This window comes from Paroedura picta, chromosome 2 (genome assembly GCF_049243985.1).
Source record: "Paroedura picta isolate Pp20150507F chromosome 2, Ppicta_v3.0, whole genome shotgun sequence".
NCBI lineage: Eukaryota > Metazoa > Chordata > Lepidosauria > Squamata > Gekkonidae > Paroedura > Paroedura picta.
The window spans coordinates 61,930,405-62,059,072 of NC_135370.1; the positions used below are offsets into that span (position 1 = coordinate 61,930,405).

A 128,668-nucleotide genomic window follows, 5' to 3' on the forward strand; every position below is an offset into this window, starting at 1 on the left:
GCACTAGAGAAATGGAGACTAGTCCTGAGTGAGGAGGGGTGCAGAAAACCACCACACTCTCCCATCCAGTCCCCCCAGTGCAATGGTTATGGAGAGTCTGCTTTGAAGTAGGCTTCAGGGAACTGCAGAGAGGAACACAGGAGGCCCCAGAAGGTGGACACAGGTCCCCCCAAAATACCTGAAAGAGAGAACAGAATAAGAGGCCTGTGTGGAACCAGCTCCTGGTTGAGACCCTGGCATCTCCACTTTATTTGTACCTCATTTTTTCCTACCTGAAAGAGTCTCAAAGCAGCTTAGAATTGCCTTCCCTTCTTCCCCCCACAACAGATGCCTTGTGAGGTAGGTGGGGCTGAGAGAGCTCTGAGGCAACTGGGACTGACCCAAGGGCACCCAGCTGGCTGCATGTGGAGGAGTGGGGAATCAAACCAGGTTCTCCAGAGGCCAGTGCTCTTAACCACTACACCAGGTGGGCTCTCAGCAAGATCTCAGAGCTGCTGCCAGATGGAATACTTATTTATTTTATTTCATTTGTTTCTCCTCTGTGAGAACACAATGGAAAAATCAGCAAATGAGAACAAGATGCAATTTAATAAAGATAAGTGTAAAGTTCTGCATCTGGGTCAGAAAAATGAAAAGCATGCCTACTGGATGGGGGATACACTTCTAGGTAACACTGTGTGTGAACGAGACCTTGGGGTACTTGAGGATTGTAAGCTAAACATGAGCAGGCAGAGTGATTCAGCGGTAAAAAAGGCAAATGCCATTTTGGGCTGTATCAACAGGGGCATCACATCAAAATCACAAGATGTCATAGTCCCATTGTATACAGCACCGGTCAGACCACACCTGGAGTACTGTGTGCAGTTCTGGAGGCCTCACTTCAAGAAGGACGTGGATAAAATTGAAAGGATATAGAGGAGAGTGACGAGGATGATCTGGGGCCAAGGGACCAAGCCCTATGAAGATAGGTTGAGGGACTTGGGAATGTTCAGCCTGGAGAAAAGGAGGGTGAGAGGGGACATGATAGCCCTCTTTAAGTATTTGAAAGGGTGTCATTTGGAGGAAGGCAGGATGCTGTTTCTGTTGGCTGCAGAGGAGAGGACACGCAGTAATGGGTTTAAACTACAAGTACAATGATATAGGCTAGATATCAGGAAAAAGTTTTTCACAGTCAGAGTAGTTCAGCAGTGGAATAGGCTGCCTAAGGAGGTGGTGAGCTCCCCCTCACTGGCATTCTTCAAGCAAAGGTTGGATACACACTTTTCTTGGATGCTTTAGGATGCTTAGAGCTGATCCTGCATAGAGCAGGGGGTTGGACTAGATGACCTGCATGGCCCCTTCCAACTCTATGATTCTATGATTCTATGACCCAAAGTAGAGCTTGCAGAATTCTACCCCCTCCCGTTCGTTTTATCCTCACAACAACCCTCTGAGGTCAGTTAGGCTGAGAGTCTATGACTGGCCAACAGGCTACCCTGAGCCAGATGGAACACAATATCCAGAGAATGCCTAGCAATTCACTAATTTAACTTTCAGTCCCAATATTGAGACTCCTGGCCAGCAACGGCACAGCAGACCTGCTTGTGGCACTTCATTCACCACTCCTTCCAGTTGCTGCAATGGTGATATACAGACCCTTGATTAATAGGATGCAACAAAGAGGTAATTATTGAAGATTCTGGGGGCACAAGTCAGTTGGCCCCTTTTTGTGCAGAAAAGAAATCAATTCCTTAGTCGCTTTGATTTTTCTGTGCCATTGAAGAATGTCCCCATACATCATAATATGAGATCAAAACCTTGGTGATTGGGACAAGATTAGTGCTTACTGTGCACCTACTGGACGAAAAGGGGCTCTTTTCTTCAAGAAACACGCAAAATGTGACAGAAAATGCATAATGTTGCTGAGGAGGTTACTGTGAATTAAAATAAGAGGGGGTAAGCCCGCACAAACTGGACACCGCACCATTGGCTTCTTATGTGAATTAAAAATAAATGTGACAAAATGAGGAACCAAAAAGGTGAGATCAGAGCCACTATCCCTCGTAGGATGGGAAGATGCTGGGGGAGCTGTTTTGATTCAAAACTTTGCTGAAAGAAATGTACAGGAATCAGAATGCAGCCATTGGTAATTTATACCAGCTATTTCTATCGAGTTGAGTTGGATCTTGAGATCTTGAAAGCTGCTCTTGGAGGCTAGGGAATCCTGGAAACAGCCCAAGAGAATGGGATCAACTGAATTCACACACACACACACACACAGAGAGAGAGAGAGAGAGAGAGAGAGAGAGAGAGAGAGAGAGAGAGAGAGAGAGAGATGGCCCTTCAGTTATACACTGTACTACACTACACTAAACTACACTCAATTCCTAAAATGTTCCTGGCCAGTAATCTCAGAAACAACTTTTATGGACTAGGACCCAAGATGCTTCAGGAAGAAACAGGCTTCTTAGGATTTGGGGAGCTCTAGGCCAGGGCACCACCTAAGTTGACACACTCTGTGAAGAGGTAGAAAATTTCCCCTGCTTGTCCTCCTTGTTCACTGGCTACTGGGTGTGGGGCAGCACTGGGGTGTGGCAGCACCTGCCCTCATCACTCCCTGCCAGGCTGCAAGCCGGTGGGAAGATAGAGCCCACCTCTTCACTTTGGTGGATAAGGCAAGGAATGGAGATGGTAAGGACAGGGCAATGCCAGAGGGAGAGAAGGAGCGAGCACTGGGGATGGAGCATCTCTCAGGGCAAACACCAATTGCTAGGGGGGGAATGGGTAGTTGATTAGCCGCTCTTGCCAGGTAGTCATTAACTATTGACATGTTAATTGGTTTTAATGTATTTTATGGGGTTTTATATTGTTGTAACCCGCCACGAGCCGCAAGGGAGTGGCGGGAAATAAATTCAATAATAATAATCTTTAAACCGCCCGTGGCGCCACGTCAGGCCACGTTAAACCTCTCGCCACGTCAGGCCACAGACCCAGGGAGCCCCCGGCAGTCGCACGAAGCGCGGCTCCCAGGGGTTCCCTGCTTGGCAGCCTGATGCGGCGAGAGGCGCGAAGCGCCTCTCGCCGCGTCAGGCCGCCGCCCGAGGGAGCGGGCGCCACGGACTAAATAATTCGGTAAGGCCTGCCAAGGCGGGATGTGTCCGTGATGAGGAAGGGTCCGGATTGGACCCTTCCTCACGACAGACAATCGGAGGGACCAATCGGCAGGTGCGAAGCACCTGCCGATTGGTCCCTCCGATTCCCAGCTCCAGGAACTGCGAGCCGCGTGCGGCTCGCAGTTCCTCCCGGCCTGACGTGGCGAGAGGCGCAAAGCGGCTCTCACCGCGTCAGGCCGCCGTGTCAGGCCGCCGCCCGAGGGAGCCCCCAGCAGTCGCGCAAAGCGCGGCTGCCGGGGGTTCCCCGCCAACAATTGAAGCTCGCCGCCGCAGACCAGCCCGCCGCCGCCGCGGACCAGCCCGCCGCTGACCAGCCCGCCGCCGCCACCGACCAGACCGCTGATTCCCAGCTCCAGGAACCCAGCTCCAGGAACTCACATTTAGCCTTCCCGCCAACAGCACGGCGCCACCGCCCAACTCCGCGACCCGAACGCTGCCGCCATGCGACCCAGGTCAGCCGCCACCCGCCGCCACCCCCCTTCACTTCTTCACCCCCGACCGCGCTAACACCCCCCCAACACGCTCCCACAACTGTGCCGCGCTTCCCCCAACAACCAATTCCCCCCCAACATTACCCTTTACCACGCCACCCACCCAGCCTCCTTCCGGCGTGCCTCTATTGACCGTCTCGCCCATCGCCGTCGGCCCGTCTTGCTCATCGCCGTCGCCCCCTCTCCGCCATCGCCCTGTTCTCTCCCGGAACGCTTGGCGCTGCGGCTAGGCCGTGCGACCCGCACGGCTGCCGCCACGCTAACAAACTAAACCACGCATGCGCAGGGTTCCGCGCATGCGTGCCTTCCCTCCCCCATGCTACCCCACCTACGTCACGACGACAGCACACGCATGCGCCAACTTCTGCCCAGCCGCCGTTCCCCTCCGCCTCCCCCTCAACCTACCCCCAACCCCTTCCGCCCGTGCCACTCCCGCTCGGCTATACCTGCCCGACCCGTCAGACCGACCTCCGTGACCCCAGCTTCACCGGTGAGACACACGCTGACCCATGCAAGCCCGCCCCACCCCCACATAGCGCCCTCCACCCACCCCTCCCTACCGACTCCGTGCTCCCTCTCGCTGCTTCCCGGTTTTGGCCCATTTTTATAAATGGGCTTTATTACTAGTAATAATAATAATTCCACAGGTGTGTGGGCAGGTGACAGGCCTGGTTGGTGCCCCTCCACCACCGGTGCCCTAAGCAATTCCCTAGAGCAGTAGTCCCCAACCTTTTTGTCACTGGGGACCAGTCAACGCTTGACAATTTTACTGAGGCCTGGGGGGGGGGTAATCTTTTGCCGAGGGACGTTGCCACTATCGCCTGAGCCCCTGTTCCAATTGCTTTCCCACCGGCACCCCTGATTTCCCACTGCCCACTGGAGGGCACTGCCAGCAGCAGCTGCGCAGTGCCATGTCAAGGGGAAGCCCCAGCCATGGCGGCCCCCGGAGAGCACCAATGGTGTGCCGGTGGCAGAGTGGCAGGGCAGCCCCCGAGGCAGCAGCTGGGGAGGAGGACAAGAAGGAAAAGCGGCCCGGTACTGCCTGATGTACGGACCGGCACTGGTCCCCAGACTGGGGGTTGGGGACCAGTGCCCTAGAGGATGGGCTGCCCCTGTGAAGAAAGAAGGAAAAGATATCATTCCATGAAACCTTTGTGTTCAAAGCTCACAGCATCTAACCCATTCATAGTAAAGCACAGCAGAATGCCCTTTTCAGACTCCATGCAGAAAGAGAGAAACAGAAGGGGGGGGGGAATCACATACCCCTGACATAAAGTTGGGTAGTCATTGATGGGTAGTATCATATCAGATGGAAGGTGGGATTACAAGATTTAGGACAACCTCAAAGCATTTGTTTTCAATTCAGAAAGGGTTACTTTGTAATGGGCACAAAATTATGCTGGTACAGACTAATGCAGAGCACCATTCAGAAAGGGGACAGAGTAGCCCCTCCCGGCTTCTGCTCTGAGCTTCCCACCGCCAAAAAAGACAATGCCAGTAGGGAATTTGTTTTCACCCCCCACTTGCGAATAAGCCCATGCAATCCTACTACATTGCTTATTAGCTGTCTCATCCGACGGATGGCATTGACTCCCACCATGTGATCCACTTGGAGTCTCAGTGAGAAAGGTGGCCTAGAAATAAATAAGTAAATATGCTGTGGGTGTTTTCACAATACAGATTTCAAACTATTCCAGGACAGACTAAGCTCTTGCTTAATCAGAAATCTACAGCAGCAGCTAGTTAGTGTTCAGAGACGGTCACTGGCCAGGGATACAGCCTGCTTCAACCGAGGGTACAAGCAGCAGCCATCTGCAGCAGCCATCACAAACTAGGCTGGAAGGGAAGGGAATGCTGTCCACACACACCTGTGCTTGCATGTTCATCTCTCTTGTCTCCATCACATCTGTGCAAAGGCATACACGCAATGGCAGTTGTGGAACCCTTCCCTCCCAGTAGCTTGAAGCCCCCTCCTCACAGCTGCCAAAATGCTCAGTAATGCTACAGCACAGTACAGCTGGGAAAAGAAAAACACCTCTTAAAGGGCGGGAAAGGGAGGGAAGAACCATGGTTGAAGGCAGAATTTAGCTCCACACACACACACTGTATGGACAAGCTACCCTAAAAGGATAGTATTGCCCCCTTTCTTGTGTGTTTCTTTTCACCCAGTGGGTTCCTTTTGGGGTAGTGCCTTCCCTCAGTCAAGAATGGGCTCCCCTTCCCTCCAGGTTTAGGATTAAGTATTAATCCATTGAGCCGTTATAAATCTTCCCTGTCTATCATCCTCAGCCACATGTATCATCTGTCACAAACTACTAGAAATGTTGGAGAGAAAATTCTATAAATCTGTACCATTTATCTATAAATTTGTATCATTTTATCATTATTATTGTTACAAATATTGTTAGTCTTTTAGAGGAACTTTTAACTAAGGATGTTCTTATAGTTGAGACGTTGTTTTTATGATATGTTTGTGAACTGCCACTAGCCGGCAACTGCTAATAGCAGTAGTATAGAATATAATTAATAAAATAAATATATTCCAGACACAGCTCTCAACCACTTCAGATTTATTTACATTAGGGGACTGTTGAAGAGCAAAAAGAAAACAGAGATAGCACTCAGACAGGCAAAACATAGGGGAAAATGGGATACAGACTTCTCTACACTGGCTAGAGGCTCGCTCTCTTTTTTTAAAGAAACTATAGGCTGTCTCATTAAAATCTTGTGAAGACCATCAGTCTAACATCTCTCCCACAAGCAGGAAGACATGCTATAAATCAATAAAGATGAAGGGGTAAAGAGACACCCCTGCCTTGCAAAGGGGATTCTTTTCTATAACTTCCCAGAGAGGCACCAAGTATAAGTGATGAAGCTCTTTCTACCATCTCCCTTTGGGAATCCCTTTCCAGGTGCCAACAATCACTGAAAGCACCTTGGCACAGTGGGATAGGATCCTGACAGGACTTTAAATCTGAGTGCTCATAAAGAAACTCTAAGTGGCTTCACCAAAAGCCAACAGACAGATTGCTTGCCACCTTCCTTACATACACACCCTGCAAGTTTCCTCTCTGAGCCAAATTTAAGCAGTTTCATTTGTCCTCTAGCTCAAAGTGGGGCAATGCAGGAGCCTGGTGCTTTGGGCCTGGACTGGACACAGCACTAGGTGGATGCTGCCATATCCTGAGGGGCTTCCTGCTACCTCTGTGGAGAAACCCCTTGTGGAATCGATGCTCCTGAGGAGCAACCATGTGTGATCTCTCCAACTAGTCTCCCTAAAAAGTATCCCTGGACCATTTCAAAAAATGCTCAACCAAAAGAGGTGACTGCGTTTTGCCATGGATTAATATTGCTTTGGGGTTTGTTTAATCCTTAAAAATATGCAAAAAAGTACCCATAGGATTTCCCCAGTAATTTGTTCTTGCCCCCAAATAAGTAGTCATTGAGAGGTTTTGCATCTGCCAGAGAGTCCCAATTTACCAGCTCACTTGGATTATATATGCCCTGTGGTCATCAGGAGCAGGGCATGCATCACTGAAAATCAACATTTCAGGAGCATGGGCTGCTTTTGCACCTGCATACTGTTCATCATTTGGGCACATACATCCTGCAGTTGTGAATATGTGCTTTCAAAGTTGTGGTGTTCGCCTTTCAGTCTGTTCCATGTTCATGTTTTGGTATGGTGGACAGACCAAGAGAAGGTCATCCACTATATACTAACCGCAGTACGGGTTGCCCCTGAGCCTTTTGAGGATATTATGTGACCATTTAAGAAGAATTTTATACCCACATGATCTCCCACCCCCCACCCCCAATTATTCCCTAGATTTTGTTCTTTTTGTTGATATCCCTGTAGACACATGACTTTCAAACACAACTTTTACATGAATTTTCTCAGCAGCCAAAACATATAAAAGTACCATATGGGTGACATATGGGTCCACATCTGTTTAAAAGAATGTTTTTTTCCCTCCACAAGTGTACACAGACGGATTTGCTAGAATAGCCACAGGAAATCTATGTCTGGATTGCAAATATAGAGAATAGCATAGTATATAATTAGGAAGATGGTCAACCTCTGAAACATCACAAATACATCCATGTACACTGAGTGATTTGAGAATATGATTCTGCTAACACAGACAATTGCACGGTTTGAAAACAAAAAGTTATAAAAGCTGATATTGAGTTGTAACATGTGATGCTGGACAAACAGAGGTCTCTGTTGTGATCCATTTTCAACCAGGCATACCAGGGAGAAAATCTGGAGCCCAATATTGTATGTGTATCAGTCGAGGCATAAGAAATGGAGTTTTGAACTAACTTGGAGGACCCCCCTGAGGGTCAACTGGAAGGGAATGGTAATTGAGAATATATTTGGTGAACCAAGTACTGTCATTCTAAAGGAAGCTGAAGAATTACCTTGAGAGATGAGAGGATGAAGATTTCATCTCATGCCAAGCATTAACTAAAGCTACATGTACTCAGGCCCTTGCTGAAGGAAAGCCAAGTTCGGCCTGCCTAAAAACAGTTAGAATACCCTTAGGAAACACTAGGAATTTCAAGAAAAAACTTTTGAACTATTGCTGGATTGGTAATTAATACCTCGTTCTAGCCCTAAACTTCTTCTCAAGATCCCTAAATTGTTTTGCACTGATACAGTTTCACTGCAGGATCAATCAAAAAGTATGACAGAATTTTAATGTGGTTGTAAACTGTGTTTCACAAAACCTAGCTCCAAGATATTGGAAGTTCTGACATTGATTGATTGGAGTACTATCAATGGACCATCAGAATTTACAGGGATTTTTTCCAACCACCATCATATTTATTTTAGCACTAGTACTAAAGCTTGTTGTGTGCTGTAATTAAAGTAACCAGAAATCCGGGGCCACAAGGCAGGACGCCGCAGCAGCAGTGGTAGGCGGGCCTGCCCCCCTCCCCCCTCCCTCCCCAACTGGCCTCAGAAGGGCAGCAACAGGATGATGGCAACGATGCCGGCGGAGGTGGTGGTGGTGGTGGCGGTGGCAGTGGAAGTGGCGGGTGGGCCCTCCCCCCTCCCCCCGACTGACTGGCCTCAAGAAGGGTGGTGGCGGCCCAGAAAGAGCCCGGTAGATGGTCCAGGAGGAGGCAGGAAGGCACGGAGGAAAAGGCCGCCCGAGCAGGCGGCAGCAGAGCCGGCCAGGAAGCCCCGCCCCGGAGTCCAGGCACCTGTATGGGGGCCTCCTGAGCCCAGGCTCCCTGCTGGGCTGCTGCGCGGCACACGGCTAAAAAAATTAAAATAAATTAAAAAAAAATTAATTGGAGAATGCTGCGGGACATGGGGCAAATGCCCCAAATGCAGGACTATCCTGGCAAAAGCGGGACTTCTGGCCACCTTATCTATAATACAATGGGCACTAGCTCATGGTTTGTGTGGGTTTAGTGCCTCACTTGGAAGCTGTCAACCCTAAGAGGAGACCTTGACCCTAGTCAGGTTTGTGCACACCTAGGTAGTGTGGAATTCCAGAACATGAACATTCACCAATCTGGCAACCTTCTCTGCAATGTTTTCTTGACCTGAAATAGGCCAGGGGTGGTGGTGTGTGGCTGGTTAGGTGGCTGTGGGGGGCATTATACCCTTTTGAGGCCCCACTTCAAAACCTCAAGGATTATTTCCAGACCAGGGACAGCCAACCTCCAGGTGAGGCCTGGAGATCTCCTGGAATTGCTGCTCACTATAAAGATCAGCTCCCCATGCAAAAATGGCTGCTTTGGAGGGTGGACAGGGTTGCTGTGCAGAAAGGAGCATTTACCGGCTCCCACACAGGTTGTTGTGGAGATGAAACACTTGAGGCCTACTGCACAGGGTTGTAGTGCAGATGAAAGAGGAGGCAAAATAACCTCCGCAACAGCATCTGCCTCAGTCAGGGGCTGTTAGAGGCTTCCTGCAAAGCAGGCCTGAAGGGAGGAGGGGTGTGTGGAATTCTGAGCAAGAGCAGCAATTGGCCCTGGGAAAGAGAAGATTCCACCAACAGGAGTCATTGGAACCTTCAGCATGTTGTCAGAGGTATGAATCACTATCTTCATATTTCACCAAGGGGTAAGTGGGCGGAGAGTGGGCAGGGCCAGGCCGGGTGAGGGGCCAATAGGAAGGCGCGAAGTGCCTTCCAATTGGCCCTTCACCAGGACAGACAGCAGTTCTAGCCAATCGGATGAGGGCACAATCTAGGCCCTCACCAGTACAGGCCAGAAAGTGACGGAGAAGCAGCAAGACACCGTGAGTAAAGAAGGAGGTCTTCCCCAGGTGTGCTTCTAGTCCCGAGGGAAAGGCCATGCCGCTGCTGGGGGGAGGAGGGAAGCAGGCCTTCCCACCGGGCCCAGAAACGCTGCACCCAGGGGCAATGGCACCTCTATGTGTCTGCTGGGCGGCCACAGTTCGGGCTTTGAATCTAGTGTATACAGATAATTTATTTGTAAAGATTCTTCTTTACAGAAATTGCTAAGCTTTGGCAGCAGCCTCTTATGACTTACAAAAGGGAGGGAGAATAAAATCATACAATCAGTATACAAAAGGGTGGAAATTTTCTGTGAGCCAAGTGAGGGTAGAGTGAATTCGGGACCTGACACTCTGTCAACGATGTTGTTGGCATGCATATTAAAAAGTAGAGATGCTAGGAAAGAACTCCATTCAATGCTTCCATTGGAATACCATCTGTCAGACAGCCAGTGATTCCTGTTCTTTATTTTGGTAGCTGTGTTACTATGAAGTTCCCATAATAAAATTAAGAGGTCTCTGTCAATAAATATACCCAGAGCAGGAAACCAGCCAGAGAAGCAGTTGGGCCCATGCATGTCAAAGGAATAAAGGGATTGCTCAGGGAAGATGGGAGATGGCAGAGAATCTCACTGACTTTTTTCCTTTTGTGGTCACTGTGGAAAGTGTTGGGCGTGTACCCCTAACACATCCCCTGTTTTCAGGAAGGGAGGCTGAAGAACTTAGTCAAATTGAGGTGAATATAGATGAAATTCTATACCTACTGGGGAAATTTTAAAAATCAAATTTAAAATTAAATAAAATTTTAAAAATTAGTCTCCAGGTCCTGATGGCATACATCCAAGGGTTGTCAGGGAACTCAGATATGAGCTAGTTGATCTACAAACCTGAATATGTAACCAATCACTAAGTTCAGCCTATCACCAGGAGAATGGCAAATGTTACAACAATTTTTAAAAAAGGTGTCCAGGGAGGTATCAGGAAAATACAGACCTCTCCATCTAATTCTGTCCCAGGCAACTGTAATCAAAGATAGAATTATTAAGCAATTAGAAGAACAAAGGGTGCAGAAGGACAATCAGTATGGCTTATGCAAATAGAAGTCCTGCTTTATCAGCCTTAGGGAGTTAAGAGAAAATGAACACAGATACAGACAACAGTGACCTGGTAGATATTATCTACTTGGACCTTCAAAAGGCTTTTGACAAGAAATGCATCTGGAAATGGAAGTTCAGTGTTGGTAAGTATAAGATGATGAACATAGGAACAAAAACCCCAAGTTCAGCTTTAAGCTAATGGGGTCTGAACTTGCTGAGACTGAGAAGGGAAAAGATCTTGGGGTCATAGCGCATAGCTGAATGAAAGTGTGCTGCGGCAATGAAAAAAAAAGGCAAATTCTATGTTAAGGATTATTAGGAAAGGGATTGAGAATAAAACCTATGTTATAATGCCCCTGCATACAACTACGGTGTGGCCTCATCTGGAAAACTGTACAGTTCTGCTCACCATACTTCAAAAAGGACATTGCAGAGCTGGAAAAGGTACAGAGGAGGGCAACCAGGATGATTAGGGGGTTGGAGCATCCTCCCTTGAAGGAAAGGCTGATGAATCTGAGACTTTTCAGTTTAGAAAAGAGACGACAAAGAGGAGACATGATGGAGGTTGCATTCAGGAATACAATGGGTGCTAGATAGGGGAGGGGGTGGAAGAACTCTGCAGATGGCCTCCCCCTCCAGGACCTGGAAAGGTTGCAGGCTGGAGGCCCCTGGGAAGGGAACTCGCCGACAGGGGCATCTCTCACGCAGCTGGGATCTGCAGCCTCTGAGCCTCAGAGGAAAGTGGAAGGAGGAGGGGGTGGTCAGAGGTGGGGGTCAGATTGGCTGGCCGCTGGACAGACAGGCAAACTAGTTGAAGGAGGAGGCACTCAGAAGTGGGACAGCTGCCCTGAGTGGGTGTTAAGTGCTGAGTGGCGCTTCAGCCATGAGACCAGCTAGCTCCTCCTCCTAGCCCTTACCAGAAATATTAAGTGGAACAGATGTGTGAGGTGGAGAAAATGGACAAAGATAATTGTTTCCCCCTCTCCCAAAGTACTAGATTATGACGGCAACCAATTAAGCTGATGGGCAGTAGATTCAAGACATACAAAAGGAAATATTTCTTCACACAGAGAGCGATTAAAATGTGAAATTTGCTGTCAAGGTAAGGTTATTGCCCACAAAACTAAACAGCTTTAAAAGAGGATTAGATACATTGTTGGGGGATATGACTATCAGTGACTATTAACCACAGTGTCTGAGAGGAACTTCCACATTCAGAGGCACAAAACCTCTAGAATACAGTGCCAGGAGGCTACATCAGGGGAAGATCTTGGTCTCTGTGCCCTGTTGTTAGTCCTCGGGAGGAACTGGCTGAGAGAGAGAATGTTGGACTAGATGGAACACTGGTCTGATCCAGCATGGCACTGCTTAAGTTCTTAGATCTGCCAACTTGAGTCAGAGCCTATTTCTATCAGCTGAGTCAAATGCAGCAGGTAGGTCCTTAGGTTACTCTAAAACCAAGTTATGTTATTTGTTTTCAGGGTGTGAGATATTTTAACATTTGTACTGATACTTCTTTGGGTAGAATGATATTAGTTTGATGGTTGATCTCAATTTGTAATGGACTTTGGCCATGTGTAGTTAAAAAAAAAACCCTGCCTATCCCTGCAGCCTCATTGCAACTGTCAGATGGTCCTGTCATTATCACTATCTCTAAACATAATAAAGCTCAAGTTGACAACTTACTCCCTACCTGATTGGCCGTCCTGGGGGTTTATGTCACCAATAGGGGGGAAAGACAGAAAACAATGAATGTCTTAATACAGTCCACTGAGTCAAGGGTTTGTTCAGGCAGTCCAAGAGCATCAGCAGAAGGAACAGGTCACAGGTTGTGTCCACAACCCAGGCCTTTCAGCCTTAAGTTCATATAGGCTGTCAGCAGCTTCTCAGTCCTCACTCTGATGACGCACAGTCTTCTGCAGTCAGCAACTGTTCGCTAACATGGTTTGGTGTGTTTTAGACTGGATCTATCTTCCAGCACATAGCTGGCATTGCTTCATTGGCTCAGGTAAGCCAGGTAGGCTGACAAGGCAGGGAGTTGCAGCTGCAGACCGGACAGAGGAATGAGGAGTTCCTGCAACAACTTTGGAATCTAATCCCTGGTTTGTCTGCAGCTCCATTCCCTCTTACTGGTCAGAGCTCTCTGCTTGTTGAACATCTGGTTGGGCTACACTCTCATCAGCTGAAGCTCAGGTGAAGCTGGAAGCTCCTGGCAAGACTCTTCCTCTGAGGAGTCCTCCCTAGTAGGACCTAGGCTCGCAACACCACCCCATGGCCCTGCAGCTGGCTATTGGCATGCTCTTTGCTTTCCTCCACCCTTCCTCTCCTCAGAGAGGCTTAGGAAATCCAGCAGCCTTCTCCAATCAGCCTAGGCCTTGGTAGATGTGGGGGGATGGGGAGGAGGCAGCCCCTCCCTACAGTCTTACCTGTCTAGTCTGTCCTTCCAGAGATGTGGGGATGAGAAGAAGGCAGTTTCCTCACAAACTCCTCTGCCTGGCCAAGCCTTTTGGAAATGTGGGGGGGGGGGGCAGGAAAGAGACCCCATTGCCTTCCCTGCCTGTCCTGCCCATTGGGAGATGGGGGTGGGTGGGAAGAAGGCAAGCCATCCCCCGTGGACTTCCCCAAGCAGCCTGGTATTTGAGACATGGTGGGGGAGAGGCAGCCCACCTCCCATAGTCTTCCCCACTCAGCTTGGCCTTTTGTAAATTGGAGGGAAGGGGCAGGAAGTAGGCAGCCCCCTGTGGCCTTCCCTGCCTGGCCTGCCCTTTGGGAGGTGGGGATGGGTGGGAAGGAGGCAGCCTATCACCTATAGCCTTCCCAGAGCAGCCTGGCCTTTGGGAGATATGTGGGAGGCGGTCCCCTACAGTCTTCCCCACCCAGCCTAAACTTTGGGAGATGTAGAGAATGGGGCAGGAAGGAGGCCCTGGGGCCTTCTCTGCCTGGCCTAACCTTTGGAAAATGAGGGGAGGGGAGGGCAGCCAACTCCCCCTGCGGCCTTCCCAGCCCAGCCTTTGGAAGATGTGGGGTTGGATGGGAATATGGGGAGAGTAGTGACCTGTGTAGATACTGTTGTATGGGGATGGGGGCAAGAGGGCCAGTGCCTCTCAAAAGCAGCTGTTTTCTCCAGGAGAACTGATGTCTTCCTTCCCTCCTCCCTTCCCTCCCACATCTTTCTTTCTCTGTCTCTGTCTCTCTCTTTCATCCTGTCTTTCTTCCATCTTAGTGAAGTTTTCCAGGCCCCCACCTGGAAGCTGGCAACCCAGTCGGCTGCATATGGAGGAGGAGTCAGGAATCAAACCCAGCTCTTGAGATTAGAGTCTGCTACTCTTTAACCACTCCACCACGCTAGATCTCAAGAAGCGGGGGGGGGGGCAGGGCGGGTAGAACCCAGGAAGGTCAAGTACAGGTGTATGTGCTAGTGCCCATTGTATTCCTGGGTCTGGTTCTCAATAACGTTCAGCAGATTCATTGGAATAGATTCACTAATGTTAGGCTTGGCGTTTAGGCATACCATTGGTACAATGAGGGCTTTTGTAAAACATAATTCTTACAGGTAAACTACTTCCTATAAATTCTCATGTATTAAATAATTCAAAATAATGTAATGATTAATCACAGAGAAGAAGAGCAGGAGGAGCTGTTCTTTGTACCTTGCTTTTTACTACCCAAAGGATTCTCAAGCGGCTGTTTCTCTTCCTCTCCCCACAATGAACAACCTGTGTAATAGGTGAGGCTGAGAGAGCTCTGTGAGAACTGTGACAGGCCCAAGGTCACCCAGCTGGCTGCATGTGGAGGAGTAGGGAATCAAACCCAGTTCTCCAAATTAGAGGTCACTGCTCTTAACCACTACACCAAGCTGGCTCTCAATTTACGATAGTGTCAAGAACAAACACACTTGTGGTTAAGAACAGAATGTGCAAATGGTAATTGGTCAATCAAGGAGTATGCGGAGGCAAAAAAAAATCAGAACTGAAAGACCAATCTAAAAATCAGTCAATAAAATATGAAAATGGCATATTTTAAATTTATTTCTGTGCCTTACAAATTACTTTTCTCTCCTAGTGGCTAGCTATTCTTTTCCCCAAAGTTTCCAGATACATTAAGCAGCGTTGACTATGGATACATTTTATTTAAGCTGTAATTAATTTTCTTTTTGTTCTAGCATTTGTTGCTAGTCTGAATATCCTTGTATCTGATGAGCCCTCCTTATTCCCTTCAGACTTCTGTCTGCCTCACTAAGAGATGCCTTTAATCTCCTATTTTCCAAAGGCAGCAGATGCTTCTCTTAACCTTTTTTCTGAATAATTAAGTTCTTGCATCATTAGGTTTGCCCTGCAACTCTTCTATTTGCGTTGTGTCATTTCTATAATAAGGTGACTGGAGCTGTGAATGATATTCTAAATGTGATCCTGCCAGTCTCATGTACATTTAGCATAATTTTCAGGGACATGGATCAATTATTTCTATGAGCTGCCCAAGATACAGAGGGGGGGAAGCTCAGAGCTATATTTCAGAAAATCTGTGGACACTCTTAGGGATTAGGAAGGAAACAAATAATCCAGTAAGAGAAGTGCCAAAAACAGAAATAGCTGGATTTATACATTGCATTCTGCTAAGGAAGTTTTACATTTTAATGTTGTCGCTGTGTTGAAGGCTGTAGGTAGCTGAGCTGGTCAAGAGCAAAATCTAAAAATGAAGGCCATGTTGGACCAACCCCAATTGGACTTCTGTGGGATCAACCCCAGTAACACAAAACAGCCTTCAAATTCTCCAACACACTTCACCTGGGTGGATTTTTTAAGAGGAGGGGGTTGTTGATATTGCAGGTTCTGATCTTAAGGCCTCTTGCCTGCAGATTTGGTTAGGTGAACTACTGCTATGCTGAGCCAGAATCAGTTTGTACCTTTGACCCTCAAAGGGGGAAGAGAGAGAATGAGAGCCCACATAACTGAATATACAGCCACTACTATTTGGTCAGATGTCTTTCTAATTGTTGTTGTTGTTAGGTGCAAAGTCGTGTCTGAACCATCGCGACTCCATGGACAATGATCCTCCAGGCCTTCCTGTCCTCTACCATTCCCCAGAGTCCATTTAAGTTTGCATCGACTGCTTCAGTGACTCCATCCAGCCACCTCATTCTCTGTCGTCCCCTTCTTCTTTTGCCCTCAACCGCTCCCAGCATTAGGCTCTTCTCCAGGGAGTCCTTCCTTCTCATGAGGTGGCCAAAGTATTTGAGTTTTTCCTAATACCACACCAAAAAGTCTCTCAAAAGTGACCTTGGGCTCGCCACAGCACTGATAAAGCTGCTCTGACCAAACAGTAATATCAGAGTTCTCAGCCTCACTTACCTCACACAGTGTCTGTTATGGGGAGAGGAAAGTGAAGGTAACTGTAAGCCACTTTGAGACTCCTTCGGGTAGAGAAAAGCGTCATATAAGAACCAACTCTTCTTCTTCTATATATTAGGGTTCACAAGACATTCTCTTTTCAGAGGACATATCCTCATTTTTTTGTGTCCATCCTCTTTGAGGCATTTTTAAAAAACCTGATGAAAATGTTCTCTGTGGGTTGAAAGGTTATGAATATTCGTAGTTAGTACAGTAGCAATAATCACAGCTTAAACAACAGTGGTATTTAAAATTAGTTTTGCTATAACGATCTCTCGTTTGAAGCATTCATTCAGGAAATGTGTCCTCTTTTTTGCTTTACAAAATATGGTAACCCTACTATATATACATTCTAATAAATAAAATTTCCCTTATATATAAATATATATTTACACACTATTTCTTTGGTGCCCAATCAGAGGACAGTTGAAGCCTTTAACAGGGAAGTCCCCGACACTTCTAGTCTTCACCCAATTTGGCTTGTCTCAGCTTCAGACTTATGTTCCTGAAAATTTCATCCAATTAGAGGATAATTCAAGTGTTTGAAGCAAGAACAGAGATCCCATTGCCCTCGCTCAAGTTCCCTTTGCACTGCTAGAATTAAATCCTGCCAATTCCACATCCTCAGATGTGATGCATTTGCTAAAATGTCAGGTTTTCTTGCCGAATTCTAATTCTTGCTTGTTAATGTCTGTAGCATGTGTAATAATATGTGCATTGAGCAAAACAGGAAAAGGCAATTTGTTTCACTCAATGGCATAAAAGTTCTATTTCAGTCAACAAGAAAAGTGCTAGAAAACATGAGCAAGTGCCAAATCTCTAAACATTATGCACTTGATGCTTTTTTATTTCAGCTGCATAGGCTGCACACCAGTCTAATGCGATGATTCTGACAGTGCAAGCTCCGGGGGGAAAATCAATATGATTTCATTACATGGGAAGGGAAAAATAAACATATATCAGGCTTGAGTCTAATCTGGGTTTTATCCACATAAATCTAAACTAACAGCCATAAACTGAAGTCACAGCATACATACATGACTAGAATGCACACTCCTTTTCTCCAGCAAAATTTACTTTCGTAAGTATAGTTTCAACAAAGGCTACACGTGACATTCCCATCTGCAGAGTCAGGGCATTGGTCCATCTCTCCCAGTGCCGTCTGCTGTGCCTGGCAACAGATGTCCAAAGCCACAGGTAGAGAACAGTCCTTGGAGAACTGCTGCCAGTCAGACTAGACAATACTGACCTTGATAGACCAGGGGTCTGAAAGTAGCTTCCTGTGTGTGTTCCCAGCCTAGCTGAGAGCCTTTCCTTGAAGGCAAATTATCATGGAAGAGTCTTCCTTAGTGTGTCATCCATTCACCTGGCAAAGAAGCCAATGTTAAATGCAAGAAAATGATAGCATGGTGGCTATCTTTCTAGTGTGAACGTACCATTGAAAGTGTTGACAATTCAGTCTGGGACTCTGCTCCAGACCCCACAGGTCTTGTTTACCTTTCCCACTCAGTTCAGCCCTGGATACCTTTTCCTCAACCACCATGGCTCTTCTGTTCCAATTCCCATTGGCTGACTTTGTTGACTTCATTGCATCGTGAACAAACATGGTTTGGGTCCTGTGATTAAAAATGTGTTACTTTCCTTCCTCTGTATATATTATTTTTCATTCTTTTTTAGCTAATGAAATCATAGAAGTATATACAGTCCCCACCTAAGCGTACTTTTCAAACTCTTTATTTAAATGTTTTGACGAATAATATTTTAGGGATCAATTTTGAATTTTCAATAGTAAAAGCCTACAAGACAATTTTTTAAAAGAAATATTGGAAAGAGAGGAGGAAGGCAGGAGGGATAGAAAAGAAAGGATTGACCCAAAGCTATCCAGTGTGCTTCACACAGGATAAATAGAGGCTTAACCTTAGGTCTCTCTCTGGTCCTACGCCATGCTGGCTTTATCAGCAATGTAAGACATCAGCCAAACAACTGACACTTTGCTACCCTCTAAAAGTGTCCCAGATCTGTCACTTCAGACAGCTTTCTCTGTACTTCATGATGTCCAGTGGTGAGATAGCATTATAAACCCTCCCTCTGATTTACATGAAGTGTCATTTGCCTGAGTTAGGAAAGCTGACTTTCAGTTACCAAGCAGTTCATACTCCTGGGCTGTTTATGTCAGAGGTCATGTTGTCTACTACATTTTTCCTGGCATAGAAGCAACTCCAGAGAGAGTAGAAAGGAACTGTGTGCCAGCTTTCTTTGAGCCTTGATTTCATCTTGCTGTTTCCAAGGAAGAATACCATTTTTAAGTGGGAGGAGAAAATATCTTCCTCCCATGTTACAGCCAAAGTATTTCTTATAAGAACAATTAGGGATGGGCATGCAACAGCTTACAAGCTAAAGATTGCAATGAATTTTGAGTGGTTCGCAGTTCGCAAACAGAAATTCATGATATGTCATGGGTACAAACGTTCCACAAACTTTCCAGACCTACATAGAAGTTTGTGCCAGTTCATAAATTAATACATTTCTAGACAGATAATCTCCACTCAAACAACATGTTTACCAAACTTCAAAGCAACAGGGGGGCAAAATTCTTCAGACTTGGAAACATGGTTGAGAATCTACTAGAGAGATTCTCTGTGACTGTACTGCTGGGCAACTGTTGCCCTTGCTTTGTTCCCCCTCCATTGGAAATAATGGAGGATGGGTAGCTGTACTCCATTGGAAATAAATACTCCAAAGTAGCTGTACTCCATTGGAAATAATGGAGTACAGCTACTTTGGGGGCTGTAGCTCAGACCTGTAAATCCAATCCTCACCCAATGTGGAGGGCAGGTAAAGGAGAGTCAGCCAGAGATCCCCTGTGAGTTTGGTGAATCTAGTATGCTGAGGGGCATTTTACCACATCATGAACCATATCAGATTGCGACAGTTCATGGTTTGTGGACTAGGCACACCACAAACCATGAACCAAACTGCATTTTCCTGGTTCATGCCATCCCTAATAACACTTGTGTGTTCCCAACAACTGCATGCCAAAAGCACATTTTCTTTTTCTGAATACACTGATGATTAGGAATATGATATTTCAAAGAGGAAAATGGTAAAATAAATTTGAAAAAACTAGTTACTTCTATTAGTTATAGTAACAAAACTAAAACAAAATAATGATGAATGAACGAATGCTCAGTTAATTTGCTGAGCATTTACCTCTTTGGTCCTCCTCTCCTTCCTTCTTCATCCGCCGCCCAATGCACCTATAACTGGTGAACTCCTGAAATTAATGTCCGAAACCTACCCCAGAACTAAGCCAGAACTAGGCTAAGGGATTAAAAGTTTCAGAAGTTGCAAATGAGAAAAATAAAAAGAGACCCATGTGTTCAAAAAGTAGTTTAGCTAAACTGTAGAATCAATCAAGCACATGTTTTCAATTGTGATTTTTATACTAAGATCTGATAAACCATTGATCCATTGCTGGAAGGTTTCCCTGGTCAATCAAATAAAATCAGACTTGAATATCTTTTGTCTGATAAAAACTATCAAACTACATGTCAGATGAATAGATTCTGCTCCCAAGTCTGCAGTTTCAAGAAGAATGAGGAAATTTCTAAGTTGGGAAATATTGTATGAGACATCTTACACCGGGATCAGTAGGGATTTTAAAAAATATATTAATTTGTTTTATCTTTGTATTTATTTTTTTAATTATACAATTTAATTACCCAAAGTGGTCTTCGTATATATTTTTGTTAAGACTTTCCTCGAATATACAAGGTTTTCTTTTTCTGTATTGAGACTGGATTTGGTCAAAACCACAATAAATGTTTGATTGTGTCACAAGCTAAGGGTCTGGAATGGAGACTCTGAATCTGGCAAATGTTGAAAGGTGAGAGAAGCTCCAGAAAGTATAGAGGGCATCCATTGCTTTCATGTTAAAGGAGCATGCTACCTTCCAATTCCTTCACTGGCAAAAGGTGGTGATGGCACCTTATTTAGTTGTTTGTTCATTTATACCTCACTTGTCTCTCTAATGGGGACCCAAAGTGTACACTGTTTTCCTCTCCTCCATTTTATACTCACAACAACCCTGAAAAACATGTTCAGCTGTGAGCATATGACTGGCCCAAGGACACATAGCAAGCTTCCATAGTAGAGCAGGAATTCAGACCTAGGTTTCCTAGATTCTGGCTAGCACCACTGTACCACACTGGCACTCACATTAGCAAAAATGCCTCCTCAAACTGATCTGGGTGGGACTTCACTCCAAGGTAGTTTTCTGGTACCTTCCAAACAAGGTAGATGAGATATTTTAGCTCACTGAACTCTATTTTGCTTTTCTGAGGGTTAACCACTGTTAGAGACTGCAATAGGGTCTCTAGATAATACATATGAGAAGGCCAAAGGACTGAACTATGGGGCTCCTACAGGCACTATATAGGATATAGGAAAAGTGTATTTTGGACTTCCTGAGCTACAGCCTCCCACTGTTTCTGTGGCAATGACTTCCACACTGCTCCTGGGAGAATGCATATAGCATGAGGAGAAGAACAGTCATCAGGACTTTATCTCACCTCTTTTACAAAGTTGTTTCAATTCTCAATAAAGCTATTTATTCTTTAAGCAGCCAGTGCTCTATTCCTTTGCATATTTAAACTCTGCCACCAACTTATATTGTAGAAAAGAGCAAGAAACCAGTAACACTTTATAAAGACTAATAAAGTTTGTGGCAAGGGATGAGCTGTGACTTATACTAGTGGTTATTACCTCACAACCAGGGATGAACATGAACTGGCTCACAAACGAAAGTTCATGATGAATTTTGGTCAGTTTGTGGTTCACAAAGTGAAGTTCATGACAAATCAACTGGCTTGAACTTTCAAGCTGTTCATGCTGGTTCATTTCCAGACAGTGTCTCTACTCAATATAAATGTTTACCAAACTTCAAGGTAACAGGGGGGGCAGAACTTGGAGGGCATGTAAAGGAGCAGCTGTGGGAGGTCCCCATGAATCCGATGTTTCTAGCTTGCACTGAATCTATTCTATATGCTCCAGAATCTCCTGAACCTGCACCTGTCAAAATGGCTGCCTTTTCTGGGGACACCTTTTTGGGGGAGACCTAACCCAGACCCCATGGATCCAATCCTCACAAAACCTGGAGGGCAGGTAGAGGCAAGTCAGCCAGAGATTCCCTGTGAGCTTCATGCCTCTGACATGCTGGGGACAGGACATTCTACTGCATCACAGACCTCACAAATTGAACTAATTCATTTGGCTGCTAAAAGGTTATGGTTCACAAAGTGGGAATGCCATAAACTGAACCAGATTTTCCTGGTTTGGGCCTATCCCCACTTTTAAGCAGCCTTTCTTAGTAAGTCATAAAGAAAATAGTATGTGTCAGTGTGTATCCCTGTAAGCCTACACCAGTACACCAATAAACTCTAGTTAAAAGTTTGAATGAGAATATAGTGGATGAAACTCTGCTCCACTTGTTTACCTTTCCCACTCAGTTCAGCCCTGGATACATTGTGTGAAACAGCAGTAATGACTGTCAACATATGTTGGATTAAATGCTATTATCTGCATATCTAGTTTGGCAGAACCAGTGGCAGCGGGAACTCTTTCACCAAAATAACAAAATACTATCAATACCTACACTGATGTGCCAAGAAGTTTCTTGTCTCCACATTATTGTGGTTGCCAGAAAAGCGGTTTCAGGTTCTAGATTGCCTAGATTTTGTTTCCATTTTGTTTTTAATATATCTTATTTGCATTATGTGTATGTTTCTATATACTCATACCTACACATATTTATTTTTCTAGCTATTTCTAGATATTACAACATTAGCAAAAGCAATAAACTAGTAACAATATTTCTATAGTACTTTGGAATTTCCAATTGCTTCACATATGTTATCTCAGTCATATGCCAACAGAATGATTGCATTTCTATAAAGACGTGCTATCAAATTTCTTCCTGTCTGTTCCTCTAAGCCAGCTAACTCATCAGTATCCGACGACGACGACTTGCCATGTGAGTGACACAACTCGGGGTGACATAAACACACCATAGGGATTTCTGGGAATAGCATCAGCACTGAGAAAACAGTCTAAACAGGGCACAAATGGTATGTGAAGGGAACAGAAAGGGGGCACTGGGGACACAGCTGCGAGGCAAAGCAACTGAGAACTTGGAAGCTTGTACTGTTCTTTTGAGTGTTGAATGAAGAATGTCAACGACTTTCAAAAGATGCCCAACTGTGGCAGCATTGCTGATGGCTCCTGACATCTGGCTGTGTGTTTTATACCTTGCTTCGATCAAGACTTTAAACATCCAGTCATTAAATCCCAGGCCAGTCATCATGCCTGGAGTCCTAATCCTATTGCTATGGTGATCAAGTGAGAAGGCCTACAGACTAGCAAGTAGAAGTGTTCATTCCGTGGGTATAGATAGCTGCAGTGCTGAAGTGAATGTTGATGGTTGATGGCTACTAGGGAGGGAAACCAGACTGTCAGCTGTATGGCCTGAAAGCTGAACTTTCCTTTCCTGTCTGCAGTGATACAGCCATAGCCTATTGGAGTGAGCAGAAGGGCAGGAGCCAAACGACCCTAAAGGAACCAGCCTACTGTAATATCGAGAACCTGCCTACAACATGGTGTTGCTTCATCTTTTTTGGTTTATTTATGTCAACTCTATATATTGGCTTAAACTTGTAAGCCACTTCCAAGGCAGGTTAATGAACCCTCTGAAAATTGCCTAAATCGTGCACACCTAGTTGCCCAGGAACACTAAACACCATTGAATGTCCGTGTAAAGCTTCTTGAAAGGCCAGAGCATACATCTTCTAGAGCAGCCTTTCTCAACTTTCTTAGCATTGAGAAATCCCTGAAACAGCCTGTGGGTTTCAAGAAACCTCAGAAGTGGTGCGATCACGGAGAATATAATTAGGAAGCATAGTTGTGTACACGCCCACCCGGGGCCACTCCCCTTCCCGTCATTGGATGTTTTGGAAGGGGGTCGACATGACTATATATGGTCATAGGTAAAGGTAAAGGTTTCCCCTGTGCAAGCACTGGGTCATGTCTGACCCTTGGGGTGATGCCCTCCAGCGTTTTCATGGCAGATTCAGTACAGGGTGGTTTGCCAGTGCCTTCCCCAAACAAATTTTTAAAATATATAAAAAAATTAACTCCCATCCATTCAAGAAACCCTTCCAGGGCCATCAAGAAACCCCCTGAGTTTCATGAAACCCTGGTTGAGAAAGCCTGTTCTAGAGACATAAATCCCCACCTAGATGTTTCCTGCATGCAAAATATATGGCTCTGGGTGCACTTAGTAGTACAGGCAGTTCTCAGGGTTCCCTTTAATTGTTGGAAATATTTTGGTCCCCTTAATTTCCATGATTCAGGTACCCATTGTGGCCATGCAAGTCTTTTTACGTAATCTAAATGGTTCCTCTGGCTATGGTTTCATGCTCTCCTCTTGAGAACTTGGCCCCAAATCCAAATAACACAGAGAAAAGTTAATAAAGAAAAGTGTGCTGAGAGAAGGTGCCCACTTCAACTTGCTTTCTACAGATGTACTTTAAAAATGCCACATACTGTCTCTTCAAGGAAGCTACTGTCTCCCTAACACATAGTACCCCCTGGTGGTGCCTAGTTCACAGAGCAGGAAAAGGTGTACAACAACCACGGTGCCATGTGCTGAACTGGATAATTTGTGCTGCAGACATTACTTGTTGGTGCAGTCGCAGATCCTTGCCACCTGTGCATCCATGACCATACCAAAACCAAATATGAGGACAGAGACAACATGCATACATGTTCTTCCTCTTGATGGATGACTGCGCTGACTCTCCCCCAGATGCATTAGCCAGCTGCCTGGAAGCAGTGATGAGCTGGCTCAAGCAGAGTCATCTGAAGCTCAACCCTGCAAAGACGTAGTTCCTGTGGCTGGGTAGGAAGAGACCATGTGAGGAAGCGCGTCTGCCCAACCTGGATAGTGTGCAGCTCTCAGCGGCTCACTCTGCCAGGAACCTGGGCGTGATCCTGGATGCCTCCCTCACAATGGAAGCCCATGTCACAAAGGTAGCACAGTTGGCATTTTACCACCTCCACCAAGCCAAACTACTAGTGCCCTACTTGGTCCTGGAACCCCTAGCCACAGTTATCCATATGACAGTCACCTCTAGATTGGACTTCTACAACTCACTGTATGCAGGCCAACCCTTATCATTGATCCAGAAACTACAGCTATTCCAAAAAGAAGCAGCCAGGATCCTCATGGTAACACCAGGGAGAGCCCACATTTGGCCCATCCTCCATCAGCTGCAAAGGCTACCAGTCACATTCCGGATTAGGCTAAATGTTCTGGTAATTACTTTTGAGGCCATACATGGTCAGGGCCCAGTGTACCTGAGGGACCGTCTCTCTGCCTTTGCCCCTCAAAGAGCTTTATGCTCTGCCACTGCTAACCAGTTAATGATCCCTGGCCCAAAAGAAGCCCATTTGGCCTCAACCAGGGCCAGAGCCTTCTCTGTCCTGGCCCCCACCTGGTAGAATGAGCTCCCAGTTCTGCAGGGCCTGCAAAAGGAAGCTCTTACACCAGGCATTTGGTTGAGGGAAGAAGGTAATCCAAACAAGGCAGTGGATGGTAAGCATGCTTCTGCAGCCAGTCTCCAAGCAAAGTTTCTGTGTAGATTTCCAAAACAAACACACACATATGTATTTTATTTTAAATGGTGAGTAAATCATTTATGTAATAATATATGAGGTGCTCGAGAACAAAGGAGCATTGTGAGAAGGTAAATATGATAACTGAACCCACATTTGAAATATCAAATTATTCTTTGCTCCCAAAGGTTTTTTTTAAATAATAATAATAATAATAAGTCTACTTATTTTTGTGTTTTGCTATGTTTAGTTTGCCTTAGTCATTTTTGCTGATGCGAGAGCACAATTTGTGTTTGTCCTAATGTTTCAAAATCTGCCTGTTCCAAGAGCCATGGTTGCTCTTTCTGAAACTGCACTGGACTGCTTTACTTTTGAATGGCCTCATTTCTTTCCCCATCTCTCAGAAAGAAAAGGGCCATGGGTGGCACAGAGAACCTTGGTAGATCATCTTTCTTTTAGCCTGGGGTTCGTGTGCTTCATACAAGGCAGACATGTATCTGTCTTTCAGAGTATTATTTTACTGAGTTTGCTTGGAGAAGCCTGATCCAAACAAGACGCTATCCCTCATGGCAAGATCACGCCAAATATATTTGGACAGATGCAGGGGCAGGGGTGGCTTTGAGAGGGGGGGAGAGGGATAAAATACAATTTATAAGAAAACTTGCATTATAGTATTGATTGTTACATTCTCCATTCACATCTATTCCCCTTATCACTTAATAACAATTTTTAACTGCTGATAAAATCTTAAAATATTCTGTCTTTCCTCATAAAGGATATATCCATTTTTAAATGTTAATATGAAGTTGATTTAAGATATCCAGCCTTTTCTCATATATTTCCAAATAAAAAATATTTCACTGCCAATTTTAACACCAAATGTCATGCATCTTTTTTCCTGATAAAAGACGCCTCCCTCCCCCTTAGACTTCTACAAACAGGTGACTCCCTGACCCAAACGTTTGTGGCTTTTTAAAACTTGTGGACAACCTGCGAAGGATTTCTGCTGAAGCTGCTTTGCCTTCTTTGTGGAATAACTGCAGAAAGGGAAGACACACAGATATTGCAATAAACAAAGGTTGCCAACGTTGCAAGAAAGATCTGAGCCAGCCTTGTGGCAAACACAGTGGACTTCTTACACAGATGAGCAGAGTATATAGGTTCAATGTAAATCTGATATTATTTTAGCTGATAACTGAGAATGTATTTACTGGTTTGTATAATTTTATTGTGCAGTTGATCTTGCAACAGCCTATGGCCCAGCCTATGGCCCAGTACAATAAAGCTTGCTTTTATATATCATACACAAGTGAGGCATGAGCTCAAAGCTCTTGAGTTTGTCCATGGATTAACAAAAGTTTGCCATCGGTATCCCATTCTTGCTCCAAGAAGTTCAGAACAGAATGTCTCTTGCCTAATGCTATCATCATCATCATCATTAATTATTATTATTATATTTGAACTTTTATTCTGCCCTATCTCAACAGAGATTGGAATTTTGATTCTACCCTACCTCTTCGTATATTATTTAGATTAGTCCTCTGTTTTGGACATTAGAACAAAACCTACTGGGAGCCACTAGCAAGAGTGTGCGCTGCTCACATTGCTGTCTCTATGTGCTGTCACCATTTTGGGTGAATGAGGCAATGCACAATGACTAGAAAATCCATACATTTTCTTTTCCACACAAAATGGCAGCCACACACATTGAGAGCACTCGAGGCAGCATGCACTCTTATTGGTGATCTCTTGGTCTAAATGACTGTAATGTCTGAAAATACTATTTGTTCTTCTAAATGGGCCTGGGCACAGGTCAGGAGAGAGGAAGATCATAGGATAGGCCTGGTAATGTAGCCATGGTCTGGGGAGCAGGCATGTACCATATAGAAGAGTGGATATTTACAAACATTTGCAGTCCCTATGCAGGGCTTCGGCTTCTACTGGTTCTCAACTATCTACAGAGCAATTCCACTTTTCATTCACCAGTTAGCAGAGAATAGTGATGTCCTGGGTGACAAAAATCTCTGCTTCCTTGCAATATGCAAGATGCTATCTAGTTGTGCAAAGAGAGAAGAAGCAGCAATCCAGGTGAGTCCCAAGAACATGGATCACTAGGATTTTGTTTGTTTTTCTGCTAGTCAAACTGCTCCTCCTATTTTCCAGGCTGTTTTAATCTCTTACACATCACATCCAGCAGATTTCAAACAATCTGTTACTGCAAAGGTCAGTAACAGCCTCACAAATCTGTAACCAAATCCATTTCAAATCCTGCTTCCCATTAAAACAGAAGCACGCATAGTAAAATACACCAGGCTTTCTTTCTGATACAATTTAAAGGCTGACTACACTCAGTAGGCAAACACAGGGAATGCTCCTGCTCTGGATCAATTTTATTTTCTCCACATTTCCACTGGAGTCAGGCTGAGCCTAATTCTGCAGCACCAACATTGCAAACACAAACATGTGCCTGGTACATTATTGCTTATTTATGAAGAACTTTAAAACTTAACAAGGAATGCTTTGTAAAGTAAACAAGGGACCAAGGAGACTGTAGTGTGTCAGTGTTGCATTTGTGTGCATGAATGTACCTTTTTAGTTGGTTGCTAATCACACTGTTGGGATTTGATATAGGAATCCCATGCTCAGCAATACATTTCCAGAAAGGCCAGTTTGTGCCACGATTTCTTTGCCCAAGAGAGGAATTGCAGCTACTCAAAGGCATATGATCATTTGTGCAAATGAAATGTATGAATCAAGGGACTGCAGATTTAGTCAGTGGGAATTCCTGGCATTGCAGAAGCCATCCTGAACACAGGAAATCACTACACGCGCTAGATCAGTTATTTTGAGTATATGCACCTTGCACTCCCTGCAGGTTTATCATAGAATCATAGAGTTGGAAAGGGTCATACTAGTCCAACTCCCTGCTCAATGCAAGATCAGCTGAAAGCATCCAAGAGAAGTTTCTGTCCAGCAGCTGCTTGAAGACTGCCAGGCAGGGGGAATCTCACCACCTCCTGAGATAGTTGACTCCACTGCTGAACTATTCAGTTCAAATTGCACTCTGACAATGAGGACCAATCAGTTCAAACTGTATGCAGATAAATCACTCTGTATCTGATTGGCCTTCCCTGGGGTAGGCCCGGGTAGAGTGAGTTACAGAAGTCTAACCAAGCCTACCATCCCAATTCACTATTCTGTCCTCACTCTGTGATAGATCACAGTCTTCTGCAGTCAGCAACTGTTTGCTAACATGGTGTGGTACTTTTTAGAGTGGAGCTATCTTGCTTAATTGGCTCAGGTAAATCAGGTGCACTAACAAGGCAAGGAGCTGCATCTGAAGGCTGGGCAGAGGAATGAGGAACTCCTGCAACAATCTTGGAATCTAAGCCCTGGTTTGTCTGAAGCTCCATTCCCTCTTACTGGTCAGATCTCTCTGCCTCTTGAACATCTGGCTAGGCTAAGCTCTCATCCAGTTGAAGGGCAGGTGAAGCTGGGAGCTCCTGGCAAGGCTTTTCCTCCCAGGCATCCTCCCTAACAGGACCTAGACTCACAACACCACCCCATTGGCATGCTCTTTGCTTTCCTCCACCCTTCCTCTCCTCAGAGAGGCTTAGGAAATCCAGTAGCCATCTCCAATCAGCCTTGGCCTTGGTAAATGTGTGGGGATGGGGAGGAAGCAGGCCCTGCAGCTAGCCATCAGAGTGCTCTTTAAGGCATCCATGGTCTGGGCCCCACAAACATGCAGGACCACCTATCTTCTTATGTCCCCTGCAGAGATTTATGCTCAGCGGGTAGTAATCTGTTGGAGGTCCCTGGCCTGAGGGAGGTTTGCCTGGCCTTGACAAGGGCCAGGGCCTTTTGAATCCTGGACCCTACCTGGTGAAATGAGTTCCTGGAAGAGCTGTGGGCCCTGCCAGAGCTGTCACAGTTTTGCAGGGCCTGCAGAATGGAGCTCTTCCACCAGGTTTTGAGCTGAGGCCAGGGCTTGGAAGATCTGGGTCCCTCATTTAGATCATCAGGAAGATCTCCCATGAGGTTCATTTTTTAGATGTTGAGCCTTGAGGGGGAGGGTTTTTGTTGCCGTCAGGGGGGTGGGAGCATAGGAGCCAAATAATAAACAAACAAACAAACAAAGGTGATGCAAAGCAGCTGTCAAAGGCATGACACTGTGATTTCAACATGTTCTCTTAGAGACTGACTTGCAGCTGCTGTATCAGACTTGCTTTAGGAAAAATGAACTGGGTTTATATAGACAACCTTTGTACAAATCATGAACTCTGCTTAAGACGGTCACCTCTAGACTAGATTTCTGTAACTCGCTCTACACCGGCCTGCCTCTGGGCTTGATCCGGAAACTGCAACTCGTCCAAAATGCGGCTGCTAGAGTCCTCACAGCTACACCGTGGAGGGCTCACATCCAGCCAGTTCTGAGGCAGCTGCACTGGTTACCAGTCGCCTTCCGGATCAGGTTCAAGGTTTTGGTTTTGACCTTCAAGGCCATCCATGGTTTAGGCCCAGCATATATGAGGGACCGCCTTTCGCCCTATATCCCCCGCAGGGCTTTACGCTCTGTGGGGGCTAACCTATTGGTCGTTCCCGGCCCCAAGGAAGCCCGCCTGGCCTCGACCAGGGCCAGGGCCTTCTCGGTCCTGGACCCAACCTGGTGGAATGAGCTCCCGGAAGATCTGAGGGCCCTGCGGGAATTACCAGCATTCCGCAGGGCCTGTAAGACGGAGCTCTTCCGCCAGGCTTATAACTGAGGCCGGGCAGAAAGAAGATCAGCCCCCCCCTCACAAACTGGCGGTAGAGAGTGTCACCCCCCTCCTGTAGTTGAGGATGCGGAGACCATATGAGCAGATTAAGCCATCGTTGTTGCCATTATTGTAAATTTATCGGATCTTATTGTTATTTTATGGTTTTAGGGGACGGGGTTATGTAAGCCGCCTCGAGCCTTCGGGGGCAGGCGGGGTAGAAATATAATAATAATAATAATAATAATAATAATAATAATAATAATAATAATAATAATAATAATAATAATAATAATAATAATAATAATAATAATAATAATAAAACCAGCTCCATTATCTGACTACACCGGTACCTACCTGAAGCTGAACATTAGCCTCAGAAAGTAGCCTTCTAGATTTGGGCCACAGCTTTGGAATCCATCCCCCAAACACACATATACACACAATTTTACGGATTGAAAATGGATCCCAGGTTGCTTGTAGCCTTGATGCAGAAAAATAATTGCTTATGTAGTGTTTGTCTTTTGTTATCTACTGGTGAGCTGGTTGGCCAGGAGCAGTGGACTATCAATATAATAAAACTAAAAGTGGGTCTATTTGAGAGGGTTCACTGGGGGGAAAGCACAGGGATGATAGTTAGCCCCAAATATATTGGGCTGAAAACCCAATATATTTCATACTTCTCCCCACAAAACTGCATATTAATGATGCAGGCTGGGAGACAGCTGACTTATGACAATCCTGTATGTTTCTAAGGCAAAAGTCTTTGAGAATGGTTTGCCATTGCCTGCCCCTGTGTAGCAACCCTGGACTTCCATGGTGGTGTCCCATCCAACTACTAACCAGGACTCTTCCTAGCAAAGATTAAAGAGGGTAACAGAAGCCATTGGTTTTCTGCTGGAAGTCCTCTACTGAATCAGCACTACCTACCATGGACAGCACCCTGCAGCTTGCTGTAGCATTCCCCCCACCATTCAGAATCCCTCCTTCTAAAGTCTTTGTTATTGTGTTATTGCTCTCTTCCTTCAAGAAGCTTAGTACAGTGTACATGGCTCACCTTCTCCCACTTAATTCTCAGAGCACAGTGATGTAGGTTAGACTGGGAGAGAATGACTGGCCCCAGTTCATGAAGGGAACGTTCCATGGCTCAGTGGCTTCACTTTCAGAAAGTCCCAGGCTTGATCACTGGCATCTCTAGCTTAAAGGATCAGGCAGGAGGTGACATGGAAGCCTGAGATTCTGGTGAGCCAGTCTGAGCAGACAATACTAACCTTGATGGACCAGAATAAGGCAGCTTCATGTGTTTGAGCCAGTAGGAATTTGAACCTTTTTGTCTGGCCCACCACATTGACCACAGTGTCCCAGCTTACCCCCTGAGATGCTTGAGACATGTGAATAATAGTGTAGTTTGTATCAGCATGAACAAAAAAAGCAGTAGGTGCTTAAACATTATTGTTTTCTGATCTTTATTCAGGGCACACATTACCAAAATGATTGCCTTCCCCTCATTCTTCCACCTACTGTTCCTGATATCTATACACTTAGCAAATTGACTTGGGGGTCTTATCACTGACTGAAATTTCTCAGGTTTCATGGGCCAACCCAAATTTAGCATTACATGTAGCAGGAAACAAGGCTTATCTTAGGACAGGATACTTCTGGGTTCCTCAGCTGTCAATGATGAAACAGCATAACAAAAAGATAAGTCCTTTTATGTTTATGAATTATTAGGAATTTATATTCTGGGAGGATCATTTTAAGAAAAATCATTATGTAAACCTGCTATGAATTTGGGGAGTTTAATTCAGTCATTATTGTGATTTTTTTTTCTTGTTTGACACCATTAGTTTACTTTCAGTTATTTTACTTCCATTTTTGGGGAGAAATATTCAGTGACATCACATGTCCCAATCAAATAATAGTATCAGCAAATTAGATTTGTACTTTGGTCACAGTAATAATTCCATTCAATTTGTCCCACTCCACCATCAAGTTAATTCCACTGCTTCTGTTTGGTTAATGCCCATCAAAAGTGATCTTTATAAAGCTCACGCAGAACACATTTTGGATCACATTAATATTTTGCAAACTTTCTGACTTCAAAGAACACATAATCCAGTGTGAGAAGCATCTGCAACAGAAGCCCAGGGCATTGCAGAGGAAGTTCTAGGATGTATATCCTATTTATGTAAAAAAAAAACCTGTCCAGGACTGGTTATTTGCAGCATAGACCCACCAGGAGACAAAAGTATAGTCTAGAATATATCCCGTATTGTACCTTGGAGAGACTGCAAGAGAGGATCAATAGTGGACAGCACTGTTTGATTTTTTACTGAGGAGAGCCCTGATAAGTTTACAGTGAACGGCAGGCTGCTCTAGAAACAAGTTCTGAATCAATACAATTAGAACAGTCACATCCATTACATTCAATTAATTATGCTGATGCAGTTCAGTTCTAGTATTAGCAATTTTTTTTTTTTTTGCAATTTAAGCTTTAGCAAAGAGCCGTATGAAGTTGTTCCCTTAAAAACATCTATTATACAACCAGGCTTCGGCCTGGATTCTACTGAAGATCACTGCTAATGAAAGGATTTCTGTCAGTATTTCTGTCCAATCTCCTGCTATGGCCTAAAATGTTCCCACAAATGATGTTCCTGGGAGACAGGTAACCCCCTGAAACACTATGAAAGACAGTTGGAGGTGTGTCATGAAACTCACCACTCCTAGCCTGTGTGCAAATGATCACCAGATTCTACCCCCTGGTCTCGCCCCATCTATGATTCTAAGAGTCAGGATCCCTTAACTTAAACAACACTATAAAACTTCTGGTCTTGATTTCTTCATTCATGGAAAGATCTACCCGTTCTACATACATATTTGGGGAGTCTATATTGTAACACCAAATTGTCTGCAATTTTACAGACCGATTGGGAATTTATGAAGTCTCAGATACTAGAATGTTTCACACTCATGTAACCTCCAGGGGGAACTGTTTTTATGCAATGGCCTTCCAAAAACACATTTTAAAAATATATCAAAGGTTCTTCTCAAATGTTCAATGTAATCCTTTTTCTGAATTAATTGGCCAAGCAGCACTGTACATGCAGTCACATAAAGCACTGGTTTTACCTCTGGAGCCACACGCAGGCTTTGTTCATGCCCTAATAGTATGCTATTATACCAAATGAAGAGGGTACAAGGCCACTAGCTTATTAGGCAGCTGAGCAATCTGCACTTTTTGAATGAGGCAAATGCCCTTGACACCCAGTAGAGAGAATGTGTAGGCATGATGAAGAAATGTATTTTAAAAGAAATAGGTTGGCTACAGTTCTGTTCCAAATCCATCCTTGAAATGAGCGGTGTTGTGCCTGGCATTGAAAAAGGAAAGATCATGCAAATTTCTGCTCCGGCTAATGTCTTGGAGGCCAGGCTCTATTTTTAAGTCTCCGTGTTTTTGGAAGGAACAAAATAAAAACTTGCACTGTCTTGAATTTTGATGGCATACGTTCTGTATAATGAAACAGTACAACCGTTGTCAGTTACAGTTTCATGTTTAAACTATTGCCTCCAAGAGTAAAAAGGATTTTCCCCCTGCAAAATATTCTTAGGATTTCTTTTTTCCCAGCAACTTGATCTGAGCCATCCAAGCCCTGGCTCAACAGAAGGCAGCTTCCAAAACACCTTTCAGCATCTGCTAGTGTGGCCAGAACAGGCAAGACCTTCTCCATTCACGCAGCAGGGAGTGCAGGGCACTCTGCCTCCTGGAATTCCAGCCCCACCACTGAACGTCAACACAAGAGCATAACATCCAGGTTAGTTCTATGGACAGACAGATCAAAGTAGACCATTCCAAGTATGTATGAGTGTCTCCATTTTGCCCCACCCTGCACAGATGTCCAGAGGTCCCAGGTGAGGCAGTTGGGCAAGTGTCCCTTCTCTTCCCACAATGTGTTAATGACAGAAGGGACCCAGAACAAGAAAGCAGACATTAAGTGCTCTGGGCATCCACATTTACTTTAATTTTTTAAAAAAACTAAATATAGTTTTCTGCTGTATTTCCACACAAATAGACTCCCCAAGGCAACAAGCAAAAACCATCAAGCATCTGAACACAAAATAGTAGTTAAATTATATGAAGTATTAAGAGCTAGTCAGCACAACCTGCTCAGGATCCCCAGCCACAAAAAGAGCAGACAGGCCTCAATCAGAGTCAGGGCCTTTTCAGCCGTGGCCTGGGCCTAGTAGGATGTTCTGCCAACTGAGCTCAGGGTCCTGTGGCACCTCAGAGAGTTCTACAAGGCTTGTAAGTCAGAGTTATTCCACTAGGCCTATGGTCTAGTCCTTTAACAAGGCATGCTCCACTGGCCTCCCTGTCACAATCCACCCATCAACTCAAATGGTCACCTTTATTATTCCCATGATAAAGACTGGGCCCTTCATTTAATTCTTGTTTTACTACTTATGATTTAATGTATTTAAATTTTGTATACAATTTTATATGTTTTTATCACATTGTAATCTGCCCTGAGTCTTACAATATAAGGTGGAAAATAAATGTCACAACAACAATATAATTCAACCAGTAAAAAAGCCCATTGTATAATGAATACAATGGGCGCTAGCATGGTGGGGCCAGAGCAAGGGACGGAAGTCTACCTGAAAGAGGAGGCGGGTGGCGGCTCCTCAGCGGCTCCTTGGCCGGTTGGGCTGCGGGTTGGCCGGGTTGGGCTCCTGGGCGCAGTGGGCTGCGGCGTCTCCTGGGCTCCTCAACTCTTGAGGGCTGCTCCTTGGCGGCTTCTCAGTTTGCTGGGGCTCCTCGGCGGTTCGTCGGCAGGCCGTGGCGCTGGCGGGCGAGTCGCTGCTGCGGCTGGTCGTGGACTCCGGCGATCGCGGGCCGGGCACTGCCGTTCGCTGGGCAGGCGCGGCCGGCGATCGCGGCGCCGCTCCCTCCACTGTTCGCGGCTCTTCCGGCGGCGGCAATGAGGGCAGCGCCGTCGATCGCATCGCCGCTGCCGCTTCCGTGAGCTGTGCTGGGTCGGCCGAGCGTTGTTCGGCTGCTGGGTCGGCCGACTTGGCAGCGGCCTGACGCAGCGAGAGGCGCTTCGCGCCTCTCACCATGTCAGGCCGCTGGCCAGGGAGCAATTGCGAGCCGCGCTCTGCGCGGCTCGCCGTTGCTTCCTTGTCGGCAGGGTGGGAATCGGCCGGACCAATCTGCAGGCGCTTCGCCAATTGGCCCGTCCGATGGTCTGTCCAGAGGAAGGGGCCCATCGGCACCCTTCCTCATCCCAGACAGAGCCCGCCCTAACTCCTCCCACACAGCCCTTACGGCTTTATTTAGTCCGTGGCGCCTGCGGCGCCACAGGCTGTGTTAAGATTAGAAATAAACACATAAGCACATATGGCTTCAATTTTTTACATAGTGGATCTATTCTCCATTTTCCTAGTTGAAGAATTTTTTTCAAAGTGTTTAGAGGAATCTCCACCGCAGGCCTTATCCCTGCCCCTTATTGCAGAGTCTGAAAATTGCATTCTGGTACTGTATATTCAAGAACCTCTCGTGGCACAGAGTGGTAAGCAGCAGAAATGCTGTCTGAAACTGTCTGTCCGTGAGGTTGGGAGTTCGATCCCAGCAGCCGACTCAAGGTTGATTCAGCCTTCCATCTTTCCAAGGTTGGAAAATGAGTACCCAGCTTGCTGCTGGAGGGTAAAACGGTAATAACTGGGGAAGGCACTGGCAAGGCCACCCTGTATTGAGTCTGCCATGAAAATGCTGGAGGGCGTCACCCCAAGAGTCAGACATGACCCGGTGCTTGCACAGGGGACACCTTTACTGTATATTCACTAGCTGAATAAAACAATTCTCAGAAACTTTCAGTGCTGTCTAGAAAGACCCGTAATTGCCGTTTTTGCTGTTTAGGAAACCTCTGTCTGTTACAAAAATAAATGCACTGTGCAATCAACGTTTAGTTGCACTTAAAGGCAATTGAAATTAATGAGATTTAAATAGCTCATTAAGTGCTTTAATCCTCTTAATTTCAATGTGATTTAAGCATGGCATACGTTTTCTGTCTCTCATTCATGGCGGCTGAGAAATGAGCTTTTTTGTCAGTTCTGATGAAGTTGTATGGAATGGTAACTACTGTCCATGATGTCTTGTCATACTACAGTTGCCATTGTGCTACTGTGTCTGATTGTACAGCCTTTTCCAACTGAGGGATTCGCGGCAGCTTTACAGCACTTTTGCATAACCTTGAGACAGCCACCTAAAAACAGGTTTTCAATAGTCCCCAGTTATAGATGCCCTTCAGTCCCCTGCTTGTTGCATTTCTATTATCAAAGCTACATGGGGAGTAAGTGGATGTATACAGAAATGTAAATTTTCCATAAATGTGGATGCCATGGAAAAACTTCTTTTCCTGTTTTTTAAATGGAAATACTTACCTCCCTATCAACCTCTGGGGTAACTGCTTACTTCCCTATCAAAATTAAACTTCTTTTGTTAATTTAACAATATTAAATGAGCCTCCCGTACTGGTTCAGTGTTCTCCTCCTACATCCTCCCTTCCCACGGAGGGTTATCAGACAATGACTCAGCTTATGATATCTCATGGTTAGCTTTCGAGTATTTTTAACTGTGTTATGTATTTTATGGTTTTAGTGATTACAATGGTGTACGCCACCCCGAGATGACTGGTTCAAGAGGGGCGGCCTATAAATATAAACATAAATTGTATAATTTATAACTTAGCATATAAAATTGTACTTTAAAGTGTCAATCTTTTCATTCTGGGTAAGAAAAATTGTAAATATATCTAAAGCTTGAGAAGGTGCTGCAAATGTTGCACCCAGAATCCTGTTCCCAAAAGTTGCCAGACAGAGGTTTCCAGGAAGTTTAGAATCAGGGCACAATGATGAAAATGGTTAACTGCAGATTTACGATACACTCTCCCCCCCCCTCCCAAAAAAATTCTTCTTCGTATATTGAGCAATGAGTATATAGCATTCACGGCCATAAACGGCTATGAGGACCACTGCCTTAGAATATGCTGATCGTTATGATTGCTAAATACAGACCCTGTGTGCAGAAACAGTCTGGATTGTTTGTGGAGGGCAAACAGTACGAGAGACTTTGTTTTTTATGTCCTGCTTATAGACTCCCCTGAAGCGTCTGTCTAGCAACTATCAGAAACAGGATGCTGGACTTAATGAACATTTAACCTGATCTAACAGGACTCTTCTTAAGTCTCTTTCTCTTTCCAGCTTCTTCATGGGGAAGCTGGTTTTGCATGACCACAGATATAAGAAATAAACTAGAACCCCAACAAGCAGTATGAAAAGCGTCTTTATCTGCCTCTCCTCCTACGGCTCCTTCTCAAAACCTTTGCTGTTTATTTTACCCAGCAGAGCGTCTTTCCCCTCCCTTCCTGATACGATGTAGGAAAAGAATGACGTCTCCCTGTGATTCCGTCTGGTGTTCTTTTCCCCTGCTTGCAAGCATAAAGATGCTGTAACATCATCAGCTTCTGTGGTGCACTGCTGACATGTTGTGGCTAGGCCAGCTAATCACAGGTAAGTACAGTTCTCCTGAATATCCCTAGCCTTTGCTTGATTTGTTTTAAATGTGTATTGCAAATTCTTCCTTTTGACTAGAGATCTATTAATGCCAACTACAGAGCACAGTAAACTTGAAATGTTCACAAAACACTAAAGAAGCTTTTGCAATTATTAAAAAAAAGTTACCTAGAATGCTGGAAACATATTAAACTCAGAAGAAAAAAGGAAATCCTGAGGCACAATGATAAAGTAGTCTTCTCTATGTTTATAAGTGAAAAGGTTATAACATAAAGTCTAAATGGTCAAACATATGATCAAATATAAAGAGTCGACCAAAACGGAATCCTAAGTTAAGCTTTCTGTTTTATCTTCGTCAGTGGTTGCTCTTTCAATATATTGTCATAGTAGTAGTTGTAGTATCACATTGGCAAAATGCTCATAATTGTCTGGGGATGTTCATAAAGTGCCCCTTTTCTAATCTAGTGAAACAGGTTTGATTCCCCGATCCCCCACATGCAGCCACCCCACATGGGTGACCTTGGGCTTGTCACAGCCCTGATATAGTTGTTCTCACAGAGCAGTCCTGTCAGCACTCTCTCAGCCCCACCTACCTCACAGAGTGTCTGTTGTGAGGACAGGAAGAGAAGGTGATTATAATCCACTTCCTGCAGTGAAATAATAATCTTCATGCAGTGAAAAGCAGGATATAAAAACCAACTACTACTACTCTTCTTTTTCTTGGTGCTGGCAGATGGGGGGAAGGTTACCATGACTGACCCATTTAAAACGTCAGTGCAACAGTCAGCTCAGGAAGAGATGGACCATAGCTTCAACCCCAGATTGGCTAAATTCAAGTGTAGAAGCTACTCAGAGATTTTCAGGGTATAAGCTTTGGAGAGTTTATCAGATAACTTCATTGGGAGCTTTGACTCTCAAAGTTTATGCCCTGAAAATCTTGTTGACCTCAGAGGTGCTAGCTGTTCTACTGAAGACCAACATGGCTGCCCTTTGAAAATACCCTGATTGGCTGACTTCCTACCTCTTCCTGGAATTACCACAGGGGATAGAGGCATGTGTGATTTGCAGGGCCACCTTTAAACAGGACTGGGAGGGAGGCAATGAGGACAATACCGGTTCCAGGCTGTAAAGGAAGGGAATTGGTGAAAGAAATGATAAACCGATGGTGTCACTGACCCTTTTCTTTCCATCAGAGGCCATGCAGAAATCTGATGTCAAGACCTGAAAAAGGATGGGGACTAGACCCCATGCACAGATGATGTGAGACTATCCATTTTTGAAGGACAGTCTTTCTTCCTTTTATCTCCTTCATGATTATCTGATATGCAGCACTGCTGTGTGCTCTTCCTCTCCATCTCACAGGGCCCTATTCAGGATAGGCATGTATGTTTTCTTTTGCACCATTCTTTTGTTTAGATAAAGTAAACACTTTAGAGTGTTTGTGTTAGTGTTTGGTTTTCCATGTGTCTCTTACTTTCCTGTTCACTATTTTTCCACATAAAAATTTGAATTTTGATCTGCATTCTTATTTCTGGGAATCTCCCCATTTGCATAGTGAATTGCTACCCTAATTCAGGACGCCAGTAAACATCTGGCACAACTCTCTTAATGTAATTTGGCTCAGGAATACACATGTGCATACTTGACTTGAAAAAGGGGTGATCTAAACATCTACAGCCACTGATTCACACATGTAGACCAATTGGGCAACAACTATGAGAATCAGTATGGAATTTATGCTCTACTGTGTGAGGTTTAGATTGTGAAAACCTGTGTTCAAATCATTATTAAGCTCCCTGAATGACCTTGAGTCCAGCATAGCATTTTTGTTCTGGGCTGACTATCTCACAGTAGTTCTGCAAAAAATAATAATAATAATAATTAGAACCTCAACTGATCTTCAGGGTTATAATTCTTTTTTAATGCTCATAATGTCTGTAGCATCAAGCTGGGAAATATCTGAAGTTATTTGCTGGGGGAAATCATCTTATTTCTCTCACGTAAACATATTGATTAGTGGGAGCTTGTTTACATAGTAAGGCTGATTATCCACAAGACTGTTTATTTATATGTTGGGAATATTCCTTGGTCAATTTTATTTCCGTGATAAAGGATGGAAATGAGTCAATACATTTGACATGGCCTGCTGCTTGTGATGTACGTGACATGCTGGTGTGTTCTTTTTTTCTCCTGAAAAGTAACATTATTCAGTCAGAAATTTGCCCCTAGACTTTTCTCCTCGTTAGGTCCATTTCCATGCCACCTATCACTCTACATGCAAAAAGTTAGACTGAAGCATTTCTCTAATCCCCTCCTTTCCAAAGGAGAACCAGCTTGGAGGGAAATGTTCGAGGAAGGGATTTCCAGAGAAATCTGTCAACAAAAGAGAAGTAAACAGTAGCGATGGGGAAACTAGGGGTGTTGGACTTAAGTCCTCACACAACAGCAGGCCAGGAGAGAGAAATCTACATTTTCAAATATGAAAAACATAAGCAATGTCAAAACCATCTTATCAGATCAAACCAATGGTGTTGTGTTTTAATAGCTGTTTTGCAAGTTATTTCACTGTTGAAATTCAGAAGGGTGTCCCATTAGGGAGACAGTAACTGGTTGCAGGGCACACTAGGACCCTTCATACAGAAGGAGAAGGCAGAATGGGAAAGGAGTGGGAGGAGAAAGTTGGGCAGGGGCTATAAGAAGGACAGAAGACTAAAACCTGATGTTAAAGACCCTATGTTGTGTCTCCTTGCCAGCATCGAGCTACAAGAAGTAGCTGATCGGGTTTGGCATCCAGTTTCACACGGTGGCCAAGCAAGTGCTTCCAAGACGATGTACATCAGAGTATGGAGACTGAGGCCTCCTTGTTGCCCTCATATTACCTTTGGACATGGGAGCTCCATTCATATATTATGACCAAAAGCCACTAAAGGGCTTACCCTCGCGAATCAGTCTTAACATCTGTTAACCATACTAAACTAGAGATAATGGCCTCATTGTGTAACAGAGAATTCTTTAAGTTAATAAGAGGTATTTCCTTTTATTTGACTGAAATAATGCTAGAGTAGGCTAGCTACTACCTGTAATTGTGAAGCCTGTTTTATTTGTTTCATTTTTGCAGTTAGTCTGTTTTTCCTCTTCCTCAGGACAAAAACACCTTGCCAAAAGAAAACTAACATATCAGGAGAAAGCCTTTCTCCCTAGCATATCAGTTCTCAATGTGCAAGCAGTTTTTGTCATTCAGGAAAATATTCAGGTAGGCAGCCCCCAACCTACTGGTCTGAACCAGCACAATCCCAGGAAGAGTTGGTCTTGCGTTTTTCCAAATGGAAATGTTGGTTCTTTGACCAAAGAGCTAGTTAACATTGTTAACCCAGGATTGTGCTAGTTCCCTCCAGAACAGCAGAATTCCACAAACAAAAGCATGAAATGCCTTATGTTCAGACCCCATTAAAGAAATGAGGCAATTGTTGTTGTTGTTGTTAGGTGTGAAGTCATGTCTGACCCATCACGACCCCATGGACAATGATCCTCCAGGCGTTCCTGTCCTCTACCATAGAGGGGTACAGGGGGCAATATACCTATCTTTTAACTTGTAAAATGGGGAAAACAAAAGTTTTACAGCTTCTGTTGTTTTCTATCACCAGGGATTTTATTTGTATAGTGAACTGAGCATTGTCCATTCTGTTAAATGTTTTCTATATTTACGTTTGGTATGAAGTTGTATGTAACCATGTCAGGGTTTTCTTAAATGAGTCTGTCCTTGGGTCTAGAGCTTGTTTTTTGTTTTGTTGGGGCTTTTTGTTGTTGTTTATGTAGTCATGATGGATCTCCATGGCTTTAAGTCTCCTGAACTCTTTAAGGCATGGCTTAGAGGGATCTGTTGAACTGATTCTGTCATGAAAGGTTTGTATATTGTTCAGGGCTCATTAGAGGATAGGGGGGGAAATCTAAATGCATTTTGACATTTGTATTTCGAATGTTATCTGTCAAACATGACAGGAAGGGGGCTGCAAGTGTCCTAAGGACTGCCATGCCTATCCAACATACCAGTAGCAATGTGCAAAAAAATACACGATCTCTAGACTGAAAGTCAAATGTATAAAGTTATGCAAGGAGATAGACAGTCAATGAACCTTGGGCTGCATACAGACTTTACAGTAAATCATAGAATCATAGAGTTGGAAGGGACCTCCAGGATCATCTAATCAATGAGCAAATCATTGTTCATAAATCATAAGCCCAGTGGTAGGGTTATATAATTTTAAACTCTGGACCTAATGGTGTAGTTGGGGGGGAGGGAACCCTCCCATGTGAAGCGACCACCTGTTTGGGGGTGGCCATGCAGAGTCTCTGGCCCAGCCCCTGCAGCTCAAGCCCTCACTCATCACTGTGATAGGGGACTACAAACAGACCAGCAAACTGGGATTTCTTGGTTAGCATCAAATCAGGATTTCAAACTAGAACTTTTAGCTGATTTGTTACCCTCACTTGCACTATCTGTGTTTTGTTGTGATGTATGGATTGGTGAACCCTGGTTTGTTGAGTAGCATTGCCCCTTGCAGCTACACATTATAAGAAAGATGTTCTTCCTCCTGGAAGGTGAAGAAGAAACAAAAAGTGGACAGAATGGCGTTTAAGTATTAACTGGGATTTCTTACTTCCATCTGATTTTATTCCACAAGTTCTGATTTATTTTGATGTCTGATTGTAGCCTCAAAGAGAAGTCAGTGGCAGAGCCAGTAGAAAGGCCGGGGGGCGGGGGGGCGGGGGTGTTGTACTGTGCTTTTTTTTCTACCCAAAGGAATCTCAGAGCGGCTTACAATTGCCTTCCCTTCCTCACCCCACCAGAGACACATGGAGCAACTGCACGTGGGTCTTGTAAAGCAACATCAGTTGTGATGTGACAACCTGCATTGCTTGGGGTCTGTTTGTGAAGAAGGCGAGAGCCAGGCATAAGGCAAAGTGTCAGCAGCCACAGAGAGTGAGTCCTACCTGGTGTGAATTAACACAAACAAATTACACATCACAGGTCTGTGAGTATGAATTACTAAACCCCATGACAAGAAGCCCGAATGCTCATTGAGCAAATCTGTTGTATCCAGATAGTAAACAAGTTAATACAGTGGAAACTTGAGATGTTGTTTTCCCTGCACAGAACCAGCTGTAGATTCCATCACTTGTCGTATTACAGCAGCATTACCACTGGGTGATGGTTTATACACCACTCTATTTACTGAATTCCCTGAGCTCACCCTGTTCCTGACGATGTCATTGGCTGCAAGCGGGGCTGCCCATTTACACCAGAGGTGTTTGGCACCATTTGTAATGCTTCAGTTGCTCTAAATTAGACCTGATTCAAGGTTATCTGTTAGATAGGCTTCCAGAGAGCACATAATATTGCTATGTCTGATTCTAATGCTTCATTTTAATAATATACGGCAGCTCCTATTACTACATTAAAATTAAAATGAATTGTATTAGATACATGTTGGAATGTAATGCATTTGCACTGCCAACACTATAGCAAGGTCCTATCCAGTCCAGATTGCTATGTATATCACATTAGCCACATTGATTTGTACACAGAGACTGCAGAAAGTGATGACATATTAGAATACAATATTATAACTGAAATGACAATGGAAGTATAATACAATGCAAATAAATGCAATTTGTTCTCAGCTGCATTCATAACTGGACTCCGGGGTGAATGGGGAAGTGGCTGAATGGAAAGCAAACAAAATCAGCTTATCAAATTTATTTCAAAATCATGCATGGAGTTCTGATAGAGTTTTGTTTCAGATTATTGTAACATTAGTACAATGGACTATTATAGCATTCCAGTAAACAGAAACACGAGAACTCCTTAATTGCCACGCCTAGCCTCTAACCTGCAGAACATGCCAATGAGGGAACAAACATGGCAGGACAGGGATTTAGAGAGGGGTGATGGTCTGGATTTTAGGAAAGGGTTAATCCTGGCTTTGGCAAGAGCCTTGAGACTCTGGTTCCGTAATTCAGTGGTGCCATTTCAGTCTCTTGCATAATCTTATGTGAAATCAGTTGAGAGGGAAGGTTTGGTTGGACTGGTTTTATCATTCATATTGGAAGGCCATCAAAATGTCTAAGGCGTGGAGATTAAGAAGACTACTTCCTTGTTTTCTCCTTATCCTTTTCTCCAAAGTAATGAAGAAGAAGAAGAAGAAGAGTTGGTTCTTATATGCCGCTTTTCCCTACCCGAAGGAGGCTCAAAGTGGCTTACAGTCGCCTTCACATTCCTCTCCCCACAACAGACACCCTGTGGGGTGGGTGAGGCTGAGAGAGCCCTGATATCACTGCTCGGTCAGAACAATTTTATCAGTGCCGTGGCGAGCCCAAGGTCACCCAGCTGGATGCATGTGGGGGAGCGCAGAATCGAACCCGGCATGCCAGATTAGAAGTCCGCACTCCTAACCACTACACCAAACTGACAAACCTTTGATAGCATTCTTAACCAGCACCCCAAATCCTAAAACTCATGGGCAGACCCAAATGGTGTCACTGGACACAACCTAGTGAGTCATGGGGTGGGACCAGATGATCTCCCATTAACTAATGATGCTAATTATAGTACCTCTATACAAATTGTACCACATAGTATCAATATATATATATATATATATATATATATTCACAGTCATGCAGCATTGAAGAGATGGTCTGTTGTGCTAGTTCACCTTACTGGTGAACAGTGCCACTGGGCTCAGAAGGGCATCACTTTGTTTAGGATGACATTTTTGGTCAACTGGTGCAGCTCTGAGTTTGCATGAGCAACCTATGTATTCACCAGCCTATGTATGAGACAGAAAGCAAATGTACTGCATGACACATGGAATAGTCCTCTCTCCGTACAAGTGTGGGCTCCTTCTTGCAGTTTCAAGGGGTGGCCAGTGCTCCAGGAGGGCTTCCCTACCAGTCATCCAGTTCAGCTCTCATAGCACAAAGAGGTGCATCCTCTTTGTTGTGCTTCTGATATCTAATTAATATATTAAAATGAAGTTCCTCTTTTGGAAGACACATATGGCAGAGGAGAGGTAAGATTTAATTAGTTTGCCCACACAGCTCCATATGTCAACTGCTATCTCAATTAGGTTTTGCAAGGAAGTACAGGGTACACTTTCCCACATCTGTAATTTCCTTTCATTTAGGATGCACTGAGGCTAATCAACACTCTAATCAACTGGCTGTAAGACCCTAATCAACTGCACACAGTCTCCTTTTCGTGATGCATATGCACCCTGGCTATGTAATATGCCCACTTACTTCCCTTCACGTATTGTATCCAGTTTGCTGAGCTGAACGGCTATCAGGGCAATCCTAAACAGAGTCATACCTTTCTAAACCCACTGATTAAAACAGACATAAAATGGTGTAACCTCATTTAGGATTACATAGCGTGAGTTACTGAAAGTGGTTTTGTCCTGCTGTTTTGGTATAGGATAACTTTTAACGTGATAATAGTTATTTGTATCCTGTGGATATTTCATTGGTAGAAAGAGGTCTTCCCCCCCCCCCATTCATTTCTCCAGCAACTTCCCGTGATCCGCAAACAGATATTGGCAGGAGTTGTGGGATACTTGCATACACAAAAGGACGGGGGGGGGGCTGCACTGAAAAGGCGAATACATTTATTTTATTAGAAACATAGTAGTAGTATATTTATTAACCACCCTATCTCATGAGACTCAGGGTGGTTTACAATAGGATAAGATAAAATTAATATAAAATATAAATTTAAATAAATATATTAAATTATAACATTAAAACAGATATTAAACAATTGCCTGCTCTCCTATCCTGGGAAAGGAAGAGGGTGTTCATAAGAAGGTCCGTGAAGTTAGTCGATGGATTCGTACAGGGAGGTCATTAAATCATTAAATGGTTTTAGGCCTCAACCATTGGTCTGGTGGAATAGCTTTGTCTTGCAAGCCCTGAAGAACTGTCTGAGATCACTCTGGGCTCTGATCTCAGATGGCAGAGCAATCCACCGGGCTGGAGTCAGGGCCAAAAGGCCCCAGCTTTGGTTGAGGCCCATTTGATCTCTTTGGGGTCAGGGATTCTAAACAGATTCTGCTGGCTAGATCTTAATGCTTTCTGGGGGGCATAGTGAGAAAGGCAGTATCTACCTTTCCTTCTAGTACAAGAAACATACCCTGACTTTCCTTATGGTGCAAGATGGCTTACAATAATAGGTAAAACATTTCTAGTGAAAACCAAAATAAAATAACAACCCCCAATTCTCTCCCTCCCTGCTTAAAATAAGCCTGCCATTCAATCCCCATGGTTTTTTTTAAAAAATTAAATTCTTGGCAGTTCCTTCAGAAGGAGTTTCCCTCATCTCTTCAGGAGCACATTCCACAGAGAGAGCCACATTGGAAGAAGCCCAGATTTTGCCAATGCCTAGCGGGCCACACTAAGTGGTAAATTAGCCAAAAAGTGTCTGCCTAAAGTCCACAGTTGACACACAGGAACACTGCCCAGATACGTCATAGTGAGGGATGGTATATAAACTGATACTACAGAAACCTATCCCGTGTGTTCTCCCATCCACCAGCTGTACATACTATAAGCTCATAAACAATCAGCCAAAGGCTCATTACTCTATAGCATACAATTCCTCCTTTAAAACAAAGTACACTGTCAGTTCTATAGACACAGAGTAAGTGGAACAGATTCCATTTGCCAGCCATTTACAGGGCCATCCTAAAGAGAATTATACCCTTTTAAGTCCATTACATTCAATGGACTTAGGAGGGCTTAACTCGGCTTAGGGTTGCACTATTAGTCTTGAAGATTGTTTACATTCCATTTATCATACTATTTATTTTTTCTATTCATGTTCATTGGTTGAAAAGTGAAATGAGAAAAACAAAGGACACTGTGAATAAATGCAAACTTAGTGCCTACTTCTCAGTTGCTGACAAACCACTGAATGGTTTTCAGGGCATTTTCACAAATGACACTAACAGCCATTTGACTCATTATATCTTGTAGAAGTGCACAGAAAAATAAATGCAAATGTGCCAGTGAAACTGTAACACGTGTAAGCTTCAATCTTATGCTCCTGGCTGCAAGTGTCATGGGGATGCCAGGCAGATTAACCACAGTGTGAGATAATAACTTGACAAGTGTCTCATGCTGCACTCCCTATGGAGTATAGTTGCCAACCTCCCAGTGACGCCTGGAGTTCTCCTGACTACGGAGATCAGTTTCCCCGGAGAAAATGGCTGCTTTAGAGGATGGACCCTATGGCATTACATCCCACTGAAACCTCTCCAAACTTGCCCTCATAGACTCAAAGAATCATAGAGTTGCAGGGATCTGTAGGATCATCTAGTCCAACCCCCTGCAGAAAGCTCTACCCTGAAATGTTTAGGAATTTTCCAACCCAGATGTGAGAACCTTATTTTGGAGTCATGTGAGTCACGGAGTCTCACCAATATAACAAAGGGAGAGAGGAGGGAGAGTTACTGTCTTCCAGGTGGGATCATGAGATCTCTGAGAATTACAGTTGAGATCTCTGAGAATGGAACAGCCCCTTTTCCAGAATGTAGCTAAGATGGGTGCCATGAGTGATACACATATCCCACTTCCAGAATACACACAAACACTGCGGGCGCATGAATGCTATTGAAAATGAAATTATTAAAAATGTTAAATTTGTTGATACTTTGCCTTAGAATAGGTAAGATTTTGATTTTTTTATTTTTAGAAAAGGTTTGTGTGCCCTGATTACACCACCACAGTGTGGTTTGAGGATGGGAGGGGCCTCAGTAGGGTATAATCTAGAGCAGTGTTCCCCAACCCCCGGCCTGCAGACAGGTACCGGCTTGTGGAGCTCTCGATACCGGACCACAGCAGGGGGGAGGGAGGCTCTGGTGCCGGCACACCAGTGGGCATGCCTCCCTCCTCCCCCCCCCCGCAGCACGGTGCTTGCTGCACTAGGAGCGATCAGCCGTGTCAGCATCACATTGCAAGTGGGGAGGCGCAGCCGGTGCCTGTGCCTCCCTCTCCCCCCCCCAGTCCCTGGCCCGAAAAAGGTTGGGGACCACTGATCGAGAGAGAGCCTGTCCTCCAAAGCAGCCATTTTATCCAGGGGAACTAATCTTGATAGTCTGGAGATGAACAGTTGTAACCTGTGGAATTACACTCATCAGCAACAGTTTCTAAGGCTGGTTCCAAAAATGATTTTATTTGTTTGTTTGTTTGTTTGTTTGTTTAGAAAAATGTATATGCTGCTTCTCCAGATGCCTGCCCTAGAGATTGCATTTCTATGTCTAAGGAACAAACTATTCATTACTGTAGAACTCTGTAATTAGATTGTATATTATGCTGTTTACTGTTAGAGAGTAGCTGCCAGAAAAGGAACCAGCCTTAGAAACTGTTGCTGATAAGTGTAATTCCACAGGTTACAACTGTTCACCTCCACTCTCTCACCAGCTTCCACCACCAAATCACCAGGTATTTCCCTGCCCAGAACTGGCAACCCTAGAGTCTGTTCACAGGTGTACTTAGATGTCGACCGCATGGAAGACTCCTGTGCCATGCTGTCCCCTGATTTTTGGCCTTGGGATAAATGCCCCAATTTTTCCTGCTACCACATGGGTGGTCTTTGGACCACTCTCCCCCCCCCTTCCCCCCCCCCCAGGATTTGCATACTCACAGGTTAGCTGACAGACAGGAAGTCAAAACTTCCTGCCATTTGTTTTACTCAGCAATCTCTATCGTGTGGAGAAAACTCCCCAATCACCTTCCAGCACCATTTGAGTGCCTCCTCCTCCAGTCTGAAATACTTTTTAAAAAATTACCATCATTGTGTTGTAATGCAAAATCATTACAACTCAAACAAGGGGGTAAAAAAGCGGGCTGTTTCATCATACCACGTACACACATGCAGACTGTAAATCTCAGTAAAATGAAGAAAAAAATAGAAAGAAGATGCTGACCAAACTTGGCAGTGGGGAACGGTTTGCTAGTTATTTCTTTGGAATTACATTGTAAAATGATTTGACTTGTTTTTATTTTAAAAAAAGGTTGAGCGGGTAGATGATGGAAGTGACATTCAGTGAGGAGGGTGGGAGCAATGCCCAACTGGGGATGGCCAAGTCTTCCCTCTTACACATGGCCCAGCCCTGACTTACACATTAATGGATCCCGGGACAAAACAGAATATGTGACTCAGGCCCTCAGTTGCCCCACAGCAAGGGAACGCAGATTGAAAGTAAAGAAGAGCTGCTTTTTTAATACCCTGCTTTTTACTACCCAAAGAAGTCTCAATGTAGCTTACAATCACCTACCCTTCCTCTCCCCATATCAGGTATGAGGGTCTGAAAGAATTCTGAGAGAACCGTGATTGGACCAAGATCTCCCAGCTGGCTGCATGTGGAGGAGTGCGGAATCAAAATCAGTTTGATTTTGATTAGAGTAGAGGCCACTGCTCTCTAGAATAGAGGCCACTGCTCTCAACCGCTACACCATGCTGGCTCTCAAGAGAGGAAGCTCAGCAGAGATTTGATACCATAGAATCTGCCTTCCAGTGCTGACATTGCCTCCAGGGAACTGACTTCTGTAATGTGGAGATTGGCATTCATTCCAGAACTCCTTGTTTCGGGGTTGGTCACCATAGCACGTAAATTGTTTCCCAGTATAGGAACAGATGCAGTGATGAAGTTAAATCCTTTTTGTTGCTAAGTTGGTTTGCTGGGCCTCTACTGAAGATACAGCAATCTCTCCAGAACAGATGACAAAAGTGGATGAGAAGGGACTATAGCTCAGGGGGGGGGGGGGACAGGCAAGTTCATTGATTGACATGGAAAAGATTAGTCCCTGTTCAATCCTATCTCCAGTTAAAGAGATCAAGTAGAAGGTGATAGGGAAGTAGCAGAGATGTTGGGAAACCCCTGCCAGTCAATGGGAAATACTGATGTTAAGAGGCCAATGATCTGACTCTGTGGAAAGCAGCTGTGTGTGGTTTTGTTTGCTTGTTTAGGGATTTATATCCCATCATCCCCACATTATGGCCCATAGTGGGTCACAGTATAAGCATAAAACACCCATTCAAACCTCCATTAGAACCCAAAAATACAACATCACTTTGGTCTGTCCCAGCAGGGCTCTTCTTCAGGCTTAAGAAAAAGACAATCCATTGGATCATGTGGCTATAGCATCAAACTGAGATAAGCCAACAACGTGACCATATGTTTGAGGTAATAATTTCCTGCCACTAACCTAGATGCATATTTAAAGGAGTGGACGAATTTGTGGAGGATTATATCTATCACTGTCTTTCTGCCAGGTGGCTAAATGAACTCTGCATGCTTGGAGGTGTTGCATCTCTAATTTCCAGCTGGGAACAAAGAAAACAGAATCCGGCTTGCAAGCTTCCTAGAGGGGCATCTGACTGCCCCCAGTTAGAAACATAAAGCTAGTCTCACTGGACCTTTGTCTGTCCCAGCAGGGCTCTTCTTCTGGTCAAAGAGAGAAACAAACCGAGTCCCCTTGAAGTCGGCAGCAAAACTCCTTCTGGTTTTAATGGATTCTGTATCTCTGTGTTTGGACTAGAGAGGTACACAGTCTGATTTGAAATGTAAAATAGAGCTTTCATTTGCTTTATTTTAGAAAAACATCACATGATACAGTCTAAATACCCACATGCAAAAAAACCAAAGGTTTTCACTCCTAATTTCTTCCTTCAGGCATGTAGCTGGGTTTTTCTCCCTGATTTCAATTAGCTCTTCATATTCTAATCTCACTTTATTTAATCTTTCTTTTTCAATTACATTGAATTGTCTGTGATCTTCTTAACTTCCTTTCCTTCTCTGAATTGTAAATTCAGAGCAAAGACTAATTTTGGCTTGACCCTTTATCTTAATATTCTGTTTTGTTTCATTATCCAAAGATACTCTAGTTACAAATCCTATCTTCAAAAAGTTACTTTAAATTAAAATAACAGTTTTAGAGGCAGTCACTGGAGATATTCAGTTGGACGATATTTGCCCAGTTCTCATTTGAATTTTATTCCCATCACTCACCTCTGTGTAATTTCAAGTAATAAAGCCCTTTTGATGAAGTAATCCATTGGATCAGTTGAATTAATATATGGAAGTCATGTCAACATGTGTGCAATGGCTCATACTAATCCTCTATATGCAATTGATTTAGTGCATTCAAGTTATGCCAGTAAAATGGGGGAGGGGCTCTCCCGGCCTGAAAAAACAAAAACCAAGATGCATTTTTTCTAGTCTGCCCATACAGCTGATTGACTGGTTTTTTAGATAATTTTAAATGTATAACTATTTATACATTCATTAGATATGTTTTTGTGATCATGCTGTAAGCCTCCCCAAGTCAGCAATGCCAGAAGGGGCAAGAAATGCATGCATGCCTTCTGACATTGCTGGTTTGGGGAGGCTTACAGCATGATCACAAAAACATATCTAATTAATGTATAAGTAGTTATACATTTAAAATACCCTTGGTTGCATGCATGCATGCATGCCACCAAGGATATTCTCTATTCTAGGATTTTTGTTCAGCACATAAGGTGAAGAACAGCTGGGTTTTTTAAAAACCTTGCTTTTTCACTACCCAAAGGAGTCCCCAAAAGGCTTGAAACAGGGGCCTCTCCTCACAATAGACCTCCTGTGAGGTAGGTAAGGCTGAGTGACCCCTAACAGAACTGTTCTATGACAGCCACAAGAGACCTTCATTTGTACTAATTCTTCTTTCCTCTATGTTTAAATTCAGAAAAGATTACAGTCCAAAAGAAATGCATTATTGTTAGTTAACAGTGATTCCACTGAACAAGAGCAAAAGTACATTCCTTTATCAAACCACAGAAATGTATGTCCATTGGTTAGTTAAGTTCAAACTAAATGCATAGAAAGTGAGTCATGTTTCCAAGGGTTAAATGCCTCAAAAAAATTAAAATTCTGAAAAAGTACCCTAAAGTATCTTAAAATACTGATTATATAAACTATATTTAAAAGAATATCATTACTACAATTTAGTAGTTAAGAGCAGGGGGCTCTTAGTCTGATGCCGCACACTTCTACATGACCTTGGGCCAGTCTCTCAGCCTGATTTACCTCACAAGGTGTCTGCTATGGGGAGGGGAGGGGGAGGGAAGGCAATTGTAAGCCACTTTGAGACTCCTTTGAGTAGAGAAAAGCAAGGTATAAAAACCAGCTCTTCTTCTTAAATGTATACCAAAATACATATACAGATACCATGGACTGTCAAAAATACAAATAAGAGGGCCAAGCCCAAACTCTCCCCAGAAGCAAAAAATAAGGAAAAACTAAGGCAGCAGTAAAAGAGGAAGACCCAACATGAGAGGGATTAACACACTCAAAGAAGCCATGGTCCTCAGTTTACAAGACATGAACAAGGATGTAGAAGAAAGCAAGAGTCCAGTAGCACCTTAAAGGCTAACAAAATTTGTGGCAAGGTATGTGCTTTCATGAGTTCTCTTCTTCAGTATCTAAAAAAGTGAGTAGTGACTCAAAAACGCTCTTACTCTGCCGCACATTTTGTCGGTCTTTAAGTTGCTATTGGACATTTGCTCTTTTGTACTTCTTATTGGGTTGGAAAGAAGGAGTTTAAGAAGGAATTTCTGCCTTTTCTGTAGTCAAAGTCACTGATTTTTTTCATTGACAACCTCCAACTGAAGGTAGGCCTTTAGGGGGCAGCCTTTGGTACAGTGGACCATGACATCTTGTTGAGGCACTTGGAGACAGAAATAGGAATCAGATGATGTGTGTTAAACTGGTTTGAATAATTCCCCACAGAATGGACTCACCAGGTTGCCCATTGGAGACCATTACCAGCAGTGAGGGACCTACCCCATGGATTTCCACAGTGTGCAATACTATCCCACATACATTTCAGTCTCTAACCCTTATGACAAATAATTCATTGTCCGAGATTGGCTGTTGTTGGTACTCAACTTTTGTGCATTGAATTTACTTGTGCCCCAAGTATGCAGTCCATCCAGTGAGCTCACCCTTTCCTCTTTCCATTCTTCCAACAGACCTGAGAAGTAGGTTTCCCACTTTCTGCATTCCTCTCTCTATAACTTGCCTTGGGCAGTTTGCTGTTCACATTGTTGATCACATTGTCACTGAATTTTATATTTCTAGTTCATTGGATGGCCTATGCTGCATGGTTGCATTTGTCCTCTTTCTTGACTTGGCAATCTGCCTTCAGTCTCAGTGAAAAAGGTCTCCGTGAGAAATAATAACTTATTATCCAGTTAGTCATCAGGGGGATTTCATGGCCAAAGGGGATTCAACTGACTCTTGCCAGTTCTATTATGATTCTCAAACACCACACTGGATCCTCAAAGGCTTACACGCTATAGGCCACAGAATGCAAAATGTGCTTTGCTAATAATTATACATAATGATAACCCAGAACACAGAAATATACCTACATTCCTTTGCCTCTGTACGTCTACCTGTCAGCTAGTGTAATCAGAGGTTTGGCTGTATTCAGGCATTACGACCCATTCCTGTACAAGTGATGTGCTCTGTCAGCCACAGCTACCCGGTTGCACCAATGTGCAGGATGTAGCTTTGTGTTGCCTAAAGGAGGGCCCCATAAGACCATTAAGTCTAGAGTTTAAAATTATCTACCTGTCAATTTGTAAATAAATGTAATGCCATGTAGAAACAGAATGTGAATGAGTGTAACATCTTGAATAAAAATGCATAAGAAAGTGAATTTTGAGCAGAGACATCTTTTATCTTCTTATTATGAGACGTATAATAGACTTTCCTTTGTACTTTGACATCTTAGCTATTTGTTAAAGTTATAGCAAGTATGTAGAAATGTCAAAAATGTAATATTGAATATGCGGCAATGATGAAACTAATGATGTAGTTGCCAAAAAGATCAGTTATGAAATTGGAAATTTAAAATATTGAATATAAACGTACCCCAACAGAAGTAAGAACCATTGTATTTTATAGATAATAACTGAAAAATTATAATGAAGAGGATGCTGGGAAGAAATGTTTTCTGTTTTATATGCTCTATAATATAATTACCCTGGCCCCTTTCACTTTTTGTTTCCTCTGTACACTATTATTTTGTTTCAAATCTACACTGCTCCACCTTTGGTGACATCACTAGGTCACAAAACTGGCAAGTCCATACCCCCGTTCTCAAAAGGGACTGCCGTGAGCATGGGGAATAAAGATCAACACCCCCACCCCCCACACAATGCATTTTCCAGTCAAGCTCTGCAGCGGATTTCAAGAGTCCTAGGGAAAGGGCTTTTCCTCTCCCAGGCCATAAGTCTCCAGGCTGGGTTCCCTTGGCATTTGAGTAACCTAACTTCAGCTACTTATACCATATCCAGAACTACTTGGTCTGATCTTAATGTGGGTAAATCCTGACCTTAAGTAACTTTAGCTTCTCTCCTCCCATCCATATCTTTTACACCTTTTCTGAGTTTGTACAAATGTCAGCTGGTCAAGTTAATACTAAAATCTTTTTTTCTGTTTTGAGCATTACATTGTGTCATTTTTTCCCTGGAGATAAATGAGCAATGAATGTACCAGATTTTTGTCAAATGCTCTTGAAATAAATATTTCTGCATCGACCACAAGGTGGCATGCCAAATGGCTGTTCTTAGACACAAATCCTTCAAAGCAGCCTCCTTCCTCATCTTCAATTTTCCTTGTAGTAATTGTGCTAGTTATACGTTTGTCACAGAAATTGCTGTAATCATTATGTCAGCTATGGAAATGTCATCTCTGAGAAAGCTGATTAAGGGGAATTTGAGCTAAAACAAGAATTCAAAGCATGATTGAAACTCAATCAAGTTCACAAAATCATATAGTGCAGGCTCCTACTTTCATTCCACTTAGAAACTCTGAGAGTAGAGTTTGCAAAGAGACTGTCAAATACGTCCATTCACAGCTTCATTGTTTGAAAGCTGCAGTCACAATTCTGGCATCCTTTGAGAGTAAGGGGGAACCATTTGAATGGGAAAGCGGCAAACACTGAAAGATATCTCTTTCTCTGTTCACTTGTTTTAATAAATGTACAACCCACCAGATGATCATGAAAAACACTCAAGGAAAAAAACAAAAAACATAAAAATGAATGTAACCGCAGCCAAAATGAAAATCTAAAAACATAGGTCTAACTAAGCAGTTACCTAAAGCAGCAATGGTTGCCAGCACAGATTTAAAAATGAGCGAAAAACCAAAAGCAAATAAAAGCAATCAGTAAGCACAGCAATTAGCATTGAGATACAAAAACAGCATTACAGGCAAAACATCAGACCTTCAGGGAAAAGAATCATGAAAAGCCTGAAGAGCAAAAGGGTCTTCACAAGTATCCAGAACAAGCTTTCTCAGCCAGGGTATAGTGAAACCCTGGAGTTTCTGGAAGGGTTTCCTGAATGGATAGGAGTTAATTGTTTTAATGATTTATTTATTATACTTATATAATACATTTTAATTTTAATTTTTTTAAAAATTAAACATTTATCAGGTGATAAAACCATATATGGCCATGTCAACCCACCTCTCCCCTCCCAAAATGGCCAGTGATGGGCCTGGAGTGGGTGGGAAAAGGAGGGTCCTGGGTGGGTGCGTACACAGCTATGCTTCTCAACCATATTCTGCATGATCGTGCCACTTCTGGGGTTTCTCAAAGCCTGTAGAATATTTCAGGAGTTTCTCAATGGTAAAAAAGCTGAGAAACCTGGTCCAGAAGGCTGTAGTAAAGAACCCTGAAGATCATCATGGGGTAGAGATTTTTATCATCTTAAAATGACAAGTGAAAAAGGCTTTTTCTCTTGAGCTGTCACCCTTCTTCTGCTAAGGAAGCCGCCTCGTGCAGGGCAGCATAGGCTGATCTGAATCTGGATGGTGCTTGTTTACAGACAAACTGATCCACATGCCAATTCCCATTTATAGTGTGTAAAGCCAGCACCAGTTTTGGATTCTCATGCAAACAGCAAAATAGGCAGATAGGTTCTTACAAAGGAGTCTCAAAGTGGCTTACGATCACCTACCCCTCCTCTCTCTACAACAGAGGCCCTGTGAGAACCATGACAGGCCCAAGGTCACCCAGCTGGCTGCATGCAGAGTGGTGGAGAATCAAACCCAGTGCTCCAGGTTAGAGGCCATCCCTCTTAACCACAACACCAACAGGCTCTTTATTTAGCATCTTATTCTGAAATGAGAACAGATTCCAGTGGGTGGCCATATTGGTCAGAGGCGGCAGAAAAAGTTTGAGTCCAGTGGCACCTATATCTGAAGAAGTGTGCATACATATGAAAGCTTATACCTCGATTAAATCTTTGTCAGTCTTAAAGGTGCCATTGGACTCAAGCTTTGTTCTGTAATGAGAATAATTGCCCCAAACTTTAATGGCCAATAGATGCTCCCCTCAGGTTCTCCAAGGACTGTGTCAGTATCTGCCTGCATGGGGGTAGAGTCTGGGGCTGCAGTGACCTACAGAATTCCCATTTTTCCAGTCCCTATCCAAGAAGAAAGGAAACATGGTTGCCAAAGGATCCACTGGCTCGACATGATCAAAGCCGATACGGGGATGACCATGAACCAACTAAAAGAAGCAGTCATTGACAGAAACCTTTGATGAAAACTTTCCTATAGAATCGCCAAGGGCCGGACACAACTGAACGGATAACATCATCACCATCCAAAAAGATAGGTAGGGTTTGAGGTAGGGTTGAGAGCTCTGGGATGGAGCTTCCACATATTTACCAAAAGAAAGACAAAACTAAATATGTAACCATTCCAGCCCTATGTAAATGTGACTGAGAACAAGCATATATCTGTCACCCACTTTAAAAAGAAAATCAAGGACCAATCATCCAGATACCTGTGGGATTTGGTTAAACTGTACATTCAATTGTGCATGCACTGAATGCAAAATTTAAAATGATTAAATGCATGTACCAAGAAAAATCATATGTACACCGTACATGGGTTATATGTGTGTTACCTGTTCTGTGTATACAGCATCAATATGCTGTAGTTGAAGGAGGCAGCAGAACTGACTCCCATCCATTGTAAGGGATACAATGAAACATAATTATCAGGGTTAAAAGGACCCAAAATGATCTAAGAAAGAGAACGCCAAACTGCTGTCCCAGTTCCCAAAGCACACACATTTCCCCTTCGTACTCATGGCCACCATACTTGACCCCTCTTGGCCGGAGAGATCTGAGGAGGTCATTGCCCCTCGTGGCATGGCTGCAGGGAAATCAATGTCACACTGGAGCTATGGGCAAAGTGTTGTGATGTGAAGGAGCACAGTGCCGTAGAGGCCACTCTGTTCCTGCTCAGGGTCTTATTCTCTCTCCTGTTCCCTTTCCATGGTGGCACCAACACCACCAAAGAAGAGTATCAAGGGCTGGGATGGAATAAAGGCAAACAATATGAGGAAGTGGAAGAAAAAATGGAGGGAATGAGAGGGGAAGGGGGCGAGATTATGCCTAGGATGCTGGAATACGGAGTGACAGAATGCTCACGCTGCAGTCTGTGCTAGCTTGAAGCATCCCTTTGGCCACGTGTCATGAACAGGGCACCTTGCCACAGTATGTGCTCTGCTTGCCAGTCAGCAGCCTGCCCTTGATGCCTTGTCCTCAGCCTGTCTGGCTGAATGCCTGGATTCCTCCCCAAGATTAGACTGTAATTCTAGAGAAGCAGCCAAAACCTAAAATGGCTGTAATCCATTGCTCATTGGCTCCACTGGGACCTGGCTGGTCCCCAGGTCCCCAGTCTCAGGTCCCCAGGCCCACAAATATAACATGAGTGTTAGGGAAGTAGTTTTGTGGTGATTTCACCCCTTTCAGCAGCTGAATGTTGTTTCATTTTTACTTCATAAGAACAACTGTGCTCAATTTGCTGAAATAAACTCCTAGTTCGTGCGGGGATTTGTGGAGCTCAGTATTGCTTGAAAACCGCGCCTTCTTACAAGAACAGAGGCTAGGGATGCCAGCCTCCGGGGGGACCTGGGGATACCCTGGAATCAAAATTGGTTTATCCTAGCAGCACGTGTAGCACATGCTACAGGCCTCACAGTTCCAAGGGCCCTGCAGTGCTGCATGGTTAGGGGCCCTTCACGCTGTGATTGTTAGGGGCCCTTCATAATTATGTGGCTTGTGGACTGCAAGAACAAAAGAAAAGGCTTCCTGTTGCCTCCAAAGTTCCAACTATCCCTGGTAAGTGTGCCCCGATATCACGGCACAAGTAACTGTGCCAGTTGTGCTCTGTTAAGACAACATGAATCCTTAAACTGGCTCTGCAAACATGGGCCCTGCAAATCCTTAAACCAAGGCTGCCTGGATTTACAGCTCAACTCCAGACTAAAGAGGCCGGTTCCCCTGGGGCAAATGGATGCTTTGGAGGGTGGCATCTATGGCATTAGACAGCACTGAGGCCTCTGTCCTCCCCCAGGCTCCAACCCCAGATCTCCAGTAGTTTTCCCACTTGGAACTGGCAACCTTCCCTCCCATCCCCCACTGGTGGCCATGGGGAACCTAGCAACCCTGAAATTGGGCAGTGCCCTGTTCTCCAGGGTTTGGACAACTCTTGGGCCCAAAACCTGTGCTTGTGATGGCAGACACTTCTGCTGAAAGTCTTTCTGAAACCCGCACAAGGCCTCAGGGCCAGAAAGCTCTGACTCAAACGCAGCCACAAAGTACTGCAGGCACTCTAAGCCACCAGAACGTCAATACGATACTGTCATTGTTTTTGTGACACTCATCCTTTCCCTGAATGCAATTTCTAAGGTGTGGTTCCTTGCACCAGGAAAGAGGATAATTTCTCTAATCCTCTCTACAAAGTTCCATTATTGTTAGTACACTAACTCAGGGCAGTAGCCACAGGGGAGAGCAGTTTCCATCTCTTACTCCCTCGGGGATATTCTAAGACTTGTCCCTGATTTCCAGTTATAATTTTAAAAATACGTTCCTGGTCCTTCCAAATACAGAGCTGTAGGGGAAAACATGCTGGCAATATTACCGCAGCAATAGCCGCAGACTTGTCCTAATACAGCATGGCCCACTGACATCCTCATACCCTTCTTAAATGGTCATCCTGGACTGCACATTATGGAGCCAATGAAGTCACTGCCCCACTGGAGACACTGTCTAAGGATTTTTTTTTAAAGTAAATCTCCCTTAGGTATCATGTCTCTAAGAAAAAGAAGGGAAAGGAGCAACTTAATACATTTTTAATTTATTTAAGGAAGTTATTCACTTTGACCTTCTGAACTTATAAAAATAATCGGTTATTCTGCGTATACATTGCTGAAGCTAGCAATCTGTAGACTCCAAAGTGTGCATTTATTGTATTAAAATACATCCTGCCATTACTTATTTTCAAGGTGACAACCCTTCTAAGTAGCTCAAGGGCAGCATGCATCATGCTTTCTCCATTTTATCCTCACCACAATCCTGTGAGGTAGATTGCACTGAGAGACAGTGACTGGTCAAAGGAGAGTCAAGCGAGCATCCATGGACATTGGAACTCAGATCTCCCAGGTTCTAGTCCAGTCTCTATCCCAGGGGGGAAATATTTCAGGGGCTCCTCCACTGTCAATAGATTGACAAAGGCTGCTCTAAGCACTCTAATCACATTGTAGTTTCATGGCATTGTTCTAGAAATTTCTGTTGGTTATAAAGAGAGCACTGAATCTTTATTCTGGAAGTCTTTGTCGGGAAGTATGGTGGCCCCCACCTAACAAAAAAGTCTAAAACTCTGCATAGGTGGAGAGATTCCGGGTAGCTCATGAAGTCCAGCAGGAAGCTATGGAGATATATAGAAACAAATGAATTACAGATCATCTTTCCAACTCCTTGTTTTAAACCAGGCTGTGTCATCTGCTCGAAACCAGAACCCTTTTTCGTTGACTGCCTGATGATTATATTCATAAGATCTTCCTTTGTTCACAGCAGGACTTCAAATACCATCTTCTTTCCTAAAGTATAACATTGGCTTTTACTGCCTTCTGTTGACAGTCCCAGCATGCATTTGGGAGCTAATGGAACAAAGCTGCAAGGGAGCTGAGTTAGCGACATTGCTTTCTCCCTATTGAGCAAGGGTAAATTCTATTATCTCCCTTTACACCCTTTGGCACTTCTAGGGCTGCAAATGATAACATGCAGAGAAGATATTTTCTTAAAAAAACCAAAACAAAACTAGAGACCCTTTTTTTACAGCTGTAAAATGTGGCTGCTAATAGAAAATTAAACTCTGTGTCGGACTCCTGTCTCGGAACAGAAATGGGAGCTATCTCGCCCCAGCATGCCCACGGCAGAACAATCCACCTGTCATTATTTCATCTCTATGGGTTTCTTCAAACTGAATTTCACATATAATCAGCTTTGTGGTAGAGAAGCTCCCTTCTCCACCCACCCCTCCCTCTGTTTTAGACTGCAAATGATAAAGAGAAGAGTGCAACTTGACACTCTGGCAAGGTGTCTTCTGATTCAGGGATGCTGAGTCCACCATGTGGTGAGTATATGGGCTGTACAGGAGCACAACCAATGTTACATGACTTCATGGTATGTGCCTATAAAATACTCGACATAAGTTTGACACTGTTCTTTCTTCCTTCCTTGTAGTCACTGACCGCAGTTCTATAATGCCCAATGTATTAGTGCTGCCAACAGGCAAGAAGAGGAACTGACCCACTGTCCTGTTTAGCCAGGGCCCTCAGCCATTACATACAGGGTGGCCAGGTCACCACCAAAGGCAGGGGATTCTCCACACTTGGCTTCTGTTTCCTTTAACTGCTAAAAGCAATGACCAGAGGAAGAAAAGTTAAATGGTGGCCAGGCTGACAGTGTGAAATCACTTAGAGAGAGAATCAGGAAATAATGTCATTCCACTCTAGGAATCACTGGATACTCTATGTTTTACCATAGAGTTTCCAGCAATTTTTGGAGAGGCATGATATCACTTCTAAGTTTTTTCCAGAAGTGATATCACACTGTTGACAACAGTGGCCCTTTCTTGTACCCACCCTCCTGGGTTTCTGCTGGTTGCCATACGTACAAAAGAGAACCAGCTGAATGCAATGATCCAAACTGAAAAAAACTCAACCAATTGGCTGGTACAAAACTATAATCTTGATGGTAATTTATTTTGTAGATATTGCTTTCATAACTTTAACATGCAAACATAAACCAAAACGGGTTCTGGATAAACACAATTTTTTTTCTTTTTTTCAACGGCCCATTTTCAAGGTTGTTCTCTTCCTTAGTGGTTTGTTTGATCTAAAACAGATTATTACACAGTATTAGTAAATATTTACACATGTGGTATTTCCTTGAATTAAACTATCAAACTTCCGCCTACTTAAGACTGAGTCATATTTCAATATTATTAAGTAAAACCATAAGAAATATACAAAACCGGAATGAAACATTCTGTGTAAATATGTAAGAAAACCTGTTAACAAAGTCATCAAAGTTGACTTCTACCTGTTACATAACATTTCCATATGTGGCAATATTAGCTACCAGCAAATGAAGATGTTTTTGCTTTGTTTGGTGTTTCCTTGAGCCCTCCTTCCTCCTCAACATTTCCATTGAATTAAATTTTAATTGTTTGTATGTCTTTGTATATTTTAGCTCTCATTTTCATTGCTCGAACATTGCATTGATGTTGTTAGGGGTGGGTTAATTAATGCTTTAAAAATGTGATTTTGTCGTGTATGTTTTAATTCATTGGCTGCTTTGATGGCTCTTGTGAGGACAGGAAAATGCAATATACATCTTGTAAAATAAAATAAATAAACAGCAGGTTGGAACAGTTCTCTAGCATTCATCTGAAACTGTATGGTAACACCATTGAGTCTCAGATGCAGACAAGAATATCACCCCTATGCCTCCATATGACTTCTGGTTCATAGTGGAAGGGACATCATAATGACAGGAATGCTGGAACTCGTAGGTTTGGCACCCCAAAATTTCCCACTGGTCACCAGCCTGGCAACCTTAGCACCAGAGGGTTATCTGCTTATCTGTTCAATCTTTTCATTAGACATGAAGATTACAACAGAGCAAACACTGCCTATCAACTAAAGAATTCCCAAGTTTCAAATGAATAGGATCAATTTTGCGGTCCCCTGAACATGGTGCCCCCAGCAAACAAGCCACAGAGACAAAAAGCACTTCATCTATCCAAGGAGGAAAGGTAGGAGAACTGCAATTCTCTGTCGCTTGTCTCCAAAGATGATTGGCTGAAAGTGCTCCACACTCCCCCCTCCACCATCACTCTTTCAAGGATCCAATTGGAAGGAGACAGAAGTGTTGATGAGAAAGGAGGGTGAAATATCTATCCAATGCCATTCCACACATACTTTAAAGGCCTCCTGAACATCACACAGTACTCCAGGTGGTGTCTGACCAATGCGATTACAGTAGGACTATGATATCTTTTGATTTTGCTGTGATCCCTCTGTTGATACAGCCCAAGACTGCATTTGTCTTCTTTATTGCTACATTGTCTGCTCATATTTAGCTTACAGTCAAGTACCCCAAGATCTCGCTCACTCACATTACTACCCAGAAGTATGTCTCCCACCCAGTATGCATACTACTCATTTTTGTGAGCCTGATGAAGAATTCTGCACTTACCCTTATTGAATAGCATCTTGTTCTCATTTGCCCACTTTTCCAGAATGTTCAGATCTCATTGAACTCTATCTCCTGGGGTGCATGCTATTTCTCCCAATTTGGTGTCATCCGCAAATGTAATGAGTAGTCTCTCCACCCCCCATCCAGATCATTGATAAAAACATTGAAAAAACACCAAGAGAATATTCCTTTCCTTTACAGTCCTCTATGGGGGAATCATTAAAGTTTATTAATTTTAATTTTATGTTGAGTTGCCAAGAGATAGTATGCCAATGACCTGGTATTATATGGGTCCGCATCCCATAACAGAAAATATAAGTTTTGATTTACACTTATAAACTAATTTTTCTTCAACAGCTGTTTAATCCATCTTTCTGTCTCCTCATTGAAGTCTGAGCATTCGAAAACTAGGTGAGCCACAGTACCTCTTTCCTGTATTACAAAAACAACTCCATTCTGAAAAAAGGATTCCTAGAAATCGGCCTTTCATTTCTGTGGTCATAATAGCATTTAATCTGGCAGCCTATAAAAAAAAACTCTCAATATTGGGGTATAATCATAGATTTTTAATATGCTGATAATATAGTGGGGGGGGGGGGAGTTCAAGTCCATTAGTTGCCAAAGAATATGCCCATCTTGCTTGTTGGTTTGTACTTCTAAAATCCAATATCAATAGTTCTTTTTTGACCTTCCAAAATGATGTTTTTGCTCTGTGGTGTTGCCACAAAGGCGTGGAGCCATGGTTTTTATGGTGTAAGCTGTGGCCATGGACACAATACACAATTTGATGGTGCATTTGGGGTGACCTGATGCAAAATCCCTGAGGATCCATGAGGATCTGTGCTTCAAAACCATGTTTTTGCTCCCTGGTGTTGCCACGAAGGCGTGAATCCATGATTTTGTGATGCATGCTATGACTGTCAAAATAACAGGTGATCTTATGGCGAAGTTGGGGTGACCAGAAACAGCCCATTTTGGGGGAGGGTAATTTGGAGCAGATTCCCCTCATTACTGCAATTTTTTTCCCTCTGCAATGATCCCACTAACATATCTTCAGATTTTTACTAATGTTATATTATCTAATTAATTGCTAGCCATCTTGGACACAGGTAGTATATGTATATTTGCCAGGTCTATTGGAGCAGTGGTCCCCAACCTTTTTATCACTGGGGACCGGTCAATGCTTGACAATTTTACTGAGGCCCAGGGGAGATAGTCTTTTGCCAAGGAATGTCGCCATTGCTGCCTGAGCCCCTGCTCTGCTTGCTTTCCCACTGCGCCCCTGACTTCCTGCCACCCACTGGGGGGCACTGCCAGCAGCAGCTGTGCAGTGCCATGCTGAGGGGCAGCCCCAGCCACGGCAGCTGCTGGAGAGCACCAAAGGTGAGCCTGTGGCAGAGTGGCAAGGCAGCCCCCGAGGCAGAAGCCGGGGAGGAGGATGAGGAGGAGCCACAGCCTGGTACTGAATGATCCACGGACCGGTCCCGGTCTCCAGACCAGGGGTTGGAGACCAATGTAATGGAGGATCAGTGATGAAAAGCCTGGGCCTTCCTTGGGACCAGCAGGTGCCTAAATATAAAATGCATGCAATTTTGCTTAATACTTTCAAGTGGCCAGCCATGTTAATATCTGTTAAATAGGTGTTGTTTTCTAATGCAGAATTTTTTTTTATTTCAGAGTTCCCACAGCCCTGATTATGACCTTTGCTCTTCTGTTCAGGAAACAGACAATACTGTACACTTCGTATCAAAACTATGAGTAAACACTTGGTCTAGCGCTAACACAACATAACAGTAATGCATGTTCAGAACCACTAAACTTTGTTTGTACATGCCTGAGGCAATTTCCACATATCAGCAAAAATAGCATTACGCCAGCTGAATGGCAAAGCACTAAATTTTACCACGCATCCCAGCCCCGCCTCACCTTTTTGCTGCCTTGCCTTTGTCTGCTTTCTTTTCATGTGTCTTACTCTCCACATCTGCTGCTGGAAATGGAGGAAGAGAGCAACGTGCCTTATACGCGTTGCACTTCCGCCTGTCAATCAATCCAGGCAAACAATCCCCTTTCTCTATGATGTAAAGGTTCCACAATGACCATTAATTTTTTTAAATTCATACTTCTCTGTTGAAACACCTATACATAGAATCATAGACGCATAATGCTTTTTGAACACCACCCCTTATGAGATCACTTTTAAAAATTAATTTTACTTTTAAAAATTAATCTTATTCCTGATATTTTTTGTGGGGGGAGAAAACTTTGGAGAGGCACTCTTTGTGTTACAACTTTTTGGGGAAAATAATTTATTTCTGACATTGCCTGCACATTTGTCCACCTATTCATTGCTCCAGGAAGTTAGCCATTTTTAAAAAGAAATTCCCATCCCTGAGAGCAAGAAGAAGGAGGTGGGTGCAAGGGTGGAATGAGGCAGGTGACTTTAGTGCATTTGAACCTCCATACCTTCCCTCTGCTGATTGCTCTGCCTTAGTTAATGCTAAATAGGTTGGTGAATTCACTGGGCTTTTCTGCACACCATAAATTTAGCGTCATGCTTACCATCTGAAGACGCTATATTCCGGCCGCATAATGTTACCAACCTCCCGCATCTGGCCAGCAAACTGCTCACTACATTTGCCATTTTAAAGCACAAGTTGGTGAACCTCCAAAAGTGGATTCACCAACTTAAAAAGCACTATCCCCCGGCAAACAACCAGCAGGCTGCCTGCACAGGAAATGTATGAAGGTTAAGAAGCGCTACATCCGCCTCCAATGTCCTGCCTCCCTTTTCCCTCTTCCTAGGACAGGAAGTTCTTTTTAAAAATGGAGAACCGCTTGGGGCAACAAATAGGCAGACACGCACCCCAGCTATGACTGTGCCTCTATGAAAATTCGGATAGGCATTTAAACTAATAAGAATATTAAAAAAAAATTGGCGGCTGCCGGAAGTCCATATATTAATCAGCCATGCTGGGTGGGGATTGGTTGGTGACTAGTTGGTGACAGTGGTAAGTAGGCCAAAGCAAAACAAAACTAAAGCGCCTTGCTCTCTTTTCGCACTTTTTCTGGCAGGGGTGCCAGAAGGGGTGCAATACGTGCAAAAAGTGCCAAGAAACATTTGAGACAGCTCAAGAGTTGTGGAGTGCCGGTGAGTCACCATTATTTCTCGTGCTTTGCCATACAGCAGGCATCACACAATAATGGCCAGTGTGTGGAAAAGCCCACTTTATGGAATTCCCCAACTCACACTTTAAAATGGAGGATGTAGCGAGCCTGTTACTGCCCAGACACTGGATGTTAGCGACATCATGTGGAGGGGCTGGAATATAACGACTACATAAGATAAGCATTTCACTACATTTGATGGTGCAGAAATGCCTGAGAATTACCCGCTAGTATGCTTAGGTGCGGACTGGACTGCACCACTTCCGATTGTAGGGGGAGGCTTTCGTTTTGGAACACTCCTGTGTTCAAACCTCCTCCCAAACAGGAGACCAAAACACCCACCGGGGACGGTGTCAGAACTTTCTAGCACTGCTAGCTTTCTATTTCCAGGGAACTTTTTCCCCAATGCGAGGCTGGAAGCCGTTGCCTACGCTCGGTGGTGGTGCGCTCCGCTCTCCCTCACTTTCGCGTCCACTCGACCTCTTGATCTTGATGTGAGCGCCAGGCAGGCACCGCAGCAGTGGGCGGAAGGGGGGGGGCGCAATGCCCTGTGGCATTTGGGCCATAGCTCGAGCGTGCCCCCCGAATTTGTCTTGCGCCACCTGAGCAGGTAGTTCTTCAGCGGGAGAGAGCTGGAAGGGGTAGAGGGGCCAGAGCCCGCCACGCCCCACCTGCAGCGCTCGGCCTGGCTAACGTAAGCCGCGTCCGGCCGGCCGGCGGCACACCCCGTGTAAGGTAGGGGGAGGAGGCGGGCAGGGAAGAGGAGGAGTCCGGCGCCTCCTCCAGCAGACGGGCTGAGCGCCAAGCGCCGAAAAGCAGCCGCTCGCTCTCCTCGCAGCGCCCGGGCTCCCGAGGAGCGGTGAGTAAACAGTCCGAGGGGGCCGCCTGCGCTGGGACTGAGCCTGGGGAGAGCTCGCCTCGCTTCGCCGGGGCTTGTCTGGCGCCGCTTACCGGTTGCATACGCGGAAGGAAACGGGAAGGGAGGGAAGCGGCCGGAGGAGAGGGACCTGCGCGACTGCAGCCTGGCAAGGGCAGCGGGGAGGAAGCGCCCGGGTGGAGAAGGGGGAGAGGCCGCGGGGAGGGCTGGCGGCTGGGTGCCCTCCCGAGCTCCCGCCCCCTCTGCAAGCCTGGTGGGAGCCAGGCCTTGAAGTCAAGCCTCCCCCTCGCCTCAATCGCGCAAGCCCTTCAGGCCGCTCCGGAGCCACAATCCCCCCTCCCCCCCGGAGGGCTCGGTTAACACGTGTGCCGGATCGGGCCTGGCGGTGACACCCCTCCCCCAGCCGCGTCCGGGGAGACCGCCTCGCTTGCGCTTCTTTCCCCGGCTTGGTGCAGCTCCGCCTCCAAATGTCTGTGTCTGTCCCTCGTAGACGGTGTCTTGTGCGGTGTGATCCCTCCGGCCAGCGTTTTGGGCTGCCCGTTTCTCTCAGCCCCCCGGGCCCCCGAAATCCGGGTGGCGACATGTTGCAATAGAGGGGGAAATCTGTCCATCTTGGCAAGAACGGTGGCCATCTGGTATTGCTTCCCCTTTCCAAATATAGGTACATAACATTTGATCTGTAATGCTGTGATTGTATTGTGAACTGGAGTTATAGAATGACATCCTGTGCATGAGTCTCAAGAGCCCTGCTGTCCAAAAAGGGCTTATGCTCAAGTCAAGCGTGCATTGGACGGCCTTAATGGCCTCCCAGAAGGCATATATTCACGCCTACTCTCAGGAGCACCACTAGTTGACTCCAGCAGGTCAGCAGAAAAGTACTTCTCTGTTGTCTACCCTGCAGGTGCAACATGTGGTAAATAGTACATGTTTGTGATGCACCCCAAAGTCAGAAATGGAAGTAGTCCACTGCTGAAATTAATGCTTGCTTAAGCTTGGGGAAAATGGGGATACCGTTAAGTAGCCTATTCCTAGGCTAGTTTCGGACACAGGCGTTTCATTGCTTTGGCTTCTAAGCTGAATGGGGGGGGGAGTGACCATCCAGACAGTGCCTTGCTCTAGTGGTCCTTTCCTCATCCTCCATATACTTTCCCAAGCGCAGTCCAAGCATGTTGGCACTCTGGATGGGAAGGGGCACACTTTCTGGCCCTGCCATGATCCCATGAACATCTGTGCCATTGTCAGCCTCTCGGGGTCCCTTTTTTCTTTGCCATCCCTCTGCAGGGCTTTTTTAAAAAGTAATGGCCATAGCTGTTGATTATTGTTTTTTAAAACCCTCAAAAAGCCCTCTGGTGGCACAGCAGGGGAACATTTCAGGGGAAATGGATCGTAAGAGGCTTGTGGAGAACTCTTGAGTGGAAGTTTTGTTACCTGTGCACATGCTTCCCCAGCAGGGATTAAACCAGCATAGAGAATCTTTGCTTTGATTAAACATTATAACTAGTTGTTAAAACTGTTTTTAGGATGAGAACTTGTGCATACAGAACCAGGGCATAGATCTTCCATGTGAAATCAGATAGAATACCAGAATATTATCTTATTAATATGGTCTTTCCTAATGCAGAAGTCTTTGGACTAATCATTCTGTGTCGTTCTTCACTCTACTATTTGGAGATAATATGCTCCTCTCAGCCCCATGATACACAAATAATTTTATCATTCGGAGTACCCTTGTACTCATCAAATATTTTTAAAGCAAGGCTCTTTTGTGAGTCTGTCTGAAAAAATAAGATAGTACTGTATTTCTGACTGGTTGTTACACATGTAACAACCAGTCATAAATGCTAAGGGCACACTTTGTGCTTTAAAAAGTGGAATCTGTTTCAAAAAATTTATAACTCTTGGACTTCTAGGTCTCTTATGTCAAATTCATATCTAATTTTTAAAAGTGCAGGTATAATTCAGTAGTCTTCTAAAACTGGTTAACGCTTGTAATAGAAGGGATGGCCTTAATGGCCTCCCAGAAGGCATATGTTTTGGTAAGGTATTTAACACCTGTAGCAAATGAAATCCCAATTCAACATGAAGTAGCAGAAAGACATGATGTTGAACTTCTTGTTAGTGATTAGAATCTGCAAGGAACATGGTCTTCACAATGTACAGATATTCAGAAGGTAGAATGTCCGGTACAGAGAAAGTGATTTTAAAACAGTTCTTATTCTTGTGGATTTGTGGTTTATTATCATGTGGAGCTTATTTTTTTTATTTTTTTTATTATAAGCTGATGATGGGCTGCTGCTCCCAGTCCAGGCAGCTCACAGTGGCCTACAACATTCAAATAACATTGTGGCTCAATGTTAGAGCAGATGCTTTGCATTCAGAGGTCCCAGCTGTAGTCTCTGGTGTTTCTCTGGGAAAGGCCTTTATCTGCATAAGCCGGAGAAAGCTATTGCCAGGTAAGACAGGACTGAGCTGGACAAACCAATGGCCTGACATGATATAAAGCAGCTTCATGATGTGATAAGATCAGAGCTTGGCTGCAACGAACTGTTAGAAAGTTTATGAATGGATTAATTCCAGATCACATTTGTATTATAGTGGCTTCTCTCCTCTCATACCAACACCTTTTCCTCCAGCCACTGTATATACCATTCATTGAAAGATCCCAATCTCTACCTCCTGAGGACATTTAAATTGCCTTCCAAGTACAGTGTGTGCATTGAAAAAGGCCACTCTTGAGACTGGACTAAAAGCCAAAGCTGCTGGGAGAGGAGGTGTGGCACATAGTATCAAAATTCCTGCAAAATTTTCCTTTTTTTTTCTTCTCCTAGAGGCTTAAACGTAACACTTAGCATTATTATCCTGCAGTTTCAGCTGAAAATGTTTTGATCTCAACCGTGGGTTCATAAACCATAAATACATAATTCCTAGATAAAGCAAATAATAATAAAGTTGACTAGATAGGGCATGCAAACAGATTACAGGAAGAAATGCAAGGTAGATGCCAGAGAAATGCTCACATTTCTCTGCAATGTTTCGCAAACATATTCCAGTTATAAGGGAGTACTGAAAAATTCACTCAGATTAAATGCAGTATTATGGAAGGCCTCCCTGAGCAAGCGAAAAACAAAAAACATCAGAACTCCTAAAGTATTGTTTAGGGGACCCAGCATTTTGTCTAGTAGTGGACAAATGGGAGAAATTACTGAGCCAAGGACTAGAATGAACAGAAATACAGTAAAAGATGTAATTGTACATACTACCTTTAAAAATAGTCCTTCAAAATGTATTACTAGCATGTATGGTAAAATAACATCAGAAACTAAATTAAAATAATATAATACCCTAAAAGCCTAAGTGAAAAAGGCAATTATTCCAAATACCATCATTTCAGATGTGTGGCTCCTTAAGAATTCAGTCTTAAAATCTTTATATACATAGAAAAAGCTCTTTCTAAGAGATAGCTATTGGGGGGCATGCAGGGGAGGAGAATCTTAGTCTGTACCTATAGCCAATAAGGGTTCTTGCATAGTGGTTGTAAAATAATATTTTCAAAATAATTTTAAGATTCAAGGAAAGTTGTAGGGGAGGAACTTCATCATAATATTCATAGTATACAGTCTCCAAACTACAAAAGTTATAACCAAGTAGAGAAAACATGCACTTTCTAGGGGGGGGGAAGAAACTAAACAGTATTGGAGAATGGAAACTCCTTCAAAAGTGAACTTCCATCTATGTAAGTCAGCTTTTCTCAAATTTTTTACCATTGAGAAACCCCTGGAACATTCTTTGGGCTTCTAGAAACCCCATAAGTGGTACAGATGGTGCAGAATATGGATGGGACGCTTAACTGTGCACACAGGCACCTGGGGCCCCTCCCCTTACCACACTGGCCATGGGGGGAGGGCAGGCCAACAGGACCAGATAGATAGATAGATTGATTGATTGATCGATCAATCTCAGCCATTCAGGAAACTCTTTCAAGGTTGTCAAGAAACCTCAGGGTTTCACAAAACCCTAGCTGAGAAAGCCTGCTCTAAGTTCTGACACAATATAAAGTGAAACACAAAAGCATTCATACTTCATTCAACATGTGTGGAGCCAGGCAGCCCCATGTCCTCTTCTTCTCCCACCCCTTCCTTTACCTTCTGTACCTGGAGTCTCTGGAAAAGTAGTTTTAAAATTGCTAACATCCTTAACATTGGAAACTTACTAAAAACACGTATAATAAGAAAATATATGCAAATAGTTTAATTTGCATAGTGCAGATTAAGCTAAAATTTGAAGATTTTCTCCCCATATACAGAATACACTCATCCCTATTACTTCCTCTGGCAGCTTAAGAAAATGACACACTCAGTGCTGATACCCTCAGCTTGCGCTTCATAAAAACAAAAAAATATTTTGATGTGCCATCTCAGTTCTCCAAACATTTACATCATTGCTTGGCTCTTCTGCGCTGCCAATGAATGTGAATGCTAGTTAGGCTAACATGATTACTGAAAAATGCCCCTCATCTAAGTGCACTTCAAATCAAAAAGCAACAGGGAGCATCAGTAGTGAATGCCACCTCTTATCTGTGGGAGGGCATTCACTTTGTTACCGCCTGCTGTTCCTCATAGGCCCTGGGAAATTTTCCAAGAGGCTTTACTCCAAAGTATGCCAGAGGAATAAGATTTAAAATCAATCGAGCATCAGTTTGATTAATAATTTTAAGTTGGTGCCTCTGGCATGCAAATAACAATTGACTTTATATTAGTCTTCTATAAGCAAAAGTTAGGACATTCCACAAGAAAGAGTATCATGGAATATCAGAACGGTGGGTCCGTTTCATTATGCCTGTGGCTCCAGATGAGCACTTCTGTCTGACCAAAGAGGCATCTAGGATTCCAGAGGTTAAATTATCTCTCAGATGATGTCCAGCAAAAATTCTGGCATTTTAAATGTCTGATGGAGAGGACCTGCTCACTTTTGCACACAGAAGTGAATAGCATTATTTCCACATCATCTTTATCTTCACAATCTCCCTGTGAATGGGGGAGTATGGTTGTTCCCCTTTGACCAGTTGGCAAGGGGGATGTTGAGATAAAGTGGTTTTCTTAGACTCTGATAGCCCTTGGTTCTCAGCTTGTGGGCCGAAGCTCCTGTGGTGCTGCAAGATACCAATCAGGAGTTGGAATTGGAGCAGAGATCCACTCCACTGGAAGACAAGCTGCAATTGGAAGCTCTTCTTGTCTTTTTTGCCCCCTACTTTCTGAGAAGGAAGCTCACAAGGTTGGAGGAGATGCACAGCTTCTGCCCTTCTGGTTGATACCCAGAGCAGCCAGACAGCTCCCCTTGCTGTTCAAGATAGTGAAGCTAAAAGGGATTAAGGAAAAGGACAAACATTTCCACTAATCTTTACAAGCCTCACATATGCTAAATGCTTACTCACAATTGCCCCAGGAGGCATAATTCTCATTGGAATGAGAATCTCACCAAGAATGACAGTCGGGAAAAGCAGTCGTATGGCTTTGAAAGTTGCCTGTATTTCTGGGCCTATCCTAGATGTGCTGTGTGTCATGTGTGTGTTTGTGTGTCATATATAAGGCTCATTTTGGCAGCAACAGTGGGGAAGACAGCAGCCTCAGTTTCATTAGACATCAGAGAGCAGTTCTGCTTGACTTTCAGTTTATGACTGATAAATGCAAAGAACTTGTGCTGCTTTTATACTGCAGTATAGCTTTTTACTCTTGTGCAAATTATACAAGTCATTGTGTATCTATTGCAAATTCTTGCATTGCCTTGTTTTACAGTCTAGTAGCTATTATGTTTTTACTCCGCCCTTCCTCCAGAGAGCTCAGGTTGATGTACAAGGCTTCCTCCTCCATTCTGTCTTCAGAACAACTGTGTCTGGTGGGTGAGATAAAGGACTCTGAGTAATGATTTGAGCCCTGGCTTACCCTTGTCCAAATCTGACACTCTGAACCAGGGGTAGTCAAACTGCGGCCCTCCAGATGTCCACGGACTTCAATTCCCATTCATGGGAACTGTAGTCCATGGACATCTGGAGGGCTGCAGTTTGACTACCCCTGCGATATCAGCTGTATCATACTGGGTCTTTTACACCTGCATGTACTAATCAGTCGTTTTAGCATTTGGACAGTGCCAGAACTGTCTGCTTCCTTCTAACTGCTGTAGTCATAACTCAGAATAGTTATGGCATAGGTAAAATGTGTGATTGTCTATGATAGCAAGTTATACTCTTTGAGTGTATCTTGAGATGAACCTGGAGGATGACCTCAGAGCACGAAGAAATTTGTTCAGATTTCCATAGGCAGCAGACCTTAGTGGTCAAAAATATTAACTTATGTGACAATTGACTCACAGATGCTGTGCATCCTTTTTTATTGTACTGTTCTGACTGTTTGTCTGCCTGCTAGAATGTTTTCCAGGCATCCATGTCAGTGTTGGGTTCCTGTTTTGTTCAGAGTACCATTTTTAGAGCTGTTACCAAAATTCAGCACAGTTCAGGCTCTGGGATAAGTTTAATTGGGGGGAGATGCAAAAGGATAACACATCTTTGTATAGTTCTCTTAGGCCTCTGATATATACCAGAGCAGAAGGGCTACTGAGTTTGTATTATTGGGAAGCATTTTAGCACACTGGGCACCACCAATTAGCCTCTTCAGCTCTGCCACTGAGCAGTGCTGTTTCTTGCTTATTTCTGCTGCAAGGGTATCATCACCAGTTATATTGCTGGTTAACAGCATCTATTAGTGACTTTAAAGGTACCATCAGCCAAGGGGATTTTTTTAATTGAAAAGTTAAAGATGCAAGAAATTGGTTTTAAAACTACATTATAGATTATACAAGCATCTGTATGCTTTGTGTATGTGTTGTAGGATGATCGTGTTGAGATTGCTATGAACTGATACTTTATTCTCTGAGATTTTGGCTCAAACGTTGAACTGTACTTCTCTCATATTTCTTTCACCACTTTGTTCCATTTGGTTAATCTGTTTTAAGAATGTGGGGGGAAAGTACAGCACAGCAGTTCTTTACCTGGATGATTGTCACTTATTAGTAAAGAAGATAAAGATAAAATAACCGTCTCAAGGACATATGCCCTACTGAAATTGGCAATCATTTTAGCTGATGATCTCATTAAACCATCCTTATTACAGTGGCGGTATATATAATGCAAGCTGATCAGTACCCTTTTCTAGAGATGCCAAGGGTTGAACCTGATACCATCTCCATATCAAACACATATTTTTGGACATCTGCCGTTTCTTGCTCCATAACATAACCATTCGTGCTAAATTAATTACCAGTGATCTTCTGTTAGCTGGTGAGCTGAGAAGTAGCTAAGCGGTTAAATCAAAAGATGATTTTGAGAATAGCAGCTGTTTTTTATAATTATGCATGTGACGAGGGCAGCTGCTTAAATGATGAACTATGAGTTTTGATGTATTTAATCTCATACATTTTGAACGTTAAGCTTTACTCCTCTGCAGTGAATCCTTGTAGGAATCTTAACATAAATGGCCTCGGCGGCAGAAGCCCTGGGTGTGGTTTTGTAAGACAACAGAAGCCTGCTTCAGGGTCCCTCTTCCATAGCAGTGATATAGTGCCCTGACCGCCAATTAGATATCCCCACAAGTGATGTCTCAGCAACAGCAGCGTCCTTTGCATTTGATGGTAGGGATAGAGCCATGTGCTCTTTGCCACTTTTAGAAACATTCTATCCGTAAGTACAAACATCAACTCATGGTGACCAAAAGAACAATGTTGGTGCTTTAAAAAGATCTCTCTGGGCTTGCACTCTGGCAAAGGAGTCTTGTCATATAGGAGTGCTGCTAATCACGAAGCCTTTTAAACACTCAGAAATAATGACACTGTAGGTTTCAGCAGTAAATAGAACTGGGTTGAGTAGGATGTGAGATTGAGTTATTGATCAATAATTACATTACAATTGTGCTTAAGAACTGCTCTGGACCCAGCCCAACAGCACTCTCCTTCAACATGGCAGGGGCAAATAATTTTGCTATCCGGCAGAAGTGCTACACTTTTCCTAGCTGGAGAATGCAGTGCTCTGACTACTTGGGAAATGTTATATCCTACAAATAGGAGCGTTCCACCAAAGGACAACATGTGGGCAAATCAGAAATGGATGCAGCTTCAGTGACCCAGAATGTGATCAGGCAGGATCAGAGGCTCAGACTTCCTTACGCAAGATGTCAAAAACAAACTCCTGTGTTATCCTGTGGTCATCAATTATACCTCATGCCATGCAAGGAACAGGTCGTCACCATGTTGGCTTTTCCATTGTACAAGCATTTAGAGTTTTAACATCCAGATCCAGCTAATCCCGTAGACAAGTGATGCAGTCCCAAAGGGATTCACTTGTGCACTTAGTGATAAGTATAATGCTTCAGCAGATGCTGAGTCAAACTCCTAGGTCTGTCTTCTCTACAAAAACAACTACAATTGCACGCCGTTTGTACACATGATGTGCCTTATAACAGATGACTCTGCTCAGTGTGCAGCAGCAGTGGCTGAAGAGCTCACAACTCAGTACTAGGATCTCAGTGTTGGGGCAAAGGGATAGCGTCTCACTTTGCAAAGTCATCAGAGCCCAGTTCTTCCTCCTTCGCTGGCCTAATGCCATCATTTGGCTCAGTTGTGCCAGCGCTCACTTAACAGCCTTCCTAAGAGTGGGGGTAAGCCACACAAGAAGCATTTTGTTGGAGTGCAGTTTTCAAGGCCATCCTCTGCAGTTCTGACTCTGTCATTTTGAAAGGTAAGTGTGGCAGATGCTGAGTTGATACAGCACGTAGTATGTAGGTTATTTTCAGTACTTATGTGGCCAAGCATAAAACAAGGAAGGTCTGAAATGCATAGTCCTAAAAGGACAGGACCACCTCCCTTTATTTGCGAATGTACATATATATATACCACACATTTGTGGTATGCTCAGTAAAGAACATAGTACATTTATCAGGTATCAAAGGGTCCCCTGGACGGTTGATGTCTAATTTTCCTACCATGGAAGCATATTTACCAAATTTTACCATTGCTTTGTTTTTACTGTTGCAACACTGCATAGTGTGGAGCCTTTTCATATGTTACAGAATCTTTCTGAGCAAGTTCTAAACTTAGCTCTTTAGAACAACCTTCTAGAGGTTATTTCCTTCTTTGTAAAAGTTTGCTTTCATGATCCATCTGGGCTGCAAATCATAGGTCACTTTCAGAGGCTCATGGTATGCTTGCATTACAGGAAAGGAGTATGCGACCTTCGGGATGTATCTGCAGACAGAAAGGATTTCCAGTTGCAGAAAGTGACTTGTTCACCTCCCCCTCCCACTGCAACCAAAAATGCCCCCCCTCCGTATATAGACACACAATGCTGCTCCTGGAGACTCCCCCTGAATAACTTGAGGGATGGTCAGAGGTCTGCAACTGGAGGGCGGAATTATAAAAAGTCCCATCCCCCCCATTCCACCTGCAGAATTACTCCTTGGAATCTATGCATTTTGAAAAGTCATGGTTTTCAAACTGAAAAGTAACTCTGCACTTAATTACTTTATAGAAGTGGTTTCAACATGAGTTGTTGCATCAAGGATAAAAGACTCAGTCCTGGATCCTAACAATAGTTCATTCTGCACATACTGGATAATACACTCAATGTGCTTTTGCAGCTGGATTTTCTTGTGTGAAATAAGAAAATCTTCTTCTAAAGTACACTGAAAGTGTATTATCCAAAATGTGTGGAATGAGCCTTAGTTTTCTGCTGGCAGAAGGCACTAATGTGGAGTGAAAACGAGGGTGATTTTTGCCCATTCTGCCTTCCCGCTGCAGGCCCCTGGGACAACTGCATCCCACAGGCCTCTGTTTCAGGGCATGCAGCACATGGCAGTGAGAGGTGGTAGAGAGGAAATTCTGCTTCTGCAAGAGTCCCTCTGCTCAACCTTCGTCAGAAGCTGAGACCCAAGTAGGCCCAGTGGGTCTTTTGACAGCTTTTAATCTTCTAACAACACACACACACACCCCACCCAGACCACATGGCAGAAATTCTTTTCTGGGTCCTTTCACTTTCAAAATTAATGTATCATACGTTATCAGTGGAAGAAACAAGTTCAAACCATCAGCAGTTAGGGGCAAGCCCACTTATTTCTCAACAGCTTCTTTGGCTACCCAGGCAGCTGCTTGATAACAGAAATTGAAGCCAACTCTAGAGTAGTGCCAACTTTTAAGGGTCTATCACTAGACCCCAGGAGGTGTGCCTTTCCCCAGCCTGCCTGCTATCTGCCATGACAGAAAAGCCAGTCAGCTTGTGATGCAACTCCTTTCTTATAAGAAATCGTGCTTTCTGCTCTGTGAGAATAGGCGTGGTGTAGTAGTTAAAGAGCGGTGGACTCTAATCTAGAGAAGCAGGTTTGATTCCCCATTCCTCCAGATGCAGCCAGCAGGGTGATCTTGGGCTGGTCACAGTTCTCTTAGAGCTTTCTCAGCTCCACCTCCCTCACAGGATATCTGTTGTGGGGAGAAGGGGAAGATGTTTGTAAGCTGCTTTGGGACTCCTTTGAATAGTGAAAAGTGGGGTATAAAAACCGAGACTGCCTACAGCAGCCTTTCTCAATCTTTTTACCATTGAGAAACCCATGAAACATTCTGCAGTCTTCAAGAAAACCCAAAAGTGGCCCCATCATGCAGGGTGTGGTTGAGAAGCATCGCTGTATACAGGCCCTTCCCTTTCCCACCCCCTCCAGACCCATCATTGACCATGGGGGGGGGGGGCAGATCAACATGATCATATATGGTCATATCACCTCATGAATGTTTGACAAATTTTAAAAATTAATTAATTCCCTCCCATTCCAGAAGCCCTCCCACGGTTTCACAAACAGCCTTTTATGCTGGAGGACAGCTTATCTTTATTGTGTCCTGAATATCATGGGGTTGTCTTTCTCTTTTTTCATATATATATTCCTCCTGGTATGTCTCACAAGGAGTTGCAAATTGACTGCCCCATCTTAAGATACACAATTGGCGTCCTCTACTTGCTCAGCAGCGGGAATATTTGGACTCCGTGCTGAGGTCCAGAGAGCATAGCAATTGCACTGGTGACCTTAGCAACCCTTCTGCAACCCATCAGTTACAGGCTGGCATGCCTATGATGCTCCCCCATTGTGAAATGCAGATATTAGAAAGGGCTAACCCACTGACACAGCTGTGCCCCTGTGAGATATCAGCCTGTATGGACCTCATGCAGATAACAACAACTGAGGAAACAAGAATATAGCCAGCCAGCGTGGTGTAGTGGTAAAGAGAGAAGGCATCTAATCTGGTGATCTGGGTTTAATTCCCTGTTCTTCCTCCACATGCAGCCAGCTGGGTGACCTTGGGCACTGATAAAGCTGTTCTGACCGAGCAATAATACCAGGGCTCTCTCACCTACGTTACAGGGTATCTGTTGTGGGGAGAGGAAAGGGAAGGTGAATGTAAGCTGCTTTGAGACTCCTTCGGGACAGGGAAAAGCAGGGTATAAAAACAACTCTTCTTCCTCCACCGCTGCCTTTCGTCCGGTGCCCATATCAGGAACAAAAGGTAGCCACTGCACTCAAATGCCTCTGCAGTTCAATTGTTAGGGTACTCAGAACCTGACCCACACAATGTTCTTGTGAAAGTTCTTGCCCGGGGAGAACTCCAGGAGGGCCAGCTTGTTGTCAGGCAAGGGAATGCAGATAGAAGGATTTCCACCTGAAGAATATAACTTGTCCCCTCCTACAGCCTAAAAAGCCTTCCAGAATCCAGTAAGCGCATTTTTAGTATGAGAATTTTTAAAGTTAAGCGAATTTCATCAGCATAATTTTATGAGGAGACATAAGACACTCACAAAGGCATGCTTCTCCAACATACTCCTGGCACCATCTATTTGTACACTGGCACTGGAGTTACACAGGCCTGATGATGACACAACATTAGTGGGGAGAGGCTTTGGTATGTTGAGATGCCTTGGTTATCTTTGGGATATTCTACTTGTGCCAACATAGCACTAATGGTGATTCCACCAAGGATTGCTGATAGAAGATTGGTTTTTATACCCTGCTTTCACTGCCCAAAGGTGTCTCAAAGCGGCATACGATCACCTTCCCCCCTCTCCCCACAACAGATACCCTGTGAGGTAGGTGAGGCTGAGAGAGTTCTGACAGGATTGTTCAGTCATAATAACACTATGAGGCCTGTGACAAGACCAAGATCACCAGCTGGCTGCATGGAGAGGAGGAGGGAATCATACCCAGCTCTCCAGAATAGAAGCTACTGCTCTTAACCACTACACCCCCCCAAAAAAAAACCTTCTATGCACATATACCTAAGAAGACCACTTAAATAAGATGGTGCATCCGGGGAGGGTGTGCTACAGAAATAATGACTGATTGATTTCATGCCTATGTTTAACATTTAGCATGAGTTAATGCTTTTGCCCATATCCACAGTAATGTTTGAATTAGATTTAAGTACTTTCTTGGTGGATTACCACATGGCTGTTTGATCAGGCCCAGCATTGTCAGGGGTACTATTGATTCATTCCTCACTTGGCTTTAGGGGCTTCTGTTTTATTTATTTGCCTTTCCACCCAGAGTCCCTAAGGCAATGAAAATCAAAATATTTCAACATTAAAACTGCATTTAGAATAAAGTATAAATAAAACAATTCAATAAAACATATATAAACACAAATACATCACAGCCAAAGAGAAGGGCCCATAACTGTTAGTGTAGGAACAAAACAAAATAGTCTTCGCCTGTTGACAGAAGACAATTATAGAGGGAGACAGATGAATCTCCCTGGGGAGGGAGTTCCAACATTTTGGTGCCACAATCAAAAATGCCCTTTCTTGAATTGAAATCCATCTAGCCTCAGATGGTGGGGGCATGTGAAGCAGAGTGTCCAAAGATGACTGGGGTGGACAGGTGATTTCACATGGTAGCAAGCGGTAATTCAAGTTTCTGAGCTCCAGAGTAGGGCTCATGTGTGACTGTGAGACCTTCTCCCACTATAAAGCAACCCTATGAATTAATGACCTCCCAAACATCCTATTGTTAACAGCCATATTCCAGTCTTGCAAACTGAAGGCTGTGGCTTTCTAGCCAATCCGTCTGGCGCTGGGACTTCCTCTTTTCCTGCTGCCTTCAACTTTTCCTCGCATGACCGTCTGTCCAGTGGCTCTTGGCTTCTCATAACATGAGCAAAGTACAGTCACCTCAGTTTGGTCATTTTAGCTTCTAGGGAGCATTCAGGCTTGACTAGGTAATAGTTATAGGAATTCTTTTTCCTATTGCTATTTACTCAAGCAGGTTAAGGCATGTTATGATTGAAGTTCCATCTGGAAGACACCCTTCTTGGGTTCAATATAGATGACTCTGATGGTCAGTCTTATTGTTATGTACTGAGTGACAACAGCAGCCTGTTTTGTGTACAATTCAAGTTCACTTTAAAAGAACAGGAAAGAATTTTACAACCATGGAAGGAATTGTGGAATACATAGTCTTGCCAGACAGCTGTCTGAGCCATGGTCCCCTATGTTAATTTTTCTTGCTTGACATCTTTGTTGCTTGTTATGGCAAATGCTTGCAGATGGGTCATGTGACTACATTTCTGGATGAAGATGATCCTAGGAAGACTGGGTACCCAGAGAGAGTCTTTGATTGAAGGGGCCTCTTTTGTACCTAGGCCTACTCGGTTCTCAGCGGGGATGTAGCACCTGCCCTGTTTTTCTGTGGGAATTATCTCCAAATTTGAGCTGGGAATTAAAATGGCATTTTCCCCCTCTCATAATGAGGCAGCTGATGGTGGGGGGAGGATGTTGTTTTTAGCTTCCTTTGTGTGTGTATTGGGCGGGGAGCAAACTAGTTCTAGAAATTTGGTGTCATTGCTAATATTCTCCCACTTTTCATATCTTACTTTGACAATGACTGATCACACAGTGCCCAGATTTAATGCCAGATTTGTTGGGATGAACTTTCTCGGGCCATGTAGGAGATGATGAATATAAGCAAATGTCTGGTTATCAGTGTATATGACAAAATGGCTTCCCAGGTGATATATTAGCTGTTGTCCGTGCTTAGCATCTGGAATGTGCTCCAATTTATTCAGCTTAAGACTGATATTTTTATATTATGAAAAAATCCGAGTGTTGGATAGTCACATATTTCACTTTGAATAAGTAACACAGCTCGCATAAATTTCAGTTTCCCAGAAGAATTATACTTCCTTTTAAAATCATTACATTTTATTTTAGTAGACATTGAGAGGAATGCTAGTTCTTCCCTATCAGACCTGGCAGGTTAGTATTTTGTTAGAGGACTTTGCCAGTATTTTGCAAGACTCTGGAATGGAAGGTGATTGAACTGGACACAATTGGAAACAGTGCTGTAAAACAGACTCTGGGTTGGTGTAGATTTAGTTGGGTAGCTGTGTTGGTCTGAAGCACGGCTTCAGTTTGAGTCCACTGACACTTTTAAGACCAACAACATTTTATTCAGGGTATAAGCTTTGGTGTTTTTTGAATCTTAAATTAAATTAGAGATTTATGCAGGCTGGCTTAGGGCAGTTTCCAACAATAATACACAATTTAACATAACGATTATACTATACATTAACATTAAAATATTAAAACAATAAAATATTAAAGTCAGTCATACCAATTGATAAGCCAGATAAGATCCATACTGCTATGTTTGGTTTGGGGCTGGGGGTAAACATATAGAGGGAGCCCCATTGTTGTTTTATCCAGTATCGTCGTGGTGTTCATTAGCCCCAACTAAGTGCTTGGCGGAAGAGCTCCATTTTGCAAGGCCTGTGGAACTGATTCAGTTTCACCAAGGCCCTCAGCTCATTCCACCAAGTTGTAGCTAGGACCAAAAAGGTCTTGGCCCTGGTTGAGGCTGGCCAGGTACCAGAGATCCAACAGTGGTTTTTTCAGTAAATGTTGAACCACTGCCTTTGTTAGCCTTTTGGGGGATTCCCGAGTAGAGTCTCTCTGAGACTGATTATCTCTCGAAGATGACTTCCTATCCTTTCAGCATTCAATTTAAGCAACTAAGAAATACAGGGATCTAATGGGCTAGTCCCCCTTCAAGGATCGCTGCCTTGTTGTGGCAAGGGGGCTTGCGTAGTTCAGTGAAGCTATGAGCTATACCGTGCAGGGCCACCCAAGACGGACAGGTCATAGCTGAGAGCTCTGACAAAAGGTGATCCACTGGAGAAGGAAATGGCAAACCACTCCAGTATCTTTGCCATGAAAACTCTATGGACAGTTCCAATAGGCATAACGATATGACGCCGGAAGATGAGCCCCTCAGGTCGGAAGGTGTCCAATATGCTACTGGGGATGAGCAGACGGCTAGTACGAGTAGCGCCAGAATGAATGAAGCGACTGGGCCAAAGCCGAAAGGACGCTCAGTTGTGGAAGTAACTGGTGGCGAAAAGACAGTCCGATGCTGTAAAGATTTTTATTCCATAGGAACCTGGAACGTGAGATCCATGAATCAAGGTAAGCTGGACGTGGTCAAACAAGAAATGTCAAGACTGAACATCGACATTTTAGGAATCAGTGAACTAAAATGGACAGGAATGGGTGAATTTAATTCAGATGACCATCAGGTATACTACTGTGGACAAGAATCTCGCAGAAGAAATGGAGTAGCCTTCATAATCAATAAGAGAGTAGGAAAAGCAGTCGTGGGATACAATCCCCAAAATGACAGAATGATCTCAGTTCGAATCCAAGGCAAACCATTCAACATCACAGTGATCCAGGTCTATGCCCCAACCACTGCTGCTGAAGAGGATGAAGTTGATCAGTTCTATGAAGCCCTACAACACCTTCTAGAAGCAACACCAAAAAATGATGTGCTTATCATCATGGGGGATTGGAATGCTAAAGTAGGAAGCCAAAAGATAACCGGGATAACAGGCAAGTTTGGCCTTGGAGTACAAAATGAAGCAGGGCACAGGCTGGTAGAATTTTGTCAAGAGAATACAATGGTCATAGCAAACACTCTTTTCCAACAACCCAAGAGACGACTCTACACATGGACATCACCAGACGGTCAACACAGAAATCAGATTGACTATGTGCTCTGCAGCCAAAGATGGAAAAGTTCTATCCAGTCAATAAAAACAAGACCAGGAGCTGATTGTGGTTCAGATCATGAGCTTCTTGTTGCAAAATTTAGGCTTAAATTGAAGAAAGTAGGGAAAAGCACTAGGCCACTCAGGTATGAACTAAATCATATCCCCGACAAATACACAGTAGAGGTGACAAATAGATTTAAGGAATTAGATCTGATAGACAGAGTGCCTGAAGAACTATGGACTGAGGTTCACAACATTGTACAAGAGGTAGCAACTAAAACCATCCCAAAGAAAAAGAAATGCAAGAAATCAAAATGGCTGTCTGAGGAAGCTTTACAAATAGCTAAGGAGAGAAGGGAAGTGAAAGGCAAGGGAGAAAGAGAAAGATACACCCAATTGAATGCAGAATTTCAGAGAAAAGCTAGAAGAGATAAGAATGTCTTCTTAAATGAACAGTGCAAACAAATAGAAGAAAACAATAGAATGGGGAGGACCAGAGATCTTTTCAAGAAAATTGGAGATATGAAGAGAACATTTCATGCAAAGTTGGGTATGATAAGGGACCAAAATGGTAGGGACCTCACAGAAGCAGAAGAGATTAAACAAAGGTGGCAAAATTATACAGAACAACTATACAAGAGCGAGCTTAACATCCCTGATGACCACAGTGGGGTAGTTACTGACCTGGAGCCAGACATCCTGGAATGTGAAGTCAAATGGGCCTTAGGAAGTCTGAGCAACAATAAAGCTAGTGGTGGTGACAGCATTCCAGTTGAACTATTAAAAATCTTAAAAGACGATGCAGTAAAAGTGCTATACTCAATATGCCAGCAAATTTGGAAAACTCAACAATGGCCACAGGATTGGAAAAGGTCAGTTTACATTCCAATCCCAAAGAAGGGCAATGCCAAAGAATGTTCAAACTACTGCACCATTGCACTAATTTCTCATGCTAGCAAAGTTATGCTCAAAATCCTACAAGCTAGGCTCCAGCAATATGTGGACCGAGAACTTCCAGAAGTACAGGCAGGATTTCGAAGAGGCAGAGGAACTAGAGATCAAATTGCCAACATACGCTGGATCATGGAGAAAGCTAGGGAGTACCAGAAGAACGTCTACTTCTGCTTCATTGACTATGCTAAAGCCTTTGATTGTGTGGAGCACAACCAATTGTGGCAAGTTCTTAAAGAGATGGGAATACCAGAGCATCTTATTTGTCTCTTGAGAAATTTATATGCAGGTCAAGAAGCAACAGTGAGAACTGAACATGGAATCACTGACTGGTTCAAAATTGAGAACGGAGTTCGGCAAGGCTGTATACTGTCGCCTTGCCTATTTAACTTGTATGCAGAGCACATCATGAGAAATGCGGGATTAGAGGAGTCACAAATAGGGATCAAGATTGCAGGGAGAAATATCAACAACCTCAGATATGCAGATGATACCACTCTAATGGCAGAAAGTGAAGAGGAACTAAAGAGCCTGTTGATGCGGGTGAAGGAGGAGAGTGCAAAAGTTGGCTTGAAACTCAACATCAAGAAAACAAAGATCATGGCATCCGGCCCTCTCAATTCATGGCAAATAGATGGGGAAGAAATGGAGATAGTGACAGATTTTATTTTCCTGGGCTCCAAGATCACTGCAGATGGGGACTGCAGCAAAGAAATTAAAAGACGCTTGCTCCTGGGGAGGAAAGCTATGGCAAATCTAGACAGCATCCTAAAAAGCAGAGACATCACCCTGCCAACAAAAGTGCGTTTAGTCAAGGCTATGGTATTCCCAGTTGCAATGTATGGCTGCGAAAGTTGGCCCATAAGGAAGGCCGAGCGTCAAAGAATTGAGGCTTTTGAACTCTGGTGCTGGAGAAGACTCTTGCGAGTCCCTTGGACTGCAAGGCGAACAAACCGGTCAGTCCTAGAGGAGATCAACCCTGACTGCTCTTTAGAAGGCCAGATCCTGAAGATGAAACTCAAATACTTTGGCCACCTCATGAGAAGGAATGACTCGCTGGAGAAGAGCCTAATGCTGGGAGCGATCGAGGGCAAAAGAAGGGGACGACAGAGAATGAGGTGGCTGGATGGAGTCACTGAAGCAGTAAGTGCAAACTTAAATGGACTCCGGGGAATGGTGGAGGACAGGAAGGCCTGGAGGATCATTGTCCATGGGGTCGCGATGGGTCGGACACGACTTCGCACATAACAACAACAACAATGGGCAAGTGGTCGGCCTCATTGACATTAGCAGCCTATCCACTTCAGTCAACAAGAGCCATCTGAAGGCAGCAAACACCCGCCTCGAAAATGGTCAAGGGGCTTGCAGTTCCCATTCTGCATCAACCGTGGCAGGGAGGTCATGGCTAAGCATTGAGAACTTATCTGCAGAATAAGTGCCTCACAGCTAATCTCCAATTGACTATTATTCCTCAAAAGCAGTATGAAACCAAATTACCCTAAATAATTCAGCTGAGCATGAGCTAGCAGATTTAATGGAAGTTGCATAGAACTTGCATTTAGCAATCTTCACTGCCATCTCACAGGCAGTGCCATCTCATTGCAAGTCTTACTCCACACATGCTGTAGCTCAGTTCCTGCTTTCTCTCATGAAGCTCCATGGTATACCAGGGAGCTCCATGGTATACCATTTGAGATGGAGGCAGAGTGGGCATCAGGGAGCAATCCAGTTGATGGCAGCCAGCAGTCAGTTGTGCCATTTGCTAACCAGATCATCCAACTAATTGCCTAAAGGCATTGAGTCCTGTAGAGCATTTAGTAAACCTTCCAGATCCATAAGTTTCTATGGATGGGCTAAAATGGACTACCCACCTGAACAGAGCGGGCAGATGGAGCCGAGCCTTCACTGCACAGTGATCTGACCATGGAAAGGTATTCACCACAACCAAATTGCTGTGTAAAAGATCACATCCAGGGGGTAGCCTGCTTGATGGGTAGGACTGGTAACAATCTGTGAGAGCCCTTGTGTCTCCGTGCCGTGAGCTTGGCAGTTCTGTGTGAACATTGAAATCTCCCAGAATTAGAAGTTTGGGGAACTGCATGGCCCAGGCAGCTGCCACCTCTGGCCACCAATCAGATGGCCAAGCTCTCGATCAAATTCCATCTTAGGTTGGCACACTCAATACCTGAGATCTTTGGCACTGGGAGTGCTCTGGAGGAGTAAGCCCACTGGACCAGTATTGCCCCCCCCCGCCCCCCCCCCCCGAGACTGTTGGAGGACCAAAAACCCGGAGGGTAGTTCGTTCAAGGTGACTGTTTTTTCCTTCCTTACCCAAGTTTTGGTCTTGCAGATCAGGTTTTCCTCATGCTCTGCAAGATATGCCTGCATAGCTGAAGACGGGCAGAATAACCCCTGCCAGTTGTTTCATCACTATCTGAGCCGGTTTGTTGAAGCCAGACTCCAAGTACAATTCCTTGTAAGTCTCAGAAGCTATGTATATGGCAGATTCTTTTTGAGATGGTAAGGGTGAACGCTGTCTCCAACTAATAAGAAATTGGAGATAGTGGGTTTCCTATAAACACCTATTGATCCTGGGATGAATAAATAAATAGACTAGAAAAGGTTGAGATACCAGCTGGGTATAATCTAAAGAATTTGGAGAGAAACACTCTCAAACAGCTCTGCCAGTCACGGGTGTTATTTCTAAGCCAGCATATAAGGGTGGTGCCATAGCTGTTTGGGGCAGAGAAGAATATATTAGAGAAGCACATACATAATTAAATAATGATCTACAGTACACTAAGGCCCCTAAAAATCCAACTAAGATGATTGAACAGATAGTTGAACTGTTACATGAGGACCTGTTAGAAAAATGTTTCTTTTCTTTTCCAAACTGAGGAAAGAGTGCTTCAGTTCTGCCAGTTACTCAAGATATGTATTTGGAACTTTTCATAAAATCTGTTGTCTCTACTCCACTGGATCTTACTTATCTGATAGCATGGATTTTTTAATCACATCAAGAACATAGAGATGCATAGTGAAGAAGTAGTGTTTGAGAACGGGCTTTGAAAGGGTCCCCTCCTAAGAACGGGCTTTGAAAGGGTCCCCTCCCTTGGTTCCCTGCCAGGCAGTTTAAGGTGGCTTAAGCTTAAGCTGGCAGCTGCATCAAGTGGGGAGGGCGGGGGCTGACCAGCTCCTTAGCAGGCCTGGGACAGAGCTCCTTAGCAAGCAGCCAGCAGGCCCGGAGGCCCTCATTAGCAGGGCCGGCCTAGCAGGCTGAGAGGCCCTCATTAGCATGTCCAGCTTAGCAGGTGAGGAGGCCATCATTAGCAGACCATCCACCACGACCCTTTGCCCAGGGCCCTCTCCCCTTACCTGCTGCAGGCTCCAGGCACTGAGGCACATCTGAGAGCAAAGAGGCTAGAGTCCAGGGACAGAGAGCAGGAGATGCAAAGCTGGCTGCACCCTGATTAGCCCTATTCCAACTTGGACAGTCGGACACGTTCCACCACCCAGGCTGTTTCACAAATATATAGAGGAACCATGGATAAGGATAGCCCACAGGATGAGACTTTGGAAGTATTGTATGTGGTGTTGGAAAGGAGAGAGAATTTATATCCACTTCTTTCTTATGTCAAATTGCAGAGCTGTGCCTGAAAAAGATTCCCCCCCCCCCCTATTTCATAGCACTTACTGTTGGCAAGTCTCTGGTATTGCCACAGACTGTAAATTCACCCCCGAACTGGCCAATTTATTTATGGATAAGCTGGAGAACAAATATTCTTCAGAATGAGAAAGAAATATATTGCTTTATATAAAAGATTGCTTGATGATGTTTTCATTATCTGGACTGTACCTGAAGAATTATTGGTTCAGCTTGGCCAATATATTTACGCTATACATGATACCATCAGATTTGAAGGCTTGCAGCATCTTTGATGACTCAGCTATCAGCAGCCATGTGACTTCTTAGAGAAGCTGGTTTAATCACCTTGAGATCATTATAACAGTGATTTAAACAATGGTGTTATTTAAATCCACCATTAATTATATAGGAGATATCTGGCAGAGACCTGTGGTTCTGTTTTTGTTGTTTGTTAATATCCTGGGCTTGCTTACATTTTCTAACAGTGCAGTCTTAAATATACCGCATCATCTCATTGCCCTGTGAAAAACAAAGCGATCTGGGCCTTTTGCAAACACCTGGTGTTCACGCCAGAATGTAAAAGTAACCAGTGGTTTTTGCTTGTGGGAAAGCTTGCTGTACTTTTGAAGTGCTGTCAGCCCACGGTCAAAGAAGTCTGTAGATAAAATCTACCTCGACATGCTGAATATTGATGCATTTCCTTTTTTTGTACACTTTCCAAAGGATACCTAACCAAAACAGCCTTTTCTAGTTTCACTTAGGTGTTGTCACACTGCTTCAAAGATGATAACCCAACTCATCCTACTCTCATTTCTTTCTCTGCCTTCTGATATTCTGAAAAGTGAATGTTGACTTAATGCTTGCCTCTTTGTAACAATGGGAAAGGGGTCTGTCCTTAGCTTGCTATCCTAAAGCGACATTAACATTAACATGAGGAAATTATAAAACGTTATGATTTTAACGTTATGATTTTAACGTTTATGAGCCTCTTGTGGCGCAGAGTGGTAAGGCAGCCGTCTGAAAGCTTTGCCCATGAGGCTGGGAGTTCAATCCCAGCAGCCGGCTCAAGGTTGACTCAGCCTTCCATCCTTCCGAGGTCGGTAAAATGAGTACCCAGCTTGCTGGGGGGTAAACGGTCATGACTGGGGAAGGCACTGGCAAACCACCCCGTATTGAGTCTGCCATGAAAACGCTAGAGGGCGTCACCCCAAGGGTCAGACATGACTCGGTGCTTGCACAGGGGATACCTTTACCTTTACCTTTTTATGATTTTAATCCGTATTTGTAGTGACAGAGACTCTTCAAGATTTGTCCTGTACTCTAAAATGTATAAATGAAGGGACTTTATGAAGACTGTCATAAAAATGCATTGAAAATCTAGAAAGGGAGGGGAATCCTTATGATGCTTTGAGAGCAATCCTAAGTAGATCTACTTGGAAGCAAGTCTCATTTATTCAATAGGGCTTATTCCTTTGAAAGTTTTTTTTTAGGATTACAATCTACTTCAAGTACATAAAAAAATAACTGTTAAAAGTAAACTCAGGGTAAACTAATCAACTGTAATTTGAACCCTTGTACCGATGACCAAACAGATGCAACAAAGGTTACAAAGCACAAGCCAGTGCTGCCCCCAATTTGGATTTGGGTTACACAGGGGGAGGAGAGAAATCTCAGCCCTTCAATCACCACATGGTTCTATCAGAAATGTTCCACTCTCCTACATTATTAACACTTTAAAGGGGGAAAGATAATATTTAAAACACTAACAGCATGGGGTAGGGAATAGATTTGATTAGCAAAACTAATCAGTGGTGAAGAGTTACAGTTGGGATACCATCCATTGGCAGCTTTCTTGATGCCCAGCAAGATTTTTAGAAAGGGATTATATTTAGCAGGGTTTCTCTCATCTCTCTTTTCCAGTGTATTTTTAATTACCATTCTTCTCCTTTACAAGGGCTTCCTTTATGTATGTGTTTTGTCTCCTGTGGCAACCATTTTGCAGATGACTCCGCCTCCCAAGGTGGCCATTTTGCAGCTGTGTTAGAATTCCAAAGGTACCCACATACTCAAAAAGGTTCAGGACCCCTGGGTTAAATCCTTCCCTTCTTTTATGGCCTCACCTGCAACTACTTGAGGCTTGCCTTTTATACATGAACTGAATTGTGCGATCTTCATAACATCTTCTGTGATCTTGAAATGTAGCTGAGCATTCCAGATCAATTAGGAAGGAAAAACATATTTTAGAAATGTGTCATTAAGCATAGCATCAGTCTAACCCTCCCCCCTTTTCTCAGAGGGTGGTACCTCTCTCCCCCCCCTTTTTTTGTTTTTGTTGTTGTTGTTCTTGAAGTCTTTTCCAACCTTTGCTAGCATGGGAAGAGTCTTGTAATAATATTCTCTCCTTCTCTCCCCTCCCTCATTTTTTAAAGGTCAGACTGCATATTATATTTTCTTCTGCATTCCTTCAAAAATATTTTTTTCTTTTTTCAAATGCAGCTGAGGCAGCTGGAGAACAGTGTCAAAAGAGAAGAGGGCTCTTTAACCTTTTAATCTACTGTTCTCCTACTGGAACCATTACCTCAGAATTTCTTTTATCTCCAGGGGGTCAATGCTTACAATTTACTTGCATTACTGTCACAGCAAGAGTACCAAAATCCCAGGAGTTACTTTTTGAACAAGAAGAAAGGGTTAAACTGCTTTTTTTTTTTTTTGCTGTTCTCCTCCTCAAAAATGTAGCCTTGTGAATTACACTTGCAAAGGAAAAGTAGTATTTTCAAATAAAGTCATGTACATTTAAACCTTATCGCTTTACTGCTGCTTTTGTTTTATGTCTTAGTTTCATCTGTTTTCCCCCTAACTTTAAAATTGGGGTGTTATTAATTTCTACAAACCTTTTTATTTTCAAAGCAGAACACCCAAATGCGCTTACAACATAGAATTTAAATTCAACAGGGTAAAAAAAGTAGCTCAAGAATGGCAATTAGAAGCATTTAAATTTCAGGCTGGTTCATACGGTGGAAGTAGGAGGATCTCCACGTAGGAGAATCTCCAAGCCAATCTCAAGCCAGGACCTGGGATGTGGAGGTGTTTTCTGAGCTACTTTGTGCATCCATACCCCAGATATTGATCCCAAAGGCCCATTTAGGGTCTGCTTTGTCAAGCAGATGACCCAAGTAGATTCTGGTCCTGTCATGCTGGTACCAGATCATCAGCTATCCCAGGGTGACTGCCAAAGTTGGTTCAGGATCCCAAAATTTGCAAGGTTCATACATTATTCCAGGACAGCAGGATGCCATTTTCATCCCAATATTTGATACAAATTTCCCTTCATTTGTTTTAGGTCAACGGGATGCCAAGAGGTGACATGGCAAAGCCGCTCCTTGGTCATCAGCATGTGGAGAGTGACACAAGCCTGGCCCCCGCTGCTGGCAGCAAGACCATTGGCGTTCTGGGAAGCGGTGACTTTGCCCGCTCCCTCTCTATGCGCCTGGTGTGCTCAGGTTTCAAGGTAGTGATTGGAAGCCGGAACCCAAAGCGCAACATGAGTCTCTTCCCTTCTGCAGCTGAAGTGACTTTCCAGGCAGATGCTATAAAGAAGACAGATATTATCTTTGTGGCAATTTTCAGAGAACACTACACCACACTCTGTGACCTTAGCGACGAGCTGTCTGGCAAAACATTGGTGGATGTTAGCAACAATGCGGAAATAAACCACCACAAGGAATCCAATGCTGAGTACTTGGCGTCACTGTTCCCAACAAGCACTGTTGTCAAAGGATTTAACGTTATATCAGCATGGACACTGCAGTCAGGTGCCAGGGATGGGAATAAACAGGTGATGTTCTGTCATTGTTACATGGCTTTAATGTGGTTACAGTCATTTTTTCTTGGCCTGTGATCAGAGCTCTGTGTAATTTTTGTTTTTATCTGCCACATGAGCAGCACGGTAGCCTGTCATAGGTTTACATTGCCCTTCCTACAAGGAGCTCAGAATGGTTTATATGGTTCTCCCCTCTGCCAATTTGTGCTCACAGCAACCCTGTGAGGTTGCTTGGGCTGAAAGTGTGACTTAGATCAAGGCCAATTTATTATATTTATATATACCACCCTCCCCAAAGGCTCAGAGCGATTCACATAAAAGAAAAAATACAGATAACTCAGTTTAACATTAATACAGTGATAACAGCAACATAGTTGAACAATAGAATAATATGGAGAACATTAAATTAATACAGACTGAAAGCCCAGTGGGTTGAGCAGAACAGTAGTGGGTGCCAGAGGAAGGCTCAGGGTGAAGGCCCATGGGAAGTGGTGGTTCAGGTTGACCTCAACCAAATTCCTGGTGGAGGAGCTCCCTTTTGCAGGCCCTGCAGAATTGTTCAAGTTCCATTAGGGCCCTGATCTCCTTTGGGAGCTCATTCTACCAGGTGGGGGCCAGGATAGAGAAAGCTCTGGCCCTGGTTGAAGTCAAGTGAGCTTCCCTGGTTCTTTGGGGGCTGTAAGCAGAGAGGCGATCCCTCAGGTACACTGGGCCCAGACCTACGTATGGCCTTAAAGGTGATAACCAGAACCTTAAGGGCCATTCCGCACAGATTCATTTTAGCAGGAGTGTGGCAAATTGTAATCACTACTAAAATGCAGTTATGCACAATGTCGTAGACATCTGCCACACTCCTGACACCGATCCACAAAAAGCGCTTCATTGTAGCGCTTCCAGGGAAATCCCAAAAAGTGGATTCACCCTCTGGAAAACGCTACACTCTTGCAACCAATCTGCAACACTAGCGGGAAAGTTCTGTGCATTACCATTGTTGCAGTTTCAGCAAAGTCCCTCCCTCGGAGCGAGCGGAGAGCAACAAGCCGGCGAGCCTTCATTCACCCAGCGAGGCTTCCCGGCTGCAGTCCTTCCCCAGAGCTGTTTTAAGTCACCAAGCACCACACAGCCCCGTTTGCTGGTTCCCTTTATTTTCGGCCGAAAATCGCGCCTGTGCACAGGGGGGGGGTTCACTTGGGGGAGTGTGGCAACAATTAAACGGCAGCTCACACGCCACCTGCCAGCTAGATGGGTCTCTCCGTTGCAATGAATCAACGCAGATTCGTTGCAACGTGTGTGTGTGTGTGTGTGTGTGTGTGTGTGTGTGTGTTTTTAACCTGCCTTAAAGGGAAAGGGGCTTTTCGGGAGCATGATAACGGCTGCCCATTGGCTGCTTGTTTGATTGACGGCCAGGGGCGGCACAAAGCCCAGCAAATATCTCTTCCTGGATAGCGATTTTTGCCGAGACCGGAAACCTGTGGGAAATGATAGAAACGCAACTGGATTCCACTACAAAGGCAGATATGCACAACGGTGAATTCCACTATTTAAAATGGCGTTTTTTCGTTCCGAAACCAATTTGCAACATTGATCCTGGTGCGGAATGGGCTTAAGTCTGATCCGTAATTCAACTGGAAGCCAGTGCAGCTGCTGGAGAATGGGCTGGATGTGGGACCTCCGAGGTGTTGTTGTAAAGACCCTGGCAGCTGTATTCTGGACCACTTGCGGTTTCCAGATTAAAGTCAAGGGCAGGCCTGCATAGAGCGAGTTCCAGAATTACCATGGAGACTGCAAGGGAAGAGAGGTTTAAGCATCCCAGCCCCAGACAGTCACTAAAGCTTTCCTGGTGGGGAAACATAGGCCAATAGAAAACACTGGCCATTCTGTTCAAAGAACTCCCAGCATGAGTGATTTGAGTGGTCATTTGTACCCTGTGGCTCAGTCCTAGCCTGAAATTCTTAACCCTTATGCCACCCTGTCTTTCCTTTTCTGCTATCTAATAATAATTTGTTGTCTAATACAGAGTTCACCTTTCCTGAGTCTTCTGTCTTTGGGTTTTTGGTTTTTTTTAAACCTGGACTTCATAGTGTTTTGAACAATGGATTATGTGCTGCCCTTGGTAGGGGCTAGATAGGGTTGCTGCCATCCAAGTGATGGCTGGAGATATCTCACTAATACAGCTAGGGTTGCCAGGTCCATCTGTGCTGCTGGCAGGGGATGGGGGCTGCTTCCCAACATACCAACATCACCCAGAAGTGACATTGACACATGGGAGGCCAATGCTCTGGCTGTTGGACAAAACACTTAATTTCTTCAAGCCATATAATTTTGCTCAAAAACCAGAGCATCACCACCACCCAGGCTGGCAACCTGTCACTTCTGGGTGGCATAAGCAAATTGCTTTAAAAAGTGATGTTCTTCCAGGTTGAGGGCAATTCAAGGGGGCAAGGTCCTTTTAGAAAGTGGGGGACCCCACCTATAGACTTGGCAACCCTAATGATCTCCAGGAGATCAGTTCAGCTGGAGAAAATGGTTGCTTTGGAAGGTGGCATTTTACTCTGTTGGACTCCTTCCACTCACCTCACCTTCCTCAGGCTGCACTCTCAAAATACTCTCCAGGTATTTCCATTGTCTTGGAAAAGGAGGTTCCTGAAATTCCTGTAGTCCTTGGATTTTGCTGTGCACAGTCTTCCTCATTCTCCTACCCATGTGTAATTGCTGAGGCAGTAAGAACCTAATTCATAACCTCAGTCTTATCTTAGATCATTTGTGCTCAGACTGAGGAGACTGTGAGCCAAATCCTCAGTCAGCCTTGAAGTTCACTGACTGCCATTAGGTCACTCACTGTCCATGAGTCTGAGGTATATCCACAATATTGCAAGACTAAAGTGGGATAACATCATATATGCCCTCCTGAAATCCTTAGAGGAAGGATGCAAATGTGATAAATAAAATATGTATGAATGCAAACTGAGAATGCAGTGGTGGGGTTAACAACTTTTCTCATAAAGACACTTCTGTACAGATGATGGTTTTCTGGTCTGAAAACAAACTACAACTTTGAAAAAAAAACCAAGGCAGTTCTCATGGGAAGAGGGAACATATGGCAGGAAGCACATGTGTGGGTACAGAAATCTCACCAAAGCAAACTCAGAATGTTTGGGGGTAGGGTTGGGTGCAGCACGAGGGGGAGGGGAGGCGCCTAGGCACCAGCCAGTGCACACACGCAGGCACCCTGCATGTGTGTGCCCAATGGCACCCACGCCTCCTCTTCCCCCCCCCCTCCGCACCACTGGCTGGTTCGAGCTCGAACGGCCACTTTGGACGCTGAAGCACACAACCCTATTTGGGGGTGCTGTGCTTCAAAATGCTCAAATGTACCTTTATTGTTGCTAGGTAGGCAGTCATCCTGCCTCTGGTTTAATCACCTTCCTGTGCTTTAGATCTTAGTGCCAGTTGCTCACATATCTTCTGTTTGCTGTAGGTATTCATTTGCTCTGACAACCAGGAAGCCAAACGTGTGGTTGCTGAAATTTCTCACATGCTGGGGTTCACTCCTGTGGACAGGGGCTCCTTAACCGCAGCTCGTGAAATTGAGAATATTCCTCTGCGCCTCCTCCCTGCCTGGAAGATCCCCGTCTTCTTGGCCTTGGCTCTGTTTCTGTGCTTTTACACCTACAACTTCATCCGGCAAGTTTTGCACCCTTTCATTCGGGACCATAAGAACAAGTTCTACAAGATCCCCGTGGAGGTCGTCAACACCACGCTGCCTTGTGTCGCCTACGTCATGCTGTCCCTTGTCTACCTTCCTGGAGTGCTGGCTGCAATCTTTCAGCTGTACTACTGCACTAAATACAGGCGCTTCCCAGACTGGCTCGACCAATGGCTACAGCACAGGAAACAGATTGGCCTGCTAAGTTTCTTCTGTGCGGCCTTGCATGCAGCTTACAGCTTTTGCCTACCCATGCGACGGTCCCACCGTTACCTGTTACTCAATGAGGCTGTCAAACAGGTATCAGACTCTTCCTTCTTTAGCCTACTGACCTTAAAACTTTTCCTTTGATTCTGTCGGCTGAACTTTGAAATCCAAAATACCCAGTTTCACTGGCTCATTGTATCTCTGTGAAGATAATTTGATGCTTTGTCTTTACCCAGGGTTTGGTGACAGCTCTGGAAGGGTTTCCCAAATGGGGGGAAGTTAATTTTTATTTTTTTTAAATTTGTTAAGCATTTTTCAGGAGATATGACCATATATGGTCATCTCAATCCACCCCTCCCAGAATGGCCAGTGATGGGCCTGGAGGGAGTGGGAAAGGGAGGGGCCGCGGTGGGCGTGTGCACAGCTATTCTTCCCAACCGTATTCTGCACAATCACTCAACTTCTGGGGTTTCTCAAAACCTGAAGAACGTTTCAGAGTTTTCTCAGTGGCAAAAAAAGTTGAAAATGGCTGCCTTAATCCCTAAGGGTGATGCTTCAGGGTGTGTGTTCATACATGTGCATATATTAACATATTTTTGAAAGAACACAAAATCACGACAATTTCTGGAAAATGAGTGCCAATAGATTATCTTTAACTTACATTTAGCTAAATACATTGCAAATATTAAAAATATAAACACCCCAAATATTTTAAAATCCTTGATGAATCCTTGTGACTCTTGAGAGTTGAGAAGAGAAACTGGATTTAGATCCACCAGGGGAATTTTTATATTCTTCATGCCCTCTATTGGCCTTGAATCTTTAGTCAGCATTGGTTGGGGGGAGGTGCTGCCAAGTCGCAGCCAACTTATAGATCCCTCATAGACTTGGTGGTTAGGAGTACAGACTTCTAATGTGGCAAGCTGGGTTTGATTCTAGGCTCCTCCACATGCAGCCAGCTGGGTGACCTTGGGCTAGCCACAGCACTGAAAGCTGTTCTGACCGAGCAGTAGTATCAGGGCTCTCTCAGCCTCAGCTACCTCACAGAGTGACTGTTGTGGGGAGAGAAAAGGGAAGGCAACTGTAAGCCACTTCAAGACTCCTTTGGGCAGAGAAAAGTGGCATATAAGAACCAACTCTTCTTCTTCTTCTACTCCTCCTCCTCCTACTACTACTACTACTACTACTACTTTATTCTCACGAGACGTAGAAATTAGAAAGAACTTCTCTGTGAAGGTGACAGGAGAATGGTCCTGTATCGATTTACAGTGTTTAATCTTGGGTATCAGGCATAAAAATTCCACAACATTAAACATTGGAAAAACACTCATGTTTATTATGCTTTGCTGAAAAAACCTTTAGGTATTAGCATACATCGTTTTTCGTATTTCAAATATTTGCCCATCATCATGAAAGTAAGTTTCCATATGAAGCTAACTTCATTCCACCTAACTAATTTTAGGATTGCTGTCATTAATAAATACGAGATAAATTAGGAAACAACATCTTTGGTTTTCAGCACAGAGGATACAGTCCCATGGCTGTCTGTTAATTCCCGCTGTGTATCTCTTCTGTGATGCTTGCAAATAACCCTAAGCAAGCCTTCGCAGCCCATTTCTCTCTTTTCTTACATTTTGCTAGTAACATCCTTGCTTCACGAATCACATCGATTTAATGGAACAAATGGATGGCTCTGAGTGTCGGCCTCTGTAATATAGTACAAATCCCATCTCTTTTTTTTTCCCATTAGCTTGAACACTTCTCTCCTAAATGCACTTAAACCAAATCCCATTAAGCCACTGAGCAGTCAAGGATTCCAAGAGCTACACTTGTGGTCTTAGCTTGAAACCAGAGCTGATGCTCCATGTTAATTGCAGTCCTAAATGGCAAAAGAATGTCCTGAACTTGCAGGCGCAGGTTATCGGTATGTCCCTTAGAGGTCAGTGGGGGTTCTGTATCTCTCGTGTTTGTGCTTTAAGCCACTTGTAGAAATCATATTGCAGTGGCTTCTGTGCATTTTACGGTGGTGCTGGTAGGACATTGGTTTTGTACCAGAACTAGATGTCAGTTTTTCTGATAGGCACACACACACATCTGTTTACCTGCCCTCCAGTATTATGCCTAACCATGGTCAGCAGCACCAAATAGAGCCCAGAATATGCAGTTGGGGTCTACTTTTCTGTGGCAGATAAATTCATGAGCAGGGTTTGCACTTAAATCACATGTGCCCAGCATGGAGTGAAAAGTTCCTCAGTGGGAGCTGAGAACAGCTAACACAACTCCTGCTTCTTATGCAGAGTTATGGGGCTGAGCAGCTCATTTGAACTCCTGGAATGGCTCCTCTGGGACAATGGCTGATTCACAAACATTTATCATTTGGGGAATACAAATACAGAGTTGAACTGAACCTAAAACACATAAGCTGTTCTGGGAAGGTAATTTCTAAATATAGTATAAATCAACAAGAAGGTTCAGCCAAAGTGAGGCAGAAAGCCCAAAGTTCACAGTGGAGTGCACAGGCAGATTTATTGTGAAGTACAATACCAAGAAGCCACTGCTGAAAACCCAAATACAAAGTGAACAAATGTGAATACCTCAGTGCAGACACGTTATGTTCTTTATATATGGCATTTGATTGATTGATGTAGCCAGTGGCTGTTGGCACAGTTAAGTGCTCAGCCATAGTCATTACCATCTTTGATAATCTTCAGGATAAGTAACTCCTAGTAATAAACATACAATTGTATTAAAAAAATATTTTAAATACAAGCAGAGTCCATTAGTATCTTAAGAAAGCCCCTTGGTTTATCCTGCATGCTTTTACTCTTTTTTCTATAGGCACTGGAAAAGAAAGAAAATGCTTGGATAGAAGAGGAAGTCTGGAGGATGGAGATTTACATCTCTTTTGGCATCATGGCCCTGGGTTTGCTCTCCTTACTTGCCATAACTTCACTCCCTTCAATCGCCAATGCTCTCAACTGGAGGGAATTCAGTTTCATTCAGGTAAGGACTGTGTTCATGGGGAAGGAGATCCTACCGGCTCCATGCAGGCCCCCCATTTCTCCAACACCCCCTTTCACTTTGTCCCTTTTTTACCACCTATTAGCCTTTATTTTCTTGCCCCTACTACTTATCCTTCTTTTCTGCCTTCATCAGTGCTTTTTAGTTTCCCACTGGCCATTTCTGTCCCTTTTCGTGTCCCCCTCACAACTTACTTTCCCATTTTGAGCCCCCAACTGTTGTCACCCCCATTTTATTTTCTTTCTCAGGGAGGTCCTTCCACCGACACAATCCATGCTTTTCCATGCCAATGTTGTTGTGCACCCCAAAACATTATCCATAGTTTAACAAGATCTCAGTTGCCTTTCTGAATTTATAAGGACTTTAGCCCACTCTTTTAACTTCTTAAGGTTTTTTGTTTTGTTTTGTTTTTGCAAGTCTGAGAGCTATCTCAGGTTTGTAAAATCCCCCTTTCCTTTCGAAGGTCTCATTGTGTAGGTTTTTTGATCTACATTTGGATCTATATTTGTTTAGAATTAGGTATAAAACTAAAGTTATATGCCCAATTAAAACCAAAAATGCAATAGAAAGTTTTCATATGCAAAGTGTTCATTTACAAAACAAAATTGTACTGACAAGAATAAATCTCATATCTTTAAAACATACATTTCCTTCCCAGAAGCAGTAGGGTCCTCTATTGAGTGTACATGCTCTTCCACATAAGCAAGTTTCCTGCAAAGAGCTTGGGACAGCTGCTAGATTTTCATTCTGTTTGCAGCATTAAATGAATTTTTAAATCTGACCAAGCACTCAGTCTATATCTACATAAGCACACTTGTGCTTGCAGGAGGGCTTAATGGAAGCTTCCATTCTCTTCCTTGGCATACACATCACAGCACACCAACCATCATAACTGGAGGTATTGTACTCAGCTCTCTGTCCCTTTCCTCTGATCTGCTTGGGAAGTTTCAAGACTCATCTGAGATGAGATAAGTCAGACCACACAACTTGCTGTAGGACTATTTGCCAAATTGCTGCCTCAACCACAGCAATAGAGTCCATCTTGTGCCTGATAAATGTTGGCACTGTAGGCCAGGTCGCAACCTTGCATATATCTGCGGAGGATGCCTTAGTGTTGAATGCTGCTGACAAGGAAGCACTTGTTGAATGAGCCATGATCCCCTCTGGGACTTGAAGGCCCTGATATTTATATGCCACAAAGATGCAGCCCTTTATCCACTTGCTTACAGACTTAAAAACTCTTTTTTCCTTGATCATTGAATGAAAAGGGAAAGGCACACAGAAGGGAACACATGTGGCAAGAAAGAACAAAGTGTAATCAAAGGAGCTCCTCTAAGGAAAACCTCAGACAGAGGCAGGAAAAAGACTGAGGAGTGGGCTCCTCCCCTGGAGATGGAAAGTGCAATCGATTTCCTGCCTCCAGGTATTGTGGGAAGAGGCACTCAAGCATGTCAAAGTTCTCCTGTCCCTTGACAGGAGAACTGCAATTTACTGGGTCAGAGTTTCAGTTTCTTTAAAAATAATCTTAAAAGTTTGTTTACTTGTTTGTTTGTTTATTATATTTATATACCACCCTCCCTGGAGGCTCAGGGAGGTTTACATAAAACTTATAAACAATACAAGAAACAATACATAACTTATAAATAACCATAACATTAATACTAATAACTGATAGTTGTAACAGTGCAAACAGGTCCAGGAGCAGAGCACACTGATGGAGTTCTCGGAGGGAGAGAGCAGGGGACAAACAAAAGTTTAGCAATTTAAATCATTAACTGACTGTTCAAATGTTACTTGTGCAATGTATTTCAAAAATGGATATCACCTTCGAGGGAAAGTACTACATTTCTAGACATTCCTCAGTGGGCTTTTTTGGGGTGGGGGGCACAGTATCTGTGTTCTCTGAAAACTATTTTCAGATCACTGTAGTCAAGTGTCACTATGAATAGATGGCCGGCCCTATAGATTCCGTTCATGAGCCTGTTTTCTGCTCCTTTCACCAGAACTAGGTTCATAAGAAAACACTTTCTTTGCTTTTCAGAAGCTGAAGGAAGCCATTGGTGCTTTGGGAGTTCTCTCGCGGAGCAGAACAAGCAGATTTCAGCTTCTTTAAATGCTAATTTCTGAATTTTTTTCTCCTCCTCTTAATGCTTTTATCATCAACAAGCTTCCCCAACCTATTTGTACAGTGCCTCTGTGGCTGAGACAGACAGAAATTGCATTGTAGGAGTCTCATCCATATGTAGATGAACATCAATCCCCTGTGTAGTTTTAATATATGCAGTCTTAATATTTCCTGCAGAGTTAGAGATAATGGCATGTATCCTATGGTCCACATCTGCTAACATAAAGGCCACAATGTTGGTGATTTGAAGTTATGGTGAGCTGTTACACAAGCATCCAGTGACCAATTTCCAATATGTTGTAGTCTAGCTACAGAACAGTGATTTAAATGTTTGCTTACTACCAAACAGTGATCTAAATGTGCAATATTTAAAACTTGTAATGCAATAATGCTTAAATGCATTTTTAAGGAAGTGGTGGTCACACAAACTATTGCACAAGAAGGGTGCCATGTCTAGTGCACAACAGCACTTGCATTAACAGAACATCATTTATTAGATGAACTTCACATTCCAGCAGTCTTCTTAAACAGAGTTAAGCACTCCTCGATCTGTTGATGGGATGAATGCTTCCCTACTTAAGCAAACCTTCTCAAGTTATGACCAAGTCCTACAGCCAGTTAGTGGTTTGTCAGGTTGTTTAAATCAGTTGCCACAAAAATAACCTGCATTCTTGCATCTACAGATAGTGAAAATGTGAATCATAGAGTTGGAAGGAGGCAGACAGGCCATCTAGTCTCTCTGCTCAGTGCAGGATCAGCCTAAAGCATCCATTTTAAGTATGTCTCCAGCTGCTGCTTGAAGACCACTAGTGAGGCTCACCATCTCCTTAGGCAGCCTATTCCACTGCTGAATTACTCTGTGATTTTAAAATGATCCTGTTATCTATCCGCTACTGTTCTGCTTTTCTCTGGCAGTATATCTTCATTTTGCAGACCTCTAATGCAGTCGTGCAAAAAGAAAAGGGGAACAAAGTCTTCTCCACCTTGCTGTCCCTTTACCTGAGCTCTTCTCTCAAGAACCCAGTCATTTTTTGAACCTGCACTGTTCCTTGTATCAACAGCAGTTGATGCTTAAGGGCTGGAGTCTAGTAAGAGAGATTCTGGACAGATTTTCATGGGAACAGAAAGGATTCTTGAAATGTGAACAAAATTTGATGACATGATGCTAACCATCAACAATTTCCCCCTTACCCTCTTTTAGTCCACACTTGGATTTGTTGCTCTGGTGATCAGCACTCTGCATACTCTGACTTACGGCTGGACCAGGGCATTTGATGAAAACCAGTACAAGTTCTACCTGCCTCCCACCTACACCCTCACGCTGCTGGTGCCCTGTGCAGTCATCCTAGCTAAGATCTTCTTCCACCTCCCTTGTATGAACCAAAGACTGCGGCGCATCAGGAATGGGTGGGAAAAGGGCAGGTATGTTAAATTCACACTGCCCAGAGCGACGGGGGAATTTTCGAGTGGAGAAAGCAGCAGCAGCACTGTGTAACGAAGCACTTCTTTTCCATGCGGAATTTCAGATGGTACACTGGAGGTTCCTTTTTTATAGATTTTTTTTAAGCTTGTAAGTTTGGTATCATTGGGTGGTGGGTGATAAATATAATTTTATTTGGGTGTAAATGTAGTCAGTGTACAACACAGTGTTTAAAATATACTGGTAATTCTCCAAGAGAAAAAAAATTGTTGCCTTAAAACATCAATGCGAAATTTCAATGATACAAACTAAAGATACATAAACAGCAGAATTGTTCTGTAGGCAGAAGGATGTGCTAAAGCAAGTATTAGATTCACTTTGAGAAACATTTTCACTTGGGCTTCCTTGACACTAGAAATGGGTTTCTGCCCCAAATTCAGTTCACTAACCATGCAAAAAGGTTTATTCCCTCTTTTCTAAAGTCAGTTTTTTGGTTCATGTATACCAGAATTACCATGCTTGGTTGTCTAGTAGACAGATTTGTGATTTTGTAAAAAAAAAATAATTTTGTAGCAAATTAGGTTTGCTGATTTCTGTGGAACAGTTCGGATCCTGCTGAAAATCTGTGCTGATAGGAGCAATTTCCAGCAGCAGAGGGCTTCCTTGTGTTCCTCTCTCCAGCTGAACTCCAAATACTACTCCTACACACAGGGCACTTCCTACAAATAGCCTTGGGGACACTCAGAGATCTGCAGAGGGTGTGGGAATTGGCAAAAATCTCCCCCCCACCACCACCCTTTTTTTGTCAGCCAAAATTGTCCACTGGATCCAATCCAGCGTTTAGCTTCCAGGCCATCAGGATCAACCAACATGGTAATTCTAGTGGAACTAATTAAGACAGACACCTAATTTCTGTTGTCAAAATATACCACCATCACCTGGAACTATTTATTTTTGGTAAAATATTTATAAACTGCCTTGCCTCATGTAATAGGCCCAAGGAAGTTTACCCAAGTGTGCTTACACAGAAATACACACAGCATTAAAACCATAAAACCAGTATCTCTATCACTAAAACAAAAACCACACCAAATATCATATTCCATGCACATTTCTGTAAAATTGATAAAAGGCAGCAGAAAGTCCTCAACATGTTACCCCTACATGCTGGCCTGAGCAAGTGGAAAAATTATCTAGGTCACCTCTTTTGGTGTTGGACCAACAGCTGAATATGTGGTGTGTTTAATTTTCTTAATCCCTTGTAGGATTCCCTCAGCTCCCAATAAAGGCTAGAGCAACATATATATTCCTTACGTCATTGACTGAAACTGATCAGCATCAGGGAAGTGCTGCCATGAATGAAAACATCACTATTTTGGTTCTTCGTATACTACTAGATACAATCCCTGCCACACAAGGCAGCCTTTCACTTCTACAAACCTTTGGACTAGTCATCTTCTTCCAGATGGCAGCCATTTTGAGTTAGATTTTTAAGTTCCTGTCCTTCAGGGATACAAGGGAAGCTGAAACAGCTGTAATAAACTGCAGCTGACTGTAATGATGACTGTCATGAAGAGGAACATTTGAGGAGTTAGTCAGCTGAGCACACAGTAGGAGCTCCATCATGTAAACATATCCTCACAAGCAATAGCATGTATTGAGACCAGTAGAGGACATTTGTAATTCAGTGTTATCCACGGGGATGATGCCTTAGATAGGTTCCCCAGTGCAACTGGAAAATGAGGCCAGATTTCAGATCGATTCCTTCGGGGACTGAACATTCTTGCGCGTGCACACACACATCACACACGCATAAAACATTTAAGAAGTTAACTCATTTTGTTCAAGGAGTCGATCTCTTTTTTAAAGTTACAGTGGGGTGGCGAGACCCCTTTGTACATAGCCTCTGCATTTTTAATCTGCCAGTATCAGGATATAAGGGTCATGTGATGCTTGCTTGAAGATTTACTCTGTTATTTTTCTATGTATCTTCTGTATGGATATATTGCTGCAAAAGAGAAAGATGAAATGTATACTGCTTGTATCAATGTTTTCTGCACTAATTTGTGCCTTGGGAGTTTTAAACAGTTACTATCTTGCCTTGTAATGGATCTTTTCTTCCCGCTGTCATCATATTCAAGATGTAATCAGGATATATCTATGAACAGGAAACATTGATACTACCTAACCTCTAGTATCTTTATATATCTTTACCTGCATTAAAGTGTCTCCTTGTCTAAATTCTGAGACACATTGGTGCCTCCCCCACTTGAGAAAGGGTGGGCATCTGGACGGGGGTTAACAAGGAGAGCATAAACCCTCTTAACCAGACAAGGAAGATACATTTCTTGGATGCTTTGGGCTGATCCTGCATTGAGCAGGGGGCTGGACTAGATGGCCTGTATGGCCCCTTCCAACTCTATGATTCTTCTGTGATCAGAAGAATAATACAGGACAGCCAGTGTGGTGTAGTGGAAGGCTGAAGAATCTGGGACTTTTTTGGGGGGTGGACCTAAGGGGAGGTACATGACAGATTTGTAAAATTATTCATAGGGTGAAAAAAGCAGATATTTTTCCCCTCTCCTGTAATACTACAACCCAGTAGTCTGTTCCACAACATCCAATAACAGTCACTCACAAATGAGTATGATAAATAGTAACATATGAATGTTCTGTCAACAAATCAGTCTGTAATGGTTTACACAACCATTAGAGAAGGAAGACTTCACATCCAGACTACAAGAGTGTATTCTGCTTATCTAGGACTTTGGTGTTGTTTTTTTAAAACCACATGACAGTGAACATCTTTAAGTGCTGCCTCTGGCAACTCCCCGGACAGTGAGCACAAGCATCTTGGGTTAAACCAGTTCACTGATTTGCTGTTGACAAAGATGTCTCATTTTTCTTGTTTGTGCAAGAGAGAAAGGACAGGCTGTGCTGACACCTTGTGGCTCCTGCTGAAGCTGAAACCATTTTGTGATTCTCCCTGCTTGCAATTGCTTGGGTAGACTGCATCACATATTTAAAGTAGGCAGTTTGTCATAGAAACAATTGTCAAAATCCTAGAGAGGTTGAGGAACTTCTGCTTTTTAGGTAGTGAATTGGAACACTTATGAACAGCTTTGAGCTGAACAGATTTTTCATTAGGCACTAATACCAAGTCAGCTGATCCATCTGGGCAATCCATCTATATAACAGCAGGGTCCTGGCTTGTAGATGTGCTGAGATCCAAAAGGCAGGAAAGAAGTCAGGAAATTGGCAAAGGTCTTTACCTCCAACCCGTGCCAGCCAGTAGAGATGGTGTCAAGACAGGCAGACACAAGAAACTGCAGACTGCATGTGTACACACTCACAGAGTCACCTTGGGCAAGCCCTTCTCTTCCCTAGACATACGGAAAGGGAGGGTTGCAGGAAGAGCAGCACTCAGACAAAGCAGATGGAGTACTCATTGTCCCTGACCTCAGATACATACACACACACACCCCTGGGGGATGGTCATTGGCAGATTGGAAAAACAGCAGTCGGCAGAGGAGAGGCTAAGTGCTCTGGCCTTTTGTGCCCTTTTGTTTTTCAGCTCCCCCAAATAAACTGATCAGTGAACAAAAGGAGGAGAAGGCAAAGGAATTTGCTTTAAAAAAACCTCTACTCCTTTCTCCCACCTACTACTACTTACCACATGCCTCTTAGTAGAGTTTCCCACCTAATTCTAAAGAGGGTAGGAGTAAGGTTTGTAGGCTTTAAAAAGGAGGAAAACTCTCTGAGGGCTGGATCCAGGCTAATTTTCCATCAGTGGAACAGAACCTTTTTGGCTCTTGTCAGTTTTGTACTCTTCAGATGCGCTACACAGCAAATACTATGGTTGGGTGGTATCTTCACTTTGTATGTCATCTCAATCAAGGATTCAGAGGTGCACTTTAAACGGCCACCATTTTGCAAATTAAATCAAGACATTTGCTGTTAGTTTTCAACTTGAGAACAAAGGGAACCTCTATCCACCATGACTGTTACAGAAGAACACAAAACAGAAAGCAAGACATCCACAAGAACTTATTTGGAGCTTCAGATGGTCCAGCCCCTTTCCCCTATACGAATTTACAGATTTCTACTCAGAACACCTGCCCTTTCCTGCCAGTGTCCATCCTTGTTCCCTTCCCACCCACCATTCCTTATCCACAATACCACAAACCTATAATGTGCACTGTGCACATAGTGGAATGAATATATAGAAGTGGATGTAGGGGTGTGAGTTTGGTGTAGAAATCTAACAGGAAGGGTCCAAGTATAAAGTTCCTTTGTAGCCTATTGTAAAAGCAAGAGCCAATTAAAAAAGGAACAGGCAAGTACGGTAAATCCTAAAACAGAAGCCCCATTGCCAGGGACACAACAAGACTCATTATTCATCTCAGCCAATGAAGCATCCCACTCTTTGCACTGCAGAATTTGTGGCATAATGGAAGCATTCCCTTGGGGTGGTTTCATTTCCAATCATTTTTGCAACACTGGCAAATACAATGGTGCAATATGGGAACACAACTTGTCTAATTCTGTGCCTGATTGCACCACTTCTTGGGTTTCTGGGAACCTGAAGAATGTTTCAGAGGTTTCTCAATGCTAAAAATGTTGAGAAAGGCTGGATTAGATTCAATCAGCTTTTCTCCTAGGAAGGAGGGGGTCCTTGGTCTGCTGAAAATGGCCATGCTAGGAATCATGCTAAAGCCACATGTGATGGGGGCTGTACGCAGAAGCAGAATTGGGCAACATTGAATGAAAGAGCTGACTGGATGTGACCCCAGGGAAATAAAAAGTGCTGTTAGGCCTGCCTGAGCCACAACTAGACCTCCCAGCTTGAGCAAAAACAGACTTTCAATACTTCTTCAGATGCGCTACACAGCAAATACAGCACCAAATGCATTATAGTATCCAAGCTGCTACACTTACAGGACACTCCTAAGAAAAGTCGGACACTTCGAAGACCACTGACTTCAATGGGTCATGAGTTAAAATTTCCATTAAAATAAAATGTTTCCTATGTTCATTGTTGTGGCGTGTCTGTATCTTATCTTGAAGGGATGTTTAAACATTACCATAGCGACCAGAGTCAGAGAGCATTAGGGCAGTGGTTGATAGTAGAGGAGTAAACTACCCCCACCCCCCACCTGGGCCTCAGTAAAATTGTCAAGCGTTGAGTGGTCCCCGGTGATAAAAAGGTTGGGGACCACTGATCTATTGGACATCCTATCCTCTTGATTGTTCTGATTTCTTCTGTGTAATCTGCCTTCAGTCCCAGTGAGAAAGGCACACGATAAACAATGAAATTAATCAAATAAATTGTGACATGACACTGATTTGAAAAAAGTGCTTTAATAGAACACCCACATTGTTCTACAATGGTAGCATGCATTTCCTTAGGCTGGAGGCAAGAGTTGAGCCACTTCTTTAAGTGGAAGGGCCACAAATTAGAGGAAGGCTCCTCTGGCAAAACCACTCACATGGGGTCCTGTAACATAAACGAATGGCAAAGCTGAAATATGCAAGACAGTTGCATATTTCCAAGCTGCTTAAAAGGAAGAAATAATGTGATTAAGAAAACAAACTGTGTAGAAAGAGGAGAGAGAAAAGCCTGTCTGTCCTGTTGACTTTATTCTGTCTGTTCTGGTGGCAAGCAGGGAGGAAGTGTGCCCAAAGGAGCAGGAAGTCTTCAAATGAGCCACTGACCATAGGACAGGACTATTTGAAAAACAACCAGAAGTTCCTAATCCCAACTATGCTAAATACACATCTCAGATGCACTCTGTAGGATATTTTCCTTACCCTTTTGAGTCATGCATGCATGTTCCAACAAAAACAAGGAGCCACAATAGTTATAACAGACATTCTTACAACAAAGTTGGGGGGAAAGACTTACAAAAAAATACTGAGGGGTCCCAAAAGTCTCAACATCTTCACCAGGCTGCAATAGGATTGGTTTTATATTTTCGGTAATCCTCCATGCAGAAAAATGCTAATTCTGTTTCATTGGCTGAAAAGGAAAGCAGTCATTGTATTTGGTGAAAACATGAATTTGCAACCCACAGAACACCAGATTAACATTTATTAGGCTGACAGATGAAGTGGTTTAAGGCTAGTTAGCAACATCTCTGTTTTTACCTCAGATCTAAGTAGCCAAAATGAATGTAGTCACACACATTCAAAATATAGATACACTAGTAATCAAGCCCGCTGTATGAGTAATACAGTGGGCGCTAGGCACTTACCGATTCGTGGGGGTCCGTCGGGCGGCGGGGCCTCCCCCAGGCGGTGGTCATTTGACTGCCGGAGGCTCCCTCAGGCGGTGGCCTGGCACAGTGAGAGGCGGCAAAGGGAGCAACTGCGCTGGGGCTGGGAATCGGAGGGACCAATCGGCAGGTGCTGCGCGCCTGCCACTTGGTCCCTTCGATTGTCTGTCCGGACGAAGGGTCCAATCCGGACCCTTCCTCATCACGGACACATCCCGCCCTAGAACCCCTTAACCATTTATTTAGTCCGTGGTGCCCGCGGCGCCATGGGCGGTTTAAAGATACTAGTTCTTATGTGGAAGGAGATGGAAGAAGCGTCCTCTTGGCTAAAACTGTTCTTAAAGCCAAACAAAACCACTCACATGGCATTTTGCAAGCTCAAAATAAAACTTTTTTAACAAAAACTTTTCAGGATTCAAGAAAGACTTGGGGGGGTAGTTCTTTATCAATTCAGGAAGGGGAGGAATGCCCCCCCTGAAATTAACCCATAGCCATAATAATTTAATACTTAGAGGATCAGTAGAATATTTTACGGATCACTTTATATTCTCCCACATGACCCATCAAAAAACGTGCATCTGAAGAAGCTAATTTTTTTTGCCCTGCCAATGATTAATTCATGAAGCTTCAACAATATGCAAAGCGAAAGACACAAATTGGCTTCTCCAGCAATACCTTCAAATGCCTCTAATTATTCACAGGGGATATGGCAGAGCTAAAGGACCCACAGAGGTGCAGAGCAGTCACAATTCTTTCCACCTAGCAGGTCAAGGACTTCCTCTTCTAAAACAATAAGTCAGCAACATTACTAATTCAGAGTGGAGACGCGGCTGACGGAAAGCCGTCACAATTAAAAGACGTGGCACTCTTTTGAAGTGGTGAGCCACCAAGCTCCGTGCTTGCTTTTAAAAAATTAAACCTGAAGTTAATGAAGTCTGCCTATATTATGCAGAAAGGGGGAGAGGGGAGAAGAGTTTTGAGTAGGAGCCCAGTAGAATCAGTTAGCAAGGAAAGCCGAATACCAAAATTTGTACACGCAATGTGTTGGAGGGACAGAAGGAAACACACGTGCTCATCAGATGATGGCTGGAGAAAAATAATCACTGCCACAATTCTATTCAATTGTGGCACCATTCTAGTATCTTCAGATAAAATTTCAGTCCCACATCTGTTACTGGGCGGAGGGGGGGGAGATCAGGAGGCTCAAAAGCTCTTTATTAATCATCTCTCAAATGTAGGTAAAATTGCAACAGAGAGAACACAAAGAAGAAGGGATACCTGTGCAAAGGCACAGAGGAAACAAGATGCAGATGGTGCATCCCTTTCAGCTATAGAAGGCAGAACATTTTTTGTTCGCTTCAGACTTCTCCATAGGTGTTGAGACATGGGCTACTGCTAAACCATACAAGAGTTAGTGTAGTGGTTAAGGGTGGCGGCCTCTAATCCAGCCAGCCAGGTTTTATTCCCTGGTCCCCCTCCACATGCAGCCAGCTGGGTGACCTTGGGCCAGTCACAGCCCTGATGGTCCTGTTCTGACCAAGCACTCCTGTCAGAGCCCTCTCAGCCCCACCTACCTCACAGGATGTCTGTTGTGGGGAGAGGAAGGGAAGACAATTGAAAGCTGCTTTGCGACTCCTTTGGGCAGTGAAAAGTGGGGTATAAAAACAACTCTTCTTCAGTAGAGTAATAAAAGCAGTGGTGCATGGAGTGCTAATGGTCATCATTATTCACCTGTGCTCATTTTAGTTTGGGGACAGAGCAGCTATCCTTCTCTCAGCCACTCTCATACAGTTCCATAGCCCAGTCTTACAAAAAAGAGCATAAAGATATTCAGTTCCTCAGAGGATCCATCTACTAATACTTCAAATTATAGAGATTTCACTAGATAATGCCCATATGACAACTACCACATTCTCCTTCAGTGCAGCATTTATCAGTTATGTACAACATCTGTATCCCACTGTTTCTCTAAACACTATCTCAGGTAGTTGGAAGACACAACTAGGATGTTTTCCCTCAGCAAGACCAACATGTTGGTCTCTGAACCATTGACAGAATCATGAGTGCCAACCTGATCCCTCTGAATGAAAAGTGAGATTTAAAAAAAAAACGTAAACAGGAGTCTACTACTTCAATATTTGTAAGTCCAAGCCACCATTTCTCAAACTGGGATCTGCTGATCCCTAGGGCTCCATGAAGATACTCCATGGGGGTTCAGCGGACAGTCCTTATGCCACCCAGTGAAAGTCAAAATGGAGCATTTTCAGTTTTTTAGTTATGGAGCAGAGACTCATCTCAGTCTTGAGGAGACAGAACATTTGAAAGATGAGAATTCATACAGCTGTCACCACTAGCAGTAGAACTGGGGGGTCAGGGACAATCTCTCCAGCATTATGCCAATACAATGCTGGGGAAAAACTAGAAGTGATGTCATCATGTCTGAACAGCAGTCTAGGATTCACCCAAAAGTCTATGGTTAAACCATGATGATCCTGGAGCATCATGCCTTTGCAATGGCATATTTTAGGGTACAAAACATGAATTGGCATGTGATGCCAATTGCATTAACAGAACAACCCTCCCATTTTCCCTCTATCTCAAACAGTGGCAGGGAATGGGACCCCTAAATCACTACCAATCTTTACTCAGCTTTCAGACTCCCTCAAGAAACATGCTGAATGGTTGCTGGGAATGTCACTCCTGTGGAGACGGCCCTAGAAGATATATAGGGAGGGATACAAACCTACTGATTTCCTGGGAGCTTTCAGTGGCTGACGGTACCATCAGTCACGGTATCCTCATGCACTGTCTTTCAGAGCTGGGACTGGGAGGTATTTTGCAGGAGTTTCAGTCCTACCTGGAGGTCAGGTTTCAGAAAGTGATGCTGGGGGACCACTGCTCAGCTCCTTGGCTTTTGAGTCTTGCCGGGTTCCCTCCTGTGTCCCATGCACTTCAATATCTATACGAAACTGCTGAGTGAGGTTATCTGTATATTTGGTCTGGGCAGTCATCAATATACTGATGACATTCAGCTCTATCTCATACTTCCAGCTGACCCAGAGAGGATGTAGAAACCCTGAACCAGTTTTGGAGTAGCGCTAATAATCTAACACTGGATCTTGACAAGCCAAATGGATGAGTTGGCAACTGAGAGGCAAGTTTCTTCTTTGCAAGTCCTTTAGTTTTGGCCCTGCAGGGCTCCTGTAAGCAAGCTGATTAAGAAGCTGACGGAAAGCAAGCTCAGCCAGAGAGAGAAGGGGTAGGGTTGGCATCCCAGGTTGGGAAATACCTGGAGACTTTGGGGGTGGAGTCAGGAATGGGTAGGATTTGGGGTGGGAAAGGACCTCAATGGGGTGCTATGCCCCAGATTCACCCTCCAAAACAGCCATTTTCTCCAGGGGAACCGATCTCTTTAGTTTGGAGATGGATTGTAATTCCAGGGAATGGCACCCCTAAGCTAATTTGTTTAAACCCTGCTTAAATTGAAACAAAGCTGCTGTGTCTTGTTTGCAATACTACAGAGGTACCTCTTGTTCTGGATGGGTTTGCATTCCCCTGAAGGAATGCTCATGTCTTGGGGAAGCTGCCTGACACAGGACAAGCAGATAACAGCTGTGATCAGGAACACCTTTTACAAGTTTCAAATAATCAGCCAGCTGCAGACTTTCCTGGGCAGGAAAAGATCTAGCCGCTGCAATGCATGTCCTGTTAATATCTAGATTACGCTGGATTAGTGCAATGTGCCAGGATGGTGTAGTGGTTACAAGCCGCAGCCTCTAATCTGGAGAGCTGAGTTCGGTTCCCCACTCCTTCACACGCAGCCAGCTCGGTGACCTTGGTCCAGTCAGTTCTCCCAGAGCCCTCTCAGGCCCATCTACTTCACAGGGTGTCTTGCAGGAAGAGGAAGGGAAGGCGATTGTAAACTGCCTTGGGGCACCTTTGGGTAGTGAAAAGTGGGGCATAAAAAGACAGCTCTTCTTCTCTACATGAGGCTATCCTTAAAAAGTGTTCTGAAACGCCAACTGCTTCAGAATGAGCAGGGATCAGAGACAATATCCCTTGGATCTTATCTTTTCTGGCTCCAATTCCAAGTGCTCATGTTGACCTTGAAAGCCAAGGCCTGCCTACTTTAAGGGCAGCCTACTCCCATATGAAACTGCCTGACCACCGTGGTAATCTTCTGAGGCCCTATTTCAGAAGTTAGGCAGCTGGCAATCATAAGTTATTAAAGTTTTTTTCTGGCCCATTCTCACCTTTCTGTCAAGAAGTTATTAATGAAGTTGCTGGCAGTCTCCAGTGCAAACTCTCCTTCAGTCAAACTCTGGACAGTACCTTGGTCAGGACCTTTTGAGTTGTGGGATTTTACATCTGAGCTCCTCTGATCAACTTGCTCTATCCTAAGTTACCATGATCACACTCTCTGCAACCCACTCCCTTAGAACCAAACTAGATGTTACAGCAGCCACCGGTCCAACCGATGGTTGCTAATGCCATTTTAGAGGACAATTCAACCATTTCAAAGTTGCCTGATCCTGACCAGGTCTCCAATACAGCAACCCAGGAAACCTTGCCCCCAACACCTTTCCAAGTACTGAACAGAATGTTATGGCACTTTAGAAGAAGAGTTTGTTTTTTATGTCCCATTTTTCACTACCTGAAGGGAACTCCAAGCAGCTTACACCTTCCCTTCCTCTCCCTGCAACAAACACCCTGCGAGATAGGTGAGGCTGAGAGAGCCCTGATAGAACAGCAACTAGTCCAAGGTCACCCAGCAATTGCACATGAAGGAGGGGAGGGAAATCAAACCCACTTCTCCAGATTAGAAGCTCAGGAAGGCAAGGTCACTTTGAGGGGAGGTGTTGTGGATCTTGTGGCGATTTTTAAATAGCTAAATTCTTCTGGCACTGGTGGGCATGAGTTGGACCCACAGCTGCCTTAATATCTAGTTTGGGTCTTTGTTTGGGTAGTTCTGCTGTCCTGGACTTGCTGTCATCTTCATGACAATTGTTTGCACGGTAAAGTGTTTGAATAATGGTACGATTAGCTTGTACAAACATCTGGCAAAGAGTTGCTATTGCACCACAGACTCATCAGACTGGAAAAGAGCAAACAGAGAAATGGTCTATTTCTGTATAATGACAGGAGCAGCAGATGCAACAGCCACAAAATAGCACAAACACCTTTTAAAGCTTTTTGATAACCATGTGCTTAAGTATGCCTTCCTGGATTGCAGGCCAGTGCACGTTACATTTTGCAGTCAGCCAAGTCACTGGAAATTGCAGATAATTTTCCTTTGAAAATACCCCACACAGTCTTCAGGGATCTCACGGTGACTGCAGGTTTCCATTTCTAGCTCCTTCCTCTGTTGCTTCACTCCACCTGTCTGTCAGACCCCAAAGTACTGTGTTCTCAGCATGACAGTGAACATCCAAACTACTCATACTAGCGATTGGTTGCTTGGAGTCAGAGTGACACCCCGAAGGCACCTGCTTTGCCAAGCAATGCCACTTCCCAGCGCTTATCACTGCATGGCATGCCCTGTGGCACCTTCCTCCCAGAAAGTAAAACGAGCCTGTTCCAACAAGCACCACTTTCTTTCGGGACGTGTTTGCCTCCCAGTGATCTGGATGGCTACCCAGCACTGCCCTGCACAGATCCTTACCTCATGACTCTGCTCGAGCGCCACTGCTCAGATTTCCAACCAGAACACCAGTTTAAAGGCTACTGGAAGGACTAAGCAGCTGAGAGGGTACTAATAACCGAGTTGTCAATCATTTAAAATTACCCTCAGCAGAATTCAAAGCACACCTTTTTAAAAAATAAACCTCCCTCCGCTTTCTGGAGAGAAATATGTGGTGCCCCCATTCCCAATGATGTGAATGTACACTGAGCCCCCTCCTCGTCCCCTCAGGCATAATTACCAGGCTGCAAAGGCATCTGAAGGAGCCTAATCAGCCACTGTCAGGATAAGCAGTACAATGCGCCATCGCTTTGCCCAGTCCAAACACACCACCTACCTATTCCAGCTGCTTTTAGGGTGCTGTCCTCTGTCAAAAGAAGTTTGTCATCGTCTTCTAAACTCACAACAAGTTCATTGGTCTAAAAATTGGGAACGGGGGAGGGGGGAGATAATTATGAGGCTGTCAAGTAAAGATGCACCCGTATCCCACCAGGGGGCAGGCCTCTTTTGTCACCCACAGATTGAATTTAGAAAGGTCTAAGGAGGCAACCATTAAAAAGTACCTTAGAGCCATGTGCCTGGTGAATAATCTTCATTGTGTCTGAAAAAGAAAGAACTCACTTTCAGCAACCATTTGATATCAAGCATTCAAAAGAGCTGTCTGTGCCTCTCTAAGTCTCAGGCACGCTCCATTCTTCATGCACACTTGTTATCTTGCAGCATTCTTTACTTCCATATTTCCTTTCTCCAACAAAAAAAAAAGTGCATGCAAGTGTTACATTTTTTAGTTGCCTGGGGAAATCCTGTTCCTTTCCCATCACTCGCAGCCAACATAACTTGTGACACTAACAGCATGATTCTATTCCCATTTATTGAGAAACAAGTCTAATTCATAGTTTCCAAGTATGGGGACATAGCATTCCAGCACTCGTTATTCTGTAATCGCTCACTCATGTACTTATCATGGGGCCTGTGAACTGATGAGCACAAACAAGGATTTCTAAGCAAGTCACCCATTCCCAAAGTGTAGGCAAAATCAACATAGATGTTATAGGATCCAAAGGGATGCACGGCCTTCTGACATTTCTCCCCCTTCTGTTTAAGTAAACAGAAGCTCCACTGTTTCAACTGGGTTCAGGTGGCAAGAACACAGATGCCAGGACTAGGGAATGTGTGTAAGTTAACATCTGCTATTTCCTCATATACTGGAGTCTGCTCCACACTATAGCACATTGGGTCTCAGAATATGTCGTTTTGCCTCCATTGGTTGCAGTCCTAAGAATCCTTTCATGAGAATAATCCCCAGTGTATAAAAGAGATCTCCTTCTGAGCATACATAGGATCACTCCCACCAGGATGGAAGTTTTGCATACTTTTCTACTAGATAACCCCTTATAACACTGGTTCTCAGCCTTCCTAATGCCGCAACCCTTTAATACAATTCCTCATGTTGTGGTGACCCCCCAACCATAAAATGATGCAAGTGTTCTTTCACAGAAATTAAACCGAAACTGACCAATGGCATGAAGATCCATTGCTCATGATTGTATATACATTGTTTTTCCCCCCAGGGTTTCTCAGTTCAACTCTGCCTCTTGTCCCACCCTGCCAATCTCGCTCTTTTCCGCTGCTCCAGACAGACGAAGGCTCTATCTCGATCTAACCCACAAGGGGTGTGGATGGCACCCCCGCCGCCGGCCAAGCTGCTTGCCCTGCCTCAACCCCCATGAAAGGGTCATCCGACCCCAAAAGGGGACTCAACCCCCAGGTTGAGAACCACTGCTTTATAACATGCATGGTTAATCATACACACCCAACCAAAGCTGACGACTTTGCCATGTACTACTCTCATTAAGGATATGATGTAGGATCCTTATTCTGCTAGTTGCAGGAGCTTTCCACTGATGAAAGTCTCCACCGTTAATAGAGCTGATTCACAGGGGTTCAAACCACTGCTTACACCAGGCAAATTTTATTATTATATCAGTTTATTACTATATCAAATAATTATATTATCTCCTATGTCCTAATTGGCTCAACAGGTGACTTCCTGCTTTTTGAGCGCACTTCCTCTCTGCTCGCCTCCAAAACAGTCATTGATCAGAAGAATGACTGCAGACAACAGCTAGCTAGATGGTTAACTTTTTTTAACATAGTTGTTTCTCTTCATAAATAAAACTATTTTATTCTTTAAGCAACCTGGTGCTTCACCCTCTGCATATTCAATCTATGCCAACAGGAACCACAGTCCACAAATAGCGAAATGAAAGATTTCCAGGATATGAAGCTGCATATTTTCAACAAATGTTTAAATTCTACTTCAGATTTTAATTCTATTTAATCAAGCAAATTTGTACTTAAGATCTTTTCTGTTTACCTCCAGACTCATTCTCATCTTTATCTTATTTACTATGTAAATTATTTCAACACGTCAGCCTCTCATTCTACATTTCCATCTCCTACTTGGCTACCCTTTCTGACCTCACAATTAGTTGCTAGACATTGAAATGCAGAAGCACGGAGAGAGCTGCAATTTCAAAGGATTGTGGGTCAATAGCAGCACTTCAACATGCAAGCCAAGTTTAAAAGGCATTTTAGGAAGATGATAAAAAATTAATACCCCAAAGACACCTCTGCCAATTAACAGCAGAATGTGTCAGCTAACACCGAAATGAATTTCAAAATGTACATCAGCTATTCAGCTAATAACTGTGAGGTGAAATTCCACCCACAATGGAGCCAGTATGCCTGATCTTTCCCTTTTCTTTTTCCCTTCCCTACCCACCACTGTCCAGTGTTCCTACTTCACAACACCACTTCTGCAGCATCCAGTATTAAACAGTTTAAATTTTTATTCCTTCAAAAACATTCACTGTTTTTTGTCCTCAGCTCGTCCATCATCATTGTATAGAAAAGGAAAAAGAAATAAAGGAAACTTACAAACTCCTATTCAAAATAAGGTTCAAAGAAGAATTTTTGAAAAAGAGATGCAAAGGTCTCTAATGATACTTTGACCAGCCTGAAAAACAATGGATCCAGCTAGATAAATATATAACTCCTGTTATTGTTGATGTTATTTCTATGTTATATGCTTTGGTCATTCCATGTATTACCCCATGACGTTATATGTAAACTGCCCTGAGCCATACGGGAAGGTGGTATAAAAATCTAAGAAATACATAAAATAAATAAATACATAATGTGATTTAAATGGACCTGATCCTGCAGGCAGTTATAGTCTAGTGCTGATGCATCAAAATTTAAAGAAAACAGGAAAGACCTTGGGTGGAACAGGAGAGATAAGCTGAGGCCAGAAGAAGGTTCCCTTTAGTTGATGCCTCAGCTGTTCATCTGTTCCTAGGCCCTGGCTGATGACATCATCTGCTGGTGCCAGGAGAAGGCCTGACCTCTTTGCTGATCATCTTTCATAAGCAGCCTTTTCCTTGGCACTGGCTGATGACATTAACAGCTGAGCCAGAAGAAGACTCTCCTTTTTAAAAAACAGAATTCAAATATAGAATTCTTCCTTTGTTCAAACCTGTATGTTTTCCTAGCCAAGGGCCTTTTACAGTCAATGGTTTTACATGCAGCTCCACCTATACATCTCACTTTCAGTGTAGAGGCACATGTTCCTAGTTTGCATAAATAAGGATTCTCAAGATGGCTTCTATGCATTCTCACAGAAATTAAACAAACTTTTATTCCAAAGAAAGATCTGCCAAAGTGGGTTTCCATTCATAAAAGCAGAAATAAAAGCTTGTGAGTCTTTCTCTTTTTACTGTTGAGAAACTGCTGAAGCATACTTCCACCTTTGAGAAACCCCAGAAATAGTAACATTGGTGCAGATTTGGGAAGCATAGCTATGTACATGCCCACCCAGAGCCCCTCCCCTTCCCCTACGTAGAAACAGTCTATTGTGTTTGTGTGTGTGTGTGCAATGGCACTGGAATGGAATGGAAGGGCAATGGAAACCCTCTACGTAACACTTTTCACTCAAAAGCATATTAAGTGTATCTTTGGACCACAAAAACCCTATACATAACAATTGCTTGCAGCAACCCAATTCCTTCACAAATTCCATGAGAACAAAATAAATCCAGCCAGGCACAGCTTACTTTGTATATTATTATTGTGCAATTAACCGAGTCCCAAGCATCTACTAACCATCTCACTAATCAAGTCAGCCGTGCAGCATCATGGTATGGCTGCAAATTGGGAAGCAAAAAGCTTGTTGAATCCACTTGGTCCCTATTTGCCATCTAACTTAGACTTCTTGCCTCCCAAAATAAACTTATTTATCATTGCTTAGCACTCACCAAGAGTAGCCCTAGGGATTATTGCAGAGATGTTAAACAGCAGGTAATTTATTTCCAGCATTAGTTTCCTTTTAATTGCATTAACACGGCCCATGACAGACAAATTAAAGGACTCCCAGGTATTCAGCATATTTTCAGTGTCTGTAATTACTGCTTTAAAGTTAATATTCCAGATATCACAGTTATCACTGCTCTGTTTTAACCCCAAGTATGTTACATGAGTTTTATTTAAGTGCATATTTGAAAGCCAATCAGAGGAGATTATGTCAGAAGAGTTATACTGAGCAATAAAGTTTGTTTTCTCTACATTTAGTTTATAACTACAGTTCAGCTCATGGTCAAGCTATGTACCTAAACAGGAACCAAAACTGTTTGCTCACTGACAAAACACTTCTGTTTGTAGTTTGTAGGCCCAGAAAATCTAATTTAAAGGCACTGCAGTCACTTTAAATAGGATTTTCAGAAAGCAGCAAAAACATCTGAGTGGCTGATGAGTGGCCTAAGGTGCACAAGAAAGCCAGGAAACAGGGAGCAGCCTGTCTAGGGTTGGGTGCTGTGTTCAATTTTGACACCTTTTAACTGACTGGAATCGTAATTGCTAACAGTTCCAAAAATACATTGAATAGCAGACTGATGGGGTCCCGAAATTATCAACAAGTTTTAATACTATCAATGCTAATAATAATTTACTGCTGCCCTTTATTTTACCTCTCTCTGCCAATTTCAATACATTCTGTAAAGTAACTGCAATATGTCATCTCAGTATTCCTTTCCATCCCACCCAAATGCCCTTCAAAGCTACACAGGCCAAGCTCTCATCATCTTATCACATAAAATCGTGACTGTACTTCCAACGATGTGTCAGCCCTCTGATTGGTCCATGGGGGGGTCCTTCCCACTGAGGGCCAATCAGAGGCCTGACACACTTTCCCCCAGGCCTCTGATTGGCTCTCAGTGCAAGAGCTCTACCTCATAGAGGGCCAACCACAGGCTGCACCAGGAAGGCCAGCTCCATCCTCCAACGAGACCCAGCACCTCACAAAACAACCTCATGCCAACCTCTTCATGTGCACCAGATGGCAGGCAAGTCTGACCAGCTCCTCCACCTCCTTGCTGTGGGCGGGGGCGGGGGCGGGGGCGGGGGCGGGGGCGGGGGCGGGGGCGGGGGCGGGGGGGGTGGTCCAGCCCAGCCACCTCCACTACAGAGGTCCACCACTCTTGCCAGCCTCCCCAACACTGCCAGGGGCATAAAACAGTTTCTCCATTCCTAAATCCTTTTTAGGATCTGTGTTTGTACTTACTCAAATCAGTTAAATTATTTGGGGGAAAATATAATCTGTATTTAACTGAAGAGTACTGAAAGTCACTTACCGTAGTTGTACTTTTTAAAGGGAGGTGGAAGTCCTGTTCTTAATGACACATCTAGGAAGGGGGGGAAGCACAACTATTTTAACTTATTGCATTTAACATAATAGAAATAAACACTACTGCATCTTTTCTAAGTATTAACAGGTGTATTCTAAACATAGCATCAGTCTTCTGAGCGCATTGACTTCAATGAATTTAGGTGGTGTAATTCTGCTTAAGGTTGCACTGTAAGCCAGTCTCAACAGTGGGACCTACTTCCAAGTAAATACAATTGGGCTATGAGACAGATAGTAGCTCACCTAATGATGCTAGGTTTAAGATTTCACAGCTGTGCACAGTGGAAGTCCATATCTGTCATCAGCTATTTGAACACAGCCAATTTTGTACCAATGGTTACTTTCAGAAGTGTCAGAAATTATATCTATCAATTCTCCCTGAGAAAATGCAGTTCTGCTAACAACTAAGCAACACAATGAAAAGTTAAGGATCCGTGTAATTGTGTATACCCAGCCCACAATACAGGTAAGAGATTATCCTATCATTACAGAGCAAAGCTTCTGATTTCCACACCCCCACTGCACTCCCACAGTGTTCTCTGGCACACCTGGCACCATAGGAATGCTTTCTTACCATTCTTCACAAACGCAGTAAACTCCTTTACAGTCTGGTTCAGATCAACACCATGAAACACGACAGGTTTGAAATTACGATGCTCAAAGGAGCGAACCAGCCGAACAGTAATGGTCACGCTTTCCGATGACATAGGCCTCAACCAAAAATTACCTAGAAGGTAGACATGCAACATAATATCCAAGTATTGGTTTTGAAACACTGTTCAGAAAGCTAAGGTGCAGCTAAGGTTCCTGAATAGACTAAGCACAAAAATGCAAGTCCACATTCTGTGTAAAGAAACTCCAAATTTTGTACACAAAATAAAATCAATTTTTGAATGCGCCATCCTGTCAACTGTACTGACTTGTTCTGGGTAATCTGCCTTGAGTTCAAATGAGAAAGGAGGAGTATAAATAATTTTAACTGAATTGAATATTGTATTTCTATCCCACTCTCCTCTGAAGGCTCAGGACAGGTCACAACATACCAAAATATATACATTTCAAATTTCTACAAAAATTTAAAACACATTAGTATTAAATTTAAAATCACCTAAAAAACAAATTCCCCTTAAAAAGCAAAAGAACTATTGTGCTAGATGACACAGCCTTACTGTAAAAGAAAGGAGGCAGACTATATGAGGGAATTTATTTCTCAGGTGGAAATTAACCAGATGGGCTTAGGCAGGAAGGCCAGCTAGAATTCTGATCTTTACTCTAGGCCTCATCCACAAGCCTGGCAGAACAGCTCTGCCTTACAGGCCCCCTGAAACTGCTCAAGGCTCTGCGTGGCCCTGAGTTTGCTAGGCAGTGTTCCACCTGGCCAGGCCAAAAAAGCCTTGGCTGTGGTTGAGGCCAAGAATACTGTGTATCTTACAGAAACCCCACATTTGGATTCATGCAAGGTTGGGGTTTTTTTTTGTTTTTATTTCTCTTTTTTCTTTTGGGGGGGGGGGGTTAACAAAATAGACATCTAGAAGTTTCCAAACAGTATATAGCATTGCAAATTTCATAGTATGTAGTATACACAGTCACTGCATCTAACTCCAGTGAGGCTATAGAGAAGCCCTGAATACAATTACACAGAGAAGTGCAGGGCTAATGTTTAAAATTATTACGAAATAAAACCTAATTGAATTTGCTCCTCTGGGACTAGAAAAATATACCTTCCTCAGCTCATGCACTCATTATACACTCAGTATTTTTCTATACAGTCACTTCAGTACTGTGCGAGGCAGCTTAAAATAAAAATTAAAAAAACCGAGCAAGTTCCTCATATTGTACAAATCCAAAGAGAAGGAAAAGACATACACAAAAACTCTGTAATGCATGGCGCTGGGCGACAACAGTTGCACCCAACTCGTTGCATTTTCCCACGCGCCACTCCTGCCTCAAGAGAGGGCGGACACAATATTCTCACACACCCACTCCGTGCACATGAGCTCTTCCCTCCCACCACACCAGTCTCCCACCAGGCGGCGCTGCCTCCCTCGATCTGCAGTTCCGCTTCCCCGCCTTCGACTACAATCCGAATTCTGCGGCTCCGCGTGGCGGTTCAGGATCCGGCGCGCTGCCTCCTGCTACCCACCGACGTCACGTGACACGCCCTCGCCCCGGTTTTGTGATTTCTTCCCCAGACGCTTCTCCGCGGACAGCGCACGTTCTCTTTCGGCCCCGCTCGTCAGCGATTGGCTGCTTGAGCGAACGTTCTGACGCACCCGAGGAAACGCAACCTATTGGCTGAATTGTGCCTTTGTTCTGCCTCTGCAATTTGAGACCTTCCCGTCTCATCAGGCGGGCACCAAAGCGTTGTCCGAATTAAGAGCGGCAACCTCCAATCTGGAGAAGCGAGTTTGGTTCCCCACTCCTCCACATTCAGCCAGCTGGGTTAATTTGGCTAGAGCAGTTCTTTCAGAGCAATTATTGGAGAACTGTTCTGTCAGAGCTCCCTCAGCCCCACCTACCTCATAGGGCGTCTGTTGTGGAGAAAGGAAGGGGAAGGTGGCTGGAAGCTGCTTTAGGGCTCCTTTGGGTAGTGAAAATCAAGTAAAAAAAACAGTGTTCAGGAGTGTAACACAAGTTTCAGAAACCACAATGAAGACAGGCAAAAAAAGACTGAAAGCGGGGTTGAGCATGCAGAGATAAAACCAGTCTGTGCTGTAAATTAGGTAACCCATGCAGGGGTGTGAAAAACAACCATGTATTGAGTGAGCTATCACCGTATTTTCCTCCATGCATAAGAGGCCCAGAGTACAATTGTGGGAGCAGCCAGAGTGGGGGTGGCAGACCCCACAGTAGAAAGAGGTGACACTGAGGGTCCTTAAAGAGGGGAAATGGGAGAGGCTACGACCCTGAGTAAGGCATTGTGCTGGTCCCCTGGAAGCACGGGGTCCATAGAAGAAGAAGAAGAGTTGTTTCTTATATGCTGCTTTTCTCTCCTTGAAGGTGGTGGTAGACATGGTGTAACCCCTATCCCCCCCCCCCAAGGAAGTTTAGTCTACAGCTAAGGGATTGTCAGTCTTTCTACCTATAATAGGAGGCTACTTTGCATTTCCAAGGTCATCTTCCGGTTGACCAAAGTGCAGCGGTGGGACTAATCTTTTTGCGTGTAATTGAGCTAATCCGGCTATGTTTAAGGAGCTACAGTCTAAACAGTTTTATGGTTTGGTTTGAGATCTCAAATTGCCCAGGGTGCGGGTGAACACTTTGGGAATGTGTAACAAATGAGGATGAGCCAAGATGCAATAGGATTAGAAAATTCCCTTTTGTTCAACAGTACTTTGACATTGTTTTCCCCACACACTCACATGCTCACAAGTGCAGGGTGAATTTGTGACAGTCAGGCGCATCCACGCATTGTTAGGTTATGCTCTGACTTTGCATGGCAGCTGTCAACAACAAGAATGTACGCAGGGGCAAACCAACGGAGTACAGTTGCCAGCTCCGGGTTGGGAAATAACTGGAGATTGGAGGAGGGGTTCCCTCAGGGGTGCAGGTTTTGGGGTATAATGCCATAGAGTCCAGGTTCAAATGCAACTGATTTCTCCAGATGATCTCTGTCACCAGGAGATCAGTTGTAATAGCAAGAGAGCTCCAGCTACTGCCTGGAGGTTGGCATCCTGACAATACAGTCAGGCGTGCCTGCTCTAGTGCAAGGAGGGAGGGTTTAAGTATCTTCCAGGCCCAGTGGTCCTTCAAGAAAATTAGGCTGGTTTCTCGGGTTTCTCTCCTCTGCTGTTGCCCTTGACTAGAATCTGCCTGGCTCACCCAACCAATAATGGACCTCAACGCACAAGAGATGCAGAAAGGGTACCAGCCATGTTGGTCTGAAACAAGGCAGGAAAACTGGTGACCAGGGGCACCTTGACGACCAGCCAAGTTTGATGCTGGGCCGAAGCCACTTTCTGCCTATCATATCTCAAACAGCTTTTTATTTGTATTCTTTCCCAGTTCTCCAACCTCATTGCACTGCTTACTTCTATGTTGTTTGACGGAATTGTTTTCTGTGTTTTGAAATCGGCCTTGAGTCTCAGTGAGGAAGGGCAGCAGTCAGTGAAGCTTATTGTTTGAGATCCTAAGGAATCCCCCGTTGGGTCAGACCAAAGTCCATCAACTGCCTCTGCAAACATATTGGAGTGGCCAGCTTGTGCTAGAGGAAGTGGGCCGCAGCCATATAAATGGGAACTTTTGTCCACCCTGGGGCCTCCATCACACACGCTCCCGATATATGCGTCTCCTTTCTAGGGAGGAGAACATGACACTTTCAAACAAGTTAATCCTGATTTATTACATTCAAGTTTGCCCCGCACATGGAGGAGCCCTCGTGCTGCAACTGGGGACCGGAAGTGATTCCTGTGCGGCATGAGCTTTGGGAGGCTCTCTTGGGAGACGGTCCCTCCTCCCCCTTGCCTGGTCTATCGTTTTGTCGGGCGGTCCTGATTGAGCGGGAGGTAAGGAGTCGCCGCCTCCCGTAGGCTCTTGTGATTGGTCGGAATCATCTGGGCTGATGCGAGAAATAGGGGCGCGGGGGGGAACTAAGGCGGCTGCGTTGAAAGGAGTCCCGGCGTTCTCGTCCCGCTGCAAAGAGGCTCGCGCGGCTGTTCCATCATGACCCAGGTGGGTGTTGGGAGCGGCGTCTGGAAGGCGAAGCTCCGCTGCCTTGCCTGTCTCGAGCGGAGAGGGGCTTCGGGAGGACGAGGGTGCTCGCTTGGAGCGCTTTTCCCTCGCTCTTTGAAGGGCTGGGCCGGGCCGGGCCGGGCCCCACTCCGCTCCCTCTCCCCACTTTCACTTTGCGCTCTTGGTCACTTTTCCAGTGCCCTGTGCGGGGAGGGGGGAGAGGCGGTGCCCCGTCCTCCTCCACCTTTGCCACCCGTGTGGTGTTAGGGAAGTGAACACCGGCGCTGCCTCGCTCTTTGCAGCAAAGCGTCGCGTTGTCCGCTGCTTGGGGAGGAGGCCAAGTGGACGCTGGATGGAGGCAGTCGGTCCATCTACAGCAGCTGTGGCCAAACTGTGGCTCTCCACATATCCATAGACTACAGTTCCCATGAGTCCCTGCCAGCACATGCAGGCAGGGACTCATGGGAATTATAGTCTATGGACATCTGGAAAGCCACAGTTTGGCCACTCCTGGGGGACCCCTCGATTGCTATGAAGGCCGAAGGGGAAGCAGTTCTCTCTCAACCGCTGCTTTTCTGCAGCCTGCCCGGACTCTGCTGAATTGTGGTCCTACAGTCACTTAGCCAGAAATGAAATTCCCTTAGGAAGCCTTGCCTTTCAGTAAGGGCCCACAAGCTAGCTCAGAGATGTTTCAGGGTTACACTGTTTTTATGGCGTCCAACTTTGGGGGGGATGGGGGGAGTACTCTGGCTGATACATATGAGTGGGAAAACCTTGGTTCTGGGAACATTTTCTGCTCTAAGTGCTAAGGCATGTCCAATGCCTGTTCAAACTGCCTTGGCTTCTGCAGGAAGGTGTGTCTGGTAGCTCCTTAATTTCTCTGTTTGGTCCCCATGAGAGTGACTTCCAATGCTGGGAGCTCTGGAGAGGAATGGGGTTCCCTGAGTAAGTAACTTTCTTGTTGCAACAAAGCAGTGCTTGAAGAAATTGTGTAACACATGAAGCAGCCCCAAGAGCAAGGTTGACTCTTCCTCCTGCCAAGTGTCAGAAAGACAACTGATTTTGTAATCTGTTCCCACACGCACGGTGCTCTATCAAGTTTCTATTATCTCTTGCTATCTCCCCAGTTGTAGCCTGGGATTCATGTTCCTTCAGCACTTCTGCAGCCAATGAAGCTGAGGTAGTAGAACTGAACCTCTAGATTTTAAGGCCATGGGCTTATTTCGAGGGGTTCTTTCGAACCTCTGTCTGCTGGTGGTAGTGGCCAACAGAACAAGTCACATAACATTATGTTAATGTATTCACTGATACAGGCAGAATTCGAGAAAGCTGCTGAAGAGGTAAAAAAGCTGAAGGCTCAGCCAACTGACCAAGAAATGCTGGATGTCTACAGCCACTACAAACAGGCTACTGTTGGAGATATCAATACAGGTATGAGCCTGGCCTCTGTTGTCATTACAGCCAGGCCCAAATGTGAGCTAATAGATTATTTGCCGGGCAAAGGTGGTGTTGAATCACTGGGCATAGCCTCCCTACCAGAGTGGCTGTTTGGTGAACAGGAGACGACTTTATACAGCAAACCACCCACAATCAAGCAAGCGCTTTGCTAGAAGCATCTCAGATATGTTGTGCTCTTATCTGCAGCCCAAACCGACTGGATGTAAGCTTCAATATATTGGTTGCAATGCCTCTGTAGGATGGGGAAGTTGTGGGTTCAGATATCTACTCGGCTGGGGAGGCAGTGGGCCAGTTATCTCAGTTTAATCCTATTTAGCTGGATGGCTGTGCAGAGAACAATTTGAGTTGGGATAAAACTGACCTGACAGATAGTAGGTGTGATGCACCCTTCAGGTGCAAGGTGGATGAGCACATATTTTAAAGGTCATGGAAATGGCTTGCCACCAAGCATGGGGTGGTCTGTTTCACACTACGCAGTGATATATGTATCTCTTGCTTCTGTGTACATAGATGATGAGAGCTGCAGCTAGAGATGTAACATTTCTAGTAATTTTGAAGTCATATGGCGGAACATTTTCCACTCTATTTTGGGAAAAGTTGAAATACATGCCATTCCTACTGTCAAACCTAAACTAATTCCACTGCTTTAAAGTATTCCATGTATCACTTAGACCCATAATGCACGGGCCAGAATGCCTGTGCTGGTGGCAGCAGGGCAGCAGGGAAATTCCCCGATTATGCAAGCCCCCACCGCCAGCATGGGCATGGCTCGGTCCAGGGCCACAGAAGGCTTGCGTTATGGAAACGCGGGAACTTCCGCAGCTTCCAGATACTGCGGGCACCTGCAGGGGCTGGGGCGGGCTAGCACTGTGCATAATTTCCAGGGCCGGGCCTTTTGGCCCACCTGGCCCCAACCTACAGTGTCCCCCTGCCCCGCCATAGTGTGCGGAGGGGGCCCGGCCCTCCCCACTCCCCGGCCCCTCCTCACTTCCCCCCACCGCTGCCACTTACCCTGCTGGCCCCGGCACAATGTGCATGTGCACGCACTACGCCAGGGCAGCCCCGCCCCCATGCATTCACAGGGAACGGTGGGACATCCTGCCCCAGCGCAATGGCACGGCGGACGCTCGACGTAGTGGCTGCCGTGCATAAAGGGTCTTAGCATAGCATTTGACATATTTATGGAATTTAAAATAGAATGCCTTAGTTTTGTAAAAGCAAAATTGTATATATACCCAATACTTAAGAATAAACTGCTAGCAGATGCTCCCTTTCATATGTTAGCTTTATTTTTTGTTGCCTAGTTAGAGAGCTAAATCTTCAGTGCAGCATTCAGTTTTCCTCTGAGGCTTTGGTAGTTTCTGCCTCACATCCTTTGGATCTTCTTTGTCCTTCCTGCAAGATAGGGCAATAAGCTACTTGTTCCCCGATATGTGGGTAAATATGTCACAGTGGCTTGAGGGAAAAGTAAAAAGATCAACGACATGTCAAAAGGACAACAGAAGCCATGCAGTTGCTGAAAGTTCTGTGTGTAGCCCTTATGAAGGATAGGTAACATTCTCGGGGCAGAAATACATCCTGGATGTAAAAAGTGCATGCCCACTTTGTCGTGAATAGCATTCCACTTATTTTAAAAGACAAAACATTTCATAGGAGCTTTTTAGTACTCCTCAAAATCTGTTTTTTTTTCTGTTGGAGAAACTGAAAAGTCAATTTCAGTTTCAATTTCAGAGCTTGTCCACTTTTTTCTGGGCCTCTAGCTGGAGCCCTTCCTGTCCTTAAGTGTATCATAGATTCACATAAGCATTCCTTTGATACATTTGCCTTAAACTGCCTATAGAACATGAGGCATCCTGTTGGTTAGCTACAGAATTAATATACATGGTCAGAACTGGTCTGCTGAATGAGCAAGTGTCTCTCTTAACTCCAGGTCTTTGGATTCTGCATCAGCTTTTTGAGTCGCAGTGCTTTGCATGCTTCAGGGACTTAGCATTTGGCCATGAATAGTTTAGGGATGTAACTACAGCAACTGTAGCCAGATTTCAGTTAATCCTCATGAAACTGCTTTTTCAGTACTACTTTGGGGTGCCTTAAGAATTATCCCACACTGGTGTGGGCAAGTCGGTGCTGCCAGGTCCTGGGAGAGATAATTTCATATGGTAATTTGCCCTGTTTTAACTATTCCAGTTCCTAGTACAACCTGTTTGGGGAAGGCTGGAGCAATTGATAGGAGTCCTTTTGATGAGCTCAGAGCTAATCGTATGTCTCTCCTGCCGTAGGGCCCTTCAAGTTGAAGCCAGTTTCTGTAAGTGTAGCATTTTAAAAGATCTGAATGAGGTTGAGTATTATTTATCATAGGGATGCCTTGTGTAGACTTGGGTGTCTAGAATGTAAAGAGTTGTGCAATGCACCAGTTAACTACAGGCTGGACAGGTATACTTCTGTGGGTGTGTTGCAATCGTAGAACATTATTTGTTTATTTATTACATTTATATACTGCCACTCCCACAAGGGCTCGTGGCAGTTAACAAGATAAAACCCCAATACATAAAAAACCCAATAAAATAAGTAACAATTTCAATCAAACTAATCAATCAACTAAAAATCATCCATTCATTCGGTGGCCAAAAAAACCATACTAATCATTATTAAAAATTCAGGGTGGACAAAGGGGCTGATTTCTCCCTTTAATCCACCCTTAATAGTCCCCTTAGGGCTTAATGGCAAGGGGGGCAGATCTTCTTTTGCGTTCCGGCCTCAACCATAGACCTGGAGGAAGAGCTCCGTCTTGCAGGCCCTGTGGAATGCCGGAAGCTTCCGCAGGGCCCGTAGCTCTTCCAGGAGCTCATTCCACCAGGTAGAGGCCAGGACCGAGAAGGCCCTGGCTCTGGTCAAGGACAGGCGCTCTTCCCTGGGGCCAGGGATGACCAACAGATTTGTCCCCACAGAGCACAAGGCCCTCCACCAGAGAAATTCAATACAGCCCCAAAGTTAGCTTAGCATTGAGTTGCTAGAACTGAAGTAACAACTCAACACATCGTCACTGCTTGTTCACCTACTATTACACTAGCCTAAGTTTCTCCTCTCAAGAGGAAGTCTGTACCTCAGTAGCCCTGTTAGAAGCTGAAGGAACAATTACTAGCCCCTAATGCAGGAAAAGGGCTTCAAGCCCACACTTCTCTGGGTCACCATGAGAAAGATTGTAGTACTTGGAAGTTGAGGCTTCAGTTGCTCCCCTTCCTCCTTAAAGTGTACTGGTAGCAGCTTGATCTACTCACCTACTTAGGCTGAGCCACTATCAGATAGAGATGATTACATCAGCTGTTCTTAAAACTGTGCTTCACCCACCTAAACTTCAAATTGGGCAAGTTGCAACATAAATGTGTTACTAAACTTGCAGGAAAAGCAGAAAGCCAAGTTTGATTGCCTAGGATCCCTTGGCAACAATGCTGCTACTGTTGGGATACAGAATGGGGTGGGGGAGGGAGGCTCTGGAACTTGCAGCTAAAACTGTTGGCATCTGTGGCAGAGGGCAGAGGACACTAGCGTAGCCTTTCCCTGCCAAGTAGAACTAAAGGTCGTCCACAGCTTTTTGAGCCTTGCAGGCTGCTGGTTCTCGCTTGATAGTTAAGTTACCAGCCCAGCATTGTAACAATGCATGGTGCTGCATGTAAGTCATGTGACTTTCCCCCCCCCCCCCCAGCCCTGCCTCAGAGGAATAAGGTGTGGGAA

General features: G+C 44.1%; 3 protein-coding genes and 1 long non-coding RNA gene across 12 annotated transcripts in view; 2 read left to right on the forward strand and 2 right to left on the reverse strand.

Moving 5' to 3' along the window:
* Positions 1-60,550: 60,550 nt before the first annotated feature.
* LOC143829433 (uncharacterized) lies at positions 60,551-66,329 on the reverse strand. The gene is made up of 3 exons (XR_013228152.1): positions 66,169-66,329; positions 63,979-64,123; positions 60,551-60,687 (listed from the first exon to the last, which is right to left on the reverse strand). It is a non-coding gene; the product is annotated as an uncharacterized LOC143829433 (long non-coding RNA).
* STEAP3 (STEAP3 metalloreductase) lies at positions 65,714-106,609 on the forward strand. Of its 4 annotated transcripts, none has more exons than XM_077320295.1 (5): positions 65,714-65,827; positions 90,154-90,648; positions 94,112-94,639; positions 97,385-97,549; positions 100,894-106,609. In XM_077320295.1, the coding sequence occupies exons 2-5, from the start codon at positions 90,163-90,165 to the stop codon at positions 101,185-101,187; spliced, it is 1,473 nt and encodes a 490-aa protein (XP_077176410.1). In that variant the 5' UTR covers positions 65,714-65,827; positions 90,154-90,162; the 3' UTR covers positions 101,188-106,609. The 4 variants fall into 4 exon arrangements, with proteins under 4 accessions (XP_077176410.1, XP_077176408.1, XP_077176409.1 ...); XM_077320293.1 differs by lacking the exon at positions 65,714-65,827 and adding an exon at positions 65,845-66,076; XM_077320294.1 differs by lacking the exon at positions 65,714-65,827 and adding an exon at positions 74,754-74,876.
* Positions 106,458-121,083, reverse strand: C2H2orf76 (chromosome 2 C2orf76 homolog). Of its 5 annotated transcripts, XM_077320297.1 has the most exons (7): positions 120,674-120,816; positions 119,382-119,534; positions 118,755-118,805; positions 113,631-113,668; positions 113,405-113,486; positions 107,018-107,131; positions 106,458-106,609 (listed from the first exon to the last, which is right to left on the reverse strand). In XM_077320297.1, exons 1-6 carry the CDS (start codon positions 120,729-120,731, stop codon positions 107,055-107,057), a joined length of 459 nt encoding a protein of 152 aa, XP_077176412.1. In that variant the 5' UTR covers positions 120,732-120,816; the 3' UTR covers positions 106,458-106,609; positions 107,018-107,054. The 5 variants fall into 5 exon arrangements, with proteins under 5 accessions (XP_077176412.1, XP_077176417.1, XP_077176416.1 ...); XM_077320302.1 differs by lacking the exons at positions 106,458-106,609; positions 120,674-120,816 and adding an exon at positions 120,878-121,060 and having other exon boundaries at positions 106,638-107,131; XM_077320301.1 differs by lacking the exons at positions 106,458-106,609; positions 120,674-120,816 and adding an exon at positions 120,951-121,083 and having other exon boundaries at positions 106,639-107,131.
* A 2,111-nt stretch (positions 121,084-123,194) lies between these two features.
* DBI (diazepam binding inhibitor, acyl-CoA binding protein) overlaps positions 123,195-128,668 on the forward strand; it is an 8,587-nt gene continuing 3,113 nt past the window's right edge. Inside the window, exons 1-2 of one of the 2 annotated variants that reach the window (XM_077320303.1) lie at positions 123,195-123,312; positions 124,792-124,909. In XM_077320303.1, the coding sequence (XP_077176418.1) occupies positions 124,855-124,909 (55 nt within the window). In that variant the 5' untranslated portion in view covers positions 123,195-123,312; positions 124,792-124,854. Of the gene's footprint in view, positions 123,479-124,791; positions 124,910-128,668 lie in introns of both variants that reach the window. The other variant, XM_077320304.1, reaches the window with a different exon arrangement.

Coding starts and splice junctions, on each gene's coding strand:
- STEAP3 (XM_077320295.1), top strand. CDS start 90,163: ATGCCAAGAGGTGACATGGCAAAGCCGCTCCTTGGTCATCAGCATGTG. Junction 90,649..94,111: donor CCAGGGATGGGAATAAACAG/GTGATGTTCTGT, acceptor TGTTTGCTGTAG/GTATTCATTTGCTCTGACAA. Junction 97,550..100,893: donor GGGAATTCAGTTTCATTCAG/GTAAGGACTGTG, acceptor ACCCTCTTTTAG/TCCACACTTGGATTTGTTGC.
- C2H2orf76 (XM_077320297.1), bottom strand. CDS start 120,731: ATGCAACGAGTTGGGTGCAACTGTTGTCGCCCAGCGCCATGCATTACA. Junction 113,487..113,630: donor ACCAGGCACATGGCTCTAAG/GTACTTTTTAAT, acceptor CCCAATTTTTAG/ACCAATGAACTTGTTGTGAG. Junction 107,132..113,404: donor CCTAAAAGCAGCTGGAATAG/GTAGGTGGTGTG, acceptor TTTCCTTTTCAG/CCAATGAAACAGAATTAGCA.